This window comes from Megascapheus bottae, chromosome 21 (assembly GCF_031878675.1).
Source record: "Megascapheus bottae isolate mThoBot1 chromosome 21, mThoBot2.hap1, whole genome shotgun sequence".
NCBI classification, from domain to species: domain Eukaryota; kingdom Metazoa; phylum Chordata; class Mammalia; order Rodentia; family Geomyidae; genus Megascapheus; species Megascapheus bottae.
The window spans coordinates 15,747,192-15,891,370 of NC_143529.1; the positions used below are offsets into that span (position 1 = coordinate 15,747,192).

The 144,179-nt window shown below is 40.0% G+C and overlaps 1 protein-coding gene and 1 pseudogene across 1 annotated transcript; one reads left to right on the top strand and one right to left on the bottom strand.

Annotated features, from left to right (window-relative positions):
- Positions 1-17,531: 17,531 nt before the first annotated feature.
- On the bottom strand, positions 17,532-112,379 carry Klf7 (KLF transcription factor 7). Its single transcript, XM_090354689.1, has 5 exons — positions 112,255-112,379; positions 111,816-112,055; positions 69,007-69,649; positions 31,022-31,145; positions 17,532-23,934 (listed from the first exon to the last, which is right to left on the bottom strand). The coding sequence occupies exons 2-5, from the start codon at positions 111,915-111,917 to the stop codon at positions 23,883-23,885; spliced, it is 921 nt and encodes a 306-aa protein (XP_090210815.1). The 5' UTR covers positions 111,918-112,055; positions 112,255-112,379; the 3' UTR covers positions 17,532-23,882.
- LOC150048692 (small nucleolar RNA U3) lies at positions 39,381-39,459 on the top strand (annotated as a pseudogene).
- Positions 112,380-144,179: the final 31,800 nt, after the last annotated feature.

A 144,179-nucleotide genomic window follows, 5' to 3' on the forward strand; every position in this document is an offset into this window, starting at 1 on the left:
CCAAGGGAAAAGATAATAATGATAGTGGGTAGTAGATAAGGCGTATGCCTTTGATATTTTCCTATTTGAGGTCCAAGTTAGGCTTACATCGATGGTCTATCAGTTGCTAAGGGCCCGAGGATCTATGTATTCTAAAACCACGGATGTGACTGTAAATCAGCTTGACTTAGTGTAAACAGGATTAGCTGATGTAATCTAGCAATCCTTTAAATAATTTACCTTTAAAATCAACAAAGATGATCACATTCAGTACATTATTCAAGTTAATAGAACAAGTATGCAAAGCCAGATAAATAATTTCATAGAAATATGAAGCATCCACTAATGGGGGAGATGTATATTATCATTTATAAGATGGTTTATTTATTTTGTACAATGAATTTTAGAAAAACAAAACATCAAACAGCACTAGGAAAAGAATGAAGTGGTAGGCAAATTCTAAGCCAGCACTGCACTTTTTAAGTAGTCATCTCCATGCTTATAAACAAGAAGACGAAAGAATGTAATTTCTTTCTTTATTTGAATTTTGTTGTTACAGTGTTTCATTTTTTTTTTTGTTGTTTTGTTTTAAGCCAATCCTGGGGCTTGAACTCAAGGCCTAGGCACTGCCCCTGAGCTTTTCTTCTCAAAGCTCTAAACCCTATCACTTGAGCCACAATTCTCCTTTCAGCATTTTTGTGGTTAATTGGAGGTAAGTCTCATGGACATTCCTGCCTGGTCTGTCTCCAAACCACTGTACTCAGATCTCAGCCTCTCGAGTAGGTAGGATTACAGGAGTGAGCCTCTGGTGCCTAGCATAAAATGTTTTGTAACATTTCTGAAAAATAACTACTAGTATCAAAGGGGCCTGCCAGTTCTAATCTGCAATAAATTTTCCTTGACCCAGGCAAGTAATCTTAATGTTAAGGACATCTTGATTCAAATACATATGGCATGTTAATGCCACCACACATTTCAGTTTAAAAAACATCCTACCCCCAGGCACTAGTGGCTCACTCCTGTAATCCTAACTACACAGGAGGCTGAGATCTAATGATCACGGTTCAAAGCCAGTCAGGAAGTAAAGTCAGTGAGCCTTATCTCCAATTAACCACTGAAAAGCTGGAAATAGAGTTATAGCCCAAGTGGTAGGGCACGAGGCTTGAGCAGCACTCAGGCCCTGAGTTCAAACTCACATCCGGAGGTAAGATTCCAGTTATGTTCACATGCATCTAATTTCTAGAAACAGATACTACCTAGATTGTCTCTACATAGGATCCTAAGAGCTTCATTTTCTGTGTATTCATGTAGTATATAATATATATATATGCTATCTTATATATATGTAAAAAAAACACCCAGATACTTTCATATAACTAGACATTTTGCTTTTTCTTGCCTCCTGGTAGAAAGCTGTTAGAGTGAGGAATTCCAGCCTAATTGCCCATAAAGGAGACAGATGAACCAAATGTTGCCAACCTCAGGAGAACATAGCCCCAGCCACAAGTCTGTGGTTCTTGACTCCCAGTTTCCCAATGCAGAAAGCTTTCTGTGATGGGCCCTTGTATGGCTGAACTTTTATGTCACTCGTTTTAAGACTGCTTACTGTGTTTAGGATGAGGAAGAGGAGGACTTCCTGAGAAGCTATTTGAAAGAGGGACCTAGGAAAGGATCTGAGGAGATAAACTCACTTTTCTAATCATGGTAGAATAAGGGATGGGGGAAAAAATAACAAAATACTTGGAAGCTGTTTGTCACTTACCTTTTTCTAATCTGTCCACTACATTCATTCGGTAAAAGCATGATCATCAGGAAAATTTTACTTCCACTCAGGGCTACAAGATTGAATCTCAATTCTTACAAAGAGAATGTAGGCCTGAGAGTGATTGCTTAAAAATACTGGGTTAATATAATGAGTGATTGTTGTCCTTAATGTACTGTGTTATCTCTCATCTCTTTTGCTGTCCCTTGGCTATTTCACATTGTTACAGTATTTTACCTTGTTATCTGATATATTGTATATATGCTTATTTGGTTATGTGAAATAGGATAGGGAAAGGGGGAAAACAAGATGGGGAGGTGGAGGGAGGGAAATGGGGATCAAGACATGAGAAAGGGTATCAACGTTTGTGGAGTAATGTACCTTCTATTTGGTGAATATAATGTAACCCTTCTAATAATTACAATAAAAATATATGGAAAAAATACTGGGCTATTTCTGGCATGTACTTATTTTAGTTGAATAATCATAATTGGACAGTAACTGGAGTTATTTAAATATATTTAATGTGTGATTTTTAAATTCCTAAGCATCGTGCTAAGTATAATGTTATCCCAATTAAGTTGACATTCTTACAACTTTTGTTCTCACTAACTTTTCCATAGCCTTCTATTTCAATTATCTGAGATTTTGGTAGCAGCTCATCAGTAAAGGCTCATTGTGATTGCCTGTCTGTTCCATTAATAAGTTCCTAATTACATGAAGTGGCAGCTGTCCCTCCTTGTTGGAACTACTTTGTCACTCTGGCTCTTTCTAAACTAATTTGTTCTGGTCTTTTTTATTTTTGTTCCTGAGTTTATTTTGCTCCCCACAGACAAGCTTAGCTCTCAGTGTCTTTCACAAATGGATCTGGAATTTCTTCTCTGAGGCTCACCCCGCCCACCCCAATCTGTTCTCTCCCCATCTTCTAGTTTTCAGATCTGTATTCAGTTTCCCCTTTCAAAGGTCTCCCTCCCTGTTACACCAACACTCACATCTCACCCTTTCTGTGTCTCATCCTTTCAACTATCTTGGGTTGAGAACTCTGCCGAGTTTTTGTTCCCAACCCCCATCTTCACACACAATTCAATCATGTTATTTTCTTTTTCTGGTTCTCTGTAAATCTCTCCTTGCTTAAAAGAAAATTGGTGATACAAGGTATTAGACTCAGGGTTCAAGCTTGTTTAGATAAGCACCCTACCAGTTAAGCTGTCTCCAGCCCCTTTTGCACTGGTTACTTTTGAGTTAGCATCTTGCTCTATGCCAGGACCCTCCTAGGATTGGATCTTCCTACTTGTGCTAGGACTGTACATGAATTATTGTGCCCAGTCAAGGGTTGAGATGGCGCTTCACAAACATGCTTGAGGTGGCTTCCAACAGAGATTCCTCAATTTTTCCCATCCCTCAAGGGACAAAGATTACAGGCTTGAGCCATAGTTCTCAACAAAATTTGTTGTTGTTGGTGGTGGTAATGGTGGTGTCAGTCCTAGGGCTTGAACTCAGGGCCTGTGTGCTCTCCCTTAACTAAGTTTTTTTTTTCCTTGTCTCAAGTCTGGCACTGTACCACTAGAGCCATAACTACAGTTCCAGCTTTTGGGTGGTTAATTGGAGGCAAGAGTTTTAAGACTTTCCTGCCCCAGCGAGCTTTGAATCATGATCCTTAGATCTCCACCTCCTAAGTAGCTAGGATTCTAGGCATTAGCTACTACTGTCAGGATTGACACAGGAACTTAGAATCTAATTATAGGAACATGAAGAGACAAAATTAGTGCCTGCACTATCATGGAAGCTATCTGTGATTATAATACTATTTATGTTATGAAATAAGTTCTACTGCAGGCACCACTGTGCTATTCAATTCCAAATATCTCTTCCCTAGCCACTTTCCTTGGTTGCAAAGAGAGAATGTTAACTTGGGAACAGTTAAGTATTTGTTACTGCTCCATACCCAATATCACTCCCAGAATGTGTTTCTTAAGTTATTCCTCTTCCAGGTCTACTTGGCCTGAGATTGTTGTTGTTTTGAGCAGGTTCCTTTTCTTGGTACAGAAATCAACTGTTATAGTTACATGTTAGGTTAAATCAGTGTCATTTCTTCCCTCGTTTTCTCCTTCCCAATATCCCTCCACAAATTATATAGTTCATTTTCAACATAGTGACTAGTGAGTGACACTGCTGCATTGTGCAACTATGAACTTTTTAATAAGAACTGTGAACTTCTTAATAAGATGGGGCATTTTCTCCCCAAAGATGACCTGTTTTCAGCCTATTGAAAGCATACTCCTTTGCTAATAAACTTCTCTAATCGCTTAAATTAAAATGTTTGACTCAAGAATTTAAGAAGACTGGCTCAGGATTCAATTCTTATTGTATCTGAATTGGCTTATCTATTTCTTAGCTGTGTATCTAGAAAAAATCTTAATGAATCCTGTTTTATTAAAGATGGCCAAGAAAAGTAGAACTTTTGCCCTTGGACTAGTCATTCAGTCACAACTAGCCATGTATCTTAATGTAAATTTAAATTAATTAGAAGTTAAAAGCAACATGTGGTTCTTGGTTACATTAACCACATTTAAAATGCCCAACTCAATGCCTAATGACTGACAACTTGAACAGCACAGATGCACAGAATTTTCCTTGTAGCAGAAAGCTCTATTGGACTGTCATAGTTTAGACCCAATAAGTTTGAGGCTCAAGAATCTCTGATTTCTGCAAAATCCCAATGATGAAATGTTTATCAAAATGAACTCTAAGAAATGGAAACAAGAGGTTGAATGCTATTTTGCTTCTTGTTTTTGTTCTTTTTCTTTGTCACTGTACCTTGTGCATTGTATATAAGTTGATCTGTTTGGGAGAGGGTGAGGAAGATGCATTGAAATGCTGGGACAAAGGGTGAACAAATGCAGCAGTGACACTCACTAAATGCTGTGCTGAAAATGAATTATCCAATTTGTAGGGGAGCAGGATGGAGAGGAAAAGCTGAGAAAATGAGGAAAGACATGGCACTGTTCAAAAAGAAATATACTCATTACCTGACTTATGCAGTTGCAACTCCTCTGACAACAATAAAAACCAAAACAAATAAATAAATGGAGAGATATTTAAAAACTAAAGTCCTACTATAAAATTTACTTGTTTTTTTTTTAAATGCTGTCATATAGTGGAAGAATCAAGAGATCGTGTACAGAGGAAATAAACTTTTTAAAAATTTCATATAGTCAGACCAGGAGTTTGGCCTAGTGGTAGAGTGCTTGCCCAGAATGCATGAAGACCTGGGTTCTATTCCTTGGTACCACATATATAGAAAAGCCAGAAGTGGTGCTGTGGCTAAAGTGGTAGAGCTCTAGCCTTGAGGAAAACTCAAGGACAGTGCTCTGGCACTAAGTTCAAGCCCCAGGACTGGCAAAAAAAAATCATATAGTCAGTCTCTTTTTTTTTCCCTGTTGATTGTGGGGCCTTGAACTCAGGGCGTGGGAGCTGTCCCTGAGCCTCTTTGTGCTCAAGGCTAGCGTTTCTACTACTTGATCCACAGCACCATTTCATATAGTCAATTTCTAATTGAAAGATGTTTTTCAGCTTATGAAGCTTTTTCACTTCTTGTCCAGATGTGATGGTATAGTAGGAAGGACAAACATTTAACTTCTTTATTCACAGAAAAGAAATCTGGCTCAGAGAATTTAGTTTGTCCAAAGAACTAAGTGTTTTAAACTAGATTATAAACGAAAGTCTCTACTTTAAATCCTTCAAATTTTCATCATGTTGAAAACAGCAGGGGGAGGTGAGTAGTTATTAAAAATCAAATAAGACCATGTGCATTAAGAACATTCTAAAAGCTAGGTGTTGTGACACGTATTTTATGTACGCTATTCCATGTAACCCTCAACCTGAGCTTTAGTCTTAAATGTTAAATGCCTAGTGACCTCTTCCTTGAAAATCAAGTAAGATCTCAAACTAACAATATCTAACGTAAGAATTTTTGGTCTTTTGGGGAGGGTCTTTTCTTTTTTTGTACTGGAGAAGGGGTCAAACCTGGGATGTTGCACTTGCTAAGCAAGCACTTTGCACTGAGCTATCTCCCAGCCCCCAGAAGTGGTCATTTTAATGATGGTGGAAAGAAATTGTGGTGTTTGGGATATATTTTAGAGAGCAAGCTCAGGAAAAGTGAGGTGCCAGGAATGACTCTGGTTTTCACATAAGAAATTGGATAGATGATGATTCTTTTAACAATAGGAGTGTGTGTTGTTATACAAAAGAGGAGCTCTTTTCTGTTTACATCCCTCAATGGCTCTCCTTCATTCTTATAGCAACCCCCTACCTTGTCCATAAGATACTTATGATCTGGTTGCTGAAGCCTTTCTTCTGCCCAGTACCCTTCAACTTCCTGTTTTTCCTTATTCTGATTGTTTTCCTCCTGCATTGTCTGGAGACATTCAAACATGGAACAATTCACATAGGAGAGTCTCTATGTAATGTATTTCCATCATTTCTGGTTCTCATTTGAACCTCAAAGGATGGAAAAGGCTCATGCTTTTATTTATCTATGCGGTGTTTCCAAGCCTCAGAGCCTATGGACATACTATTATATTTGCCTGGAAGGCCTTTTCTTACTGATGGTTCTATATTCATATTTCAAGACTCCAGGTTAACTTCGCCTTATCAATATAACTTTTTTTGATGACTAATTTAAAAAAATCTCTTTAATTAAAAATAAGTACATCTTTACAACTTTTCTAGGCCCAGCAATTCCTCCTAATAAGAATTAACTGTGCTTTTGGAGGGATGCAATAGACTTCTCATGTTGAAAATATAATGTTGTGAACAGTTTAGAGATCACTAGTAAGAACTGCCCAGCATTCCTGGCACTGTCTTCCTCTTGTCTCCTTTCAGTTACATTTGCTTCCTACTAGCAGCCATTGGCTATTACAGGATCCACTACAGTAACATATGGTCCTTCTGACTGTTTGACTGAAGCTAATGATCCTACAAAAAACGCAAGAAGCAATTAAGTGTAGCATGAACTTCTGTTGCAAAATGAATGGCTTACTGACCTTCCTTGGAAATCTCAGAATTGGAACCAAGAAACTTTAGAGGAGCTTATAGCCATGTTTTCTGAAGCAAGGGCAAAAGTCATGGAACACTGTAGAAAGATAACGATAAAACGAGCTGGTGGCTCATGTCTGTAATCTTGACTACTCAGGAAGCTGAGAACTGAGGGTTGTGGCTCAAAACTGGAAGGAGTACTGTAATTCAAGGTAGAGTAGTAGCCCTCAGGGGTCAGAACCCAGGCCCAGAGTTCAAGCTGGCAGGGAAAAAACACAGCAAAATGACCTGAGAGGGACCAGGTTGAAATGGAAGCTCTTAGGCATTCACACTCCCCATTCTAATGGTTCTAGAGATTTTATTTCACTCCTAAGGCTTCTACAAAGATACCCTAGCATGCCTATAATGAATTATGTATATACTAAGATCCTTATAATGAATTCCCCTTTGTGCATAGGGAACTTCAAGTTGAGTTTCTGTCACCACCAAAAATAAATAAGTAAATATACATATACAGCTCTAACTAATATAAATTGCCTTGTGCATCTTTGAGTCCCCAGTGTTTAACAGTCTTTAGCTAGTTGTATACTCATTAGCTAAATTAGCAAATTAATTATTTCTGTTCCAATTCCTGTGGCATACAATACCAAACAAAAAAAAGCCTGATCTTGGAAAAGAAAAATTACAACAATGTAGTTGTGTTTTAATTTTTTAACACTGGACTACTGGCTTTAATATGAACATAGAGCAAACTCCAGAATATTGTTAAGTCAATTACAGGCATGAACATAATTAAGTGAACTATGTGTTTGGATACACAATCACAGAAGTGTAAAATGTGCTTAATGGTGTGCTGGCCAGCACTCAGATGAGAAAGAGTAGCAGAAGAGGTATATTTTCTCCTCAGGTCTCTAACCTATGGTTTATCAGTACCCCAGAGTCATTCAAAAAATGAAAGGGATCAGGTGCTACTGGCTCATGCCTGTAATCTTAGCTACTCAGGAGACTGAGATCTGAGGCCCGCTGTTCAAAGCCAGCCCAGGCACTAATATCCGTGATACTCTTATCTCCAATTAACCACCAGAAAACTGGAAGTGGCGCTGTGGCTCAAGTGGTAGAATGCTAGCCTTGAGCTGAAGAGCTCAGGGACAGTGCCCAAGTCCAAAGTTCAAACCCCATGACTAACCAAAAAAAAAAAGGATGGGGGGGGATAGAAAGTTGGGCTCAGATCGTATTTTTTTTTTACTTCAAAGGTTTGTTATGAATCCTAAATGATAAAATTAGGAATTTGGCTGGGGCTTGAACTCAGAAACTGGACACTGTTCTTCAATGTTCTCAAGGCTACTGCTCTACCACTTGAGCCACAGCACCTCTTTTGGCTTTTCCTGTGTATGTAGTACCAAGAAATCAAATTCAGGGCTTCGAGCATGCTAAGCAAGCACTTTACCACTAGGCCACACATCTGGCCCCATTGGCTATTAACATAGTAACTAATGGGATATAATTTTTGTTACTATCATGTTATATTATTAACTGAATAACGTACAGTTTTTATTTTATAAGACCGGCTGTTTAGATATATTAAATAAAATTATAAAAACCAATTTTATTATCATATTATTATAAGTACTATCACCTTTGATTGATGAGTAAAAACCAATGTAAAGTTCCTTTTAGAAAGGGTAGAGAGGGACAGGGAGTGACTCTCAATGTTCTTCTGAAACTCTCTTGAATTCGTTCCCCCTCCTTAGCTTCTTTTCACACTCACATTGAGTACTATTTTCCAAGGCAGAAAACTTTTATAATAATTACAGCATGTTAGACTCACCTGACACTTTATTAAAAGAAATCCAAATCACTGAACAAGTATATATATAGTCTGCTTGTAACAGCCACTGACTGCTTGTAACTGAGATGCTGTTCCCAGAGTCACACTGTAGACCTGTGAGAGCAGGTGAAGGAAAAGACTGAATATTCTACTCAGGTAATCTAAAAAGCACCACCGGAGACCCTATCTCTTATTCAGGGCTTTGTATGGGCAGTCTTCAGTGGGGGAAGGAACAGCAGAGGGGAGCAGAGGCTTAATCATAGGTCTCCCACCCCTGCTTCCAGGGCCCGTTTCCTCATCCTCTTCCTCCCTGAGCTTTCCAAGAATTGCAGGAAATCAGACTTCCAATATGGAAAACAAAACAAAACAAAATGTAGCAAAGAAAATGGCAAAGAGTCCCAGTGGGGCTTTGTTTTCTGAGAACACATTGATTTGTTTTCAGAGATGCAGTCACTGGAGAAAAGGCAAAGAAGGGACCTGAGAAAAGCATGCTTCGGGTGTGAATGATCCTATCACTGAAGGGGTACCTTGGCTCAGCCCAGAGTGAGGGGTGCCCCGTTTAGGGGCCCAGGAGAGCAAGCAACAGAGAGAGGCCCTGTTCCAAGTCTCTATTGTCTTTCCTGCTCTGAGTCCTGAACAGAAATGAACACACCAAGAATGGAAGTGGGCTTGTGCACAATGGGACACAGCATGTATTTCTCATAGAGTCTGATCAGCTTCACACCTGAAAAATCCTTCTGATCAAAGATAAGACTTACCAAGCCTATGACATGGCTCAGGAACAACTCATTGTTTCCCTATACGAACTCATATTCGGATATCTTCATTTAGCTAATGGAGGCTGCCTTAGTAAGCATGGTTGGTTATTCACCGTTAGTGTTTGGCTAAGTTTCCTCATTGTTTTTACAATTATTCTTGGAATCTTTTTGGAAGTTATTTCAAATTGAAGAAGGAAGTCCTATTTAAAAATCCTGATGCAGAAGGTGATGGAAACATGGTACAGTGTCTCTCTCCAGCCACCTTTCTTTTTTTTCTTCTTTTGCCAGTACTTGGGCTTTCCTCAAGACTAAAGCTCTACCACTTGAACCAAACCACCACTGCTGGTTTTTCTATGTATGTGGTACCAAGGAATCAAACCTGGTCTTCGTGCATGCTAGGCAAGCACTCCTACACTAGACCAAACTCCCAGCCCATGTCCACCTTTCTCTACTGCTAAAAAATCCAGAACTGAATGAAGAAGGCCCCCCAAAATAACTAGAATTAGAACAAGGATTTCTGACTAGCTGTTACCATCCTTGTTCTACACCATGCCAGCACCCACATAAAGAAATGTCTTTACTGTAAGGGAATTGTGGGATTTTTACTCTTGGTACATATTTCAGAAGCTGTCTTAAAAAGTGCTCATACTTTTTTCCCTTCTAAGTCATCTGAAGAAGACGTAGCAGAAGTATGGATGAGGAAAAAGTGGTTTCTGTTAAAATGAATGGGTTAGTGTAAGTGCTCGAGTAAATTATCAACCACCAACATAAACAATATGACTATTTTCAGCAAGGGTATGTGGAATATTCTGAACTAATTGGCTCCAAGATGAAAGAGAAGGCTTAGGCCCCTTGCATGAACCTTCCCTTCTGAGGAAGGGCCCCATTGAGCTACCAATCTTTTGTGCTTGGCCTATGGCTGAGACGAGCTCTTTAAAGATGAAAACATGTGCCCTGCTTCTATTCCCTAGCAACAGCTGACACAGTTGAGGATGAGCCAATCAAATTCTTTCTTGTAGGAGACTGAAATGGAGATCCGGAATCTATATCAGCTTCTGTGAGAGAGAATATTGTGGGTAATTAGGAGATAGTGTGCCATGGAAGATAAGACAGAAGATGTACAAAGAAAAGCAGGGAGGGGGCAGAGAGAGAGAGAGAGAGAGAGAGAGAGAGAGAGAGAGAGAGAGAGAGAGAGAGAGAGAGAGAGAGAGAGAGAGAGACAGAGAGAGAGAGACAGAGAGAGACAGAGAGAGACAGAGAGAGAGAGAGAGACAGAGAGAGAGAGAGACAGAGACAGAGAGAGAGACAGAGAGAGAGAGAGACAGAGACAGAGACAGAGACAGAGAGAGAGAGAGAGAGAAAGAGAGAGAGAGAGAGAGAGAGAGAGAGAGAGAGAGAGAGAGAGAGAGAGACAGAGACAGAGACAGAGACAGAGACAGAGAGAGACAGAGAGAGGTCTTGGTTACTCTCAAGTTCTCACAGGGACTATTTTTTCCCCCAGTAGAATTTCATAAAAGCCTCTCTATATCTTTCTTTGAAATCCCTTTTATCATGACACAATTGCAGTATACTTTTGTTCTTTGCAAAGGGATGTTGACTTCTGATACAGAAAAAGGCAACAGAACATAGGATACATTCTACTGGTGCTGGAAAAAGAATGTGAGTAAGGGAACAAGACAGGTTGCAGAATGAGGAAAGGGCAGCAGAGATGAGAGAGCAGCAGAAATAAGGAGACAAGGGGAAGCCCTCTGGAGTTGGCCTGGGGAAGCTGAGTGACTAGAGGAAGATGGCTGCCTTCCAGATACCCATTGACTCCCTGCCCAGCCCAGTTGCATTTTCTATTCCTCAGAGCCAATCAGCTGCTCATCACTGCTGCACAGGGAGATCATCAAAGGGATTTAATAATGGTTGGCAAATGTCAAATTACATTGAATTGAAACCAAATTCCAGACATTTAGAGCTGCATAGTCATTAACAATCAATTAGCAAACTCACTTTTCAGTCAAAGTGTTTTTCTACCCTCTCCTTTCTATTACAAGGAAACACAGGCTTCGCCTCTTGCCCTCCCCCTCCCACCTCCCAGCAGAGCAAGGCAGAGCATCGCTCCAGCTTCGTCCATGGAGGAACCATCGAGTCCCTGTTCTCATGGCGGTTTCCTTTCCCTGTTTGCTCCCCCAGCAACACCTTCAGGGGTTGAAGGAAATACTAGACAGCATTTGGACATTTTGTCTTGCAAATGTGGGCTAAAGAGAGAGAAAAAATCAGTTTGTGTTTCTCCTTCTTGGGACTACAGAGCAATGAAAGGTAACTGTCCTCAACCTTTCCTGTAGCTGGAGAGTAGGGAATCGTCTGAATTGAGGAGTGATGAGTACAAACCATACAGGAGAGCCATCTGTGAACTCATGTCACCTCTAATGGCTCGTGATTAGGATCACATTCCAGCAGCAGACCCAGTAAACATTTGCCACAAAACAAGATGTTGCCCTATTGATTGCTGCGTATCTGCTTCATCCTTCCTTTTTCCAAATGAGCTCAGATTTATGGTGATTCCTTTCCTGTTCCCGGAGTCAACTACATCATCTCTGGGGTCCTGTGGGTCAGAGGAAGAAGATAAGGGAATGTGTATCGGAATGTTTTCAGGAAGAGCTCTCATAATCATTTTGAACATTCCTCTTCACTCGATGTTATTTTTAGAATAACTTTCTCAGAATACATGTTCTTCAACAGTGACATGTATTCTTTCCTGACGAGTAATGGATGAAATCTGGGCTTCAACCAAAATGCTTTGTTGATGGACACATGTGGGTAATCAACGCTCTCAGTCCCAGGACACTCCTGCTGGGCATAAATGGCATACTGTGGCAATTAGAAGAGTGACGAGGCTTAAAACGAATAAACAGGTCTTGACATAGAGAGGGTATGATTGGCTGATATGAGGTCAGGCTGTGAAGTTTATTTCCCCCTAAAGCAAAAGTCTTTTGGTCTTGGTTACAGAGTGACTTCTGTCCCCAGGTTAGGGTTCGGCTAGAGACCATCTCAGTAAAAGGTGTGAGCCACAGCCAAGTTCAAATAAGAGGAAGGAATAAAAATTAACAAAAGAGGTCACCTTAGAGGTCTGTGTTCAGAAAAGCCCCATGGAAGACCCATTGCAACCCACCCTCCAAAGCAAGGGCCTGTGACTTTATCTCTACATGTCTCTTACTTATCCCCATGCCAATCTGTGCTGAGAAGTGGTGGGTGGTACAGAGAAGGAAGATAAGAGGAAGAAAGAGCCCCTGGGGAAGAGGCCAGGAAGGCTACTGAGGCTATCCTGTAGAGGGAAGCCCAGTTCATTTACGAAAAACCAGTTCCTCATGGTGGCTTTTTAGAAATGAGGAAATAGAGAGGAGGGAGAAAAGAAAGTAAGAAGAGAATAAACAGGAAATAGAAGAAACATACACATATATAACACAACAACCCAAACCCGAACCAAAACAAAACAAAAACCACTGCAAGACTGGGAAGAGAAGGATGTTGAAAGTTCCCAGAACCAAAGACAAGATTTAAATGTTGGCTATTCTTTAATATTGTCATCAGGGACTATGTAATTTAGAGTCAAATGAGATATTTCTGAGAAAAAGATGAAAAAGGATTTTAAGTTTCATTAAAAAAAATTCATTTGAAATTCTGAGTGCCAAATCTTTTGGCTTACACTTCCTTCTATGATTCGCCAGAGCTTATAAATAATATCCAGCCTTTTTACTCTTTGTAGCTGGGGGTATTTTAAACCAGAATTTCTATAATCCTAGCTCATACCCTTCTCAGAGCAATCTGCAGACTTAATCCCAAGAAGAGAGTATATGAGGTACAAAAAAGATATCACTGCTTTGGCTCTGACATGGACTCCATAAATGATGATCCTTTAAATATATCCCTAGCTACTCAAATACCTCCCCATCTTGAAAAGGGGATTGTTGACTTTCCATCCACAACAAAATAAGATGCGGGCAGTTGTTGGTTCAAAGCACAGAATGAAGCCCAGCAATTAGTCATATATAATTGCCATTTGATCTAACTAGAGGTAACCCATTCATGAGTAGCAGTTTCCTGTGATAAGCTCTGTAGATGCAGGTTCCTAGATTCATCATTGTGATCATGTAGGAGATTTCACAGGCTTCAGCCCCTTTATCAAATCACTTGATCGTTCTATGGCCACAGTGATGGGCATAGAATTACTCACTTCCATGTTTACTTCCTCAAGGCTTCCCTCTGGCTTCTGTATATTTTTCCTTTCCCATCATCTCTGGAGCTCATTCTCTTTGCACTTGGAGATCTTTAGAAAATATGAAATAAGCCATTTACATGAAGGGACATAGAATAATTAAGGCTTAACTAATTACCTCTTCTTGGCCAACTGTAGTTCAAAACTAGGAAAGACTTTTAAGTAAATTATACATCTCTTATAGATGATCAAGTATGTAGAAGTTGCTAGAAAAAATACTTGGAAGACAAGTTGTGTGAATAGGAAGGTGTGTTGGCCTAAAGTTCCCAGAAACCATGCCATGAAAATGAACACATTTTGAAACTGGGCATCATAGTATAGCATGTAGTAACTTTCTGGCACTCAGTGATGATTTTGGGGTGTGAATAAAGGAGATGACATCCCTGCTGCAGTCAAAACCTGGTGGTTAGAAAAATGTCAGGACGTAGGCAGAGAACACGCATTCAGTTTCACTCACCAGCCACAGAGCCTACAGATCTCTATGTCCTGAAGTAACATCCCAGTCATCAAATCAGTCTTTATTAAATTTTCACATGCACTTACTTTTAGATTCAATTGGAAATGTGCTCCAAGGAGCTTCATATGGACTAAATAATTAGCTAAAGAGAAATGGTATGGCATAGATTTTTAGAGAATGGCACAGAATCCTGTCTCTTGGGTACCACCAGTAGTAATAGAGTATCTTAATGTAATATGAGGATGAGTAGTTTATCGAGTTATTCATTTTCATTGATATTTAAAGGGGGAATAGTTGATCAAGTCTGTAGTTTGGGGAATAATTTTGCTTTAGGCCAAAGCTAAAATCTGTATTGAGGATTTTAAAAGTGTATCAGTTTGAAGTGAAAATGTTAAGAAAATAATTAGTAGTACAAAGATATCCTAAGACTCTTGGAGGTCACATTCAAATGGTTCGCATTTAATGAACACTGCCTGCCAGCCAAGACCAGTAGAGCATTTGCTGCATATCAATACCCGGGGGCTGACCCTTGCCCTGGAAAGCACATGCTGTATGACCTTGGGCTAGATGGAATTCTCTGACTTTCGATGACACAAATAGCAAGTGACATTGGATAACAACTCTGTGATCCTTTTCAATTTAGCATGTGACAATTCTATGTATTTTATAAGTTACTTTCTGTGATGAGTCGGGAGAGAACAAAGAGATGAAGTCAGTATTGCCTGCTGTGATGTGAGGTTGGAGACATACTTAAGGATCAGGTTGACTCATACTCTTCTTAAAGGGACAGGGTAAAACACAGTTAAGTGGGCCTTCAAGACAGAGAATCTGCAAGGTAGATCTGCTGCTTGCCATTAGGGTCAAGTCATGGACCCTCTCTGAACCCCAGTTTCTCTGTTCTTTAAAATTATTTTCATGGAAATATGATATATAGATTCTGTATAACATGATGTTTTGAAGTATTTCTAAATGGGGAAATGGCACAATTATTAATTAACATACCATTTTTTGTGGCAGGACCACAAAAATTTTCAAGAATTATAATATACTGTTATTAACTATGGCCAACGTATTGTATAATGGGTTTCTTGAACTGATTACTCCTTTCGAACTGAAATTTGTATCTTTTGGCCAATATCACCCCAAACCATTCCCACTCAGGCCCAGCCATTCATCTTTCTGCTCTCTGCTTCTAGGAGTTCAACATTTAAATGACTTCTCTATATAAATGACACTGTGGAGTGTTTGTCTTTCTGTGCCCCTAGTTTCTCTGTTTAAGAGGGTAAATGGTCATAGGCATGAATAATACATATCCAATGTATGCAGTCTTGATGGACAGCTCAGTGGCAGTGCATATGAAATGAAAAAAAATTCTGTGTAAACATAAATCTTGAAATCTCATCTCCACTAGTTTTCTTTGTCATCATTATTTCATTGTTTTAAAGTATACTGTGTAGATATAGCTATGTTATGATAAAGTGGAATTTTAAAAAGTAATAGGTTACATTCAAGACAGTCTGTATTGAGAGATTAAAAAAACAAGTAGAAAGTGTCAATTGGTCCCTCATAGATGTGACTAGAACATTACCACATCAATTGGTAACTTCAAAATCTTGTTTTACTTAAAAGTTTTGGTTTATAAGCAGAAAATGGCTAGAAATACTAAATTATGTACCAGCTCAACTGAATGCTGCCTTTTCTGAGGCTCCTTTCCAACAGCCCAGCATTCCAACCAGACACAAAACCTCAGATGATCTCTGTCAGAGGGGTCACATGCTTTGTGCCCTGCGACATTCCAGGTACACTTTCAGGCTACTGTCTGTTGAATTCCAACTGCAATTAATTTTTTTTCACTTTAGAATTTCCCTGTTTTGCTTATCTGACATGGAGATTAATACTGTTAAGTGACTCATAAAGCAAAACAACTTCAAAATAGGGTGAACTCCTCAAAGAAAGCAGAAGTTCCCAAGAAAAACTGGAATGATCTCTGAATTGATATCATATTGCAGAAGAAGGAGGAGGAGGAGGAGAAGGAGGAGGAAGAGGGGCACGGGGAGAAGCTTCACTTGTACCCTATTTGCTTATGTAAATCATCCAAAGTCCTTTATGCCACATAGATTGTATTTACCACCCTTTCCTTTTGGTATTTCATCACAATTCTGATATCTTTTCGTCAGTCAGAGAAGCAGAATAACAAGCCTCGTTCTAGATAGTATTACAGAGTTATCCTATTGCTCCTTGCTATGTAAATGATTTTGGCTCTAGGAGAGACTCCCTTGGTACTAAGAGTCAGCAGACTCTGCCTGACATGCTGTTTGTCCTCACTAGATTATATGGATTCTTGTGGTCAGCTTCAGCTGCTGCGTGTCCAGCTCACTTGCTGCTCATTTACAGTTTTCAAAAGCGTTTTCCTGGGCCCTTGCAGCATCTACTGTTTACCACACTGAGAACAGCTTCCCCCACAAGCCCTTTCCACACCTACTCCCACCCCACTCCCAGTTCAGGAAGCCATATCAGGGCTCTATAGCAAGGACACTCCCTGCACCCACCTTTTCTAAGGTGAACAACTTTTGAAAAGTCCTTGGTTGGATTCTGGTCATCAGGGTTAGAGGGTTTTCACCATCAGATCCATTTTGATAAGTCCAAAGAGAACTTGCGTACTATCATGTCCCTGGGGGGAAGGGCCCAGCAAGGGAGGCTGGGATCACGCCATTGGTGGGTTCTCCACCTTCCTCTCTGCTTTGATGCTCCTTCCTGGAAGCCATGTGTGGAGGAGGAGATTTTAATAGTAAAGAGTCTTTTCAGTTCTGACAATTTCCCTTTGCCTTTTCCTTTGTTTCACAGGCTACATGTATTTGCCGCTAGCTCTTTGTGCTCTGTGGAGCCATCTGAGTTTCTCTGCCCCTGGTTACTCATCTCCTCTCTACGCTGTTATCTGTGATCTCCTGTAAATGTTCCCCCACCAAGCTAATATTTCTCTCTACCCTTTCCCCTTTTCCTTCCTTCACAAACTACCGCACATCTTTTCCATCATTTTACACTGTCTATTTGACTTTGACCATCCTAAAGCACACTACCCCTTCTCTCACCAAATAAACTGCTTTCAATAAGCCTCTCCCAACCCCCTAAACAAATAACACCCCACAATCTACCTCATTCTCAAATATTGCTTTTCATAACCTTCAACCATTTGCTCCCTTTCTTTTCTCACAGAGATAAATTGACTTCAGTGTGTTATATGAGACTGAGCTATCTCACTGAAACCAAGTGCAAGTACACACACACACACACACACACACACACACACACACACCAGCCTCCCAAAGAAAAATGACCTAATATCATTTGTTTTTCCTTTTTCCAAGAAAGAAAACTTGTAAAGCATATAAAGACCCATTTTTTTTCTCTTGGACAATTTCCTTTCCCCCATGAAATAAGCTAAGGAGAAATACAGTAAGGCTTTCCAAGGCCAAACACATTCTACTGTTTATTACACATATTACATTCTTAAATAAAAATGCGTCACATAACATTTTTTGCATAGATATCTTACAATATACCAATTTAAAAAAGAATTATGAAACAGACCAGTAACAAAAATAAATTTTATCTTCATTAATAATTTTGTAACATTAACATACCACCATCATATAATACAAATAATAGTTTTAAATCTTAAGACTTTTGTACAGCAAAAAAACTTGACAAAGTAATATATTTATATTTATATATATATAAAAAGCTTAAAAAAAATAAAATGTCAAAAAAAGGCATAACCGAGGGCTATAAGACTGGGTACTTCTGTGATATATTATAAATACCAGAGAAGGCCTGAGAGAATGTGACCGGGGAGGCAGGGGGAAGGGAGGGGGCTGAAAGAAGGTCTTTCCAAACACACTTGTTAGACACATCTGGCAAAAAAATAAAAAAGGAAAATGTATAGTGCAAAAATAAAATTCTTCAAGCAACTATTAAGAGGATAGTAGAAAAAAGAAAATTTATGGTGATCAGGAAATCATGTGATGAGAGGAGGAATGCGGGAGGGCACGTGGAAGGGGGAGGAGGTCAGTGAGAAGTGGGAAGGGGAGGCTTCAAAAACATCAAACATTTATTTTTGCCTCTGTGTTAGCAAGGAGATCTTGGCCATATAGGTGTATTTTTTTCTCCTCCCTGGAATGAAGCAGAAGTGAAAATTAAGGAAATAAAACTAAGCCTGGGACTGGATAGGAAATGCATGCTGGGGAGCTAAAATATAAAGGTTGAAAACCAGCCAATGAGCCCCAAAGCCCTTCAGACAGAACCAGGATTTGCAGAAATTATCCTGCCTCCAGTTGAAAGGCCTAGGATTAAAATGTCCCCTTTCCCCACCCATAGCCCCTCCCCTCAATGTGGAAGTAACTCCCAGTGTGTGGTTTTGATATACTGGCAATTGAAAGCATCCATCCCCCGCAAAAGATATTAGGCACTGGTGGCTACTCCTCTTAAATATCAGTAGCCTGTTTTCCTTCTGCGAAGGTACCCTAGGTATGTATGCACATGTCTAGTTTGCGCATACACACCACCCTCATTATTCTGATGTGGGTCCTTTTTATGGCAGTAGACAGAAGCTGGAGTCAAAACAATTTACGATTCCAAAGCTCACAGTTGAAAAAAAATTATATAAATAGTCCCCAACCAAGAACGTTATCAACCTTCCCTCGTGACCATGGAGAGGGAGCCCTGTTTGAGAAGTAAGTGTATCTTGTTTGGGATATTTGTGAAGTGATGGCCTAGGAGTTCTCTCTCGTTTTTTTGAATACCTGTTTCCCGAGGACTCAGACACAAAATCGAGAACACCTGAAGAATACAGTACTATATTGGAAAGATGCACGTAAGAAAGTTCATTGCAGTGTTTTCCCTTTCTGGGACCTATTAGAGAAACCAAGTGAGGAGACTGAAGAGTGTTAGAAGGAAGAGAAAACCCTGAAGCCTCAGGCATTGGTCATGAGATATCACATTATTTACACGCAGTCTGCTTCCTCTGACACAATTCCGTTGTCCTATCTCAACTCTGTCCAAAGAGGAAAAATAGGCCATCAAAAAGGCATTCAGACCAGGCCTCCAGTTCTAAACTGAGATATCACCATGTTTACCGAAGTTGAATCCAAACATCCCCCCCTCCTCCCGCCTTGACTCCTGCCACTTCCGAAACAGAAAAAAGAATAAGCAAAAAAGGGAAAGCTTCCACAAATAATTTTCAAACAGATTCTACTTAACGAATTTTGGCTTTTTCAATGGTCTGGGTGAAAAACTGCATCCTCAAAATGCAGGCCCTTATAAGATTTTTGTTGTGTTGTTAAGGAAGAAATGAAGACTCAGACTATTGTAGTTCAGTGGGTTGCATCTCTGACTTTCCCTACTTCCTTCCTTCTAAAATCAATTCATGCAAAAGAGAAGACAAAAGCACCTCCTACTCTTATTTTAAATGTTACAAAAGTGACTTCCAAAGAGGAAATGATTTGGAACTATTAAAAACAATCACTAGATTTTGTTCTTACGATTTCTTTCATTCTTTTGACGTTCTCATCAAATGCAGGAGTGGAGGTCACAGGCAGAAGGTTCTGAACACACTGGATGAACTACCTGAAAACCCCAGATATTTTTCCCTTTGATGCAAACAGACATGGATAATCCGGAAGCTTATCCCAAACTCAAGTTCCTAAAAAAATTTTTTTAGAAAAATCTTCTCTGGCTTTATGGAAGATTTTTTTAAAAAATAAACTAGGAATCCATTCTGCTCATCGTGCATGAGGTTGACTGTCTTTTTACCCTGTTATAATTAGGCAATCAAAGATGTAAAAGGGCACAAGAGGTGCAGGGAAGGAAGAGATGACACTGAAAGGGGCATCTGATGGGCTTCTGGAGGGAACTTGCAGAGAGAAGGAAATGTTCAGCGTGAAAGTCATTGGGGAGGTCATTGGGGAGAGGGCTCCGATTTTTTTTTTTTTTTTTTTTTTTTTTTTTTTTTTTTTACAAAACGCAGCTTTGCCATGTCTCTTTTTCTGGACATAATACTCATCACCACCAGGCATTAAGCTTGACCAGTGAACCAAAAGTGGGGCAGGAGGCCAGTAGCTAGGAGCAGCATTGCAATTTCAGGCTTCCACATCTCTGACTTACAGCCATGTGGTAAGAGAAAGAAGCATACCTTGAAATAAAGAAAATTGTCAGTGGCTTAGAAACACTTCTTCTATACCTCCAACTCTGAGCCCTGGGAAAAGTATGCTGGAGAGGACAACCACAAGAAACACCATGCCATGTTTTTCCTGTCAAATTTGGGATCCCCTGGAATGTTAGGAGGTAATGGTTTAAATGAGAAAGGAATATATTGTGTTTCCAGTGTCCACTACAGCACTGCTTGAATAACCAGTCCTCTTGGGAACAAAATGCACATCGGGGTCATTTTGTGGAAAATTTGTTCATTTCATAGACTCTTCTAGGTCACCTCTGCCACTTCAGAGATGATGATGAATTTATCCCAAACCCATTTCCAAAATAATCGGGATTGCCCCTGCCCCATGGTTAAGACTGGTTACCTTTCACAGGTGCCAACCTGGGCTAGAGAAGAACAGTTTCAAAGCCATACACTTAGCACCCACCGAATTCTCAGGCCAATTCTCACAGTCAACAAATGACTCTGAAGCAAGCACCATCGTGGTATCTGCTCTGAGATACATGCACCCTGCTCTGAGAAACGTCAGGAGCAGATTACAAAGGACCTCACTGATACAAAAGAGAGAGAAATTACCAAACATTTCAGACACTGATGAGGACCATAGGGCCTTTGTTCTGCCACATTCAAATGAGACCACAGATGACAAATGGGAGCAAACAGCAATGATTACTTTTTCATTGTGTTTTTTTTGTTTTTTTGTTTTTTTCTTTTTTTTAAATCTTTTTTACCTTTTGTTGTTGGTTTTTTTTAAACTTTCTTTATAATAGAGCCTTGCATTGGTCAGTTCAAAAATTAAGTATTATAAACCCTTAAGAATAGCATTTTTGAAAGCAGCTCCAGCCAGGAGAGAACATTTATAAATCGTGGCAGTGATGGCTTCATGCCATCACTGGTGTGTGCGTGCATTCATGCTGGAGGCTGCTACCAAAAGGAAAAAAGAAAGGATCAACAAAATCTGGGGTGTCTAAAGTTTCATCTAGTGCACTGACTGGAGGTGCTACAGTTTAATACAGCTGAGGTTCAAGGTTCCTCACACATCCTTCATCCACAAAGGATGCACCACACATTCAAATTCAAATATAACCCCATGTACGCCATGATGGAACGGCTATAGGATGCACTCAAATGCAATAGAGAACAGGATTGTCAGCAAGCAGTGCTCCAGAAATTATTTCTAAGTCATGACTAGTTTTAAATCTTTGGAATAAAACTGATTTTTCCCTTAATACCCTCCAACTAACTAACTATATATGTGTATATGTATATACATATACATATATATATGTATTTGCCTCTGGCAAATGGACAGATTGTGTGTGTGTATGTGTGTGTGTGTGTATTTAGGGTGTTTATTTTTTTATTTTTGTTTTTTCATCATTTTTTCTTTTCTTTTTTTTTAAATTTTTGGTCTGAATTGAAAAGAGGAAAAGGAAAAACTTATAAGGGCCAGACCTCAAAATGCCCCAAGTGTTCAACTGGCAGCTAGGAGTTTGTGATCAGAAGGTTCCTTTACCCTCGGACAAGTAGTTTCAATGTTTCAGCAAAAACAAAGGATGTAGAAAGCTGAGAACCCAATGCCAAGGATCTTGAAGGTTGCTGTCATATAAGTGTTTGTGTTTCTTATATTATGATTTCCTTTTAAAGACTTCAGTTTTGCATCCCAAATATAGATGGGGTGGCATTTTAACAGTCAATGAGTCAAACAGTCAAAGGAGGTCAGGAGGGTCACCAGCTGGTATGAAGGATCAGCAACCATGTGTGGACCAAATGCCATTTTTATTTAGTTATTTTTAGACGTGTCTTGAAGGGATGGTCCCAGAATATACAAAATATACAATCTGTCCTAATAACCACCCCACTTGCTTGCATAGGCCATTTAATGGTCCTAAAGGCAGTCTTTGGAGTTTGAGGCCAGTGCCAGCTAGCTAAGAATGTGGGTAGAGCGAGACCAATATTGGATATGTGGGGGGGAGGGGTGGCGAGTGAGGCAGATAACCCCCTTGGAGACAGTTTGTGGAGTAAATGTGAGGCCTCTTGATCCCTGGTGCTCTACATCACAAGTCACGGTGGGGCCTAGCCAACACACCCTAGAAACATCACACGAGCCACACTTCCACCCTTTCCTTCATGGTCAACCCTTCATTCCCACAATGGCGTTTCTTTGAACTGTGTATTTGAACGAGTGGGTAACATGAACTCGGTGGACATGAGAGAGGATAGGATGATGTTTTGTGAAGCCACTGGACTTGGGAAGCATCCTCAGTTTTCCCCACTCCTGGAAAGAGTGATAATTTTTGGCTTTTTTGGGGTCAGGTCATAACCCAGAGTTAGATTAGATACACAGGTGGCCTTGGAGACTAGCGACATCTACGGTGTGACTAGGGTACAATGACACACAGCGCCGTGGCTAATCGCTATGTGCTGAGGTCATCGGGCCTCAAGGAGGGTGAGAGAACTGTGATGTCCCATCTGATTGGCTGCTTCGAGAGCTGGACATCCAGGTGCTGAGAGAGTCCTGGAGAGGTTTAGTCCATGGAGAAAAGGTAAAACATTTAAGCTTCCAAATAAGCTTTTCAAGTTTTCATTAGCAAAGAATCCCCCCTCCCCACACACACACAAAAAAAGAGATTTAAAAAAGAAAAAATCTAGCACTGGCAATAAGGTGAGGCTCAAGGGATATAGTGTGATTTAGCATCAAAGACTTTTATTCTCTTGGCCACTTTTGCAGTCATGCTAGAAGTTTCCAGAATCCCTAGTGCATATGGTGTGCAAGAGTCAAAAAAAGTAAGAAAAGAAAACTCCTCCCTTGAGAGTGAAGTCTAGAGAAATGCAGGCCAGAAAGGTGTTTAGGTGTGATTCCAGAGTCTGCCGCCTCTAAGGCCATAAGGCCATTGGTACCGACTTGAAAGATCTCATTGGTTCCAAGAAGAAACCAAACCAAGCAACAGTTCTGTGAGAAAGTCTGACGCACAGAATAGTAGGACTTTTCACACACAAAGGACAAATAAACCAAGAGTTAATTTTGGCTACCAAACTGCAATTTGGTTTTCTAGGTCATTTTTCCCCCAACTATTTGAAAAGAAACATTAGTGCTACACATATGCAATTGTAAGATGTTGGATTCTCCTATTAAGTTGCACCGAGAAGCAAAATAAGCCCCTCAGATTGCCGTCCACCTGTGGAGACGTCACATCCATTTGCTTTGATTTCCATTGGCAACAGCAGGAAGTAATTCCAAGAGAGCTGAAGTAAGCAGCCAGTCTGCCTTGCTGAGTTCACCAAGCTTCCTTCCTCTTCGTCTTCTACCATCTGGCTAGGGCAAGGCATAAGGAATAGATGTATATAGTTTAAATAGAGTTGAGTGCACGACAGTGGGTGCGTGTGTGCGTCTGTGTGTGACAGGGTGTGTGGATGTGTGTGGATGTGTGTGTGCGCGCATGTGTGTACACAGAGGTTTTAAGTGAGAACTTTCTTCTGCGAGGCAGTGGATCCCCCGCCTGAAGTCCAGCCCTCTGCCTCATGACATTTCCTTCAGATGTTGGCCGACGCCATGACCACTGTGGCCTTTAGGTTTTTGTTTTTGTTTTTAGATATGTCGTTTCATATGGAGGGCAAGATGGTCAGACCTGGAGAAACACCTAGAACATAGAAACAACAACAACAGGATATCAGAGTGGTCCGAGGAAAGAACACTAGGTTCCATCAACCTTATGGAGAAACAAATGATCAGCCTTAAGAGGAACAGTCTGTGAACTGAGAAATGAGGGTGTGAGCTACAGAAGCCAGCTTAGAGGTCAGACTGCTTGAGTTCAAACCCCAGCACTTTCCAAAGTTGTGTGGCTCAATCCCTACATGGTACCTCAATTCCTGACCATTCAGACAGAGATCACTGTAGCACTATGCATAGCTTGGCTGCAAGGATTAAGTAGCTGAACTCTGCAAAGTACTTAGAATATTGCCTCACACATGGGAAAAAGAAACACACGTGAAAATGTCTTTAAAAACTGAGTGTCGTGCTCATGTACTAGAAATACAAAAAGGAAAAAAAAAAGTAATTAGCCTGCTTCATCAGCTAGTGGGGCATTGTCTTTACATCACCCAAATTCCATACCTGAGCTTTACAATGAGAGCGCAGGAATATTTTCTGTGAAGCCTACAAGCCCATGCATGTGCTTCACACTCAAATCAAGGAAAAGAAGGCAGAAAATGTAGGCACTGGGCTGGGAAGAGGATGTTCTCTCTGGTATTACCCCAGTGACATCATCAGCCCTCCACAGCGTGTATTCTCACTGTGTGTGTGTGTGTGTGTGTGTGTGTGTGTGTGTGTGTGTGTGTGTGTGTAACGAATTGAGCTATAACTACATAGCTAGGGAGTAGCTAGGAGCTCGCTAGGGCTAGAACCCAGGCAAATCTCTGAGTCTAATCTTTTGGACTATACAGCAACTTGGTACCTAAGGTTTTTGAGTGAATGACTTCCTCAGCACCAGAATAGTGGTTGTTTTTCTGCCTTTTTCATCTGTGACCAGTCAGTATGGGTAGCAACTGTTCAGTGTTCTCAGCAGTAGGAAGGATGGTCTTCTCTGGCCATCTGACATGCTAAGACACCCTCAAATGAGGGTCAGCAGAGGAGGCCCAGTGCTGCTGAATTACTGCAAGAGAAATGTTATCTCTCTCTTTTGTTTTCACCAAGACTGCTCAGCTACCAAGGTATAAGCCTGGAGCTGATGGTATTCGTATTGCCACTGTGGGAAGGAGCCTCCTAGAAAGAAAGCCAACAGGCAAAAGGGAATCAGAGCACAGAAAGAACAAGAAAGAGTCTTGGTGACAAATCTGGGAATCTGGAGCCAGCGAAGCCTACATGTAAATCAAGTTTTCTCTTCTTGCTAGTTACCTGAGCTAATAAACTCTCTATGATGTTAACACCAGTCTGAGTCAGGATTTTGCACCTTACAAATAATAGTGTGGGTGTTTCCATGTCCCAGCAGCCGACAATCTACGGCTCTGGCAGGAATCCCAGTAAATGAGCACGTATAACAACAGTCATGCTTGGCTCTGGCTATGTGTTGTCTCTCTCCATTCCTCTCCTGAAAACGGCTACTTCTTGACCTATGAGAGAATGTTCCCAGGCTCCCCTGAACCTGAGATGTCCCACCATCCCATACCATTGGCTAGCATGTTAGCAGGCTGCCTCTGCTCAGGTTAGTGGAGTTTCCTGTTCAGAGCAGGATTTTCCTGTGTGTATTCATTCTTAAAACAAACAAGCCCCAACCCACCCTGTCCTCTGACCCCAACACTCTCCACACCCTGTTTGTGTCCATTCCTTAAATAGGTACATGTGCAGGATTGAACCCCAAAGAAATAAGGCTAAACAGAACAGAAGTGTAATGAAAAACAAACACGTAAAGATGGGAAAATCACAGCCCCACCCGAAAAAAAAAACCAACCCAGAAACACGTCAATTATACCCACTTATTTTACTCCCATATCTGTCATGAGCAAGTTATATAGATCAAGTCATAGTTCTAGAGGGCATTTGATTTAGTGTAAAACACTGCCAAGTTTCCTTGGTTCAAAGAAAAGGTGATAAAGCCTGCAGGAAATTTAGCACTTAACTTGTACAATTCATTCCTGTTTTAGGGTATGGCTGAGTGTTGTCTACTGCCTGTTTTCTAACTCTCCTTTTCCATCCCTTCTCTCCCTCCTTTCTTCTTTCTCCTTCCCTTTTACTTATTTTATTTTCAATGGTTTTGTGGCCTGAACTCAGGGCCTGAGCACTGTCCCTGAGCCTCTTTGTGCTCAAGTCTAGCACTCTACTACTTGAGCCATCGTGCCACTTCTGGCTTTTTGCGAGTCATTTATTGACAATAAGAGTCTCACAGACTTTTCTGCCTGGGCTGGTTTCAAACCACGATCCTCAGAGCTCAGTCTCCTGAGTAGCTAGGATTATAGGCATGAGCCACCAGCACCCAGCCTTTTTTCCCTTTTAATCCCAATAATCTACAGAAAGACAATTCAGATCCAGACTGGAAAGTTATCTTTGTAGGTATTTCTTTGTATGTGCATTGGGGGGGGGGTTGTTTATGGTACTAAGGCTTGAACTCAAGCCTTTAGCTTTCACTTAAGGCTGGCACCCTGTCACTTGCTCCATTGTCAGAATTCTGTTGGTTAATTAAAAGTAGGAGTCTCACTGGCTTCCCCACTTGGGCTGGCTTCAAACTGTAATCTTCATATCTTAGCCTCTTGAGGAAGCTAGGGTTTCAAGCATGAGCCACTGGCACCTGGCTGGTATTTCTTTTGCCATGTTCACATACACACAAAAGATAAAGTTCTCATCCCAAGTACCAGATACAAAATTCATTAGATTTTCATGCCCAAATTATTTCAACTCTAGAGCCCTGTTCACAGCCATATTTGCCTGTTAACCTATGGCATAGAGAGCTGAGTTTATATAGTTGAAGAGTTTGTGGTAGGTAGAGTAAGGTGACCTTTTCCCAAAATATCTATCCAGAATTCCCAGCATCTGTGCCTATATGTAGCTATGTTGCAAAGGAGGGGCTGTGGATGGAATTGATTTACTAATCAGCTGAAGGGAGGTTATCTCAGATTATCTGGGTTGGCCCACCATCACTAGAAGAGTCCTTGGCAATGGATGTGGGGATTGACAACATCAAACAGATCATGGCTGGAGAAGAACTCAGCAGCTGGGATGCTGGAGGAGTGAAAGTGGGCAGCCTCTCTAAGTTGGAAAAGCCAAGAAAAAAATTCCCTTAGACCCTCTAGAAAAGAAGCCAACCCTACTGAGACCTTGGCTTTTGAGAACACTGGAGGAATATTGGACTTTGGAGCCTATAAAAGGGTAAGACAACTCATTGGTGAAGTACACAAAGAAAATGCTAATTTGGGGCACTAGTTACAGCCATACCCATGGTCAGGCAGGATTGAGGAGACAGCAAGGCAGAAACCAGATATCCTGCCTGTCCAGTGGAAAAAGGGATTTGTGATAGTGAGGAGAAGAGAGCCCCTGGCACTGAGTCAAATTCCTTTCATTTCTTCTCTAAAACTTTTCCCGTTAAAACTTTCGGGAAATAAAATAACACTCTTGATAGAGAAAATTGTGTAAAAGATCCATTCAGTCATTTATGTGTTCAACTTTTACTCTTCCTTTACTAATTATTGATTATCTAGCAATATACATTCAAGCTTCAGTCTACTCTTCAATACATTTTTTGGGAAAAAAATCTCAAGTCTTTAAAAGAGTGTGAACATAACTGCACCTCTACTGAATCAAATTAGAACCATCATTTGTTCAATTTTAGTAAATACATGATGTTCAGGACTAGGTAAGTTCTCTCCATGTAGAGATTTTAATTTCACTACACCAGTGATATCCTTCATCACGATTAATTTTTATTCATTAATTTATATTTATTGAGTTTCACATAGGAATCATAAAAGGCAGTACATACACTCTGTATCTAGAAATGCAGAACCAAATTATTTTAAGGGTAATACACCCCCGGGGGTATTTATAACTAGGTAGCAGCCAGAGGACCAGTCAAAGCTCACAGTCATTTCTCTTGCTCAAGAATAAGGCACACTGAAAGTCACATGGAGAGGAAGCAAGCAGCAATCCTCTAGTGTCTAAAGAGCTCAGATTCTGGCAGGCAGTTCTTACCACATGTAAATCAAACTGTCCACTCTCTTCCCAAACTCTGCGATAGTGGGTGTACTACTCGAGTGTCATCCCCCTACATTGAACTGTGCTGAGTTAGAAGAATGTGTTCTGCACATTGTGTTTAATGGCAGCAGAGCTTTATTTACTACCATCCACACCTCAAGTTCTCTGAGCTTTGAAATGATTCAACCCTCTAGTAACTAGTTAATCAGTGAACCAAATAATTCAATCTGATGGTAAAGAAAGGAAACAGTCCTTTCGAGAGTTTCTCTCTGAATCCCAAACCTCATGTGATATAACCCAGTGCCTTCAGGGACTAGGCATATAAAGCTTATAAGTGTAATAAGTCGTTACAACAAACACACACACAATCAGGTTATCTCTTTCCACTTCTGATGGAACATGTGTATGAAGAAATACCGGTCTTTTGTTAGAGCAAACAACACACCTGGCAACATATGCTTACTACCAGGTTGAGGAGGCAATGGGGAATGGTGGAACCAGTAGAAAAATACTCATCTCATGACCACCACAAATGAACAGTGAGGGCTATCCAGTCCCAGTGACAGCCAGTGGGAATGAGAGCCCACTGTGGCTAGAACTGAGTTTTTCAGATAAAACCACAAGTACATTTTTTTAAAAAAATGTGCATATGTAAAAAAAATGTGCATCTGTAACATTTAACAAGGTGAAAAACTAGCTGAATGAATGAGTGAATATGAAGCTATCCTATGGACAAAATTAAAAGCCTAAATTAGACTTGGCATATACTTAAGGACAGGAAGATCATATCTCATTTAGCTTCTAAATAAGGTAGACTAGTTGCTCAAATTCTAAGAGGCAAGCAGTAGTTCATCTAGGTACAGTATTCTGCTGATTCCCTGTTTCCAGAAGTGAAAGGCTTCTAAGGAATGCTTGTTTAATCCGGGCCTTCCTCTCTAATGCTTTGAGGCCACCCCAATTCCCCCAAATAGCTCTCAGATCCGTCTTTTCTTAAGTGCACTCACTGCAGTTGAAACACAAGATTCTTCCTGTTATGAGACGCTATGACAATCTAACTCTCATTTCTGACATGGCCAAAAATGCACTGCTGGACTATGCACAGGATTCTGGCTCACCCGTTACCCTTCCTACCCCCACCATGTCCCAGAATTGGCAATTTCTCAATAGCACATTCTAGCTCCAGAAATCATAGTGTCTTTTGATAAAGAAAACAAAACAAAAGGCTAACCAAATTAGCCATCACTGATATCGCCTCAATATTATTGAATGGGCTTGGCAATTTGCCCACCTAAGCCACATCTACGGGAAGACTGAAGACTCATATATGAAAAGCTGGGCAGTTGTAAATTCCTGAGCCAGTTGATTTGAAGGGAAGAACACTAAGTCTGGCAATTTCCTCATAAACACTTACTGTTCACATATGCCCACTGTAGCCTTGCCATCCTTCAGAGCAGCTCTATTGCTGTGACATGGTGACATCATCATGCCTTGACAACTCACAAAGAATCTACCTTTTTCCCAGTGGATGTATTGGAATGTCCTCCCTCATCAGAGAGAGAGCAGTCATGACCCATAGGTTTCTTAATCAACCAGGGCAAGTGACACTTGAGATAGGACTTGAAGGAGGATGCCATTTAAGAGGGCATTTTCTACAGAAGACCAGCTGCCGAGTCCTGGATACTCAGGAGGCTTTCTAGGGATCCGGATTGAAATGAAAACCACAGTTGTTTTGCTGGGTAGCAGAAGTGAGTTCCAAGGCAGTGGGAGACAATAGCAGCTTGGAGTGTACTTCCTCAGCCCTGGGTGGGAGGTTATCTTTGGGCGCCAGGAGGCACTGAGGAGTCCTTATTTGGTTCTTAGAGGATGAAGATAAGAGGAAAATAGCTTCTTCAGGAAGAAGAAAAAAAGGAGGAAAAACATAATTGCTTCTTTATAAGCATCTTAAAGCAGTGTGGAGCCAACTTGGCCAACCATGAGCCTGGGACATCCCTGGCTTGCTTTCCAAACAAGGGAACTACAGAGGAAGGGCTGACCGGCGGGAGACAGAGAGCACGGACTGGGGGTGGCAGGATGCACAAGTGATCACGTTTCCTTCCAAGGACAGTCAGGCCCCTGTGGACTTCCTGCTTACCCCCTCCTGCCATCCTGAAAGCTGCTGCCCATACCGGGGGAACCCTGAGGCTTTCAGGGGCTTTTATCGTATTAGAAGCATTTTTCTCATCATAACGGAGACCTTTAGTATTGCATTAAAAAGATGGTTAATTTTCTTAAGCTTCCTTTTAAACACAGAAATAGGATTAGAAGGATAACACGCTCAGATGCAAGCCCATTATTTGATTATGTCTAAACCTAATCCTGCCTTCACCTTGGCCTGCAGAGTCTCCATTTTGGGGTTTATTGGTTGATAATGCCAGGGCTGTCAGATTCGATTACGTGGGTAGTATCTGTTGCTACGTGATCCTCCTTCCATATCAAATGCTGGAAGTTTGAAATTGAATTACAACATAGGTTCGTTCTCAAAGTGTTGCCATCTTTTGGACCCCCTGTACCTGATCTGCATGGAGGAAAGAATGTTCTAGGCTTCCAAAGAAAGTTTCCGTAGCCAATTCATTTGCGATAATGCTTCAGAGAAAAACTGGCTAAAGTAACTTTGCTTTCTGTAAGTAAACTTTACACCAGAGAAAGCACTGTCCGTGCTAATAATGGGAAGAGGCTGTGACAAGAGAACACTGTCTACCCTATTACTTTTCCTGTTACACTACAGTTACTTACTGTATCATCTCTCCAGGGGAAGGAACAAGGCCTTGTTGATACCTAGTGACAAACTCAAGGAAACCGCTCAATAAATGCCTGCAAAACTGAATTCATATCCCTTGACTACGTGCAAGAAGGAGCATTTTGTCACTGGTTTTCCTGGTGGAGAGGGAGAAAGGCATTCCCAGGATCATGCATCTGTGAGACAGGTTTGTGACAAACCCATGACAAACGTGCAGAGCAGTCCCTTCTCCAACCCACTTTTCCATCTTCCCCCTTCTAAGTCCCCTTACCTGTCGCAGTGGTTGCATTTAAAGGGCTTTGCACCTGTGTGTTTCCTGTAGTGCCTCGTGAGCTCATCACTCCGTGCAAAACGCCACTCACAGCCTTCCCATGAGCACTTGTAAGGCTTCTCACCTGCAGGAGAGATGGATGAACCAAGGTCAGCCACAAACAAACCAACAGCTCACCCTGGTTCTGCTGACCTGTTGGTCAGCTTTGGAAAAAAAAAGGGGGGGAGGGGCTGCTTTAATTCTTCAAGAAAGACTAGATTTCCTAATAGGGTATGACACGTCTTTGTTTTTAATACTTGTATTTTGTTTTGTTTTAACCTTCAAATGTTGTTTCACAAGATCTTTAAATGTGGAGATGTCATTTCAGTTCCCAGAGTCAGAGCATTTCCTTCGACTGATGAGGGATCAATCTTTATTTATTTTCTATTCCCCAGAGCACTTTGACCCCCCACAGCACAAGCAGAAAGGAAATGTGCTATTTTCATCTGAACCACAAATGCTTCTAATTCTATTTTTCTCCAGAAGCTACAGTAATTTACCATTTCGGGCATTTTAGTCTCCTCTTTCCCCTTCCCTTCTACCACAGACTTTGGCCAGGTAGCTGACTAACAAGAGAAATAGCTCCATGCCATTATTCCTTCCAGTAAATTGGAGTCAATGGACAGGCAGGACTACAGTTTGAGAGTAAAATAAAAATCACTTGCCGATTATTCCTGGAGTTTATGGAAAAAGAAAAACCTCACAAAAGTCCTAATTAGGAAGCCTATACCTTACTGGCTAGAGCATTTCATATCAGGGAACAATATCCTTTGTAATAAAATATTTTAGAAGTCAATTTGTAGAGCAACTTTCAGCCATAGGGAAGCTGCATAAAAGCATGAAATTTGAGTACCGTGTTCAAGTGACCTTTTCATAAGCTAAATACAAATGGAGGTATCTAAGATTTGTGTAAGAGAATGTGTAGAAAGTTCATGGCATTGCCTTAGACTCTGTGTGTGTGTGTGTGCGTGTATGTGTACTGAGGCTTGAACTCAGAGCCTGGGTGCTGTTCCTTAGCTTTTTCTTGCTCAAAACTGGTGCTCTAACATTTGGGCTACACCTGTTCTTCCAGCTTTATGGTGGTTAACTGGCGCTAAGGCTGTCACAGACTTTACTGGCAGGGTTGATTTTGAATCATGATCCTCAGGATCTTGTCTTCTGAGTGGCTGGGATTATAGGTATCAGCCATCAATGCCCAGCTTAAATCTTTTTGTTTTATTTAAAAAGCAAAACACAAAATAAAAACTTCAAGTCTATCATGAGCTATGACAAATATTTATCCTTCCAACTGCAGAAGGAGCTGGTTCTAATTAAGAAAAAGAATCTGTAAAACTCCAGAAAGTCATGAAATTAAGCCCCTGCCACTTAAAAGTAGGTCAGAAAAGTGGTCAAGAGGTCTACAGGCAATCTTCCTAGGCGCACCTTCTACTTTTTGGCTAACCTTGAGCAAGTCAATGAACTCTGCTTATGCTCTCAGAGATACCAACTGTATGCACCTAAAAATGTTTGGGAAGGACCAATCAATATATATGTAAATTACATAATAGAGTAAAACTGTGGCTGGTAAATATTCACACCACTGGTAAATATTATAAAGGGGACAACTCAAAATTTCAGAATCCAGAAGTACCGAAGGATTATGGTTGTGCCATTATTTTTCCATTTTTCACTAGCTAAATCCACTATGCAGCCCTTAAGAAGATAGCACTGTAACTGTACTTGACCTACTTTTTCTCTCCACCTTTCCCTTCCCTTTAAACTTGACTACAAAGCATTCACCATCCTCTATTTGTATCATCTAGAATCAAACCAAACATGCTTGAAATTTTTATTTCATTAAATTGGTGCCCTAGTGAGCCTCAGCTCTACAAGGCCGGTAAAGAAGAGGAATGAGACATATATGAGTTCTTTTTAAAGTGAACCAAGTGGACACAAGGGAGGGCTGGAAGCCCAGGAGGAAATCCATTCATTTGGAGAAGGCAGGGTAAAAAAAAAAATGTTAACACTGAGCGATGTTAAAAGTTCACCTTTTGGTTCCTTAAAACCAAAACCTTAGAAGAGATACACTTGTTCATGAAAAGTTGCTGAATGAAGATGTTTCACAAACTTGGGAATCAGTAAAGTTGGGACCTTGCTGAATTCATTACATCTGTGAGACCTCAGTGTCTTCATCTGTTAAATGGGAGTAGGGCAGGCTTATTAAAAATTATTATCATTCTGAAATAAGTTTTCATGCACAAAATGTTTCTTGAGCTGGCACCATATATATACATATATACACCATATATGTATACATACACCATATATGCACATATATACACCATATATAGACACCTGTATATGGTGTATATATGTTTGTATGTATGAATATGTGTATATATATATATATATATTTTTTTTGCTGGTCCTGGAACCTGAACTCAGAGCCCAGGCTCTGTCCATAAACCTCTCTGTACTCATGGCTAGCACTCAACTACTTGAGCCACAGTGCCATTTCTGGCTTTTATCCAGGGTTTCAGTCATGTTAGGCAAGCATTCTACCACTAAGCCACATTCCTAGCTACCAAATAGATATTCAATGAATCCCAATCTGCTCCTTACAAGCTCACCATTTTAAGGAGCTGCTCAGGAGAGAGGTGTCATTAACGGTCAATGAAAACATCCACAGATCTGAGACTCCAAGCCTGGAGCCACTTGCTCAGCTTAAATATCTAGAAACAAGAAACCCTTTAAACCTTTAAATATTTTCTTGCAATACTGATAGAGAATGAAATCTGAAAAGTGGAGTGGTTTTCATGTCTGTTCAGACATGAAAGGGATACTGAAAGGAAGTAGAAGACCCCAGAGACAATGCTGGTGTCATTATTTAATGCCACTGATTTAATGCCCAAAGGGCTCATCTGTTCTTTCAAATGGAAATCTGAAACAATAAGTAAGCAAATAAATAAAGACAGATACGTTTTTCAGAAATCTCACAAAGTCCTGCACACCTAAACCATATACCTTCAAAGTAAGTAAGACTAGACTTTCCTTGTGCCTCAGAGACCAAACCATACACTAAATACACCAAAGCATTCAGGAATCCCACAATATTCTACAGCAATAAATGTAAGCATCCTTCCATCAGGAGCAGCCCCACGGGGTGGGAAGGGTACAGGAAAGAGACTGAAGTAGCTGTCTCTGAGCTTTTTACCCCCTCATTTCAAACTACTTACCCTTCCTTTTGTTGTATTGTCTTAATTAGGTCCCAGGATGTAGGGATACTACATTAACCCCTGGCCTGCACCAACTGTCCTGCCCAGAAATGAGTTCAGTGCCCTTCCAGTGAATGCCCCCATTGTCAAGGGTTACAGAGAAACCATAGGTAGCTGGATGCGGCTCAAAATCTTATCCCTCCGAAGTAATGCACCTTCTATCTGGCGATTATAATGTAACCCTTCTATTAATTACTATTTAAAAAATAATTTAAGGGCCGGGAGTTTGGCCTAGTGGTAGAGTGCTTGGCTCGCAGGCACAAAGACCCAGGTTTGATTCCTCAGTAACACATACATAGAAAAAAGCTGGAAATGGTGCTGAGGCTCAAGTGGTAGAGCTCTAGCCTTGAGAAAGTCCAAGGACAGTGATCAGGCCCTGAGCTCAGGCCCAGGACTGGCAATAATAATAATAATTATTATTATTTTAAAAAATCTTATCCTTCAGGCACATGATATCCAGAGGTTAGGTCCCTTTTTTTCCTGATATTTTTGAAAAGTTATGGTCACTCATCCAACTATCTTTCCCTCTAATCAGTTTACCTTCCAGTTACCATTTCAGCAAATGCACACTAATAAGAAATTTAAAATAATTAAGCAAGCAAAAGAACAGAGCTCTCTAGGATCAGGGGAGCTGGGGAAAAAAATCCACAGAATTGGGAACATGCCCTTAGACTGAAGGTATAGGAGGAAGGCCTAAGCTTATGCTCTCAAAGATCCAGGTCTGCACTCAGTTCCCAAAGCCAATATCTACCCAGTAGGCAGGGATATGGAATTCCTTCCTGTTAGTATTTTCAACATGTTCAAGTACCCAGGCTTGTCACAAGGGATGATCCACTTCTACCAACAGGTGACTAGGTTTTCATGCTAACCACCTACCTGAAAGAGCTGGGGATAACACTCTCGATGAAAGAATTTGTTTATGGATAAAAGCAAAGGAAGAAACATGTTCTTTTTGTTTCTCTCTGTGTGTATGTATATACATGGATGTGTGTGTGTGTGTGTGCGTGTGTGTGTGTGTGTGTGTGTGTGTGATAGAGAGAGAGAGAGAGAGAGAGAGAGAGAGAGAGAGAGAGAGAGAGAGAGAGAGAGAGAGAGGAAGGTAGAGAGGAGCTGGAGGGAGTAGCTGGGTTGGAACTGAAGTATATTTTCCTCATCCCACTCTACCTTCTTCATGCTCCCTTTCCTCCTCTTAGATTAAAAAAGAGAAAATTTCACAGCCCTGGGGGGTGGGTCACCCACAGTGATCATCTCATTGCACTTCCTATGATCAAGGGTGAGTGAAGTGTCCATCACAGCTCTATTTGAGGCAGGCATACAGAAGGCATTAGCATCAGGCTTGGAGTCTGGCTGGATCCCTGGAGTAACTGAGGGTGCAACAAGCAACAGCTGGTAGACAAGACCACACAGCACTGTGCCTGGCTTGCATTGCATTTTATGGAAAATATCAAGAACCATTTTTCCCACCTGGCAATCATAACCTTAGGAAACTTGTTTCCCTGGGGAAACGTGCTACCTTCCGAGGTGACACTAAGTCTAATTGGGTGTAAATAGATTGACAGCCAGAAGAGGGGGGTCTTCAGGAGAGGTTGGGGTGCTTGAGAAACACAGCTGACATTTAGCAAGATTGAGTCATGGCAATAATTCAACACTCTCACAATATGAACCTGAAATGAGTATGGTCTAAACCAGAGTGTCTTTTTTTCTTTTTCTTTTTTTTTTCAGATTCTTACAGGGTCATTCTCCTGGAATCATAATCCTGAGACTACAATGATCAAATAACCTTCTGAACAGGCGCTTCCAATGTATGTACATATTCATGAGTTATACAAATGGATTAAAGTCATAGCATATTAGGATATTGTGAAACCTACATCCAATAGAGCAGTTAAAAGGAATGCAGACAAATAAATGGGAATTACACGTTTTCTTCTTGCCTTCATTCAAAAAGAGTCTAAATAGAAACAGAAGGCGTATTCACATTTCTCTTACACTAAAAACACTGTTAGGCAATTGTGCTTCTGAGGCCAGTGCCCTAGAAGATAAATGGAGACCACTTTGCTCAGAGCATCATCCTGGCATCTCCATCCTTTCCCCCTGGTCTATTCTCCCCCATAACAGGCAGGGAGTCCTTGGAGAATGTAAATCATAACAAGTGTCTCTCTTTCAGGGAACCTTGCTACATTATACATCAATATAGTGGGTTTCTTTGACACTCCTTGGGTTTTGTGCATTTATAAACATTACTCTGTAAAAGACACCTGAAGGCACTACTAGACTGCCCAAGAGCATTCTCAACACCCCCAAGAAAGATTAAGATAAAATTAAAATGTAAGAGCCACAATGACTTCTTGTCGCTCTTGGGATGAGTCACAAACCTGTAGGGCTCTATACAAAACACAGCAAACTGCTGACCTGACTTCTGATTACTCAGCTACAGCCCTCCCTCTCCCGCAGCCACTCTACAGTCTACCTACATTCCATGCTGCCCACCTCAGGGCCTTTCCATCACCACTTCCTCTGCCTGGAAAGCTCTTGCTACTTTGTATCATTTATAGGTCTCTGCCTAAAGCCTCTGTCTTGAGAGCCCTATCCTCATAGCCTCTATATCAGAGCAGATTCTAGCTGGCTAGACTGGAGGATCTGGAGTTCACGACTAGCCTGGACCACACAGTGAGACTCAATCTCAAAACAAGAACATAAAATACCCCTCAATTGATTATTGAAGATATAGCCTATGTCCATTGTATGTTTTTGTCAGTTTCCCATCACACTCTCAACTTCTGGCAGACATTCATTGGTTTACAGTGATACCAATAGCCCAGAAGTGGTGCTTACTTCTGCCCTGTGGATTATATCTTGATGCATAAGAAAAGCCAGAGGACAGGCAGAGGGGCAGGACAGCCTGAGAGACCTCCAGTATCTTCGTGTCAGTGAACTGAGCTGGCAGAGTCTAGAAATGACTGCTTGGTTGTATAAATCAGACACTCTGTGGTTCTTTCTACAAGGAACAAAGTACTTCAACCCATCCAGAAGTTACATCCACTTTCCCTATCTTTCACAGCCTAAGAGTGATCCCAAAAACTTGCTTATAGGACCTCACTCTCCTCTGGGAGGCATAGGGCTTCATTATATGAAACTCGTCTGTGAGGTTTGAGCATATCAATGATATGTGAAATGTATTGGGCAGCAAATCGGCCTTTAAGATATAGCATAAAATCTGTATCTTAAAGGCTGAAGATGTAGCATGAATAGGAATGCATGGCAGTCTTGTACTCAAAGTTCAAAGGTCCCCTGGAAAAAATATTAATACATATTTTCTTTCCACCACCACCCCCCCCCCCGGGCTTCAAGTTTCTAATCCAAGACTAGAGCTTTGACTTGCATTGATCTCTATTCAAACTTAGTTTCCTGTTTCTATTTCTTTCCTAAATGTGGTTCCAAGTCATATGGGCATGTCAGGCGTTATTCTTTTCAGCACTTGAATTAAGAATTTAGAAATGATGATAGGACATGGAAATGCAATGGTTTCATATTATCCGCAGGTCTATCCAGAGGGACTCGGCGAAGAGTCATCAGTTGCTCTGATGTTACACTCAGCAGCACTAGAGAATGTAAGCCACCTGGGGAAAGAAGCCATTGTAGAAGGAAAATGTCACTAAGCTTCCTTAACACTGGATACAGTAACCAGTAAACATCACTCCATCTCTCAGCAATGCCTGCTCAAGCTGCAGGTGCTACAACTTAAAATAAAAATCCCAATATAAAGTTATTGACTGGCTCTGCTTGGGAAAACTGCCTGACTGTCTCTTTGATTCTGGCTGACTTTTAAATATTTTATTTTTTGTCCTCAAAGTTTTTGCCTCAGTTGACTGGAAAATGAGAATAAACATTTTTACTTTTCAAACATTTCAAAGCCATCTGCAACAGCTCATACAGAAGACAGAGCATGTTGTCATTAATATATGCTCCATGCTGATTTTTCATTCATTCACTGCTTGCTCACCTAAGGCCTTCTAGAAGAACCTGTGCCACTACATTCCCAGAGCGCCAATTACTTTTTAGGACAGATAACATTTCCCCGTTTTTCAAAATTTATTCTTGAAACAACTATAAAGCAATGACTGGCTCGCAGTTAGGATAACTTCCCATTGTCTGGATCCTGATCTAAAATTTGTCGTTCAAAATCTATAATCTAAAATAAACTATACAATTTGAGGGTGGGATGGGAGGAAAGAGTGGGGTGACGTTGTCCAAAAGGAAATGTTGTTTTTGCCTGACTTATATAACTATTACCCTTTGTTTATAACATTTGCAAACAAAATTTTGAAAGTCTGTAATTCAAAACTTAAGTCATATCCTTATCGAGTTATAGTTCTACTCCAGAATAAAAAAAAGATGCAAAAGAGAGCTGGACTTAATCTTCTAATGTCCAATAACTATACTGCCTAACACAGCAGGCATTAGCTACCAATGTCTGTTAGCACTTGAAATGTGACTAAAGAACTGAATGTTTAATTTACTTTTAGCTAAAGTTTTTAGACTGGAGTCAATGTAACCATATTTTGTATTCTTGACAAGATTATATTGAACATTCACCAGTTACATTTAGCATATGAACTGAGACATGTCTTTAAGAGTATTGCACTTAATATAAAGAAAACATAAAATATATCTCAGTAATAATCTTCTCATACTGAAATGGCCACATTTTGCATTATTAGTTTAGGTAAAATGTCTCACTAAGAGGCCAGGAGTTTGGCCTAGAGGTAGAGTGCTTGCCTAGTATGCATGAAGACCCGGGTTCAATTCCTCAGTACCACATACATAGCAAAAAGCCGGAAGTGGTGCTGAGGCTCAAGTGGTAGAGTGCTAGCATTGAGAAAGTCCAAGGACAGTGCTCAGGCCCTGAGCCCAAGCCCAGGACTGGCAAAAAAAAAAAAAAAAAAAAAAAAAAAGTCTCACTAAAAGTTAATTTAACTTACTTTTACTTGTATTTACTTATTCATTTTTTGTATTGCTGGAAATTGAACATAGGGCCTTGCACATGCTAAACAAATGCTCTTCTGAAGACTACACTTTCAGGGATCATTTCTATAGTATGTTACGAGAGACACTCCACTGATTGTAGAGAGTACCAAGAGTGACAAATCAGTATTACAGAAAATTCTCAAAGATGTTCTACACATTGAAAACCAACACAAGCATGGTATTGACAAAGAAATGGCACCTAAAAATCATACCACCTAATTACTGCAAGAACTGACAAGCCATCGGCTCTAACAAAAAAAATGGCAGGAACTAGCAAATATTTTTCAACCCAACCCTCAATATCAATGGACTTAACTCTCCAATTAAATGGCATAGACTGTCTAATTGGATCAAAAAGCAAGACTCATTGTTGGGGCAGCTGTCTTCAAGAGACACATCTTGCCCCCAAAACACAAACATATTTTGAAAGTGAGAGGTTGGAATAAAACCTATCAAGTTAATGGCCTCCATAAACAGGCTCGAGTTGCCATCCTCATATTAGATAAAATAGACTACAAATGCTCTTCCAGACCTGTGTGTGGGGGGGTGTTAAATCAGGTTTTTAGAAAACTTAAAATTGTACATGTGGCTTGCATATCGTTTTTGGTTTAGGCCAGCACCAGGTTAAAATATATTCTTTTTGTAAAAAAATATATTTTTCTCTTCCACTATCACCTCAAACTGAAGGGTTCATTCTCCCCATAGCTTTGCCAAGCATCTAGCATTCCCATCTTTCCTATGCTGCACTCAAAATCTTGAAGTAAATTTTAATCATGGGATGCTAAGAGAAAGACTGAGCAGGGCAGACTCGCTTCTCTCCACCCCTTCCTTCTTACTCTCTTCACTCTCACTTTTCTGTCTGCAAGGCAGACAGAATGAAAGCAATGACATCCAGTAAAGTGTAGATTGATAGCTCCCATCTCCATCCTTGTATACCATCTGTAGAGTTAGTACAAGGGATCACACATCAGAGAAAGAAGAATTTAAGCAATGATAGAAAGAAGTTAGTGACCAAATGCAGAAAGAGGAAAACTTTGCAAATACAGACAGCAGCGTGTACAAAGGCCCTGGGAGCAGAAGCAGCTTGGAGCATTTTGGAAATGGTCATTAAATCAAAGGCTTCTGTGATGGCCATATCCCACTTCCAAATGTAATGGATGCTTGCAAACTCCCTGACCAAGGGCACATTCCGTGAGTTCAAGAGCTGTGTTTGATTTATTCTCACTTTTACCAAAAAGCTTAAACTGAGAGTGCATGCAAGCACACACACACACACACACACACACACACACACACACACACACACACACAATACCCATAAAAGTACCTTAAAAATCTGAAGTGATTTCCCTCTTAAATTTCATATCCCTATATCTACCTTTCGTGGCACAAGCAATCGCCTGGGGTGGTCATTCTTATATTTGTCTTGTATTAGAAGCCCCCAAAGGGCTCAGGAAAAGCAGGGTGAGTCCTGGAAGTGAAGATTCAGTAGGCTGACTCACTAGAGGAGGCCCCAAGAATCTGCATTTCCAGCAATTTCCTAAATGATGTCCATGCAGCTGGGTGTAGAGACCACATTTCAACAACTTTCTCTAGTCATCAAAACACAGATTACTCTAGATCTGGTTTTATAGCAATGTGGCCTGCAGAGACAGTTACTGGGAAAGAGATAAAATATCCCTATCTATCTATCTATCTATCTGTCTGTCTATCTATCTATCTATCTATCTATCTATCTATCTATCTATCTATCTATCTCCTGCTTCCTCTGTAGTTACAAAGGTTCAATAGAACCTAGTATGGACAAGTGATGGGTTAGTTACAAAGATACAAGTGAATGACAGGTCCTATTACCATGGCAGAGACATCAAAGAGAAATTTCCAAACACCCAAAAATGTGCTGAGTCCTCTGTCACCTGTAGGTGTGTAAGGTGTCTGTCTTGTGATTTGCACTGGAGTCCAGTATACATGCCACTTCTAAGCCAATTCTGCCTTGCACAGAGTAGCTAGGGCAATGTGCAGAATTAAACCACACAGAACCATGTTTCCATTTTTAACAAATACTGTGTGTGTGTATTTAAACTCAGGGCCTGACTATTCTCACTTAGCTTTTATGTTCAAGGCTAATGCTGTATCACTTGAAACACGGTTCCACTCATGGGATCTTTGCTGATTTTAACTGGAAAGAATGTTATAGACTTGTCTGACACACATACCCCCACCTTTTGCTGGTTTCAAACTAGTCTTCTCAGATCTCAGCCTCCCAAGTAGCTAGGATTATAGGCAGGAGCCATCAGCACCTGGCTAAAATTTTTCTGAATGTTGATCTGGAGGCAAAGTACTTGGCTCGGTAAATTTGCTTAAAATGTTGGAGGAAGATTGGGTTGGTTATACAATTAGTATCCAGCCCAGATGTTGCAATAAATTTAGTTATTGAAAATTAAAAAGCTTGGGCTGTGAGTTTGGCCTAGTGGTAGAGTGCTTGCCTAGCATGCATGAAGACCCAGGTTTGATTCCTCAGTACCACATACATAGAATAAAAAAGCTGGAAGTGGTGCTTAGGCTCAAGTGGTAGAATGCTAACCTTGAGAAAGCCCAAAGACTGTGCTCAGGCCCTGAGTTCTAGCACCAGAACTGGCAAAAAGAAATTTTTAATTAAAAAAAAGAAAGAAAATTAAAAAGCTTTTGCAATGGGGGACCTAGCATTCCAAGCATGGGATTTTTAGACATTGAACTATGTTTCTTGTAAGTGAAAGAAGTCATAGAATCCCCAAAGTCAAATTCCTTCTTCATGTAATTAAAAATGGGTGTAGTACTACTACAACATTTTCTAGGGTGGCTGAGCAAAGTATAACCAATAAACTCCATATCCCCAACCAAACCAGGAACAAAAATTCTACAACTCTTAAAAGTACATTTTACTGTCATTCTCCTCAAATTGTCAACTTAGGAATATTGGCATCAATAACATTCAAATCCAAAGCTGTATGTTAGATTAATCAGGACCTTCGTAAACAATATATATAATTATATATGTAAGTATACTTATATTATAGTTATATATTCTATATTTTATAATTACACATATCATTTATATTAAATATAACTTTCTCCCTAATATGGGGTTTGAATTCTGGGTCTTTTGCTTTCACTTAGCTTTTTTACAAAATGCTGATGCTCTACCAGTTGAGCCACATCTCCATTTCTAGCATTTTGCTGGTTATTCAGGGGTAGGAGTCTCTTAAAGTCTACCTAGGCTGGCTCTGAACCTTAATTCTCAGATGTCAGCCTCCTGAGTAACTAGGATAAAAGAATTACCCATGCCTAACTAGTCTGGTTATTTTTGAAACAGGGTTTCACTTTTTGTCCAGGGCAACTAAGACCATGATACTGTCATGTCACATTTCTTGCTGAAGTTGGGACACCAGGCATGTGCCACCACAGTTGGCTACTTGGTGGAGATGTCAGTCTCAGGAACTTTTGCTTGGGCTCCTCTGTCTAACTGTGATCTCCAACTCCTGGTGGTAGCTAGGATAAGTGGGAACCACCAGGATCTCGCTAGTATAACTATAAAAATACTTCTGTCTTATTTTTATTCTTTTCACTTCTGCTCAAAATCATTTTTTTTTTTAGTATTTCTATTTTTTGTTGGTTGCGGGGCTTGAACTCGGCCTAGGTGCTGTCCCCAAGCTCTTCAGCTCACAGCTAACACCCCTTGAGCCACTGCACTACTTCCTGGTTTCTAGTGGTTAATTGGAGATAAGAGTCTCACTGACTTTAGTGCCCAGGCTGGCTTCAAATCGTGATCCGCAGATCTCAGCCTCCTGAGTAGCTAAGACTGCAGGCATGAGCCACCATGCCTGGCTTCCAATTTATTTTTAAAATTCGATTTTCTTTCCTTTTTTATATTTTTATTAACTTTAAGTTAATAAAATGAATTGCACAATGAGTTGCACAAATGAGTCCAACAAAATGGATCTTATTGGTATTTTTTGGAGACTAGCTCCATTTTAATTCAAAGTCTGATGCTACTTGGAGATTCGAATTTATTTTGGTGATTATCAGTTACAAAAAGGCTAAAAGCCAAGCATCTATTAAATTGGAAGAAAAGGGTCTTAAAACATGACAACTTCCCCATTTGAACTTACTTGAAATTAATTTTTAGGTTATTTTTGCCACTTAGTCCTAAAAGCACTGTTGGGTTCCTACAACTCAATTTGGCATATTTAAATGGGGATGTAATTATTATAAAATATGAATTGTAAATTTGCCTTGTCAATCTTCTGTTTTGCTCTCAAATGTAAAGATAGTGAACTACAGAACAGGTGTACAATAATGACCAAACTATTCTTGTATCAATTAAAAACTTAAGACAAAGAAAGATCACATGCCCCTCAATGAACCACTAGATCAAGAAAATGTGGTATATACACACTGGAATTTTATTCATCTATTAAAAAGAATGATATTTTATCATCTGGGAAGACTTGGGAAAAAATGTTAAGTGAAGTAAAATCAGAGAGAGACAAAGGCTGCATGTTTTCCCTCATGTGTGGAAGTTACAAACTCCTACATAAATATGGTAGATTCAAGGGTGATTGTAAAGCCAAAAATCAAAGTTCAACAAAATAAAACACCAGGAAGCAAGTACTTGTGAGAGGTAGGGTCAAGGGGAAAAGGGTGGTTGAATGAAAAGGATAAGAAAGGAAATGCAGTCAAGAATCCAATGTATATCCTACAAAATGAAGAATTAGGGAAAAAATGGGTAGGGAAGAGGATGGGTGAAAATGTTGAAAGGGTTGACACTGATCAAGATATATTATGTTCATAAGCTGCTTGTTAAATGACAGCTCCTCTATATAACTACCTAAAGATGATGATGATGATGATGATGATGATGATGATGATGATGATGATGATGATGATATGAAGAATAAAGAAGGAAAAGAGGGTGGGGAGTTTGGCCTAGTGGTAGAGTGCTTACCTAGCATGCACGAAGACCCAGGTTTGATTCCTTGGTACCATATACATGGAAAAAAGCCAAAAGTGGTGCTGAGGCTCAAATGGTAGAGTGCTAGCCTTGAGAAAATCCAAGGACAGTGTCCAGCCCCTGAGCCCAAGCCCAAGACTGGCAAAAAAAAAGCAGGGGGGGGGGCGGAGATTTTACTTCAGCACCAAATGACACATGGTTAATAGAACAGGCTCACCAAGCTGCTTTGAGTACAACCATATTGCTAAAGCAGACAAACGTGCATTGGAGGTAAACCAACACAGAAAAGTAACCTCTACCCAAAAAGTTCAATGAATTTCAGAGGCTGGTGACCCAGGTATGTAAACCCAGGTATACAGTGGTGTAAGAGCCCTGAGCACTTAGGAATCAGGGAAAATGGACAGAGGGGAATATTAAAACAAGGGGTACTGCCTCAGGATACATAGTAGCCACTGACTAACACAGTCACTTGATGATATCTAATTTATTGTTGTAGATATGCTGAGTATTTCTTGTTGGACAATTAAAAGTTGAATGCCACAAGCCTGGATAATTGGCTATTAAGATAAAAATTTCCCTTTCTTTCATACATAGTTTGTATGAAAAGAGAGGAAAAAACCCCAAAAGGATTAAAAAAAAATCCAAAGGAGAAGATAATCTAAATGTTATTTAAGATCTGCTCTTGGAAGTTGTAAAAGAACTGGCTCCAACTGAGTTTGTTCTGATAAAGTACATAAGAACATTAATTATTATGCCTTTAGTTCACAAATATAGACAGTGAGGAAGTAGCCTGAGTATATCAATAGTTTATAAGATAAATTTGCCCCAAAATGAGAAAGGGGGAGAGAGGGGAGGGAAAGGGAGAGAGTAAGAGTGACAGCAAAGTTGTTATCAATCTGGCAGAAGTTCCAGTTGGATAATTTACATGCAGATAACTTTCTTTTCTTTTCTGGGTGAACTACATTCAAGTTGAATAGGTATGGCTCCAGTTCCCTAGAGGTTCTTAGAGGCAAATATTGAATCACTAAAGCTTTAAAACACTAACAGTTTACAAAATTCTCTTCCAAAAACATCAAACTTTTTTTTTCAGAGTCTAAATTTCCCCATTGGCTAAAGCAACCCAAATATGTATGTTAACCAGGTACAAAGTCTAAGGAATTCAAGAAGAAAAAGACCCTTACTTCGTTTTATTTTATTTTTTACCTTTTTTTGTGGGGGTGCTGTATAGAAGGATTATAGTTACATTTGTCAGCTAGTTTTATTTTTTTAAGCAAAGTCTCCTTTTGTACCCAATGTGGTTTCCAACTCTTGACCATCCTATCTCAGCCTCCCAAGTGCTAAATTTACAGGCTTGTGCCACCATGTCTGGCAAAAAAAAAAAATCTTAGACAAATATTAGACAAATACTGTTTATGCATCACTGCCTATACAGTAAAAGACATCTACAAAACTATGTCATCTAATTCTCTACTCATCATACCTTATATAACTCCTCTACTCTCCATCATCCCTAAACATGTCTTCTATTGTCTATTCTTCAGGTATCTGTCTTCCAAATGTCATCCCCTCCTAAAGTATTTCACTTTTTTTTTTAAAGAAAATAATAGCTCTCTCTAAGTTTTCACTTTCTGGCCTCTTCCCACAGATATTTATCTCTTCATACCTTGATCTCCTACAGTGCTTTGCCCATAAACACATTAAATGAAAAGAGCTTTTCACTCGGAGACATCTAATACTTGCAATGCAATAAATACTAAGTAAATACCTGATATGTATCTAGGCACTGGACTAGATGCTTTCTAGTTTACTGCTGTAATCACTCAGTCTAACACAGGCTTGTGCACACCATATGTGTATAAGTGTATATGCGCATGCACACACACCTATGACTAATATGCAAATTAAAAACTGAGTGATCCGTTAAAATCTAGTAAAGATGAACAAATGCAACAGTGACACTCATTAGACACTATACTGTAAATGAACTATACAACTTGCTGGGGGCAGGAGACATAGGGAGGGATAAACTGGGAGAGAGAAGAGGTGACACTGTTCCAAAAGAAATGTACTCATCACCTGATTTACGTAACAGCAACCCTTCTGCATAGCACTTTTACAATAACAATTTAAAAATACAAAAAGCTTTGTTACCATCTTGCCTTCCAGATTTGTATTACCTCTAGAACACTACATTCTGTCCACAATGAGCTGGTCAAGTCCAACACATAGATTTGAGTCTCATGGACTGATAGGCAAAGTCCAAGTCTCTTTGTGTGCCATATTGCATTCCACTAACACTCATGGCTGGTTCTACTATGTAAGGGCCAGTGGCATTGCTAAGGATTAAAGTGAGAAGGACATCGCTGGGTCTCAGAGTTTCCAGGTGGGCAAGCACCAGGCATGCATAGAAACAACCCAGGATAAACATGTGTGTGCATGTCTAGCAAACAGGCAACCTAGTCGAACCATTAGGTAGATTTCGTAGAGGAAATCAAACTCCCTGAATTGAAGGATGTTCTGAGCAAGGGCAAGGGACCTTTCAGAGAAGGATCAGCGCCTAAAGAGGTCCAGTGACGTCTTCATCATCATGGAAGAAAAGGGGAAGTACATGAGGAACAGCCACAAGAATGGACAGGGAGTTGGTAACAGCCAAAGGAATAATTCTACCCTCAACTGACTGGGAACAGAGCGCTGGTGTTTGTACATCTGTACGTACAAAGCCTGGCAAACACATGGCCCTCTGGGCAGTGATTCTAGCAGAGGTGGGAGCTCCTGCCTTCTGCTTCTGTAACTTGGTCTGAAAAGACTTTCCATGTTGAATAATTGGTCTGCACACTATAAACTTGACAATTCAAGTCATTCCTATAAGTACAAAGACCAGACAGACTTTGTCAAAGAATTCCCAACATTTAGAATGCCAAAGACCTTCCAAACACCCTCCACTAACCTGGTTGAAATACCAGGCACACATACTACTGGTCCATTTTCCAACTTTCCTTCAAGGACCTTACACCATCATCATCATCTTTACATCTTCTGCGTTGCTTGGCAGTCATGAGGCAGAAAACAGAATGATCTGAACTGCACATGGAATCTACATTAACACACACTCAACCTTCCCAAATCTGCAAACAGTTCAGCATAAACATAGTGACACCCACATGTGGAGAACTCTCAACCTGAGTCTGTCAGATCATCTACCCCAAACTTCAAACAAGTCTGCATTTGTGTGGTGCTAAATCCACAGCGATGAAACCCTTTTTCTTTATTCTTCTATTAAAAAAATGAAGGCATTGAATAGAACTTTAAAATTTAGCAAGAAAGATCCAAGAAATATTTAATGTGTGGCTAATCTGTGCCCATTATTATTGTAATAATATAATAATTTTATGAATTACAAAATGTGTATATTTCCATTCAGAACTTCTGCTATCCCACAGGAACCTAGTTTTTGTGCTCTTACTTTGGTTTCTCAATGAACCAAAACTGGAATGTACTAGAAAGTTCTCCCCATCATGTCATACATTTAATGTCCCAGTGCAAGAATTTTATGTTAAGATGTCTACATGTCAGGCTAAAAAGAAATCAATCTGTGTGTGTGTGTGTGTGTGTGTGTGTGTGTGTGTGTGTGTGTGTACTCGCGCCAGTGCTAGGGCTTGAAATCAGGACCTAGGCATTGTCCCTGAGCTTTTTTGTTCAAGGCTACCACTTGAGCAGTAGCTCTATGTCTATTTTTTTGGAGGAGATAAGCATCTCAAGGACTTTTCTGTCTAGACCTAGATCCTCACAACTCGAATAGTCTCCTGAGTAGCCAGGATTACAGATGTCAGCTTGGTAGCTCAGAAACCATTCTTAAAACTAAAACCATAGTAGCAGCTACCAGCATTGTCTCGATTCTTTTCTACGGGAAGAGCTCAGCCACCTCTTGTTGAGCGCATGCGCGACCCAGAATAAAACTATTTTTCTCAGCTCCTTTGCAGTTGCTTGTTGACATATGACTAAGCTCTGGCTGATGAGATATGAGTAGAAGTGACAAGTGCAATTTCAAGCTGTACTTTTAAAGGTTGAGGCATCCCCTCCCCTTCCCACTTTCAAAATAGCTGCATGTAAACTAGATTCCTGGAAAGCCAGCTTAGCAGCAGCCATCTTAAAATGAAAAGACACAACAGGGACCTATTTCTTAGGAATGGAAATAGGAGAAGGGTCAACAGGGGAGAGAGAAAGCAGAGCTTCTGACAGCTGCTCAGAGCACAGCCATCTAAGAGCCTGCATTTCATATAAGTAAGAACATCTCACCTCTGTAAACTTCTGTTAGCTTGGGCTTCTGACACAAAAGTTTCATTTATGGTCTAATGGATTCAAAACAAGACCAAGGTCCAAATGGCTAGTATCTAAAGTATAAAAATCGACTTCATATCTCAGTCTTTAGAAAAACTGGACTCTTTAGAAAGATTATCAGGGCATCCAGAAATTGTATCTTGCATGTACATAAGGTTTAGTGGAATACACACACACACACTCCATCAGGAGGCCTGGGGTCCTAGCCCAGCTCTTGGAATTACTAAACTCACTAGAAACAGTCTCATCTTCCTTCCCAGCAAAAATGGGTAGCTAATCCCTTTTTTGGCACCAGCCTCACAGGCCTATTGAGAAGTGTGAAGAGAGATGATTTGTGTACAAGTGGTTTATCTATTGTAAAGTACTACATAAGAGATGTGCTAATTAAAATACTCCACATAAATATCCTTCATGCATCATGGCTCATATCAACACTCAGTATCCAATATGCTTTCCTGGTAAATGAAGTGTCTATAATCACATGTTTTTAGCCAAAATGCTAGAGACCAGTGGAAAGCTGTAAGGAGATAACAGTCTCATCATTTAATGATCAGAGGTAGTCCCCCCAACTTTAAAGCTTGTATCATTATTCAGAAAGCTAGGATGGATCTCATCACATCACATAGTTCCTTTGCTGATATGTCCTTCCTCCCTCCTTTCCTCCCTCCTTTTCTTTCTTCCTTTTTGTCTTTCCCTCTATTCCTCTCTCTCTTCCTCCCTCCCTTCCTTTTGGTTGTTTTTCTGAGAGAGGGTTTTTCTATAGAGCCCAGGGTAAACTAGAGCTTGTGGCCCTCCTGACTCCATCTCACAAATGCTGGGATTAGACACATGCTGGGATTAGACACTTTGCTTGACTGGCTGTTTCTATAGAATGTATAGATGGATGGCCGAGCTGTATAGGTCTGTATGGGAGAAAGGCAGAAAATATGTATAATTTACAATAAATGTTTCTCTACAGAGCTATGTTTCTCATCCAGAGCTATGACTTAAAACCCAATCTCACCCCTTAGAAGATGAGATGCTTTATAAATCCTGAGGAAATGGAATATTTTTTATCAGTTGTGGGGCCTGAGCTCTTCAGCCCAAAGCTAGTGCTCTACCACTTTGAGCCACAGTGCCACTTCCACTTTTCTGGTGGTTATTTGGAGATAAAAGATTCATTCACAGACTTTCTTGCCCATGCTGGCTTTGAACTGTGATCCTCAGATCTCAGCATCCTGAGTAGCTAGGATTATAGGTGTAGCCACCAACACCCAGCACAAGCTAATTTTTATTATTAAACACTATGTGCTGGATTCTACAGGAAACAACAGTTTTATATATATTCTGTCCTTTAAACCTCTCAAAATTCCCACTAGACACATGGTATTTTCACCCTGTTTCCTAGATAAGGAAACTGAAGTCTGAGAATGAAACCACATATCAATTCACTGTAAATGGCAGTATGCTTTAAGACTGAAAGCCAGGAATTCTCACCTTCACAGTCCTGGGGCTGAATTAATTCAATGCAACCCCATAAGAGCAGATGTAACTTTTAGGGTATAAATAATATCTGAGGCTCAACCTCAGATAGCTGTGCTACCTGACATAGATCCAGATAAACCAAGATGAAAATGCCCCCAGGCCACTTGAAGGCCTCCAATGCCAGGAATTCCTGCAGAAGGTAGAGTGAAGATGGTGCCATATTGGGCTACTTCCTCCAAATCCTTAGCAGGGATGAGATCCTCTCTTCCCTCAGTCATATCTTCTCCCAAACCTAGCCTAGAAACTGGGCAAAGAGAAGGACCAGAGTGCCCCATAGGGATTGACACAATATAACTGGAGAATAGGTAGTTGCCACATTGTGTCCCACTTACAGCTCCACACCATCCATCTAGAGTACTAGCATAAGTAGCTCCTGAGTACTTGAAATATTAGTCATCTGCATTGAGGTATATATGTTGTAAATGAACAGGGCCCATAGGACATCAAAGTCTGCAAAATGAAGGGAAAAGCATAAAGGAAAGAATATAAAAATAGCACATTACTAATGGTCAGTATTGATCCCATAAATAAATAATATTTCAGATATATTGGGTTAAACAAAATCGAGTACTAGAATAAATTAGTTCATTTAATTGCTTTTCTGTGAATGGCACAAAATTTAAAAATTTTTATACATAGCTTACATCATCTTTCTATCAAAAAACGCTCATACAGGCCAGGCTTAACGATGTGGACCTTATGGACTAGATGTGCTGGTACATGCCTATAAACCCAGCTCCTGGAAAAGGAGGAGGTAGCAGGATTGCAGTCAGGTTAAGAATTGTGACACTTTACCTGAGGAAAAAAATAAATAAAAAGCTAAAAGCAAAAGGTCTGCGAATAGGGGTAGGGACATGGCTCAAACAGTAGAATGTTTGTCTAGCAAGTGCAAGGCCCTGAGTTTGAGTCCCAGTTTCATCCTAAGAACAATGCAAGCATTGGGAACTTTAAAGACGAAGAGGCACAACATGATTCGATGTGAGCCTTGAAGACATGGCCCGATATAGGATGAAAGAGCTAGAGGAGATTCTCTAAGAGGTTCTGCAGCCATCCAGGAGGAAGAGGAAGGCCGCTTAATAGAGGGAAGTGGACAAATAGAAAGCATGTAAAAAGAAATGCCCAGTCCTCTATGGGGTGAGAGTGCATCAAAGCTGCCTTGGGGATCAGGGGTCTGGATACACAGAGGAGATAGGCTATTCAGCAGCTGACCTCCAATATTTATGGTTCATCAAGCATCCTAGAGTTGCAGGAGCCTGTTTGCATGCGGTTTTCCTGCAAGGAGTGGGGGCAAGGATTATAGATGCCCTGGGGATGTTGGAATTGGTGCATGCTGTTCCAAAGTGCTTTCCTTCTCAGCAGCTCCCAGAACAAGTACCTCCAATTCTGCCAAGCCAAGAAACACTTTGGAATGTTGCCGGAAATGATGATAGTAATTGACGTTAAGACCAGGAAATGGGCTGAAAGCACAGTAAATGGGACCCCTGGGTGAAAGGGGGTGGGGTCACTGCATCTTTCTTGGTTTCCTCCCTAAAGAATTCTAGCACAAAATTGCCAGTAAACAGTCCATGGGATCTGACCAGACTTAGTGACCGCAGCTACTACTTATTAGTTGGTTACCCCTAGATCCTTCCAGGCTCCCATTTTCCCATCTCTGAGAGAAGAAAGCCCTGACTGCCTTATATGGAGTCAATAAAGGGATACAGGTAAGAAATACTAGGCTATTTGGTGTGCAGACTATTCCAGAATGGGGACTGTGATTGCAATGCATTTTTCTTCCCTATCAGCTTTGTCAATCAATACCAGTTCCCCAGAGAAGGCAGCGGGTGTAAATGAACCTCTGGCTCTTTTCACCTCTCCCAGGTAAAACATGACGAATCTCACCGAGCAAGACAGGCTCTTTTAGTGTTCACCACACAGAACCAAACACCAGCCCCAAGCTGCCAGGCCATTGGAGGCCTGTTCCTTCCTCGACAAGCATTATCATGAATAATTAAAGCACAGCTCTGCTTATCAAAATAAATGAACAAAGAATACCCCTGACACAGCAGTTCCTGCTACCACTTTTGGGGGGTTGTTTCAGGAGGCCATGTTTTTCCCCAAACTTCAGCTCCTTTCAATCGGAGCATCTTCAGAGGCTCCCTATCAATTTGGGTAAATTAGCAAGCTTCTCCTCCACATGGACCAAAGACCATAAATCACAAATATGAGAGTGTGTAAAATTATACAGCACAGGCACAGCGTAATAATAAACACATTTATATTTTATATCAGCCGTTTTCTCTGCATCCAAGCTGCCTCATTGCCTGGGCTCCAGAGATTCCCAAGTGCTCCCTGCTGGCTCACGGGCATAGCAGAGTCTCGCATTGTGTGCAGTTTCCTTCTTGCTTGTCACAGACTGCTATCTACCAAATGCCAGCTTTTGTCGTGAGGCAGCAGGCAGGGAACCACACTGGCTCTAGGCCTTCTGCAGCGGCACACAGGCACAAACAAGCAGGTGACCTTTCAAACTGTGTCAAAATAGGCCCTTGACCCAGAGACCTCAAAATTTCGGTGGTTTTGCTAAGCTAAATCACCCTTCTGAAAAGACCTATGTTTGTACAATGTCATTGTGTTTACACAAAGATTTAACACCTCAATAGAGCAAAAGCTGTTCCATTCGTTTTAATTATTGCTTTATTCCTCTCACAACAGGCTTTTTAAAAAATGGGTAGTGGTGAGTTTGTAATCATTGACCCGTGAGTTTTGTGCCTCCAGTCCTTGTAACTCGGGCAAGTATAAAGGTTACACACAATATTCTCCCTGGCTTTACTCATTCAACATTCTGGGGGTTTTTTTGGTTTGGTTTGGTTTTTGGTAGAAGGACACTAATGAAAAGCACAGCAAAACTTCAACTTCTGACAGTGGGAGCAGGAAGGAATGACATGCAGATGGGTATGTGTTCTAAATGCTTAGTAGCAAATGTCAAGCAAGCATAGGGCTAACATTGAACTGTAATGACTTATTAGGGCTATTTCCTCATCAGGCAGAGTGAGACAGGAAGTAAGTTTGAAAGTACAGAGATGCACAGGAACATGGGACCAGACAAAGAAAAATCCACAGGCCAACACTCTCCCAAAATGTGGAGCCCTCAGGGTCACACACACTATATAATGCCTAGGAATTTGCCCTTTCAAGTTAAAAATGTCTTCTTATTCTTTAAATCTCTGGAAGACAGAGCAAATATCCACTATTATTTTCCACTGTATGCTTTTCTGACTACTGAGGACAGTCTGTAGAGTGTGTTGGCAAAATTGTCATCTGAATTTGAACCTTTTGTTCATTAGTGGACTTTAAAGCTCCTGAACTCACCAAGGGTTCTTCTCTTGAAAATATTCAGCTCATCTATATCTACCTTCAAAAAGGGGAACAAAAGGGGGGAGGGTAATGGGGAACAAGACATGTGAAAGGGTATCAATGTATGTGAATTAATGTACCTTCTATGTAGCAAATATCATGTAACCCTTTTATTAATTACAATAAAAAATATCAAAAAAGGGGGAACAAAAGCATCAGCTAGCACAAATAGAAGTATCCCTTACTCCATTTTTATTAACAAAAATAAAGGTACAGAGATAACTTGTGGAAACCCATCTAGAAAAGCCCTGACAAACACAACAAAAGTGCACAATTTATATGCTAAGCTTCATCCATGTATTGGATCCTCTCAGTTTCTTTATGCCACCTTCATTTGGCTTTTTCAATTGCAGAATAGAAGGGGACTGCTAATGCACCTTCTTTTAAAGGGTCAGGAAAATTTTTTCTATTATTTCTTGCCAGACAAAATTTTATAAGATACAAATACAGTATACTATAATCATTTCAAAATTTAATACCTTGTATTTTTTGCACCTTTCCAACTAGCTTCATTTCTTAAACTAGGGGTAAAACAGTTAAAGTTTTCCAAAGTTTGGACAAAATGGCACATGCTAACCATTCAGTGTTCTTAGCTACTCTGAAGTTGTAGTCATTTTAGAAAAGTAAGATAATACCTCATACTTAGCAGATGAGTGAGCTAAGAAAGGGTGGCAATTATTAAGATACTTGTTTACGTAAACCCTAAACATAACTAAACTCATTCAGTATCTATGTTGTCAGACCCTCTAAATAAACTCACCTTTAGAAAAACATACACATGGGGGGGGGTGGGAAATGGGTACCAAGACATGTAAAAGGGTATCAATGTACGTGAATTAATGCACCTTCTATCTGGCAAATATCATGTAACCCTTTTATTAATTACAATAAAAAATGCAAAAAAAATGATTGGAGAGGGTGGGGGAGGAAAAGGGAGACAAAAATTTGAGAAGGTGTATCAATATTGGAGAAGTAACTTACCCAGTACTTGAAGAATGTAACTAACCCCTCTATACATTACCCCCACAATAAAATATGCAAAATAAAATAGAGAGTAAAATACCAAAAAAAGAAAAGAAATGTTTGATAAAAATAAAAAAAGAAAAAAGAAAAACATACACATGTGCACGCACACAGACCATGGTGGCACAAGCTTGGCTACAGTTCATTAGTGATGACCTTGAGCCTCAGTTCCCCCTCTATAAAATGGGTATAATGAAAACATTTATCCCATAGGTAAGTGAGGGTAAAGTGTGCTCTAAAGGTCTATATGAGTGACATTACTGTGCTCTTGGATAATGCAATAAAGTAGTGTCAGACATTGCTAGGTTTGGTACCCAATTGTTTTCTTACCCTCAAAGCCAGTCTGAATTACTGATGTCTCAGCTTACCCCATCTTTAGCACATCTGCTCTGGGGAACTGGCTAAATAACGATTATACCTTCAGGACATCAAGATAACTATTTAAAATTCCCAACAGGGTCTAAGACTAAGGTTCGATAACAATTGTGATCCAAAACATAGCATTCACCATGACCCTACGAGGCCTACTCACTAATCACAATCTCTCCAAGTAGCAAGGGATAAGCTGATGTGTGTGAAAGCCTCAGATGTCACGTCCTCCCCTCAGCCACATTCACTTGGATGAGAGGAATAATGTCAGCAGTATTATCTCCAAACAGCAAGGACAATGCCATACAATTATAACAGCATATTGTCCATTGTAGCTGGGGATGGCATGTCTGACAGTGTTATTTTCTATGCATGTGGATGTAGCTAAAAGGGCCAATGCATAATTCACATCTCCTGACAAAATGCAGGCATAAGAGAATGTGTCCATTAGATAACGCCACTTAAATCCTTTTACCAGAAATAGCACCTTCTCCCTAAGAACTCAAAATGCTTCCAGTATTTTCCTCATGATGTAGTACAAACCAGAACGTGAAGAACAGGAAATGCAATGCAATCCACTAGCAAATAGCAGTGCAATACAGTTTTCCCAGTAGAAGTTCTATTTTCTGAGAGAAAACACATCCCTTTATTCCTGCCCTGAGAGCTAATCTTCTTTTTGATAACAAGGAAACAAGTGTTATAAATTTCGGTGGCTGCTACACAAGAGGACAGGTAGAGAAAGATGATATCACATGGTGAAGTAGATGGTTACGACCTGGTCAGTTAGGCCCATTTCCTGGCAAAACACCTCACTCCTATATACCAGCCTGTCAGCTCACTGGATTCAAGCCCCTGCCTCAGCAAAACCTCAAATTATTACAGGTCAGGAGCCTTCAACAAAAGGGGAGGGGAAGGGCATTTGTGAATGTTAAATAGAGAATGCTAAGCATTTGACAGAGTTGGGGTCATCTTCTTCACACTTCTAGGAGAAAGACAGCTTATCTTCTGAAGTTTCAACAGAGGGCAAGGAGGGAAAATTTCTAGTTGGCCAATATTGTGAAAGACCATAAAAATGGAAAGCAAGACTCTGAGGACAGTCCTAAACAATTAAGGGAATATTTTACACGTGGTCTGAAGCAAGTCGGAGAGAAGACGAGAACAGACAAGGTTGTATCTGGCCTGCGTTGCTCCACTGAGCGTCATCAACACTTAAGACAGATGATTCTTTGTTATAGGGCTGCTCTGTACATTGTGGGGTATTTGCAGCATTGTGCTCCCCATTTGCCAGCTGTCAGCAGCACCCCTACTCCCAGATGTAGCAATGAAATAAATACAACTCCAGACTGTGCCAAATGTCCCTTGAGGGGCAAAATCTCCCCGGGTTGAGACCCACTGCATTAAGCAACTAATGGTCAGACGGTCAGACATCGGAGAAGAATGGCTGGACTAGAACATTTGCACTCGTATGGAATGGACTCCTCCATTGGGCAGAAGTTCTAGTACCCACCTTGCACCACCTTGTGCTATTCATACGCCCGCCATACCTTCATTAGTCTCAGAAGGTTTTCAAGCCCAGGGGAGGTATGTGGGAGTGCCCTGACAGGCAAGCAGATGCCATGGGGTGTCCAGCTGAAGGACTGTCAGTTAGATGTGGTTATCCCTGAGCACAGCAAGGCATCTACCCCTCACCAGGGGCACTTCTTTAATTCCTACAAAGTGGTATTGTAAGTTTTCAGCAGCTCTTCTGGGGAGCAAGCTGCCATCAGATTCTTTTTTCCAGATTTGTCAACTGATTCACCTGATAAAATAGGGTCTAGTGCTGAGTAGCATGAGCTTTAAGCAAGCCTACTTTCAGGACTGTTGAGACTATCAAGGTTGACAGTCATATTGAATAACTCCCAGGCTTGACCTCCTGTACTATTATTACTTCTCCAAAATGGGGATAATTAAAGAGAAAAAAAAAAGGGCTGGGAGTTTGGCCTAGTGGTAGAGTCCTTGCCTAGCATGCATGAAGACCCGGGTTCGACTCCTCAGTACCACATACATAGAAAAAGCTGGAAGTAGTGCTGTGGCTCAAGTGGTAGAGCTCTAGCTTTGAGAAAGCCCAAAGACAGTGCTCAGGCCCCAAATTCAAGCCCCAAGAGTGGCAAAAGAGAAAGAAAGAAAAATCCATTCTTCCAGAATCCATGAAGAGGTGAGAGCAGAGGTGTGCTGCTGTTCCCTTGTAACTGAGACTAGCCATGACCAGCCTTCAAGGATTCCACCTTAAATCTCTTGGGTCTTTCCATAGTCACAGTGCAGACACACAACCATATTCAAACAATATATAAAGGGAGATCAGGGAGGCGAGACAAACCCCAATTCCAATGTGGATTTTTCAATCCACATTCTGTTTAAGTCAAAAAAGGATGATCATGTTTTAGAAAATCTGTGAGCAAAGGGGTGACACTGTTCAAAAGAAATACACTCTATCTTACCCATATAACTGTAATCCCTCTCTATATATCATCTTTACAATAATGATAAATACACAAAAATAACTACAGACAAGAAGAAGAAAAGAAAAAATGTTATTCTGGCAATCTACCATCAACAGAGAACCAAACTCTCTTAATCAAAACTACCTCCCTAAATCATAATGTAAATCTTGTTCACTGGTAAAGGAATATTCTATTCTCACTTGATAGTTTCTTGAAAGAAAATGAATAGGGCTGTTATTAGACAAATATTTATGAGTGATTAACAACTGGCCCTCTCACACAGAGCAGAAATATTACTACAGCTGCTCTGTAATTACAGAGCATAATAAGCATAATAAGGTTTTTCTCTTGCTCTTTGAATGCTACCAATGCTAGTTGATTTCCTTAAAAAATCTATAGGACACTTCAACATTCTCTCCTCAGACTAGTGTAGAGTGAGGTCTTCCATAAATATATATTCAAATCTATATTAAACAGTAATGACTCCATCGAGCCAAATCCTACCTTATAATGGAAGGGCTTGTAGCACAGAATCAAGTTCTTCCTGCTCTACTTTTGAAAGGAGAGAATGGTAAATCTCATTAGTGTGAGTAACTAGCACCAGCCATTAGTGTCAAATAAGAGTTGCCTTTGCTATTTCTGAGCACAGACACACAACATACTCTGAGTTTCCTCAATAAAACAGCTCCTTCCCACGGGGGATAAAGTTTTCTTTACATAGACTTTCTCAACCATTTAAAGTAAAATCTCCTTGGAGCATGACTTCACTTCTGAAGAATCTTCCTTCTCACACTTCTAGTGAGACTTTCAATAACGATGAAATGGAAATTTATACTTAAGCAGGAGACAACAACTATTTGGTGGACAACTATTTGCAAAAAAAGCAACTATTGCACTTTTTAAATTTTTAAGTCACAAAATTGATTTCAGCTATATATATTTTTTGCCCCACATTTTTTCACTGTAGATAAAAAGCTAACTCATATACAACTTGAATTAATTCCACATCAATGTAATGCTATCATCTTCAAGCCTGGGACCATGTGCTGTGCGTATATCAGAGGAAAGAGGCCCATAGCAAAAGTCTGAAGGCTCCAGAAGCCTCCCTGTAAAACTTCACAGTGGATAAAACAGTAGGGGAAAACCCTGGAATTCTTTTGGTCCATTTTATTTTGTACTTTGTATTCTGTATGTCAAGAAAAAGTATTACAAAAGAATTTGATCAATTTAAGTGATAAAGCAGTACTATTCTTAAGACATTAAAGCTGCTGTCTTGTTATTACGTTAGTCACTTTAACATCTTCTAGTGTCCATGTTAAATAAGACTGGGAACTGTTTTGTCAGTTTTCTTTTTCCTTACGAAGATCAAATCTATTATTTATATGGTAAATCCTCCACTGGCTTATTTCTTTTAAACTACATTCATAAGATAGGTAGAAAAGAGAAAGACTTCAAGGGTCTAAAGTGTTTTCATAGCTAAAGGATTTAGTTTAGAAAGCAGAACAAGGGGACGCAGGTGCCAGACTTTGTGTAGAATTTGCACTTATGCTCCATTAATTGCCAGCATATCTTCCTTCTCTTTTCCTCCCATCCCCCCATTAAATCCCCCTGGAAAACAGCAGAGCAGCAGGCCCAGACTGGTACCCAGCAGCAACACCAGGAGCAGAAGTAGCCAATTACCCTCCAGAATACAAAGGGGGGGGGGGAGAAATGATGCAGTTACCTAGCAACCAGAAAGAGCAGAAACAGCTGTGTAGCAGGCCCAGGCTGGTACCCAGGCAGAAACAGGATAGCCAATTAGCACACTGTATTTAATGCTGATGTGGTTTCCTAGTAACAAGATGTACAAGTCTGTCTGTTGCATTTACTCCCCCATCCTCACATTTTCCTCAATCATGCACAGTATTACTATTTGCCCTAATTACTGTTTCTCCACTGCTTCAAGCAACCATTATTTTGTCCCTAGAGAAACTAGAAGAACTTGAGGGGGGGGATCTTCTGTAATGACAGTATTTAGTTTCAAATTCAGTTTAGTGTAAGCCTTGAGACCTAAACAGCAACAACAACAACAACAAAACAACGATGTAAAAACAAAAAAGCCAGTGAATCACTGTCTGCCTACATAACTTTTGATACCTTTTCTACATGTGAACGTACACACATGTGAGTAAAACAAAAGGTATTTAAAAATACATGCTATCATTTTGCTAGACACTGCATTTACAAATAGGTTAAAGCCATTGTGTACTTGAATTTATCCATACTGATTTTCTGATACTCGCTCCTAAACACAAGGCACATAAAACATCTTACTACCTATATCAGAGAGGGGAGTTGTATCTTTTGATGCTCTTTCTAAGATACTAGTTCTAGCTTCAATAGGCTCATAATCAATTGAGAATTCAATATGACAAATCAATATTTCAGGTGAAGGATGCTGTGCTATTCCTGAATAAGAGATGAGTTCATATTCAAGCAATGAATTCCACTGAGGTGACATTAAACTACATGCGCACACAAAATGAAGATGGAAAATTTTTAAACATGATGATTGCACAGGTATACTGAAATAGTCTCCCTACATCTTTTGTTTATATATAGTAGATTATGTACTTTCTCATGTGTTCTCTTCATTAGTAACAGAGTATATACGCCTACATTTGTTGGGACATCAGTGGACTTCTAGAGTCTCCTTCACTTAACACTAACCTCAACATCAGAACAGTCTGTAGTCTTTCTTCAGACACATTTTATGACAACAGTAAGGGTTCCAAAGGAAATGTCACATATATAACGCCTAATTGGGCAATTCTCTACACAGAAGAAAAGTATTTTCTCAACTCAGAATGGTTTCAACCTCTTTGCTTGCAGACTGATAACCCATATCGTTAGCTAATATAGATAAACAGAAAACAATATCCAATATACTTTGGAAGTTAAAATTTTGTATATATTTTTCTGAGAACAGTGCACATCACTCCACTGAATTCCAAGGATGAAACAGGAATTGTGGGGGTTGGAGCCTTAGCTCACTGGACAAGCACTTGCCAAAGCACAAAGCCCCAAGTTCAGACGTCAGCCTGCCCGTGTTCATGCCCCCCCAAAACACACACATTGTGAACTGTGGCCATGAAAAAGATAGGTTCTGAGAGCAGAGGCAATAGAAGAAGTAAGGAGTTTATGTTTTATGTTCTAGATGAATCATTTATCAAAGGCTTTTAAAGTTAGAAATACATTTTATTTTGCAAACAGAATTTAAAGCAAACCTAGGCAAATGCAGATACATTTTTAAGGGAAAAAAGGATAACACACAAGGGCAGCAAAAAAGAGGGTCTGCTAAAGAGGACAGATTTAGAATAAAGCTGGACCTACGCTTTATAAGTAGCTGGCAATGGAGTGTACGCAGATCTTTTTTCTGTGAAAGCTTATGTGGTTCAATTCTGGATTCGTTCCCAGCCCACCTACCTCCATAGGCATAAAGGGCAAAGAAGAGCATAAGGTAAACAGAAATATGGGACAGACTCTGTCACGGTATGTATTCTTAAAAATTTTCGATGTTTTGAGCTCCATTACATAAGTCATTTAGGTGCTGAGTATTAGGCCACCGTAGGAAAGGGGGATAATAATTCCAGCCTCAGTTGACTAACACTAAAATGTCACTATTCTTCAGTTATCCTGAATGGCCTCTATCAACATTCAGCTTGACAAGTGGGGTGTCAAATAGATGGACAAATAGTTGAAAAGAAGTTACTTGGAAACTGCAGAAAAGCCAGTGGGGGGGACAGCCTGGAGTGGGGATTGATTTGATCATTTCCTTATCATGTCTCCTACTTACTTGAAAACTCTTGAAATTCTAGTCTTTTATAGATTTGGGAGTTAACAAAATTACAAGAAATGAACGTGCTATATTCTGGTTTACAAATGCGTAACATATAGATCAACAATGTGTTGCTACCAGATCCTGTTGTGAAAGAGGAAAAGGAAGGTCACAAAGGCAGGAAGAGAGGAACAAGGAAGGGTATCAGGAGGAGGAGACTATAGAAGAAAGGAATTGATAATTTACAAACTGGCTTGTCCAGAACCATCCAGTTTTCCACCATTACGGGGGAGACAAGAGTAACTTGTCAAGTAAATCCATCCATGTAGGATAGTCAGGCTTTCTTCATTTAGTAACTGCAGGGCACAGCAGAGCCTATATATATATATATATATATATATTATATATATATATCTCACATATATATAGTAGGTTCAATCCCACACAGTTCCCCTGGCTCATCAGAACTAACTTTACATGAGAAGCTTGTATCCTGCTCCATTATCAAGTTTTCCACTGTAACTTGTACTAAATTCAAATTGAATGAATTTCAAAGACAGCTATCAATGTACAAGTATTTTTTAACATTTGAACTTTAAAAACTGAGGATCATTCCCAAGCTTTTTTAAGTTTTTTTTAAATTATATACTACTTCCTTTAACTCTAGTTTTTTTTTCCTCTAATTGAAACAAAACCAACCCATTATTGTTTTGACATCAGGTGATATATAACAATGATTGAATTGCCTATTACCAATAAGTTCTTATAACATCATCTTAGCCTGCCTTCACTCCCTACAGAGTTCTCTTGAATTCTGTTTGAAACTTCCAATTTAATATGCAAAGGATACCCCTGATCACGATGATTATTAACACTTACTGGAACAGAGACAGCTTCTCACCCTAATCCGTGCTATACAGTCTCTTGGAGAACAGGTTCCAAATCTAATGGTTTTATGAAACTAGATTTTAGGCTTTTGTATCAAAAGGCAGGGTTCTCAAAGATGGTGGAAACGAAAGTGTCTTGTGTAGTGTTCAAAAACTAATGTTTATGATAAAACACTCATTAATTTCATGCTATTTTTTCCTTCTTGGTTCTTATTTTAACTGCGACTACCAATTATCCATTAAAAGGACATCTGGAATTGCATCCCATGAAACCTATATTTATTACCATATTACAATGATAAAATTAATGTGTTTATTGTGTATATGCTGAGTTTAAGCTACTGTACCAAATGCGTGTTTACATAAATTTATCTTCATAAGTGTTAAGAGTGATGATAGAACTAAATTATCATGTGGTGAATTTCTAAGACTTTTCCTGACTCATAAAATTCTCCTAGCAATTATTCTCCATCACTTCATATTCCTTTCCAAATTCCTGTCAAGCTCCTGAATATGTTAAATCCCAACTATCAAACTTGCCCATTAAACTCTCCCCACCTTGCGAACTGAGCATTTAACCCTTATTTAAGTTTCTGTTCCATAATCAGGCTCTAATGAGTTTCTGCCTTAACACATGGATAAACTTCATTAGCAGCTATGTGTCTGAGTATCTGAAAGGCCCTTTAATGTCTTAAAATTGCCCCCAATTTCAGTTGCTATTGTATAAACCCACAAAATTATTATCTATGGTACTGAGGAAGTTGAAAGTGGGTGATAGACCCCCTACAGTTTGAGGCTGAGGTATTTAATTTTATCCTGCTGTTACACCTGGCTTTGAATTAGGTCTTCTACTTGTATAGATTTCTGTATTATCTCACTGGCATCATAAAAAAGATGAACAGCATCTATAATCACCCTGTTCAGAAAGAGACAGTGACTTTTTAATTTCCGACCCTTCCAAGTTGCCTGCTACTAGTGAAAATGTTTACTCTCATTTGATGGCATTCTCTAAGATTCCTTAGAGTAAGTGGCTTTCTTCACTCTTGATGGTACTCATGATATGGCACCTCACACCAATGGGCACTTCAGAACCACTGCATAATGACTAAAGAACAAATACAGGAAATTAGAAGCAAGATGAACTAGTAAGTTAGATGCCAACCTAGAGGTCAGAAGACATGGACCAAAATTTAATTTTGTCAATGTGAGTTTGCATATCATAGGCAATGTCCTTTTTATATTGCTGGTCCACAGTTTCTCCTATATGTGCAATGTTTGTCTTGTTTCATAGGAATGGAGATTAATGTCTATCATTTCAGTGAATGAACTGGGACTATCATAATTAAGTCTCTTTTTAATCTCACAGTTAAAAAATGGCCATAATAATCAGAGCTACAGAAACCAGAACAGTGGATAGATAGGGCTGTACATGGAAGAATTTTGCTTTGTAATTCCTTGCTCCTTTTCTTAGTTATCTGGTAAGACAAGACTTCAAAGACTTTCCTGGGCTGGGGATGTAGCTTAGTGATAGAGTATTTGCTTAACATACAGGAAGCCCTGGGTTCAGTTCTTCAGTATCACATAAACAGAAAAAGCCAGAAGTAGTGCTGTGGTTCAAGTGGTAGAGTGCTAGCCTTGAGCAAAAGAAGCTAAGGGACAGTGCCCAGGTTCTGAGCTCAAGCCCAAGGACTGGCCAAAAGAAAAAAAAAGACTCTCCTAAGTCTTATCTGTTTGATTTTCATTATCCATGTTTTTATTTCCTCTTAATGAATTATGAGCTGGGAATATGTTTTAAATGGTCAAACTTCTACCTAGGAAGCACAAGACCCTGAGTTCAAACACCAGCATTGCAAAAAATAAAAAAGTAAGCTTATGAAAAAAATATCATTTGACTTTCTCTTTATCATTTGTTAACATGAAAGTTAAGAGCAATGTTTTTAATCCAGGACTATCTTGATCATCAATGAAAAACCTAGGAATATTACTCAGATATCCTTCTGGGTTGTCTCATTTTCCTCCTCTGAAATAAGACAGCACTCGTGCCATTTAAAATGAGAGTTAAAAGGATTAATATTTGGAAAAGATGTAAAACAATGCCTAGCACATAGTAGGTGATTAATACTATTGGTTGGACAAGTAAAATCCATGTGTCTCATATTTTAAAGGCATTCTCATTGTGTATATAACATAACCATTTTGTTTACTTCCTACACATGACACTTTTGTTTGGAAATTTTTTAGTAGCCTTTTCCTTTCAAAATAAATGATAAATCCTTGTCTTAGAGATTGTGCTCTCTCTTGCTTCAGTCAGCCCTTTTCAAAACAGACACATAATGCTAAGCAAATGGAACACTTGTATTTACTACTATCTGAAAAGCATCCCATGAGGGAAAAATCTACCACTCCCTGCTATCAGATTCTAGCCATTCACCTATAGAAAGAATGCTTCAAAGAGCACCCAGGAGAACAGGGCTTCTTCAAGTCTCTTGAGATTTCCCTGATGGCCTTTGTTCTGACTTTACCAACATGACTCACTCTTAATAACAGAAATGTAGCCACACTTTCATAGGAATTTCCAAATTACCAATGCCTAAGTACAAAGTACCATTTCAATGTCAGGATATTCTTTCTTCCCAAACCAAGAAGGAAGTCAAAAAATCATTCTTCTCTTCTTTGCATAGAAACTATTTAACATAGAAACGATTTAACATTTAAACAAATTGTTTGGCAGGAAATAGGCATAACCAAAAAGAGAATTTTCAAATAATGGAAATAAAGTTTCTCTGTACATCAAACAGGACTGTTTAGCCTGACACTCCCTCCTGCTACAGAAAAAAAATGGACATAACTATGATCACAGTAGTTGAATTATGGAGAAAGAAAAATATATTATACAAAAGCCAAAGAGCAGAGTGGGTGTTGTGGCTGGAACATTTTCGATACTACTTCTAACATTCAGTGCTATTCCCAGTGAAGAAATCACGTGCCTACTTTCACAGGCCACCTTTCACTCAGAATCTGCTGCTTTCCAGCATTCAACCATTCTCGCTGTCCTCTGCCCGGTCTCATATCTTCTTCTGGTTACCCATCCCTACTCGATGATGTTCCAACTATCAGCTTGAACATCTGCTAAAAAAAAAAAAATCTCATTGCCTGATATCCTCCAAGGCAAAAAGTTTGACAGATTCAGCAACTTCAAGAAACAGCCACAAAAGTTTTCTTAAAAAAGAGCACATCTTTTCTAACTCAGTAACTTCTATCTAAAGATTAAATGAATAACACTTTAAAGAAAATTCTCAAGGCAAACAAGTCCATGTCACCTACAATGTATTTCTGTCTTTGTGCAGAGAAGACAGGCACTCACACGTTTTATTTTTCTATCTCATTTCATTTTGCCAGTGGTGTCTCCTTTGCAACACATTCCCATATAAAAGAGAGATGGGATATATAGATATAGATATATAAAGGTAGAAAGATACCAACAGAGACAAAGAGAGAACAAAATACCAATATTTCCTCTCTGTCTCTCCCTGGGATAGTTTTCTTATTTCCTTTTTTTTTTTTAATTTTCTGTCTCCAAATACCTCTCCAACTGAAAGGTAAGAAATCATTTACACTAAACCAAAGTGAGTCCTGTGCTCAAACACCTTGCCAGAATCCATCCTAGCCCATCTTTTTGAAAACTTCAGGGCAACATTTGGCAGCAGCTCTTCCCATCTCAGCCTTGCTTGCTGTCAGTGGTGCTCTCTTGCATCCCAATTTGCATCACCCTATACCTTTGCCCTCCCGCTCTTACAGCCCATTTCCTTTATATGTTTGTACTTCATTTGATTCCATCCTTCATGCTTTTTTCATTATTCTTAGTTCATTCACACCACATAAATTATCACCTTTGTTTTCAGTTCCCCATGTGCCCCATTCACACCAATTCCAAATAAATACTTCTGATTCTCATCCATTTAATCCAAATTAATTCCTAGTTTTGCTCCCATCCTCCACTGTCATCCCTATATTTACCTTCCCTTTCATCCGTCTCTCTTTCTTCCATGCTTTTGTGTGAGAAAAGGTTTTCAGGGCCAGTGCTTCTGTAGGATGCACTGCAACTGCTTCCTGCATTGTGGAAGGCAACAACATTACTGCCAACCTCGGTTGTACATAAGCACCATCACCACACACTTCTATGGCCAGCCCTTTCAGGGTGAGGAAAAAAACTAAGCTTATTTTTTGAAATGCTTGGGACCAGAACTGTTTCAAACTTTGTGTTCTTTTCTGATCTTGGAATATTTGCAAACACACAATGAGATCTCTTGGGGATGGGATCCACCTCTAAACACAAAGTTCCCTTGTGTTTCATATACACCTTATAACAAACTTCCCTTGAAAGTCACATTATAAATTTTTGGTGAACTTGTATTTGAACTGCGATTTGTCTTAAGAGGACAGGACAGTTGTGGAAATTGCTAAAATTTCTCTCAAAAAGTTTCAGATTTAGAAACATTTTGGATTCAGGGTTTTTGGATTAGAGATATTCACTCTGTATAGAGATACTCAACTTTGGCCAGTTCACTCATGTCTAGTTGATATAAAACTGCTTTGCATTCTGTCATCACTAGGCAATGTTAACCAGAGCAGTAATGATGGAAACAATCCCACTATTACTGCTAATTAGCTCTTACTACCTCCTGAATAATTTGTAAATTCAATCTTCAAAATAATCCATGACGTAGATATAATTGTCCTCATTTTACAGGACACTGAGAATCAGAGAAAATATTTTATACAGATCATATATGTACAAAGAATTCGAGCCAGAACACAAACCCAAGTTTACCTGACTTAACCATACTACAATACCCCCCTGAAGTAAATTTCCCTACAACAAGTGGTTACAGACACAGGCTATCTTAATAAGCAGCACCTTGGTAATCACTTTGAGTAGACACTGTTGAAAAACCAAAACAGCAAATAATTCAATAATGATACTGGTTACCCTTCTGACATCTCTGTTGGAGAAAACAGAAGAAAATGTTCTGATCACCCCCACACCCCAGCCAAAAAAAACCCCTCTGCTTCCCTACACAGCTCTCCAGCTTGCATAGAAGGCAAGAGGTAGCCTGTGTCCATAATCAAGAATTCTACAACCCCAACACCTCTCAACATTGAAACATTGATGCCTCACCATGCTTTCTCTGGCTTCCTGTGGGGACAGGAGATGAGTCATGTACCGAAACTTAGGAGCATGGTAGTGTCTTGTCATTACTCAGTGACTTTAGGAAGGAATTTAAATAAAACTTAACTTTCAGAACAATATCATAGAGGGGAAAGACTTACAATAGTAGGAAGCATTAGTATAAGTGTTTGCGGAATGGAGAACTCAAACAAAGATTCTGATGGGAAATCACAAATGGGACACTGTGTGCGAGGCACAGGATTCAAACATTCAGTTGGAGGCTAGCCACTGTAGAAACTAAATTCCGTCAAAGGAGTACACACCAATTTTGGTACGTAAGGATTCAATGCCTTTGCCCCTAGGAGAAACACTGAGGTTCAAAACAGTGATTTCTTCTAGTTACACATTATGGAGGCTTACTTTAGCAAAGTTCTTCAGTGTTGTACAGAACCCCGATTTAAACCATTAGAAGAACATCAGCTCAAAGGAGCCACACTAGCTGAGAGATATAGAAGACAAGGACCAGGGAACTAAAGGGACACACAGGCACAGAGTTAGAAGGAGAACGTGGGTTGCTCTGGTTTTCCGGCCAATGGTCTTTCTAGCGCACAATTCCTTGGAGCCACAGTCCACAGATTCCCCACAGAACACCAGCCACTTCTCCCAGCTCGTGTGCTTGCCCACTTCTCACTGAGAACGCTTGTACTCCACCACTTATACCTTTGGGAATTTGCAGTATGCAAAAGCCATACAAGTAATACGCCATTAGTGACCCACTTAAAAACCACCAATCACAGTAATTGCTCTTAGTTGCACTCTTGCAGACCAAAGGGGAGACATCACCCAAGCTCAAAAAGGAGAAGACAGCCTTCATGAAAATACCAATCTCCCTCCGTTTTGTATAAACCGATGATCCACTGGCCTCCAAAGATCATCATGATTCCCTGGGATCCCCACAGAATCCCATGGCAAGGCAAGATACACAGACCACCCTCCCTCCCCCACGCAACCCCCCTCCCCAAGCACCCTTACCACACACATAGCAATGTAATCACTTTAGCAACTTCTCAGTAACAAGCTCATTAAAAAGCAATTCCACCATCTCTCCATAAAGCACGCGCCAGAGAACAATGCCGAAGAGGAGATGCCAATTAATTATAGCATGATCACATCTAATGAACTCTGAAACCCTCCTGCTGTTGGTGACTTTGATGGGGGACTCGGGGCTGCTGGGACAGGGATGAAGAGGGACACCCTGGTCACCTGGTTTCGCCGTGAACCCCCACCAGTGTGGCAGGGCCACATTCACAAAGCAGTGGCACGTGTCTGTGCAGGGGGAATGGAAAACTATCACCCACCCACCTGCACCCGTGAGACACAAGGACCGGAGACCCCTTCCGCGGTCGTGAGCCTCCACTGGGGTGGGGCACTGCTTCTGCAGGCCTCTGCCCAGACAGTGGCAAACCCCATGCCCTGGGCTGAGGCCCTGAGGTCCCAGGGTACCTGCGCCCGCCCCCGGCTCCGGCCCTGCTCCCCCACCCAGGCCCTCCTGCCTCGATGGCCAGCCTGACACGCGTGGAGGTGGCTTCTCAGCATCCACAGGGCACCCACCCCACCGCGCCCAAAGCAAGGGAAGGGCCGAGAACCCACGTGCGGTCAACTTTTACCACTACCTGTGTGAGTCCTCTGGTGGGCCTTTAAGTGGGAACTTTTTGTATACACTTTCCGGCACCCGTTAAACTGACAGCGGTGCACCCTCTTCTTGTTTTCGGGGCAGGCCTCGGCCCCCGCCCCTCCGGGTTCACTGTCGCTGCTCTGCGGGGCGGCGCTCTTGGCGGTCCCGGCCGGTGCCGTCCCAGCCGCTGCAGCCGCGGCCACCCCGCCCACCTTGACCGAGCCCAGCGCAGCCTTCTTGGCCACCAGTTTCAAGGTCACGGTGCCGTCCACGGCCGACAGAGTCTGCGAGGTTTTGACCAGGTGGCGGCTGAGCTCGGGGGACGAGGGGGGCGTTAGCGAGGTCACGGCGTTGAGCTGGGCCTGGTTGACGGCCGCGTAGCTGTCCAGGGAGGAGCCGGCGGGCGGGAGGCTGAGGCAGGTCTCGGAGAGCAGCTTGTCCCGGGAGAGCAGGATGTCCACCGCCGAGCTCTTCTCGCACAGGGTGGCCTCCACCGGGAGCAGCAGCGGGTCCAGGCGGCGGAAGCTCTCCTCCATGCACGGCGGGGGAGAGGCGTGCAGGAAGCAGTCCAGGTCCTCACCGAACGTCTCCGAGATGCGCCGGGGCTCCGTCTGCAGGTAGCGCTCCAGCTCCAGGCATGTCTGCAGAGGGGAAGGAACCGGGACAGGGGAGGGAGGGGAGAAATAACCATCAGAGGCGCGGGACACCCGGAGGGGGGCCGTGGGTGGGCAGGCACGGGGAACCTGGGAAGCAAGGGCTCAGAAGAGGCCCCGTCGAGGGAATGACACGAAGGTTCACCGGGCCCCTCGAAGATCCCGGAGAACACCACGGGGGAAAGTCAGCGTCTCCCTCCCGACCTGGCGGAGAGGAGGCCGCGGGCAACAAGCCCTGCCTCCAGCAGACAGCTCCTGGAGGGAGAGGGCTCCTGTTCAGAAGCGGCCCGGCACCGGACCTGTTAGGCCCAGGACACCACCCCCCACCCCCGGGGGTGCTCACAGTACAGAATGACAGATGCCCCTGCCACCCACACTCTGCGCTATGGGGACGGGGGTCCCGCGGCCACCGCACCCCCCCCCCGCTCCCCGCCCCAGCTTCTCGGGTTCCAAGAAGAGGTTTTGCGGCCTGTTAACCACAGGAACTTTCTACATCTCCATGTGAAATGTTCACCTGATAAGGAAATAAAGAAGGATCCCCAAAGTTGAGTTTCACGCTGCTCCCAAGTCCTTGTAAGAGGAGAGAAGCACTTTTTATGGTTGTTGTTTGGTTGGTTTTTTCTTAAGTACATGGTTAACAGAGTTTGAATGCTACAGCTCGTCTCGCTCAAACATTCTACTATTCCTGATTCTCGTATAAAAGTATGCTGCTAACTTCCACCATCAGCTCCATTTTTCTCTGTCTTCTGGGCTCCAACAAAGAAACACTAATGGGAAATTTTAAATGCTACTGGCTCCGAAGTTACTGCCTCCTTAAAGCCTCTGTGTTTTCCACCAATGTTCTGATTCTAGGCTTTTCTTCTGTTAAGAATGCCTCTTAATGATATACCTACCTATGTTGAAGGATTTTATTTGGGTGACATTTCAGAAGATTGCTTTTTTTTCCAATCAGACTGCTTCTGGTTAAAGTCTGCATTGCTGAATAAGAATCCACTTTGCATTACACAGCTGATTTTTAATGATAGGAACTAATGAATGATTCCAGCCTTCATTCAACACTGACATCACAAGTATCCATTCAACTACTGTGCTTAAGGCAAGTAGACAAGGTGCAGGATTTTGTTGTATGCATTAGAGCAACGCCGGGTAATAGATCCATGTGGCCTCGTGCAAAATAAATGACCATGAGGTAAAAATGGCATGGACTTACAAAGGAATGTGATACCAAATGATCAGCATATGATAAGTCATTACAGAGGAGTGGGTAATGAACTCTCTCCTTCTAATATGGAGGCATTCATCAAGAAAATACTATTGGAAAAGTAAGTTTGGATTTTTAGTTATTGATTAAATAATAGTTCTGGATCAGTAAACCAATAGTACTCCAATATTATTTTCCTGGGTCCAGAAATTTGCATTATGCTCATCTCCTTCTCTTCTGAATTTCACTTCCCAAATTTCCCCTTCCTTTTTGCATCTCATTAAGAGAAATGCTCATTCATTCCTCTCCAATACTGGAGCCCTGGGTCTTAGCTCCAGCCAATTCAACTATGGACTATAAAATCCTATTTATGAAACGTCTCATAAGCTTCTCCTGTCCTTTCCCTACAAGCACAAAATCCATCTTCAGACACCTTATCCTGGTACCCACCTCATCCTTAGTACCTAGCCAAATTTCTAAATACTGAAGCTATCTGTCAAGTCTCTTGGCTTTCTTCTTCTGATTATCTATGTGTCATTCAAATCTGAGATTCCCCAATGCTTTAAGAATTCATGTTTCTTAAATCCAGGCCTCGTGCTCTCATTCCACTTTCTTCCAACTGGTATTCTACCACTTGAACCACACCTCCAGCTGGGTTTTCAGCTGGTTAATTGGAGACAGAGTCTCATGGACTTTTCCACATGGGCTGGCTTGGAACAAGTCTTCAAGTTTAAGCTGCCCGAGTAGCAAGGATTATTGGCATAAGCCACCATCTCACATCAAGAATTTGCTTTCTATTATACTCATTATTTTATACTTGTTTTCAGTAGGAGAATCCATCACTACAGGGATAACGTAAAAAGAGGTGTTTAATCTTCAGATCTTTGGAAGATTTTCTAAATATCTATTATTGATTTCTAGTTTGATTTCTCTATGATCAATTACCATACTCTGTAAGATATCAATCTTACCCCCCCCTCTCTCTCTCTCTGTCTCTGTCTCTCTCTCTCTCTCTCTTTTGCCATTTCTGGGGCTTGAACTCAAGGCCTGAGCACTGTCCCTGGGCTTTCTCAAAGCTAGCACTCTACCCCATGAGCCACAGCACCACTTCCAGCTTTTCTATGCATGTGGTACCAAGGAATTAAACCCAGGTCTTCGTGCATTCAAAGCAAGCACTCTACCACTAGGCCAAACTACTGGCCAAGATATCAGTCTTTTTAAAGGTATTGAGGTTTGCAGAGTATCATAGTCCATCTTGCCGAGGCTGGCAGTCTTAGAAAGGACCACTAATAAATGTCTCTGGGAGCAGAATCTTAATGCTTCTTCAGCTTTGCCCAAAGAGAAGAACCAGAGATTTGAGGTCCGGATATGTTCCAGGGAAAATCCGCTGAATCATGGCCTCCAGGATGTCCTGACCTCCCACTAAGGACTAATTCCCACCCCAGTCACCACTGTCTATAGATAGAGTGTTAGTATGCCCTGTCCCCTTATATTTTCCAGCTCAGTGATTTGAAAGCCACTGAGAAATTGATTGTTAGAGGCTCAGATCACTTGATATTCAGAGTTCTGAAGAACTGAAATATTCTAAACACATTCATACACTCTCAGGGGAGGATTACAAAAACACAATCTTCCCAGTATACCCTGGTTTGTATCCCCGGAGCACATGAGTCATACTTATGATCTAAACATAGGGAAAGCTCTGACATTAAAATCTGGATCACTTCAGAGAGGCCATAACCTGTAATCCTGACACAGGCCATTCTTCCATTCTCATTCCACCTGAGATTTAGAGAAGCATGGGTACCTATTAGGAGGTGCTGATAACCCTGTAAAATCACTGTGGAATTACTTTTGTCTTAAGAAATCCATTTCTTATAATGTCTAACGGTGAAGTTGAAAGAAAGATCTTGTCAATTGGAACCTGGGGTGAGATTTTTCTTGTCCAAGTATGGAGATTAAAATGTTAAGACTGAAGAACACATTAAAATGATATTATTCCCAAGCCAATAAGAATATATGTCTTTTTGTTTTTGACAGCCCTGGCTTGGAGTTGAGCTCTGGCCCTAGGTACTGTCCCTGAGCTCTTTTGCTCAAGGTTAGTACACTACCACTTGGAGCCACAGCTCCACTTCCAGCTTTTCCTTTCATTAATGGGGGAGAGAAAGAGTTTCACAGACTTTCCTGCCCAAGAGATTGAGCCAAAATCCTCAGATCTCAGCCTCCTTTCTCAAGTAGCTAGGATTATACATGCGAGCCACCAGTACCCAGCAATATATGCCATTTTAAAGTAGTCATAAGAACTTTCTTAGTTGATGTCTACAATGGTTAATTGAGATAACAGAATTTATTCAAAGATTTAAAAACATACATGCTCATATTTCCTAACTCCATCCACTGAAAGAGGCTACAGGCAAAACTATCCTGTAATAATGAGCACAAACCCAAAGATGCTAGTTTCTAATTGCCATTATCCAGTAAGGGGAGGAAGGAATTCTTGAAAGAAGTGTTGCTTCAAGAATTAGAGAAAGCCAGGAATGAGGGCAGTTGCCTGTGATCCCAGCTACTGAGGAGGTACATATCGATATATAGGAGGCTCAGAGTTCAAGGCAAAAAGTTAGTGAAACTCTGTCTTTAAAAGCAAGGCAGGCATGGGCCTAATAGTAGAGTACTTGCCTAGCATGCACAAAGCCATGGGACAGTGCCCACGCCCTGAGTTCAAGCCCTAGGACTGGCAAAAAAAAAAAAAGGCATAGTGCTCACTTCTATATTCTAAGCTATGCTAGGCGCATAGGTAGGAGAATCACTGTCCAAAAGTAGGCCAGGAATAAAGCACAAGACCCTATCTGAAAAATAATCTAAAAGCAAAGAGGGCTGCATGTGTGGCTTAATTCAAGCGGTAGAACATTTAGCTCAAGGTTATGAGTTTGGAGTCCCAGAATGACCCACCCCCCCACACACAAATGACAAAAAAAAAAGTTATAGAGAGCCCTAGAAGTGCTTATAAAATGAGAGGAATATGGAAAAAAGGCACAAGTGCCGACTTAAAGAAGTTTTCAATCACAAAATCTGGGCAACAAGAATTAATCATGGTATTAATGGACTAGAATCTGTAGATAAAATGAAACCCAGAGTGATATAAATAAACGGCTGAATAAAGGTTCAGTTGAGTAAAATTACAACTAATAAAAAAGATTAAGGAAAATAAAAATGACTATCAAGCAAGCAAGAATAATAACAAGTAATAAGAATCATCAAGGGACATCAAAATCAGCAGCTAAATAGATAAGAAACAAAATACTTTGCCTATTCTCAAAGTATCCTGACATCAAGATATTTATTAATTACAAAGACAAAAATAATCACTTTTGCAATAGAGCAACTGCTATAAAAACCACCTGATCCAAATGAACAATAGTAGTAATAAGTCATATTGATAAAATGCACTCTAATATGACAGTGCCCACAGGCAATGGTAGGGATATTGCAACGTTCTTCTATGATATTTCTGCCAAGGATACATAGAAACAATCTAATGGGGGGAAAACATCTGACGAATCCCCTGAAAATAACAAATAATCAGTCACTTTTCTTTCCAACTATCTAGGTCACAAAGAGTAAAGCAAAGTTAAGAAGCCATCATGGGTTAGAAGAAACTGTGTTATGACAAATAAACACAATGGACCTGGCCTGGGTCCTGGACTAGTGAAAATGCATAGGCTGGGAAAAGAATGTATAATTCAACTGCCATGTATAGATTTATTTAGTGGTACTGTACCAACAATAACTTCCTGTTGGTACAAAGTAGACTATGGTTAGGCAGACAGGGGGGACAGAGTGATTATCAGTAGAGGAAGAATAACTCTAGATTGGAAATTTGGATATATTGCTCAAATGTTTGTTTGCTGGCTCACAAGAACTACATACAATACAGATTCACTCTGTTCCAATGACATGCTAACCAGAAAACTCCAAATCTGAGTCAGTGGAGATCAGTGTAATGACATAAATCATGCTTATCTGGTATTTCACCTTAGACATAGGAAGCATCCCTATGGCTGACCTAACCAAACAACTTTAAAGTTTGAGCTATTGGACCAACATTCACCTCTTGAAAAATGTTGGCAATGAGAAGGAAATGTTCTCAAGTGCAAAGTAATTATTTTGTGGGAGTGAGGTTGAACTGGAATTTGAACTCAGAGCCTTATACTTTGCTAGGCAAGCACTTCCACTTGAGCCATGTCCTCAGCCATTTTTTTCCTTTCTATGTTTGTTTTTGGTGGTGCTAGGGTCTGAACTCAGGGCTTCACATTTGCTCAGCAAGTCCTCTACTACTTGAGTCATATACCTCTAGTCCTTTTATCTCTATTTCTAAGAAAAGTTATCTTTTTTTATGCTTCCCAGTGTAGCTGGAGTATTAGGCACACATCATCACATTCAGCTTGTTCTGTCTAGAAAGTTAGATAAGCTTTTTTTTTTTCATTGTTGTTTTGTTTGACAGTCCTGGGACTTGAAGTATGAGTAGAGATGCTGTCTCTGAGGTTTTGTGCTCAAGTCTAGCACTTGAGCCATAGCTCCACTTCTGGCTTCATGGTGGTTAATTGGAGATGAAAGTCTCACCTAAATTTCTGCCCAATCTGGTTTCAAACCACAATTCTCAGATTTTAGCCTCCTGAATAGCAAGGATTACAGGTGCCCAGCTTAGCAAAGTTTTTTGACTGGGGTGGATTTGGAACTGCCAACATCCTAATTGCAGGCTGCCCTGTAGCTGAGATGACAAGTAGGCCCTACAGTGCAGAGCTATTGGTTGAGATGAATTCTTTAAAGTACAATCTTCTCTACTCCTATCTCCCAAGTAGCAGGAACTTTATAGTTGGGTACCACCACACCCGGATGTAAAGTGGTTTCCTTATCTATTTAGAAGTCCTGAATGAACTTGATGAAAATTCTGGTGTGTCAGCTGTGAAATGTATGACTCCCCCTTGTCACCTAATAAATATCATCTAAAATTGATTTTGAAATGATCACCCCGAAAGCTCTTTAATAGATTGTTCATGCTTTTCATAGTCTTTTTACTTGCTGAAACATGCTTATTAAAAGTAATAATCTAAGACCTGGTTAAGAAAAAAGATTTCAAACACATTACTGCTCTATCTACTTTGTCTGATGGGTTTCTGAGGCAGAAGTTGAAGAGAACGTGATAATTCAAGCTTTGCAGTATATACAAAGTTTATAAAAAAAAATCTTGCTATGGGCAAGGGTTCAGAAAGATGTTAAAACATTTGGTCATATATGGGCATAATGCCATAGTTTCCAAAAGGCTTTCATCCAAACCCCATAATAAACTCCTTGAAATTCGCCAAGTCAGGATGCCAACCTCTTCTGCCCTTTTACCACCTCCTCTAGGACCTTCTTTGTAGGTTTCTGCCATGCTACCAACCTCTCTTTCCTCTTTGCTTTCTCCCATGCCCATGTACTTAAAACGATCTTTTATCTTCCCTCCCTGTAGTCATCATTCTTTCAAAAGTCTATCTCCTACAGAAAGCCTGATGGGGGGTGGGGGGGGAGGAGAGAAAATGTGCTGATTGCCAAATGTTGAAAGACAGACCTGGAAAATTAAATGTATCTCCAAGATGAATCTAAGAACTGACAGATGTCTGGTTTATTAAGATGATATTAAAAGTTGGCCTCCCTCTGTCCCTTCTTACTTTCCTCTCTCCCTCCTTCTCTCTCCCTATTCCTCTCTCTATCTCTGTCTCTATCTAGCTCTGTCTTTCTGTCTCTGTCTCTCTGCCTGTCTCTCCCTCTCTCTAATGTAGCTCAAACTGGCTTTCTGTAGTTCAAGTTAGCCTTGAACCCTCAATCTTCCTGCCTCTGCTTCTCAAGTGCTAGGATTACAGGTATGTTCTAATGTTCTCTTTCAGTTATGGTGTTCGGGATAGTCTATATCTTTTCATTTGAGCACAAGATAAAATCATAGGTAAAATATTTTTGCCACAACTCAGTAACTATGCCATCACGAGTGACTACTGGGAGTCTCTGGATCCTTCTAGACTCGAATTGGTAAGTTAAAAATAAAGGTAAAAGAAACTGAAGTTTTCTAATGATGTTTTTCCTAGATTTGTGGAAATAAAAGCCCACCTACAACTTACCTATGTTGCTGGCAATCAATTCATCATTTGTGGTCCCTTTTGCTAGTTTCTTTTATTCTGAGTCATTCTAATTATCTCATCTAAAAGGCCAAGAGTTACAAAGGAATTAAACAACTCTGGGAAAGAAGAGAGATGTGAAAATATAGAGAAATACAGTATCCCACTTTGTGAAACTCTTAAAAGTCATTCTTCCCTTAAAATGACTTTGACCTTCCCCCTTGTTATCTGAGATGAGCTCTTGACCTGCTGCTGCTGCTGCTGCTGCTCATAAAGATGGTGATGATGTTGACAATGATGGTGATGACGATGATGATGATGATGTTCCTGGTGAGGAAGGGATGCTCTCTGGTCCAAGAAAGAACATTCACCCAGGTAATAACACACACAGGTGAATCACACTTGGTGGCCCAGGGGATCTCTTCCTGCCCATTATTGTGGGAGGTTTGGTCACATGATGTTAACTAGGTGTCCCAGTCCTCCAAGGACTCTGAAGTAACAGGGAAAGGAAGCAGACTTTCTGCTTTCTCCCAGGAAATTTACAAAGCTCAGCAGCTACTTTATTGTGCTCTAAAATCTCCACACATGTCCCAGAATGGAAATCCAGAGTAACCCAAAACAAGCCACTTATGACTTAAGGGAGGAAAATTCGAGTTTCGTTTTGCAAGCTGTTTTCTAAAAGATTCAGTCTTTTTTCCTGTAACTTAGATATGTGTACACTTCTCTTTTTAGCCAAAAGCAAAAAAAAAATGGATTCCTCAAACTCCTGAAATCAACTGCAGGACTGTAAAGATTGATATGGATGAGAATGTTATGTGTTTCTTTCTTCAAAAAAAGGTATGAGATAATAATTCTGACATATTTCTGCTTTTAAAAAACTTAGATCAGAGATGAAAGATGGAAAAGGAGAACAAAGAATAGCCAGAGAGACCTGGCACCGTTTTATTCAGGAAGTGAAAGAGGAGAAAGAAGAGCCATGATTGACCCAGTAAGCCTGTGGTAGACTCTTAGCACCAAGTGCTTGAATTTCTTGCCTTCCTTCTTGAGCCGCAACATTTTCAAGTAGATTTGAGGAAAAGCATGAATGTATGAAGCAGTGGCAAGAATCACCCTCCCAAGCCTTAGAAAGTGAGTCCTCGATGATTTTAAGCTAATGTTCAGGTTTTCTTGATTTTCATCACTGACAATGACAAAGGCAGAAGGTTAGGAAAGAATGAATTTTATCTAGAAAGCTGGTAAGAAAGTATGAGCGAAAATCTCTTACTGCATTTTTTAGCTATTAGGTTAAAAAAAAATAACACATCAGTAGCACACCCCAGAGGTACAATCGCATTACACATTACTGTCAGGATTGCTGAACTCCACAAAATAACCACGGTATGACATCCAATGTAAGATCGTATTCCTTTCGACTGTTTCTTACATCAACTGGTTGCTGGAGCTGAAACCAAATAAAACATCTCCCTCTAGTAATTTGTAAATTCTGGGAGACAATGCTGTGCAAATTAACTTAATCCTAAACAAACATGTAAGTTGGGAAATTTCTATCAAAACCTCTTCAGTGTTTCTCCTCCCCAAATTATTTCTAACATACAAAGAAAAAAAAATATTTGTTTGTGTATTTTTCCTTGGGGAGACCAAAGAGGAAGGAGACAAGATTAAAGGCCTGGGGAGAGGATGATGTCTTTGAAATTACTTTCCCTGGGTACAAGATGCAAAGCAGCCTCAAATACCCCTTTCATCTTCCAAGGATTCCTTACTTCCAACACATAAAAGAAATCACCAAAACAACCCAAATTCAAATTAAACCTTAAAGTAAGCCTTTTAAAAAGTCACACAATATGGGCAGATCTGGGAGCTATAGCCCAAAACTTGGCTTCTTGCAAGTAGCCATCGGGGCCCCCTAAGTTTCCATCACCTTGAAAAATGCCTTTTCCTTCCTCATAATGTCTGTGGTCCTCGAATTAACAGTATCCACTAAAGACAAGATGGAGGACTCACAGGCTGACCTTACACACATTAGTTTTGCAGAGGTTATTTTGCAAACATCACTGATTTGTAGTCTAATTGGTCTGGTTTCTAGCCATTATTACAACTAGCTTTTAGAAGAGTTCTTTGGCCCCTGGACTCTAACTAAACTCCATCTTTGGAAAGGAAAGGAGCACGATCAGAGAAGATGCTCAGGTCTGCTAATTTCTTATTTCTCTACCAAGACAGCAGTTAGGGTGACAGGCACTAGTGAAAACCACACCCCTGCTGTGTAGCTTGCAAGAAGGTTTCAATAGATATCTCTACTTCCTTCAGCATATTTCCCTGGACAAGAGGAGTCAATATTCCTACCAAGAGCAAAGGGATAGCTCTAGATTAAAAAGTTAAATAAGAAAGAAAAATATATGGAAGAGAAAACACCACATGAAAACTACCGTGACCATGACAATACCCACCAGTCATAGCCCAGGAAGGAGGGCACTCAGGCCCATCTCTCAAGAGCTGGTTGACATGGAGAAAGGCTTCCCCCTTCGAGAAGTGGTGGCTTCTCAAGAACCAGCCGGGTTTTTCAGCTTTGCCATTAATTTTTCCATAAAGAGCCATTTTCTTGACGAGCACTCGTGTGTCAGGCAGGGCCTGATGCTTCAGAAACCTGTAATTATTCTAGCCTCCCCACCCCCCACAGCCTCTGCACCTGTGTCAGTTCAAGGCACCAGCTGGCCATGTCTTGCCTCCTGCCTCTTAAGGGGAGAGGGGGAGGGGAAGGGATGGCACCATCATTGAAAACCCAGACTCAACATTACTCACCCCCTTTCCCAAAACGCAGCAACCAAACAGCAAATTTCAACTTGCCAATCTTCTCCCTTCCCCCAACCAGTCTTGCCAAAAGAAACAAATAAACATTAATTGACTAGAGAGCCCTCATTCAAACTAAAATTACTGCAAAACACAGAACAGGGAAAGGTCTGACAAGGGGTTATTAATCCTGTTTCACAGCCCACTCCTACACCCTCCCCCACACACACTCGTTTCTATTCACACACACACACACACACACACACACACACTCCTCAAATTCCCTGGGCCCCATTACTCTCAGTGGCCAAGATGGGAACATACCGAACCCATGACATCATCTCCCCTTCTTCTCCAGAGTCACTTGCACAGGCTGACTCAGGCTACCAGGATTTTTTTTTAAAGCAAACTCATTTCATTGACTAGAACACTGTTATATCCTTCTCTGTTGGATTAATTAAATACACCCTTCCTGTGCACCCCTATAAAATACACATATAAATACAATTACTACTTTGACTCAAAACGTATTTGCACGAGTAAACAGTGTTCTCTCTCTGTCTGTTTTTTTTTTCCACGCTCCCCCTGTCTTTTCCCCACAGCTTAAAATTCTCAAGAATAACATGTTCAAAGCCCAGTGGGGCCCTCTGTGGCAGATACAGCATAGTGACTGGTGATCACAGAAGTCATTTTCAAATCTGAGAGCTTTCAGTGCAGAATGTTAAAGATAATGAAAGGACAATGAAGAGAAATGTGTGTTCTCCTCCACAGAGAGCTAAAAATCATAGGAGTAAACTCTAAACTGCTTTTCTTGCACGGATGGTTGTATTTCCACTCCAGCTTCTTGAAATGAATTTCCACAAATACTTAAAAACCAAAAGAATCTGCTCATCTGTAATTTTCTGATGCTCAGTCAGAACAGGTTCAGAGGGACGGACATGTGGCTTGGCTGCCAATCAGGTGGTCAAGGGAATAACAACTGAAAGAAGGCAGGCCTTGGCTATTTTCTCTGAATAGGAACCTCAGAGCATCTGTTACACAGCCTAAGATGCACATCTGAGTTTACAGAGATATGAAACTCATTTCCGGACTCACCATGCTGCCTAGCCAAAAATTTAAAATGTAAACTTCACTAGGATACAGGCTCCTCAAAGATATTTGATTTCTGGCCTGCCGTACATCTTTACTGAATGAATGAATGAATGAATGAATGAATGAATGAATGAAGCAACTCTTAACCCTACTGGAAAGTCAACAGTGATCACGATCCTGGATAGGCACGGATCCAAGAGTAGGAAGAATGCCAAAATTCTTGTTCGTCACAAAAAGAACATGGGAAACGGTGTACATGTGGCCTTTTACCGATTCTTATGGGAAACCTCAGTTTCTTACGTTTTCACTCTAAGTGTCTTAGTTGTCTTTTCAATGTTTGTCACTTGAGAAAAAGTTGCAAATGCTAATCGTATAAGGCAGTCCCAGCCTCTTTTCCTCTGCCACCTCCTTTTTCTTCCTCTGGACTCTAGAAAGCACCAGTGGACACATGGGAAGAACTCTGACTCTCTCATGGAAACTACTGATCCTGAGCAGGGATTTGTTTGCTCCCCCATGAAATTCTCAAAGACCCCTAACAATCTATCCATCCCCTGCCACCACTCTCGCTTCCTTACCAGGATCAGCCAGTCCTTGCGTGGTCTAGTTTGCTTGCTTGCTTGCTTCCTCCCTTTCTTCCCCTACTCCCACTCATTCCTCACACAGATACACCAGACTCAGACTCTCCAAGCTCTTAATATCTGTCTTTCCACATCCCAGAATGTGGGTGTCCAGTTCACTGCATACCTATAGCCTTTTAATCTACTTTTTCAGCTTCACTGTCTCCTATTCAGAAAACCGCTGCTATATTGGCTATAACATCCCATTCACCCCCCCACTATGCTACCTTGTTTTATTTACTTGATAGTTCTGGGAATGTCTTAATTATTTGATTGCATATTTATTGTTGATCTTTACCTACTAGAAGTTGCAAGAGAATAGGAAACTTAAATCTTACGTTATTAATGAACACCAAAACACCCAGCCCAGTGCCTGGGAAAAGCATCCAAAATACTCTAGTTGAATGAATAAATGAACCAATGAAGCCATTATTCAATTCAAGAATTCCAGGGAACACTTGAGCTGTTCTTTCCTGACAGGAAATCTCCCCTAAAACACTGCCTTATTAGGTCAAAAGGCTGGATCCTCATTTCTTTTCAGTTCAAGCTTTAGTTTGGTGGAAACACTCACTGATTCACACTCATCAAACAGCAGTGAAACGCAGCCTCTCCTCAAGACAAAGAGGTCGGCCCTGGCTGCTCACACCTGTACATTTCTGACAGAGGCAAACACCTGCCTGTTTCTTCTCCGCAGTCTATATTGCATCATGTGCTCTGAGTGCCACTAAGATGAACAAAACCCTCCCTTCTCTGCACTTCTGTGACAGGTGCTTATTAACAAGTGTCCTAAGGGAATGTGGTAAAGGCTCAACCCCCTATCTAACATTTAGCCCCATTTCTATCACATAAAAATGATACCCCTGAGAAAAAGCAACTCTGGCTATTGGTCTCTAAAGCACTAGCAGCTCACAATTTGGTCCCTAACATTAGCAACCACACATCCCATCCGTCCTTAAATAAAAGGTCGTTAAAGAAGATCTACTCAAATCCAGATTTTGCAACACCTCCTGTTTTCTGACATTCTAAATAGCCCCACTTAGAGAGAGAAGGTCCTTCAAAATTCTTGTTGTGGCTCATGCTGATGTCTTTCTATAAATTCCCAAACACTGAAGCATTTCGTTCCCCACTAGTCCCTTTAAAATTTTCACATAAAAAGCCATCTCTACTGAGAGGTGCTATTTATTTCAGGATCATTATTTCACAGATACAGAACTCTCAAACACTGGAAGTAAGCCAAAATCCAATTAAGAGGGTATGGCATTTGAACCAGGCAAACGTTGAGGTGAAAATATTGAATAGAAGCTGTACAGGATTCCTATGAGAGAGAAGGGGGAAGGGGAGGAGGGAGACAGCACACTCACATACATGCCACTGACAAGAAATGTGCTTTCTTTAATGAATTTCCATTGCCTCTCTCTAAATCTGTCATTGTTGCCAGAGTCACAGATCTGTTCCCTCTTTAATTCATGATGTTAGGTACACGGATTTACACGGATTTGCCTTAGAAAGATGAAGATGAATAGAAGAGATGGTTTTCCATCATGTATAGAAAAGTCAAATTGTGTTTGGCCCATTTCTAGACCACATGACAATGTTGCAGATTTCAAATTAACAATTCAATCCAACTTGACAGGGCAGACTCAAGTGTTGAGACCCTGAAGTTTGGAGTCCAGTCACTCACTTAACCTTAGTGGCTTGACTGATCTCAGATGACATGCACTTTCAAGCACACCAGAGTCTCATTGAAAAAGAGACACTAATTTGAATCATCACTGCCATCCCCTCACCCTTTTGTTCCTGTCTGAACCAATTTCCATACAGTTTCAAAGAAATCATCAGTCCATGGAAAGGGGAAATCCCTCTGGACCCAGAACTACATTAGCAGCATAAGGGAGAAAAATCTAATTTCCAATCCAGTTGCTTTGTTGTTTCAACCTCCAAGGAAGGTTGCTACATATGCACAACACAAATTAAGTTTTAAAACATCATCGGGATAAAAGTTAATAATAAAAAAAATACTCTCATGGGGAAAAGGTGATTCCAGTTACAAATCTCCCCATACAATGAAAATCAAAACCATCAGATCTCCTGGGTGGTCTAAGTCTTTGAGATCTCAATGATTTCTACATGTATTAATTGAAAACATTGCATGGGCCACTGATAGTTTATGGTGAATTCATTCTTAGTCTCAGGTTGTATCCACATTTAAAAAAATTGTCAAATTACCTCATTGATAGATCTCTTAGAAATGTATCTTAATGACCCAAATTAAGGATTCCTTTCTTTTTGGCATGATAAGATATACGTATGTGATTTCCTAGTACTTTTACTTACTGGAATAAAATTCAGAGCAAGATATCAATGTGACTACATCATTAATTAACCTGAACCACATACCGGAACATTACTGCTAATAAAACTCCCCTATAAAAGAAAACATGTTTTCTCTACTGAGAATCCTGGAATGCAAGCCCCAGCAGAGCCATCACCTTAATTAAGAAGATATTTTGATGTTTTTGTCTCTGCGATTGCCATGAAGTTTGTTCATATTTGGCTTATTCTTTTTTTTTTTTCAGGAACTTGAGTTCTTTCTTGCATGTGCTTTTTTGGGAAAAGAAAATGCAATCCATACTATCAGGATTTGCTAATGAATGTGTGAATAAAAGGATCACTTGCTAAGGTAGGGGATGCTTTATCTACAGATTTCTTAAAAGCACACTGTGAGCTTTCAACCCACGGTTTACTGATTCAAGGATCTACAGAAACCTTCCATTTTCTCGAGAAAAAACAGGCTGACAGCAACAGAATAAAACCATAACTGTACCACAGGCAAAAGTAGGACTTTTCTAATGCATTCTTCTGAAATGACACAGGCTTTTTAGAAAACAAAATTCTTTGTGAAAGACATCTGAAAACACTTATCAATATTTGTCCTCTAACCTCCGATCTAGGACTCTACTGCAACACCAAGCCGGCAGCCAAGATTAACACTCCTGTTCGTGGAAACCCAAGAGAATGAAGAAAATGGGGGGGGGGGTTCTATAGTTATACAGCCACGCTAGCAATAAGGCCAGAAACAGAACCCAAACTTCTAGGTAACTAACACTTATTTCTTGCTAATTCAGCCCTACAACTTCTACTATGGATCTCAAAGCATTTCAATAAATCATCACCACTCAGTAATCTGGGAGGAATACAGATTCCTGAGTATGGTTTGAGATCTTCTAAATGAGAAACACCACCAGATTCCACACTTCATTTTATAAACTTCTTGACAACATTTGTCTACGTCGTTTCTCCTGATGAGATTGGGATAAGTGGTCTTGGTCTTTGGCAACACCCTTTATAATGAGATTCCTGAGTTGTCTGTGTTGATTCAATACTTGGATGAAACATCTTTGTGAAGAGCAAGGAGTGGTAGCAGACACCTACACCTAGCACTGAAGAGGCAGAGGCAGGATTGTCAAGTTCAAGGCCAGGCTGAGCTACACGGTGAGATTCTGTCTCAGAATAACAGACAGTAAGAGGGATTTCAGTTATTTCAATCTGTCACCATGAAGTATAATCATTGAGATGAAAAGTAATGAATCTAGCATCATTTTTAGATGTGAACCAAGAAAATGAATATAGAGCACTGAAAAAAAGTCCTTATTTACTTGAGCAATGGTCATAGATATGGAAACCAAAAATTTATATATTCTTTACTTTTTATTTACTTATTTACTATTTTTTGTTAGTCATGGGGCTTGAACTTAGGACCTGGGTGCTATCCCTGAGCTCTTCAGCTCAGGGCTAATGCTCTATGACTGTGAGCCCCAGCACCACCTCTGGTTTTCTGGTGGTTAACTGAAGATAAGAGTAAGACTATCAGGGACTTTAGTGCCCAGGCTGGCTTTGAACAGTGATCCTCAGATCTCAGCCTCATGAGTAGCTAGGATTATAGGTGTGAGCCACCAGCACCCAGCTACTCTTTACTTTTTAAAGGAGGGACTGGAGCCTGATATCCAACATTACAACAACTTTCCTAAAAACAAAAAATAAATTTAAAACAAAACAGAAATAAATTTAACTAAAACACAAATAGATTTAACTAAATATGTTTCAACATTTTTCCCGATAGTAGCCCTTTAAAATAGTGGCTCTTGGCACTTGACTTATTTTCAATCTATTATCAATCCTCCATCACTTTTGTTTAACAGTGAAATAGAAAGTAGAGCTAGCAAAATTACATGAAATAAATAGAAGCATTGAGAAGAGGAGAAATGGGAGCAATGGAGACAGATAAACAACAAGCATCTCACACCTACATCCAACTCCAGCCTTTACCAGTAACATCCCTCAAATCAAAAGATCCATCCCACTTTGGGAAGAAAATCAGCTCAAAAGCAAAATTTACACATGACTCCACTTCCTATCTTGAATTTAAACATCAAAGTTGTTGTGGTGGTGGTTTTCGTCTTGTTTAGTTTTGTTTGACATACTGAGGGTTGAACCCAGAGCCTTGAACATGTTAGGTCAGCACTCTACCACTTGAGCTGTATCTCCAGCTCTTTTGATTTTGTTTGTAAGACAAAGTCTCACCACTCCTTTTACTTAAGACACCTCAAACTCACCATCCTTCTGCTTCTACTTCCTACTACATAGCTGAAACTACAGGAATACATCCTCACTGTCAGTTTTAAATATTAATTTTAAAGTGCTTTGCCTATAATCACCCGGCCAAAAGAAGGAAGACTATGGATGAAGTTTATCTTGATGGAAGATCACCTTTTTAAAAACTAGGTAATTTAGCCTGTTTTGGGAAGGAAGCCTGTGAGTCATGAATACCAAAATCTTTCAACCTTGGAACCTTCATAAGCATATAAAATCAAAGGCAATGTTAGGTCATGGAGAGACAACAGATCAAAGTCAAGAAGATTTTTACCCGCTCCTTTTATGTACTTATGTGTCCTTCCGTAAGTCACCTTCTCTTGATGCCTTAGTTTCTTCACTAACAAACATAAAATGAATGCAACACATGCCACCTCTCCCAATGCTATGAAAATCCTGACTGTGAAGGTAATACATTTCTCATGATGACATTTTGCTTGTCTAAGAGAAACAAAGCAAGAAGACAATGGGACTTATTTCTCTGAACCCTCTGCATCCTGTGCCATGTTTCCAGGTATCTCTACTCCAGACTCCACAATAGGAGTAGACAGTCCAGTCTCCCAGACAAATACCAATAGAACAAAGCCACTAGGTTGTCCCTGAAGTTCCAGACAGTCAAGTATTATTTCTAAGAATGATTTTTCTTTACAAGTTAAAACCCTTCCTACTACATCAGCAACCTGAATACACAGAAAACTTGGGAAACCAAGATCTATTAGTGAAATAAGCAAACTGTAAGTGCACAGAGATGGAGACTGTGGTAAACTGGATACTATACACAATTCAAAAGGGAAAGTTGCTACAACCTTTCAGTTCCTATGTGAAATAGAGTCCAATTTTTTTAAAGGAGCCCCAAATTCAGAAGGATGTATGGAATTCCTTGAAATTTTAAAATGCTAATCATTGTTTATTAACAGAATATATCAAACCAACCATGGTAGTACATACTTAACACATACAACACTAGATAAACTAAAGCAGGAGCATCTGTAGATAGAAATCAGCCTGGGTGGTAAGTCTCAAAGAAATCAAAAGCAAAACACAGTAAATAAGGGCCCGCCTATGCCAAATCGAGGCTTCTGTACCAAAGAAAGGAAGGGGGAAAAGAAGCATATTTGGCATCACCAGTAGCTACTCAAGTTTAAAATCTGTGTAAGATCTACTTAAATCGTTTTAAAAAGAAATCTATCATTTGTTATCACATGTTCTACTTTAAGGTGACTAAGGTCAGGTCCAGATGGATACATTTCTTCCTCCAACAGGATGAGGACTGGGAAGGAAGAATGCCCTGCTAGGATAAACAGGCTGCACCTGGGTGAACCCATGTTCCCTTTTCAGGGTCCGGAACTGGCCAGGACTGGCCGGGACTGGCCAGGACTGTTGCTTTTACTGATTTGAAATTTGTCCAGCAATGCTTAATGAGCTCCCACTTTCTGAGAGACATTTTGCTCTCAGGTGCTATACTTGTAGGAGGAATGAAGGGATTGAAACATAAACCTTTTACCATAACATGTCATATGTGTGCCTACTAACCATGGCGAATAAAATTAGTGGCAACAGAGAGAAAGAACCAAGTTACTCTTCCTGGAGAGAGACAGTAAAAGACAATCTGAAGGACAAGGGAAGGAGCTTTTACCAAGTGGATATAAGGAGACATGGACGTTCTTGAATGACAAACCACATGAGCAAGAATACAGAATTATGGACTGCCCACTCTGTTGGGGAATAGTAAGCAGTCGGGCTTTCTGATATATAGGCACAGCTTCTGGAACATCAAGAAAGGCACTATCAGAATTAGACAACGCAATTAGTTTGGCTTTTCTAGTTCCATTGTTGGTTTTTTCTGGGCTTGGCACCACTAGGACACTTACTGAAAGTTACAGGCCAATTCAATGTGATAATGCGAAGAAAAATTGAAATGGCCCATGAATCATATTTGTAAGTAATATTCCTGAGCCTCAACACTAAAAAGTCATTTTGGGAAGCATTTTCTACTCCCAGTGATAAAAACAGACTACATAAGGAAAACAACAACAACAACAACCAAAAGTAAATAGAAATATTACCAACAAAATGTCTTGGCTACAAAAACCAATAACTTAATCAAGAATTGAATTCAGCCATGAGTTGATAGTTGAAAGAGATCATCAATAGGTAAGGAATTCTCACTACCAAATAAAGCTAGTTACTCAGAAATCAATTAATTGACTATGCACATAAGCTTTAAAATAAAGGAGAAAGGCAGGGAAACATAGGAAGGAAGAACAAGAGGGGAATAAATGACCTCTCTCTTTACCCAGGGGGAAAAATATGTTTTTCTGCTGAAATCCTCATCAGAAATTCACAAAGGTTTTGTTGGAGAGGGGAGGAAAGGTTGGGGCCAGAGTATGTTTTTCTCCTGTGTAACCTCTCTCTGAATGTTTTTCTGGCTTTCTAAGCAAAGAGGAAACCTCACCCATTCCTGTAGACAGGCATTTAAGACCCTATTGTGTAGGCCAGTGTTGCCGGGGGCCTACTCCAGATCCAGGTTGGTGTCCAGCAGAGATCTGGCTATGAATCTGGTCCTACTTGTTCAGAGGCAACATCAGCCAACTAACTAGGGAGTGCTCCCAGACAGCGCTCACTTATGGATAAAATGTGCAGGCATATTTGACCTTTGCAAATCCGGCCCCAGTCTGAAGCTTCCAGATTGAAAACAAAAGCTCCTGGGCTGGAGAGTGAGTTGGAGGAAGCACACAGCACTCTGGGCCCATCCCCCCACTGGCTCCCCTGTGACTGAGAGGCTTGCAAAATCAATACAGCAGCATTATGAACGCTGCAATATCATAAGAGAAGGCTTTGCTCTGGGCCTTGGTGGAAAGGCAGAGGGAGGGGAGGAGAGGGCTGGCTCTGAGGGAGTGGAGGCTTGATTAAACAGAGGAGTCCATGTTGATAGGCCTTTGTAGAATCAAAATCCTGCCCCTAATCTAAGAGTTGTCACAATAAGAAAGCATACAACAAACTCAACCTATGTGTGGATGGCAAAAGGCTGTGGTCTGGTCAGCACCCTACATATCAATGAAGAAAAACCCATGCTAGGGCTTGACCAAAGGCACATGTTTTAAATGTATTATACAAGCATGACACTTGCAGTCACGAACTTTGAAAGTACCCCCTTGTCTCTACTTACTCACTCTGTTTTCTTGGGTCATCTGACAATACCAAAATGAACATTCAAATATTTTCACCAGAAAAAATTCAGAATTATTGCTAAATTTGCATGAAGTCAGGACCTCATTTCTGTTGTGCCAAGGACTGTCACTCAGCCATTCTGGTCACTGTTCCCTCCCTCAGTTCATGACACAGTCCAAATGCTTCCACTAGCAGGTCAGTATCACCAGCTACTCTCATGAACATCCAATAAACAGGGCCTCATTTCATTTTTGCCCTCATATGAAGGTATGTGGTAGTCTCCAGCTACCACCTTTCAGTAGTTCTGGCAACTGTCACTGCAAATTTGTTGTCATGATAAGATACCCAAAGATATATCTTAATCCTCAGATGCACCTTAATCCTCAAATCCTCCTCCAGTGGTGCAGGTCAAGCCAGTGTCTGGTCTCTGTGCAGAGGTGTCCTTCTTCAAATGGCTTCTTAGGTTCTGGCTTTTGATCTCAGAGCAAAGGTTCACATTCCCCCTCGACAATTACACTCCAATCACTTCAATCTGTTGGCTGCTGAAGAAATATCACTCCTCTCACAATAGCTTTGTTTTGTTTTATTTTTCTTAGCAGGTACCAAGCCAGAATCAGACAAATACAACCTACTGTTTCACTGATGTTATTCACATCTGTCAAAAGGAAACAATGGTAACTTGCTAATCAGTCCTAGAACAGAACTGAAGGAATGAAATGCTTATCCAATCTATATCAGAAAAATAATTTGCCACCAATACTGCCATAAATCAACTACTGCTTTTACACTAATGGACTTTACTAGAAAGTTCTGTTCAGTAACGTATCATTAGGCCTATCTTTGTATTACACAATATAATTTAATATATAACATGGAAAATCCCATCAACTTTCCTTTTTTTATGTTGCCCTTTCTTTCCAGTGGAACATAATATAAATTCATTAAGAAAGAAGTAAAGCTTATTTTAAAATGAACTTTAAACAATAACAAATCATCTTCTCTAGCTACCTACAGGAGATTGGTTTTTTACACACACACACACACACACACACACACACACACACACACACACACACACACACCCCTACCTTAGATAACGAAAATCTTTTCAAGTCCCTTATAGACAATGGTTCTATGGTTGCATATAATTTATCCACATTCTCTTATATACTTTAAACCTGTTTATTACAGCTAGTTCAATGTAGGTCCTATGCAAATATATGTTACATTGTATTGTTTAGGAAATAATGACAAGGAAAACAGTCTGTGTAGGTTTAATACAGGCATTATTTTCTGAATAGTTCTGATCCACTGCTGGTAGAATTTTAAAATACACATAGTGTGGGAAATGACAACTTCCTTGATTTGCAAAACATAAACTCTGCCTAGATATATAGAAAGGAAGTTATAAAATTGGAGTATTTGAAGATTAGAAGTATTTCGTGAATGTCCATTACATTGTAGATTTTTTTCTGATTAGTAACTATAAAGTTATGGGAAAAAACTTTAGGAGAACATTTTGGGGGAAGAAATACCTTGAGAATATAGGTAAGACTGTAAGAGTCATTCTTTCCAGAAGCCTTTTCTGTTCCTTCTAGACCAGTGATAACTTGCCATTACATATTTATTTTGTTTGTTTATTTATTTAGCTCTTTGGTCTACTTCTGGATTTTATGGTGTGTGAATACAGAGAATGTCTGGCTGGCTCTCAGTGGCATCCTCTGCATCCAGTATAGTGCTTTATATACTGGAAGTCCTCAATAATGAAAGAGGGATGAATAGAAGGGAAGGAATGGAATTAGGTGAATGACTTATAAAAAGAAAACAAAGACGTACAGAAGGAAAATGAGTTCCAGCTACAAAATTAAATACTCATTATTCTCTACCTAAGCTTCCAAAGACTTACAAGTGAGAGTGATCAGTTCCATGTCCTCATCCCTGGCATATGTTGGGCTCTCATCTAGCAAGGTGGACAAATAAAAGGAAGGACACAAAGCCAGGGTGCTTTTGAGACACAGGATTCTTCTGTTTTCATCTCCACGTATGCTACCCTGCCATTGAGGCAACTGGTCTATCTTCCTAACATTCTCTCCATATTTACTATCAAGTAACATTGAAAGAATTCAAGAAATACTTTCTAAATCACTCCCCTCCTTGGCTATGCTCAGCCACTGGCGGTTCCTGTTCCTTAAATACCAAAGGACAATATTCCTTTGACCTCATCTTCTGAGCCAAGCCAATGTAAGCTGTTAGTGCTGCTTCCTTTCTGATGCATCCCCGCCCACTGCCTCACTGGAGGTTTTCCTCTGCTTCCTCTGGGAAACTCTTTTCTCTCAGACTTCATTCTCCTTGCAGGACACATTTCCTTTGTCCTATAGATTCCCTCAAGACACCTCTATTTCCACAGGAAAAGTACCTTCCAGGGAGTTCTGGATGTATAGTTTCAGACTTCCCCTTATTTATTTCACTCACACCAAAACAAAATACATGGCTCACTCATCTCTCACTTGCTCTATCCCCCTGAAAGGCTTTACTTTGTCCCATTCATGGAAGAAACAATGAGGCTAGGACACAGTGACCTCACTATGCAACACACATGTGGTCACTTGTAGATTGGCCCACAGGCAAGAAGAGATTGGGAATAAGGATGTTGGATGAAATTGAACTCGCCTAAATCCAGCCTGGAATTTGATCTTGCCTGCTCTGGTTTTCTGTCCGTCTTCTCAGTTAGGTCATGGGAGGGGAAAGGACAAGTTCATTTATTGACCCAACTGAAAGGGTAGCCATTATAATCATACGTCATCATTAATGATCCAAATTACTGATCTGTTTAAATTAACAAAGAACTTTAAGAAAATATAAGCATAAAAATGTATACCTTCTATTTACCTGGATTTTTCTTTACAGACGAAAAGTAACCATCCCACAGGAAGGCCAAAGGCTTATTTAAGCAGGACAAAAAGTTATAATCTTTTCTTTTTCACCCAGTACTCCCCTCTAAATTATCAGTAAATGCTATGTTTTTACTTGAAATTTAATATATATGTGTGTATATATACATATGTGTATACATATACATTTATATAACACATATATAACAATATATAACATATACATATATCTGCATACATAATTGGCACTTTATTCCTCTTTTTCCATTTCCCATTTACATAGAAGGTGGTATGGCCTTTTATAATTACTAGCTGAAAAATCAGTGTATAGAAGCCTGGTCAGGAAAGGACAAGATGCTTTTCTACTCTCCCTCCTCCTCCTTCCCCACAAGGATCCCACCCCATTTTCTTTCTTTTTCTTTTTTTTTTTTTTTTGCCAGTCTTGGGGACTGAACTCAGAGCCTAAGCACTGTTCTTGAACTTTCTCAAGGTTAGGGCTCTACCACTTGAGCCACAGCACCACTTCTGACTTTTTCCATTGTATGTGGTACCGAGGAATTGAACCTAGGTCTTTGTGCATGCTAGGCAAGCACTCTACCAATAGGCAAAACTCCCAGCCCCATCCCATATTCTAGGTACTCCTCCTACCATGTGCATTCTAGTCCCTTAGATAAAGTCCCACAATGGAAGTAAGACTGAGGTGGCTGTGTGAGATGTCATCACTGGGGAAGCTGAGTGAAGAATATAGGGTTATTTTTTATGATTACCTGTGAGTCTACATTTCAAAATATAATGTTCATAAAACAAAAAAAGGAAGTCAATGCTCCATGAGAAAAAGAGAAATGGAAAGACTGTCTCTAAAATGAGAGAAAGTAGAATAAGAAACTAATGATGCCATAATAATGATTCCATAATACAGTGTATACCAGCAACACCAGCCCATGGCTGGTCTGCTTCCACAGTCTGCTGAGGCCAGAATGGTAACATCAGCCTGTTTTTGAAATGTTCTAGGACATGTTTGATTTTCTTTAAAGACCAAAGCAATGTTTTTCCAATAAAGCCAACTATTGTGAACTTGGAATGTTACCATTTCATCTGAAGCATTTTATGTTCTTTTTAATAGTCAAGTGAGTGGGGTTTTTTTACCCTCTTTTAAAAAATCAAAACTAAACCTTAAAAGTACATAAATATTTAATTTTCAGAGAAAGGTATGGCTCACCAGATGGAAAGTCTGTCCAACTCATGATCTCAAAGCATTTTACGGCCACACTTCCCCACAAATCACACTGATGGCAAAAACCCAGTCACATGCTCAAGTGCTTGTCACATTCCTAACCCCAGAATCAAAGTGTTCCTATGGGAAGTTGAAACGAAGATATGTCTGAAGAAATTCCTACAGAAGTGGGTGGAGAGGCTAACACGGGTCCCTCTTCACCTCCACGATTCCTCCACAAGCGGACCTCATCAAAGTCCAAAGCCAGGGCCAGGGACAACTGTGGGCATCAGAAACCCCACCTCATGACCACCCTACATGCAAACCTTCATTTGCATGGATGTATAAAATGGAAACAAAAGCCAAATAATGAGTGATTGTTGTCCTTAATGTACTATGTTATCTCTCATCTCTTTTGCTGTCCCTTGGTTATCTCATATTGTTACAGTATCTCACTTTGTTATCTGATATATTGGATATATTTATATTTGGTTATTTGAAATTGGGTAGGGAAGGGGGGAAAACAAGATGAGGGTTGGGGGTGGGGGGAGGGAAATGGGGATCAAGACATGAGAAAGGGTATCAATGTATGTGAATTAATATACTTTCTATCTGGCAAATATAATGTAACTCTTCTATTAATTACAATAAAAATATATGAAAAAAAGATAAAACTAATCAACTCCAAGAGTTAAATAGAATAAAGTGTTCAGAACCAAACCACAATGGTTTTTTTCACATATTCAATATTTTTATTGTTTTTTTCTTTCTAAAATGAGGGGACTTGCGGTTTTAAAACATTAGATTTTTAACTTTTCTTGGAAAAAACAAAAGATCTGTCAACAGCTTTTGCATTCTTTTAGAACAGAATTTCTAAGAGTGAAATGACAGCTATTCCTTAAATGATACCTATACTTATATTCTTAGCGCCCCCCTCCTCTCCATTACTTTACATCCTTCCTGTCTCACTCCTTGACACTATGAGACTGGCTCCCAGTCACCATCTTAATGACTCTTCTGACTTTTCCTTTGCTAATGTCTACATGGGGTACTGGAATGCAGGTGGCATGGGGAGATCTATCACCCCACTATTTTGTCCCATTTTCCATTCTTTAAATTCTTGGTGCCCTTAAAATACTATACAACAGTCTTTCCATGTGTTCTCTCATGTCAGTCCTCTTATTCAAGGCCATTCGAGCTAAGGAAGGTCTCCTACTACCCAATTCATTGCTGAATTCATAGTTTCTATCCTCCTAAGAAACAAGAAATCTGCCTTTTGCCCAACTATACCCATTCTTGCTGATTTCTGAGTCAAGGATAAGAAATTGGTGGGGTCCCTTTCCTGCCAAGGGTGTTGTCAATACTTTTTTCTGGAGAGAAAAATTAAAAACACTTTGAAAGGACATCCTCCCTCAAGCTGTCACTCTCTCTCCAGGAGGCTCTGCCTTTGTCTTCTAACCTAGCTATGCATTTTTTGTAGCCCTATCATGTTGAGGTTCTGCAGGAGTGCCAGACTCCCATCAAGAAGGGGCCTTTTCCAGGCCTGCCCATATCTGCCCTATAGGAAATGCTGCCAATCATTCAAGAAGTTGATGACTGTGCATTCTGGCTTTCTCTCATGCGCATGCTTGGCTCAAGCTCACTGTGGGGCAGGAAGAGTCTTGTGGACAGAGCATGCACACTCCTGCCATGTCACTGATGACAGGAAGACATCCAGAGAGCCCCTCATCAACAGAGATCAGATGCATGCCATTTCCTCCAGTGCTACAGGTGCATCACTGAATAAGAGTATACTTGGCACTTGACACATGAATTCCCAAATTCTTTCCCATTTGACACTTGTCTTACACAGCATCATCATCCATGAAGAGTTCCTGAGTTTTGGGGAACCTAGTAAAAGTAACCCTTCAAGAGTTCAACCTCCCTTCCTACTCGGTACCAAGATTGTGTCTAGCTGAGACAGCGTTACATCCCAGAGAGCTACAACCTTCTCTGTCACTCTATCCCCCAGTGTGGTATAACCTGGGGAAGGAAGGCTCACAGATACTGATAAATCCAGGACTTCCTATCCAGGTAAGTCCCCATCTTTTTCTTACTTAGCATGTGACAGAGCATTGTGAATAAGTCATTTAGCCACACCAACTTCCACTTTCAAACACAAAGAGTCCCCAAGGCTCTCACTTCCACTCCCAATCCTACACTTTGTTCATCCCCAAGTACCACTGCCACCACAGACATGCACACTCATGCACCCATAATGTATCATGCTTACGTAAACGTTCTGACATACTATCTTCCACAGACTCATTTGATTTTTTGAAAATGTAGTTGAAAGCTAGCACATTTACAAGGAATTATTAAGTTTTGTGAACAGAGAAGCAATGACACTGTATAGCACATGACTATTTACAGGGCACCTTCACATAGCCATGTATCATTTGATTATAACAATCCTATTATTATAATCTCTGCATTCCAGATGGAAAAATACAGGTTAGTAATTTGCCCTGGTTTATATTTACAAAGTCAAGACTATATTGTCTGATGCCAAATCCCTCCAATTTTCCACAACACTGGTAACTTCAGTTACATTCCCCTTTCACCCATTTGTACAATTATTTCCCAGTTTTCAGTTTCCACTTACCTTTAAAAACACACGTGTGTTTTATTTGCTCTTACGGTATTTGCTACAAATGTCTATTAAAAGGAGATAACAAAATTTAAGGAAATAAAACCCTATTTTGAACTTCTAATTGCATGTTTGCCTGTCAGAAGCTTAGTGTCTGAAACTTATTCTGATGAATGAAAAGAATCACAATAATCAGAGAGGTAATAGAAAGGAAGAATGAGACTTCCTTGAATTAGAAGGATAGGAAGGAACTAAAAATGAAATAAGATTGCCTATCAAGGTGATTCTGTGTCATTTAACACCATGTTCACAAAGCCTGAAAACTGCAGCTCAACTTTCAGGAAGCATGGATATGATCCTTGCTGCAGCATGGATTTGCTAATATTAAAATGCATTAAAAGAAGGAGAGCTCACCATTCTTGAGAATGCAATATTGGCTTGGATTTAATGATCCCTAAAGCATAGGCAGGTTATTTACAAATTAATGAGGAAGAAGAAGGATTACAATGGCATGTGGAGTGCTCCGAAAGTTTTAATACGTGTAAAATCCTATAGACACAAAAGCTGGTGAAAAATAAGCAGGCCCATTCTAGGTCAAAGGACAAATGGTTTGTATTCTGCTTCTGTGTTTTGTTTTGTTTCAGTCCTGGGCTTGAGCTCAGGGCCTGAGCACTGTCCTTGGACTTTCTCAAGGCTAGAGCTCCACTTGATCCTTAGCACCACTTCCAGCTTTTTTTGTCTATGTATGTGGTACCGAGGAATCGAACCCAGGTCTTCGTGCATGCTAGACAAGCACTCTACCACTAGGCCAAACTCCTGGCCCCTCTGCTTCTGTTTTGAAGGAAAAATTGTCTAACAACATTCTATATCCACTTAATGTCTGTCTTTGTTCCTTTCTCTTTCTTCTTTTTTTTCCCCTTCCTTTTAAAGCAATACTTTTAAGAAATATTTTAATAATGGCTAATTTACAGACAAGATAAATGTTTCTTGGTTTTTACAAACAGAGAGACAGACAGAAAGACAGACAGACAGAGACAGAGAGAAGGGTAAGAGAGAAAAATGACCTTGGGTCTTCATTAGAAATCAGAATTTTTCAAAGGAAAAATTAACCAATGATTGGGAAAAAGGAAGAACACCTTACACATTGAGCAAGTCAAAGAATGGCTTTTTTTTAAGCAGGAAGATAATAACCCTGAAAATCCCCATCTGGTCAAGCTAAGTGATATAACCTTAGTAATATAAGGAAGCCAATATAAAAGAATAATTCTCTTAAGCACCCCTAATGTAGAATAGCATCCTGAAAGCATTAGAAAATGAAGGCCAAGTATCTTATTGGAAGTTCTTGAAAGCCAGAGGTATGAAAAAAGCAAAGTACTTGAGTCTCAGAAAAGTACTATATCATAATACCCTGGACTTCTTTTCACATAAACAGCATCACTTCCCCAGTGAAACGAGTCATATAAACCCATTTGCACAAAATGAAAATAATAAGCAATTAAAGTAGTTGCAGAATTCCATACAACATACTTCAATGTCAGACTGAGAAAATTCGTCAATTGCTTATGTTTTTCTTACACACGCATGCATGCACACACACACACACACACACACACACACACACACACACACACACACAATGGTAAATTTTTTTGTTGTTAATGAAGGATGGCGGATTTAAAAAAAAACTTTTTTTTTGGTTTGGTATTGTTCCCTTTTATACCCACATAGACCAAGGAGAGGCTACATACTCAGGAAACTCAGCTAGTTTCCAAGTTGGAAAATGTTTCAAATACCAATAAAGAATGAGCATGCTTAAGTGCAACTGCTGAGCCCAGGCAGGGTAAGGGATGAGCCAGATGGTCTTTTCCATCCCAGATTTCCATGATCTACAACAGAACCTGAATGACTAGGAAAAAGTGAGATGCAATTTGGAACTTGCTTTATAAAATAGCATGCCAAACAAAGACATTCAACAAGATGGAGAAATCAAGAAAGAAACAAAGACGGACTCTGGATGAGAGCACTGACAAAACAAGCTTCAAATAGTGATGGAGAAATTAAATGTTGTTCCCTCAATGTAAGTTGTTTGGAAGAAGAAGGTGGCTCAATGCTAGTCTGGAGGGGTCACAAACACAAATGCATGCTCCATGAGCCAGAAATTAGAAATAAAGGAAGATTTAAAAAAAAAAACAGCAGAGAACGGAGATGAGGTTAATTGAGGAGTACATGATAGTGTCTAAAAGCATTTAAAAAGAAAATTGAAATATGCATGCCAGCCAAGTAGTATACATCTCCAAGCCTAAAAGCTTCCTGCTTATATCTCTGATAATCTCACTGCTCCTATATCCCCCCAATACACATTAGGAAATTAAGGAGCAGAGAAATCACTTCAGTGGACAGAAGCACAGAAGAGTAGTCATATGTGGCAGACGCAAAGTGGATTGTGTTACATGTTCACAAAAAGTCAAATAGAAAAACATTAATAACATTAAGTAGAAAGTCCTCTGCATGCTTTTGGATGTGAGTATTTTAAGTTCATGTGGCTTGTTCTTTCAAGAACAAATTAAATTCTCTTCTTTTAAATACAAAGCTATTGGAAATAGAGAAAAGATACATTGGAAAACTAATGAACTAAGTGGTCAGATTAAAACAAGAAGAAACCTAGTAAGTCAGTTAAACTTGCAACAATAGATCTGAGTTCAGATATGGAATTTTTTTAGCCCATGGTTTCCATTTGACAGATAAGAAAAATGAGACATAAAAGTTGCTTTCAAAATTCAGTTTGAATTTCTTAAAATGTCTTTTGTTATGTTGTGGGATTTACTGTTCCTTCTGGGTACTTGTCAAATAAGAGAAAATCTTTCCCATTCCTGACATTGGCTAATATACATTAAGAAAATGAGTAGCCATAAGAATATTTTTAAAGTTTAATTTCAGTGTAATGAGCTAGATGAAGCAGGTTGAAACTTTCTTAGAGAAGCTCAGACTTCCTATTCCTGGTGCCTAGATCTTTAAAAAAAACAATAATCTGCAGAAGAAGGGCATGCAGTTTTTATACCAAGCCAGAATCTCTGAAATAAATCTCTCTATAGGTACTTCCTTATAAAGGAAGTAATGATCTTTTAGTTTTATAGCAGCATATGCATGGTTCTGCCCCTCCCCACTCAAAAACAACCTCCTCAACATGAACCTATCAAATGATTGCTTTTCAGAAGTCAATTCACAAACACCCTACTTTTATCACAGAAAGACTGTTCCTTGTGTATGTGAGTGCTTCCATTATGTCTTATTTGAAGAAGGAAAATGAAATAAAATTCCTATCTGAGATATTTATAGATCTCATAAAACCTGATTCACTCTCATAAGCTGCTGTGAGCCCAGTCATCAGGTAAGGCAGAAATGGCAGGTACAGTAACCAGTACTGTATTATGTTATGTGTACCTAATTTTGACTCATAAAATATAATATAATAACTGCATGCTAGAAAGCTAAGTAATCAGCAATAGGTAGGACAAGCAGATATTAAGGATGGTACCCCCAGACCAGTTTAAGAGGGCAATATATATATATATATATATATATATTTCCATCTAAGTAATGGTTATTTAGTGAGAGCTTCTCCCATGAATGGAGAAAGAAAGGAATACTACATCCATATAACCATGCCTAGCACTCTGCCTTTCCACCTCTCATTTATCTTCTCTTATAGTTCTAGGATCACTGGGACCTCCAAGATAATATCACAGTTTGAGAAAGAGCATTTTGCCACTTGTACTATTACTGAAAAGGTCCAGGGGTGAGGAGGGAGCATTTGAGTGGTTGCTGTATGCCAAGACACGGAGTTAGAAAGCCACTTATATAGGATATAATAACTCTTTCCACAGATGACAAATTGGACTCAAAAGACATACAGTGACTTTCCCAAGATTCCAGCTCTGCCTCCATGTAACTCATGCACTATGAAACACTGTGACCTTCAGGAGCATGTAGCACAGTCTAGTACATTTACAGATGAGAAAAGCAAAACCCAGAAAGCAGACAGACCAGTGATCTGCTTCAATCTATATAAGTCCACTGGCTGCCAGGCCACAACTCTGGCTTCTTCCCTGATGTTTCCTCCCTAACCATAAGTCTTTATAAATATAAAACTTAAAAGAGTGTTGGGTAGCTTGCCTAATTTTGGATTCTAGCTCAAGCTCTTGCTTGTCATATAATTTTAGACAAGCCACTGAATATCAGAAACCTCAATATTTCCATCTATAAAATAGGAATTAGTAGGATAGGTATCTCACAAGGTCACTCTGAACACTCTGAAGATTAAAGGAAATGATACATATAAGGAGCTCAGAGGAGATAACCTTCAGGAAGCAGTTGATACAGATTAGACATTATTCTGATGCTATATGATGAATGGAGGAATAGCTATGCATAAAGAGGAAAGAGAAAAGTAGGTCCTGCCACCCACTTTACACTAGCTTGTTTTGCAGCCACAGTTAGACTATTTGCTTAATAATCCTCTATCCCTAATTTCTCATCTCTGAGTGGGAAATTCTGTAATAATCGGCCTGCTCCCTAGTTAAGAGAAAGGATATGTCAATGACAGGAGACCACAAGGAAAACATTCTTAGCCAATTATCAAATCCAAGTGCATCGTAGGTGCTTGTCAGAAAACACAAAAATTCCCATCATGGAACAAATGATCTCTGAATCCATAGTCGAGGAAAGAAGAACCTATGTTCAATAGAGGATAAAGCCAAACAGTCTTGGTACTCAGAAGCAAGAGTCAGTGACTCAAGTCTGACATGAAGCAAGATCTCCAGTAGAATTCTCTCTGGAGAATCAATGCTGCCTATGAGCTTCCTCTCAGAAACCCTCCTTCAGCATAGGGCTCCATGGCAAGACCTACAGTACCAATTTGAACTACCACTACAACCTCAAAGGGTAGGGTCAGACATAGGAAAGGTCTATTTCCACTTCTTTGTATGCTGAGCAAATTTGCTGTTTCTCCAAAAATAGGTACCAACACTATGACCACTCCATTAAATTTCTGCTCACTGGGTTCTGGAAGGTGAGTGTGAGACTGGGGTCAAGAGCAGTCAGACACTCCCTAGCAGGAGAATTGCTTCTCACTAATTGCCATTTTCACAGCTGGATTGAGCTTTCCAAAAAGCATCCTTCAACCCTGAGCTCTGAGCTCCTCTCCTGATGGTCTCTCTTGCCAACCATACATACCCCCATCAAAGACAGTTTATAGATGAAAGGATGCAGCTACAGGAGCTAGAATGTTGCAAACAGCACAGTTTGAAAAAAAGAGGAATTTCTAAGGCTTCTTTGTAAAGATCACCACACGCCACGGTCATTACCATAGGAGCCAAGCCTTCCATGGATGTGGAGGCTGTCTCCTTGCCTGAATGTGCTCAGCAGCGATTGTTCCACAGTTTATTTTTGTTCCTCTTACTAGAAAGATGATTCCTTTGAAATTCTTTATAAACAAAACCTACTTCCTAACCTTGTGGTCAATAAGAAAAATGGAGAGCTGGTACCTAAAACCTATCTGGCATCACCTGACAGATGTGCATGCACATTCATCCCTTTAAAACCATGGAGCAGGCTAAGTCAGTGGAAAATTATGGCTGAGGACCTATTAAGAATTACTGAAAACACCACATGACTGAAGCTTAATGCCCAATACCACAAAGTTTCCAGAAATGGAATCTGACCAGGTTAAGTAAACCTGGAGTGTGTCAGAGGAAATGTAAGCCAAAATGGACTGACTTAGGTGAGAGAAAACAAAATACAGAATATTTATGCTGCTACTGTTGACCAGTAAGCTGTATTAACACTCACCATCTCTGCTCTGCTTTGTAAGAAACCTCTGGTATCACTTAGCAAGTTATACAATAAATTAAATGTTCCAATAGGAGGAATAAGAAGCCTGTTGTACCACTGACCCTTTGCTGGTCAATATCTCAATGCTTCCATCTAGGAAGTGATACAAATGCTGATGCTTGCTTGGGCCTCTCCCCAAGGGCTACTGCTCTGCTTGTTCTGCAGTGCAGCCATGACTGGGAATCACTATTAATAACATAGTCAGATCTTAAAACTGATAGTTGTAACATACTGGCCAAATTACTAATAAATCCCTATTGTATGTATGACTTTTTAAGAAGCAAATTACATATTAAAAAGTGATCACCAGCCAGGTTCTAGAAATTCCCATCTGTAATCCTAGCTACTTAGTAGCTTGCGATCTGAGCAGAAGGATTTGAAGTCAGCCCACGCAGGACAATCTTTGAGACTCTTATCTCAAATGAACCACCAAAAAGCCCTAAGTGGAGCTGTGATTCAAGTAGTAGAGCAAAAAGAAAGCTCAGGGTCAGCACTCAGGCCCTGAGTTCAAGCTATAGGACTAGTACCCGCTGCCCTCCCCAAAAACAGTGATTAAGAAAATTATAGCCAAAGCATCAAATCGTCTTTAGATCACACAACCTATCTAAAAAACCCTAAGGTAGGGGAGAGGGGAGAGAGAGACAGAGACAGAGACACAGAAACAGCAATCACATAGGCTATACTACAACACTGAAAATATGAGGAAGTAAAAACTTCTGCCCAGGAGTGTAGAAATAGTAGCAATTACTGTTAGCTGAGGGTAAGGGAGAGTTTCCTGGAACATGTGGCAACTATCTGAAGATGGAAGGATGTATAGAAGTTGGACTAAGAGCAATGAGAGGAGGGGAATAGGACAGAGAAAAGGGAAAAGGATGCAAGGAAAATGTTCATAAAAACCCTTGCAAATAAACAGTCCATTCATTTGGATGACACTTACTACCCACGAAAGTGGACAGCACCTGCAAACATGATATAGGCTAAGTCTTAGAACACCTTGCCTCTTAGAACTTCTGGTCTCATCCAAGAGTTGTTAGGAGCCACAGGTGGCTTAAAAATCAGAGGCCAATATAGGATGAGGCTAAATGAAATGAACTCCAGAATATGGAAACAAGAGGTTTATCTTTGTGATTGTTGTTCTTTATGTACTATGTGGAGCTATTTCTTTTCTCTTCTTTTCCCCTTATGGTTTATCTCATGTTGTTACTATATCTGATTGGGGTACCTGGTATATTGCATATACATTTAGTTGTTTATTTGAAAAAAAAATGGAAGGTAAGGGAAAAAGAAGATGAGTGGGAGGGGGTGGGGGAAGAGAAAAATGGGAGAAAAGGGGGTAATAATGTTCAAGAAGTAATGTACCCACTACCTGATGAATGTAACTGTAACCCCTCTGTACATCACTCCAAGAACACACACACACACACACACACACACACACACACACACACACACACACACACACAGAGCAGAGGCCAAGAGGGGCAGAAAGACAATTTCAGAGAGCTGACAGGGTCCATCCAGAGCAACAGCAGAGGGCACAGGAAGTTGAAGGAGAATGTTAACATTCTACAGAAATCAAGTCAATGGGATCTTGAACACAAATGCTAGACTTCAGCTAATAGGATTTTTGAAACTTTTTTTCTAGAACCTTTTATTTATCTATTTGTCTAAGTTAGATTCAGGGAAAACAAGGAGGCAAACATAGTTGCTATACCGAACCTATCAGGAGAAGGAATGGTCCTATTATCAAAAGAAAAAGGAAGCCAAGAAAAGGAAGAGGTTATGGCAGAAACTGAAGAACACAGGCATTGAGACATATTCAGCTGTGGCAATGGTGAAGCAGTCGAAAATGCTTTTTACCAACAGTAGCATATCGCAAATTAAAAACAAACAAACATGAGCCTGAAAGGCAGGAAAATATTTGCAGTTGAAGATGCAGATGATAGCTCTGAGGAAATACAAAATCCATAACTATTTGGAAAGCAAAGTTCAGTAAAAGAAGACTGTGAGACAAATTCTAGGAGAAGATTTCCACCAGCAGAGCTAGCAGAGGTGATGAAGGATTGAGAAGGACACAGGAGTAATTAGTAGGAAGTGCTATGCAATTCAGTCCTGTTTCACCTTCCAGAACCCTCTGTGAGGCTGTGTTATTCTTCCTATTCTATTAGAGTATGAGACATTTTGTTTTGTTGACATTTATAAAACATTATAACCCTACCACACAGCCAACCCTCTGAAGAATTTTAACACAGGTCAGAAAAGATTATCATAAACTGGCACACAGGTTGCTATTTCTTAGTTTCTTCATTGGTAAGGGTATCAAAAATAAACTCATGCCACATTTGCTGCTTTCTACATGAAAACTCACTCAAATTTCTATCCAACCTGCACCATTCCTCCATGTAACTCCTTCGTCCCACTCCATTTGTTACTCTTCTTTTGTAAAACTAGCCTTGTAAGAGGCTTTTCCTCTTACCAGTGTAATGTGCGCTTTTCAATTTACTGTACATTGTTTAAATTGGGAAAGGGACTGGTGGTTCGCATCTGTAATTCTAGTTATTCAGGAGACTAAGATCTGAGAATCAAGATTTAAAATCAGCTCAGGCAGGAAAGTCCTTGAGCCTCTAATTTCCAATTAACTACCAAAAAGTTGGAAGTGGAGCAGAGCTGTGACTCAAATGGTAAAGCCCTAGCCTTGAGAAAAGAAAATAAAAGCACAGGGACAGTGCCCAGTCCCTGAGTACAAACCTCAGGATTGGCGCATGCACATGTACATGTACACACACACACACACACACACACACACACACACACACACACACACACACACAGTGGGAAAGGGGTTGTTAAAGAAGTAAGGCATCTCTAAACTATTCATTAGCTTTGTCTAGAACTCAGGTAAATTCCAAATGTTCATAGGCCAGTGTTCTTTTAAAAAATGGGGGAGGAGTTCCTCTTTTAGGGGTAGAGAGTAGCAGAGCATGAGAGATAAGTCCAAGTATATTCAAAAACAGTAATGGGGAACAAGAGAATCTATTTGGGCATCTGAAGAAAAAAGTCAAGGGCTCTGTATTCAGCGGTGTTAACATTTGACTGATTGTCCTTGAAGAATCTACTGCCTTCTCTGGCTTCAGCAGTCACTTGGTCAAACCCTAGTATTTTAGTGTCCAAAAAACACCAAGACCTTTTCAAGAGTTGCAATTCTAAGATGCTGTATTCCTATTTTTGGTTCAAAGCTGGAGGCCTGACTTTCAATATGACCCTCAGGAAATGCCAATGAATCCATATTCAGAAATAGATATCATTGCACATGGTTCTACATTAATTATTTTAATTACCTCAAATCATTTCCGAATGACACAGACGTGGATGCTATTTCCTGGCCATTATGGACATGTGAAGTCACACTTGCTCATCTGCCCTAAAAGTATCCAGCCCCCAACACATCCCTAGCTCACCATAGAATCCAGTAAATCTCTAATATGTCTTAATTTTTTAAGTCAAAACAACGTGAGTAGATACAGATAAGCAAGGGCTCAGTGCTCAAAAAAAACCCCATAGAACTTGATCTTTTTTTGTTACATTCTATTTTGTTACTTAATTTTGAACATGCTAGTCAATTTCCTAACAGGAAGATTCTATATCTAATTCATTTTTGCATTATTCAAACACAGTCCTTTGCTCATACAAGAGCATTAGAATGAATTATTTTCTGTAGACTATTTTCTATATTTTTAACATAAATAAAGAAGATCCCACAAGGTGTCCTTGGTTCAATCTACCATCTCAACCAGGAATGGTACCTATGAAATCAAAAGCCATATCTTAAGCAGGCCAACATTAGATTCATACCAAAGGCTGCTGTTGACATTCCACTGTAATATATAAGAAGGATGTGAGCAGAAGTCCTCTAACAGATAACAGAAGAAACACACCACATTTAACAAGACCACTTTCTTAGAGTCAGATCAAATACCAAGAGTGGAAATCACATAGGTTTCTAAGGCAAAAGAAACAGTTCTACAAATTAACAGGAAGAAATATGGAAAAGGTAGAAAGAAGCAAGATAATGACCAGCATTAGATAAAAACACATGCGAATGGTACCAAGACTTTGTTTATTTTGGAAAGATTTAAAAAGCTGTGTTTCTCCTGTGCATGTCCTAAAATGGGCATACAATGAAATGAAAAGAGGGATACTATTTAAGGTGTTAAAAGTTTTATGTCACCTTAATGACTAGATACTATTAATAGCTGCAGGGTTTTCTAATCATTATTAGACTTGGCAGGAGTCAGCAGTTTGGGGTTAAACTACCTGTTTATGCTATGTAAGCATTTGGTTGGTTTAGGAGAACAAAAGGATTTACAGAAGGCTAAATCTCTACTCTTCCCCTGGCAATGCTCAAGTTGGGGAGCTGTCCTAAACTTTCAGCAAATTCCAATTCCCACATAGTGTGGAGAAAGTGAACCAGAGTCACACAGGCAGTCTCTGCATTTGCCAGTCATGGCTCCAGCAAAGGTGATTACAAACTATCAACTGCAAAGATGAGGGCATCTACTCATTGGACAGGTATCAGAACAGCTATGCTACTATTACAAACCAGTGATTAGTATACTGCTCTGGATTGGCCAGAATAAACTATATTCTTTCTTTAATAGGCACAAAGTAATGATGAGGACAGCAATGTTTCTACTCAAAAAGCTAAAATATTGGGTTTCTCCGAAGAGAAAAAAATTAGGAGATTCATGAGAGAATGGCTATTAAAAGCTCCATTAAGGCCCTCTCTAAACTATCCTCATTTAAGTGGAGAGGGAAATTAGCCCCTATAGGCATTTATATTTAGCATAGGCTGGGAAAGAGGAAGAGCTCACATCTGAACACTTAAGGTCTCTAACATGCATGTCCATAAATCATTTCAGGGCAAAGCTGTTGCCCTGCATCCTCTGCAATGCCTCTGAAATAGATAGGACCTCAAGATCTCATTCTCCTCAGGATAAGGAGTAGGGGATGGGAAGTCCAGGAAGAACAAAGAATCATAGTCATCATCTCTCCTACTAAGAAGAGATGTAGTAAATACAGAGATCTCTGCATTGAGATTTTCACTCATCTTAAATACCTAACTGTAAACAGGTAAAAGGAATGATAAGGTTTAAGGGCCCTCAGTTCTATACAAAGATGTGCCTATTACAAGAACATAGAAATGAATTTACTGAAGAAGGGTGAAGTGTGTGGTTTCATATGCTTTCATTTTTAAAGCTGCATTTATTTATTTAGTGGTTGCATCTTTATAAAGAAAAAGCTGGGTAACAGGGACAGGGAAAGTTCTACTTATTTTAAATCTACCCTTTTTTTTCATTTACCAAGACACTATTTCAATTTAAAAAAAAAAGGTTTATAGTAACTGAAAAATACATAAATCTTCACTCTCTCCCTCTTTCTCCTCTCTCTCTCTCTCTTTCTCTTTCTCTCTCTCTCTCTCTCTCTCTCTCTCTCTCTCTCTCTCTCTCTGTCTCTCTCTCTCTCTCTCTCTCACACACACACACACACACACACACACACACACACAGGAAAAAGCCAGCTATTTTATCTTTTTAGCATGGTAATCAAAGCTCCTTTGTGTCTACAAAATTCCCGGGGTGGTGCTATTGCCAAGAAATCCTAATTCATGACAAGGTTTTCTGCAAATTGAGGATAGTAGCAAACCTGCGGATGGGCAGAGCCCACAGTTTGCTTTGTCTTTCTGGCTGAGACAGCACCTGGATGCTCAGACCTTAGAGGCACTGCACAGGCAAGATCACACAGAAGGAAAAGCAATGTGGCTCACTGAGCAAATCCCATCCCTAGTACCACGAGGCTGTTCTTGGAAGGCAACCACTTCTGCAGGTTTTCCTCTAGAGATGCTTCACACCAAAAGCCCTGATATATAAAACGTCTCAGGGTGCCTGCAACCAAGATGAAATAGCAATGTTATGGGGACACTTTAGTCTTTACAGTAGCCAAGTATGCCATTAGTTTAAAACAATGGGGGAATAGAGGAGGAGGGAAGAAGGTTCTATGAATTATTTGTTTCCAATAGCAGTGGAAAATTTTCTCAAAGCCAAACAGAGGCCTGAAACTGACCTTATTTGCCAATTATGAATCAGCATTAACTATGAGCATAATTCCATAAGACTATTCAAGTAAACATGTTATGCTCCTCAATGACATGAAGCAAAGTTAAGTCCCAAAGAGACTCAGAAATCTTCACTCGACCTGAACTCATGAGATAGCAGGCTAGGAATGAGATACATATAAAAATTATAAAAGTCTTTGTATAGTCCAGAAGAAAGTAGATAAGAGATTTGTAGCGAATCTGTTTTTTGTTTGTTCATTTTCAAGTCAGTCATGGGAGCAAAGGTTCATAACTTCTCTTAATAACTAAAGTGATGAATGGGTCTCCCTTTAGCTAGGATCAAATGATACAATATAATCTATTCCAGCTTGGGTCCTACTCTTGACATTTTCCTTTTTTTTTTTTTTTTTTGCCCAGACAGCTTTTGGAAATTTTCCTGCAAGTTTCCAAAGAGATTCAAGCTGGTAGCCTTAAGAGTTGTGTCAGCTGAATTCCATAAAATAATAGACCACATAAGCACAGTGTAATTTACAATTATATGACAGGCAGAGATGATATTACTTGGGCCAAGTGCTTAAGTATGCAGTCAGAGTCCAAGGATGAAGAGCTGTTAATGTGGGATGTCCATTTGGGTTTTTAAAATTACACCAGCAATAATTTCCGGAGTTGGAGCTGTATGTAGCTAAGGCATCACTGCCTGAAAATCCAATGTCAAAATGATGATCTCCAAGACAGGACGTGACCCTGTCACAGCCAATGGCTTTGTCACAAGCTCACTGACACAGGAAATTATCTCATGTACTAAGTTTGAAATAAAATCCACTAACAATTCATCTTCAATTTTTCAAATACGCAGATGTTTAGGGTTTATCATCCAAGCCACTCTTCTCTAGACACCAAATCAGATTATTTGGTTCTCAGTTTTTCACTCATTTCCCGGAGGCCAGGTACATTGTTCACGTTAAGAGGAACATTTAATAATTACTCCTCGTTCAACCTTTAAAATCTGATTATCCCACAGCATCGGGAGACTTTCTCCAGCCTGATGTTTCTTGTAGCAACCTTCTTGAGCTGTTTTCAGTAAAGGAGTCTTTAAAATTTCACAATCTAATGATTGATTTGGAACCAACAGTTGCATATAACCTCAGAAGCGGCAAAGGAAAGGGGCTGGGGAGGAAGAAGGAAGAGATGAAGGCTCAAGGTTTTGAAATCTGTGTGAACTTAGGTCTTTGTGCTACCTTTAGATAGAGCAGTTGGAAGGACAGATTTCGGGAAACAGAGTGGAATCTTTACAAGGCTTGCTTAACAAGCTATGCTTCAGTCTGAACTATGAGTATGCCCCTGAAATAATATGAAGGATCTTAAGGTGAGAGTGGGTTGGCAATTAGAGAAGGCAAGAAATAAGAATGGAGTTGAGAAAGAAGAAAACATCTTTGCCTGCAAATAGAAACTAAGCTTGAGATTCCTTGTAGGAAGAAGAGGAAATGGGGGGGGGGGAGACGAGGACTTGTGAGGAAAAAGCAAAGCTGGCTTGTGAGGAAACAATAGATCTAACACATCCACTAATTGTCAAGCCCATGATATCTCAGCAGATGTAGAGTTTCTCCAGGATGGTCTAGCTACATCTAGAACAGCCGGTTTCCTCTGGAGAAGCAGTTCTCTAAAGCAGGCTTTACTACTCTGAAAACTTGAACCAAAACAAAGTTGTGTGATTCATCAGGAGGGAACGTAACAAATAAAGCCAACTTTCTTCCCTCCAACACTGCTTAACAGTCACAAACAAGAGCTGCCTGAGGCAGGCTGACTACATCGACAGATTCCCTTCCCTAACCTGTCTAGACAGTTGTTCATATTCAATGATTGGACACCAGTACACTGAGGCGCTGGTGGTGTGAAATGAAGGCTATTTAGAAAATAAAAATTCTGATGTTTTGGGTTAATTAGCAGGCAAAATAAAAGGAGTCAAAAAGATCCAGTTAGGCCCTTCATGAAATACAGTCTTGTGAAGGATGAGGAAAAAGATGCTTTGAAGAAATGTTCTATGTTAAAAATATGTCAACTGTGCATGTGGTTTAGAAACCTAAGGGTGGAGAGTATTTGCCAGTATCTCAAGGCAGAAATGCATGTGCGGACATACAGACACCAGAGGCCCAATACCTGGAGGAAAACTCACAGCTTCTAATCAAAAGAGAATAACTAGTAACAGCGGTACAGTCAACTGGCTTTGTCACAGGCTTCTACCAAAGATAAATAAATTAATAATAACTATAACAAAACCCTAAAACCTCCCCTCATACAGCACACAGCAGCAACTGTTCATATACCAGCTTCAAGCTGACAAATCCTGCTTTGGATCCTGGCAGAGAAAATTCAGTCTTTCATTAGTCATAACAAGCTGCTGACACTGAGCAGAGAAGTTACAGGATCAGCCACACACAGCCTTGCACAGCCCTCCGGAGGGCAGGCAGGTTTCTCCAGGACCGATAGTGCAAGTTCACCTTTCTGATGCACACAAATCCCAGCTGTCTTCCTAGACTTTCCATGGGGGACATCCTAGAGTTTTAAAACATGGAGTCCTTCCTCCCCCCACGAAGCCCATCTTTCCTGCAGAATGTCCCCCTCAGCAGCTCCTAATCCATGATGGGGTGTGGGGGGGGGGAACCACTGTTCTCCACAATAGACCCACTGCTTTCTACTGACTGGCACTTTGTTGTTTATTCCACTTCACAAAGCCTAGTGAACTTGTCCCCAAGCCTGGCTTCAGCCTTCCTGGGATGCCTCGCCAACTTGGCACCAATGCCCTTGAGCATCCTTAGGAGTTTCTTAACTAGTCCTCCAAGACAAAGTCAGAGGCACAGAAACACACACCACATTTTGTCCAAAGGTTAGGATCACAGCAAAAAGAGAGAGAGAGAAGAAGGAAGAAAGAGAGAGAGAGGAAGGAAGCGAGGAAGCAAGCAAGGAAGGAAGCAAGCAAGGAAGGAAAGAAAGAAATAAAGGAAGAAGGGAGGGAGGGGGAGAGGGAGAGGGAGGAAGGGGGGAGAGAGGAAGGTAAGAAGGGAAAGAAGGAGAGAAACAAGGACACGAGTAGAGGGTATTTTCAGGAGGTATTACCCTAGGGAAACCTACAATGCTTTGTCAGCCTGAGATAGATCAGTCCTTGCAGATATCCTCCTAGCATCTTTTGTCACTGGGCTTCTCTCCCTTCTGCCCACCTTGTAATCTCAAAAATCAAGCTCCCCGGCTTTACTGACACTCGCTAATTACTGGGGGAACGCACTCCGCTTTCCTCTTCCCCCTCTGACAGTTCTCAGCACCAGTTGAAATAGGTGAACCTGATTTAGGTACCAAGGAGCTAGAACTCGTGCATGGAGGGACGTGGTATCCTGTGAACCATCGCTCGACTAGCCCCCAACCACCTCGCCACCCGGCTCCTCCGAACCCCAGAAGTTCTCCGGGTCTCTGCTGGGGGACAGTCTGTGCGCCAGGATGTGTGTTGGTGACTGAAACGCAGGCAGCTCGGACCGGCTGCCCCGCTCGGCGCACGGAGGGGTTGAGGGGTGGGTGGAAAGGTAAGCGAATAGGACTGTTTCAAAGGAAAAAAAAAAAACACATTTTTAAACAACGTACAGCCAGAAAAGAAATAATAAATAATAATGAAACCAAAAAAATATTTCAAGCCAAAGCCCACACCAACGCAGCCCCTGCGTCTCCGCAGCCACCACACGATTTACACAAGTAATTTAAATCATTCACCTGCTGCCAGGTCTCCTCCAGGGATGGCAAAGCTGAGAAGTAGCCGGTGTCGTGGACAAGTTGTAGCTCCTGGAATATACTATAACTAGCCAACACGTCCATGCTGCTGCAGCCGGGCAAAACGGGAGGACAAACCCTCCCCCGAGCACAGTTGGGTCTGTTTGTTTGTCAGTCTGTCTGGCTCACCCCCCAAGAAGGCAGACATCCAGTGGCCCTTTTGTTTTGTTTTGTTTCAGTCAACTAAAAAGGAAAAAAAAAAATCAATGCAGGAGAGAGGGAGAAAGATGAGAGAGGAGAGAGCGAGTGGGGAGGATGGAGAGAGACGTCCAGCGTGTACAGTGCAGATGACTGCCAGGAAGAGGGGACTTCACGGGAGTAACAATTCCCTTCCAGGGTAATCACTCCAGCTCGTGGACCAGGAAGGGGGATGCAAACTCACTGACACGAAGCTGCCATCTATTTCTGCAGCGCTGTTCGCTCCTAATGCAATCTTTGCTCTTTATTTTGGGAGGTTGCATTTTTTTTTTTCTTCTCCCTCTCGCGATCGCTTCTCTCCCCCACACCCCTTCCCTTCCCTCCCCACCCCCCACCCCATCCTTGCTAGTTTGTAGTCTCCCCACCCCCTCCCTCTTTTCTCCTCCTCCTGCTCTTCCCCCTCCCCAAACTCCCTCCCTCCTCCCGGCTCTGCGCGCAGCCGTGGGATTTCGGAGGAGGGCGTCCATTAGGCCGCGTGTGACCATGTAAGGTAAACAGGGGGCTCATGAAGTCACTGAGGACCAATAGGGAGCTCGGACCGGGCCCCGGGGCGGGGCTTGGCCCCGGCGGCAGGCTGCGATTGGCGCGCCGCGGATCTCCCTGCTGCCTTACAAGGCGGTGCGAGGCGAGCTATTTTTAGAGGGCTATATAAGGGGGCCGAGCCGGCGGCCGGCCGGCCGGGGAGCGCCAGCGCCTGGGAGGGTCGCCGCCGCCGCGCTCGCGCCCGGCTCCCGGGACGCCCGGGCGGCCGATCTCGGGCCGAGCGCCGCCTCCGACCCTCGCTCGGGTGCCTGGTGGGAGCCCGTGTCCTTCGGAGGGGAGGGGACGCGTGGCGGGGACGCGGCCGGCAAGGAGGTGAAGCGTCCCGAGCGCTGGGTTTAGAATGCCTCCTAGAGGAGGGATCCCGAGGATCGCGGTGCGCGGCAGCCATCCGAGAGGAAAATGGCACCGTGCACCCTCCCCTGCCTTCCTAGGAGCCAGGGTCGGGGGGGGGGGAGGGGGGACCACGCGCAGGAGGCAGTGCAGGAGGACCGCACGTGTTACCAAATAAAACACCCCGAAGGGTACCGAGAGCCCTCTCACGAAACCGCCACCACTTCCCCTTCCCCGACTGCCAGGGTACCGAAAGACAGCGCCAGAGGAAGAAGCGCCTCACAATGGCAGAGAACAAAGGGGAGCGGCGTGGAGAGCCAGCGGGGGCCCGCCCCCAGCGCGGCGCGCGCCTGCGCACACGGACCTCTCCGCCCCCTCCCCCGCCCGCGCGTGGTCCTCTGACCCCCACCCCACCAGAGGCCCCAGGGGACTCTGACTCCAGCCAGAGTTCAATTAAAACAGATCTACCCAGAGCATACACTAAAGGAAACAGGGGGAGTCGGCAGCTTGCTTTAGGGGGGTCTTTATGTGCGGCTTGCCATGTGGCTTCCTTCCTGGGAGACTGTGCAGGGCTGCTGGGCGGGGGGGGGGGGGGGGGGGGGGGAAGGAGGGGTGGAGAGAAGGACTGACTTGTTTTCAGAAGATGGAAAGATTTCTCTTATTTCACAATGAAACCCCACACAGAGCACACAAGGTTGACCAATGGTTTGCGTGACCTTAAATGGTTAGTGTGGCTGATGCTTCTCCAAAAATGCTCTGACAGCCCAGCTTCTAGTTTTGGAAGGCTTGCTCAATTAGTATGGAAAACTTCTCCCTACCCTTAGCGGAAGAGCTGCATCCACCTGGATCCCCCTCCATCTCTCTAACTTATGTCCGACTCCTTATCACAGTGTTTGCAAGATTAGGGTGTAGAACAAGTCTCAATTGGAAATGCATCTTTCTCCAGGAGAAAAATTAAGTAAACGACGTGGCTTGAGGAAGGGCTGATCTATTTGCCAGTTAGTGACTGGAATTCTGTTGAGTTAATTTACAGCATTTATTGGATCATTGGTGAATTTGCTCTAAATGCAGATACATAGGGTATACAAGGGTGGTGCCACTTGACTTCAAGCAGATTGGTGCATGACTTAAAGCAAATCGTTGGGCCAGAGCCTCTGCCTACCCATCCCCAAACAAGAAAGTAGTTGGGAAGAGTGGGGAAAAAAAAAAGTGTCGAATTCACTTAGCCTAGTATCTGTCATGACTAAGGACTCACTGTTAGCAATCATTATCACCTGACTAGCAAAGCGAACCAAATAATACATAAGGCATGGGTCCCATGACAACATGCCAGCGTCTTGAAGATGGAAGGAAGGTAGAATCCCCTCCCTAATTGGCTAAAAGATCTCACCTCCTCCATCGCTCTCTCCATGCCAGCTGGTTGCTTGGGTAGAACGCCATTGAAGATGTGTTCATTGGAACTTGGATACAGAAGGCAGCCAGTAAAGGAAGACCAAAGCACATCATTTAGTATTTGAACTCCAGGATTTACAGTTTTGTATTTGTATCATGCTATCTTTAAACACACTATAACTATATTATAGCTATATGTAAACTGTGACATAGTCACATGAATTTGAGGATTTCATAAATAGCATTTACACTGAGCACTTACTGTGTTATGTGAAATATCTCATTTGTTTTACACAAACTATCTCCTTTAATCAACAGGTCCACCCCAAGATAGACATTTTATTATTCCCAATTTGATAGGTGAAGATATCCAAACTTAGAAATATGAAGTACATCGATTCAGGTCACAGAACTAGATAATGGGCAGACAAGGATTCAAATCTAGGAGCATATGATTTCTGAGACCATGCCCTAGACTTGGCTCTCTTGTGGTAAAAGGTGAATTTTTGTTGTTGTTGTTCTAAGTCAAGATGTGGTTCAGAAATATTACTTGGATGGGTTTGCGGGGTACTTTTGAGGTTTTCTCCATATAACTATCAGGCATCCAAATTACAAAAGAACTCAACCAAAATTGTGCAATGTAAATCCTACAAATCACATTTTGAGCTTTTTGTAAAGCATTATAGAATGCTTAAGAATTCATTCTAACAGATTTATGCACAAAATGTTCCAAGAGGCACACTCTTAATACTGGTTATATTTGGCTCTTATTTAATAGCCAAGAGACTTGAACTCAGGGCCTACGTGCAGTCCTTGAGCTTCTTTTGTTCAAAACTAGTATTCTACCACTTGAGCCTCAGTGCCAATTCGGGCCTTTTCAGAGTATTTATTAGAGATAAGAGTACTAGGACTTTCCTGCCCTGGCTTGCTTCAATCCTCAGATGTCAGCCTCCTGAGTAGCTAGGATTATAGGCATGTGAACTACTGGTGTTCAGAAATGAGCCTATTTTAATAAAAGTAGTGAAAATTCTAATATAAAAATAGATACAATCAAGATACCAGATTTTTCCCAACAGAAAAATCGGACTCATTTTTGTAGGAAGGCCTTAACTTTCCTAGTATAGCTAAACATAGTAAAGACTCCTCAAAAGAAATTTGAAACAGGAACCAAATTTGAGCAATTAATGAGAAAAACATTTACAGGGAACTTTATCTGAAAATAAAACTCAATGTTATTTTAAAAAAACATTTACTCTATACTAAACAAAATGTATAAGCTTATTTATTTTAGTGGTTCTAGGCTTGAACTCAAGCACTGGGCACTTTCTCTGAACTTTTTCAACTCAAGGCTAGTGCTCTGCCACTTGAGCCACAGCTCTACCTCTAGCTTTTCAGTGGTTGATTGGAGATAAGAGTCTCATGGACTTTCCTGCCTGGACTGGCTTTAAACCTTGATCCTCGGATCTCATCCTCCCGAGAAGATAGTATTAGAGGTGTGAGCCACCATTACTGGGCCTCAAACTTGATGAGTTAATTGCAACTATATGTTAATTGCAAAAGAAATGAGTAATAGCAAGAATTATTATTAGCTTAATTTTGCCTAAAAAAAATGCAAAGCACTTGTCAAGAGCTCAGAAGGTAATAGCTCAAACTATGGCCCATTGATTTGCTTTTATTTTGAGCAGAAAGGAATTGAGAAAGCACAGAAGCAAGAATATCTCTCTGATCTTCCCTTGGCACTGGCCCCTCCCTACTTTCCTCAAAAGCGAGCCATAAAAACAAAGAACTTTGCTGCCTCCCATTTTCAGCCTTGAAAATTCTCAGGTAATAGGTACCCTGTCCTGTACCTACAGGCCAAGAAAAATCTGAAATAGCAGGCCTCCTTTTCCTCTAGTTTACTACCGTTAGATTACATCTCCATCCATTCCAGTCATACAACTGCCCATTCTTCACCAAACCCAAGCATTAAATGTAGTTTTCCCTAGATCTATGGGTCTCATGTCATATCACATTTGGATTAAATAAATTGTTTGTGGTTTTTTTCTTCTAAAACTGCTTTTTTATAATGAGGAACATCAGTCAAGAACCTTGCAATGAGTAAGGAAAAATACCTTTTCTCTACATACTTTGTAACACACTTTATTTCATATTTGACATTGACAGCATTATCAAAAAGAGGGTCATTTTCTTAAAATAGTAGAGGTCTTTGTCAGTTTTCCCCACATTCTCAGTTATTTCATATCTAAGTATTCTTCCTTGTAGCAACATCTTGTCACCTTCCTGTTGGTTTTCCCTTCATCTAATTCTACAATACTTATTTGCCAGGTGTTTTACTAACCTTACATTGACCTTTACTTACATCTCTAGCAAGACTTGCAGTTTCACTTTGCCACAGAACTGCATGGGCATCATTCTGTTTGAATCCCTGGGGGAAGGGCGAAACTTGGTATTTGAAGGGATATCTGAATGGAATGCTAACTTGTAAGTACTTTTAGTATTTAGTAAGTACTCTCCATGAATGGAAAGGCCCAGGTGAGGCCCATTAATAGATATGATTCATATGCATCAATAACTCTAGTATAATTTTCCAAAATTAAAACAAGTACTTATATATATTTGAGTCATTTGCTTCTTTTTTTTATTGTAATTAGTAAAAGGGTTACATGATATTTGCCAGATAGAAGGTGCATTAATTCACATACATTGATACCCTTTCACATGTCTTGGTACCCGTTTCCCTCCCCCCCCACACCCCCCACCCGTCTTGGTTTTCCCCCCTTCCCTATCAAATTTCAAATATCCAAATACAAATAAGTTCAATATATCAGATAACAAAGTGAGATACTATACCAATATGAGATAACCAAGGGACAGCAAAGGAGATGAGAGACAACATAGTACATTAAGGACAACAATCATTCATTATATGGCTTTTGTTTCACTATCCTGGAGGTCCTTTCAATTAGCTTCACATTATATGTCCTTATGTATCAAGATTTTTAGAATCTTTTTAGAATCTTCCAAGAATAGAGAAAAAGATTTAGGGAGCACACTTTAGTTGCATCATGGAAAATAAGAATGTCAGAAAGGTGGATAAGAATGAACAAAATCTGGGGGATTGAACTTGAAAGAATGTGTGGGGGGGTGCTTGAGAGTTGTTTCATGACTGAGGGGGAGGGGAAATGGCAGCTTCACCAGTCCACTCATGTCCACCATAAAATATTTCTAAAGAATTAACACCTCTATTTTCATTCTATGTTCATCTTTTGCTCAGACATTCACAACTTTTTGTTTGCAAGGAAAGGATGTGCTGATTACAACCACAGGAACCAGGTCACTGTGACAATGCTAATTGTTATTGTCACGTACTACAAAGACCTTTTAGTTATAAGTATATTCCTTGTGAGTTTAGTCAGTATAATTCTGGACTTGCAAGTGGGTTTGATTTGAGATAGTGACATGCTGAGGATTCTGGCCAGGATAGGCTTAAAAAAAAACAAAACAAAACTGGTGTTGGTTTAATTAACCAAGAATTCAGAGGAAATAATCTGCCATTCTTCTCCAGGAAATACACTACTCTTGCCATTAACTTTTCAGAATTCTGTGAATTAAAGTTTAACAACTTTATTTTGATTAAAATGTCAAAGCAAACTCTAGATGGTGAATCTTGCATCGTAGTGGATGATATGAAATAAGTAAAAGGGAAAGTGGTACATTGTTAGTGATGGGAATATGGCTAAGAAGAAAATTTGCTTTTTCCCTTTAACTTAATTTTTTATTGCTTAACAAAAATGTACTTACTGCAGTAATAAAGGTAAGAAATTCAAGAATTCCACAAAATTCCACTGTCGAGAACATTCTGCCCAGATCTGATGATATTGGAGGTTTAATGATGTTATGACTTGTGTTACATGACTCCTGTAAAAACTGATATTTGTTATCATTTTGTTAGCTTGACATATCAGCTCTTAGAAAAGCTATTGAATACATCGTCATTGAAAGTCAATCAGACTTTCAACAAATACTAAATGAAACAGTCAAATTGAACATATGTTATACAAAGCACATAGGCTGAAAATAACATAGACAAGGACAACACCAATGTTAGATACTATTACTTATGTCTTAGAAATTAGAAAAAATCTTAGAAGCATATAGATCAGCTTTTATTCCACCACTGTTTTCTTTCTTTATTTATTTATGGTCAAAGACCAGGACTCAAACTCAATCTGACACTTTGACTTATTAGCTGATACCCTACAACCTGAGCCACCTCAGTCCCATTGTTTTCATTTGTGACATTATTTCCAGGAGATGTCCAGTTCCTCTAATAATGAGGTTGTTGCAATGGGCACAGACCTAAGGCTCCATAACCAAGCCTAATTGACTGATTTTTTTTCCCACCAAAGGACAAAGGTGCCATAGCTATTACAGGATTTCTGAACAATGATTTGAGGCTGGAGGAAGAGGAAATGAGAACAGATTTTTTGAATTAATAGAATGACTTTTGTCTTATAATGATATAAATGTCAAAACAGTTGTAAAACTAATGAGAACATAAGTTACTAATATCTAGGGATTGCTACACTTTGATATTTATGTATATATGGATTATTGTTTCATCCTGAGTATTTTTTGTTGTGACATGTTGAATGAAGCACAGTGTTCCTGTTAACATATTAAATATTGGTGTGACTGTTTCATTAGAATATAATATTTTTTCTTTTAAATGTGCCAGTTCCAAGGGGTTTGGTAAAGCAGTTAATGGGAGTTAACTGCAGAATGCATCGAAGATTTTGTAATGGAAATCAATCGGAGGATAACATTGATTTGATAGAAAGTCTCAGTACTGCAAACTTTGCTGACGGTGGCCATTTCTTTAAGGGAAGGATACCTATTCCACAAGTGCCCAGTGATGCCTTTTTATGTGTATGATAGATCTGGGTAATTTGGAAGATTAATACTGTCAGCAGCAGTTTTTTGCTGACTGGTCACTCATTTGAATGTCAGTGAATTTTCTTTACCAGAAGGATGCTTATTTGAGTAGTTAAAAAAGTCAGCTGACTCACAATTTTTACTACTGGTTACAGCTCACCTTAGGAGGAAGCTAGAGAAATACGCTTATCCTCTAGTTGAGCAATCCAAATGGGACAATATTGGTTCAGTGCCCACCTACGAATGTTCACAATCCTCTCCTGACTCTTATCTCTTGCTGCTGCTTTGCAATACTGAGATTGCTCTATGTAAATGGGGTCGTGTTTTATGCAGGGGGTCTCTTCCTGGCTTCTCTCAAAGTGAACATCCTGAATGACATACTGTTTGCTTGCTTTGCTTCCATCTTGATCATTTGGGAAGCCAGGGAAATCCCATCTGATAAAGACCAAAAGGCAATATAACTCTATCTCTAGCATACGGTCCCAATATGGAAACTTCTACTGAACTCTCCTTATGCTACAAAATACGGTATTCCTGGCTTTTCTGTAATACTGATTCTCAATCTTTTAAGCATGTGTTTACCTGTTGTTTGAGAGGGCAGTTGTGTTCTGATTGCCCTAGAGAACACCTAGAATCTTTCATGGATGTCATCTATTTAAAAAACAATGTATTATTCTGTCAATTATATGGCTTGAACTCAGGGCCTGGGTGCTGTCCCTGATCTTTTCTGCTCAAGGCTAATGATCTACCACTTTGAACCACAGTTCCACTTCTGGTTTTAAGGTAGCCCACCCAGGCTGGCTTCAAACTGTGACTCTCAGACCTCAGCCTCCTTTAGACTCTTCCTAATCCTAGGATTACAGGCATGAGCTACCAGCACCTGGCTTCATTAATTATTTTTACAAAGTTTAAAAATAAATTTAAGAACTGTTACTATTTTTATTATTATTATTCTAGTTTAGACATTGAAGTTCTTGTGTCCACTGCTGTCAAGTTGGTCTAAATGGGAAGAAATGATACCATGTCAAATGATGTTAAATGTGCTCAAAAGAAAAGAAGAGCTCTAAACCTTTTAGCACAATCTCGGTTATCCGTAGATCCATAACTGTAGATTTATCCAACTATGGAGAACAAATACCCTGTCCTCTCTAAGAAAAAAAAAATACATGTCCTGTACAAACTTTTATTTTGTCATTATTCTTTAAGTCATACAATATAATGATCACTGATACTAGGTATTATAAGTAGATGATTTAAAGTACATAGGAGTAAATGTCTACATTTTATACCAATATTATGCCATGCTATATAGGGGACTTAGTTATCTGAGAATTTCCATATTTACAAAGTATCAGAGAACCAATATCCCAAAGATACTGAGGGATGACTGTGATTAAAGAAATACACTGTCAATCTCTTAGCAGAGGTTTAGATAAGGGCAAAACCTAGATACATAAGGCCATATAGGATGAGCCTAAATGAAAGGACCTCCAGGATATGGAAACAAAAAAGAGCCATATAATGTGGGATTATTATTTTTAATGTACTATGTTATTTCTCATCTATTGTTGTCCCTTGGTTATCTCATGTTGTTACAATATCTTATCTTGTTATCTGATATATTGTATATATGTTTATTTGTTTATTTGAAATAGGATAGGGAAAAAAGGAAAAGAAGATGAGGGGAGGGAGTGGGGGAAGGGAAATGGGGACAAAAACATGAGAAAGGGAAGCAATGTTTGCGAATAAAACACCTTCTATCTGGTAAATATAATGTAACCCTTCTATTAATTACAATAAAAATATATTAAAGAAAGAAAAAAAGAAATACATTATCAAGTAAGCTATTTATAAAGTGCTACCTTTTGAGAAAAGGTTTAATATTATGGTTCAGACTACCCTCTGCTTTCTGTGTAAATCTAGCATAGTAAAAAAAAAAAAAAACCACATAATCTCCTGTCTCTGCTTCCTAAGCTACTGGATTGCACCACAGCCACACCTTGAGTCGTTTCAAAAATAAGACATCTTCCAATTGTGTCTCCTTTCTGTTATTGTCACAAACAACTGAAAAAAATCAACTTTGAAGGTGGAGTGATTTATTTTGGCTTGTGATTCCCAAAGTTTCCATCTATATCCTCTTAGCCCCCGCCTTTGGGACTGTGGCAGCACAGCACAACATAGAAGGAGCACAAGGAAGAGAAAGACTTTACCTCATGGCAGCTGGAAAGTAAGGAGGAAGAAACAAGCAGGAATGAGCTCTGAATATCAATAGTCCTTTTCAAGGGCATGTCTACAATGACCTAACTTCCTTCCACTAGGTCTGACCTCCTAAAAGTTCCTCTGTTTTTCAACAGTTCCACAGATGGTCTTTTAGAAGACATTTACGACCCAAGCAATAATGACAGTCTATCAGCAAACAATAATGGGTACCTTTATTACAACATATTACATGAACTTGAATACCACTATATTTCACAAAGGAATGTAATTAGCAAATCTTTCTGGGAACTAATATAGCATCAGCAAAAGCAAAACAGGAGAGGAAGAATTACGTAACTACAAGTTTATTCCAGATTGTCTGGAGGTAAACTATGTCATGATACTAAATGACCTTTAAAGATCACTTAGAGTAGAAAGAGATCTATTTTAGTAGCTTTAAAGTGAGTATTTCATATCATTGAATTTCCCCTCTCTGACTTATCTTCACCATAGCAACCTTCTAGTCTGTGACTTCATCTTCCAGATAGAATGATTTACATGAGATTGCCCTTCATAAACAGATGGTATCAATTCATTTTATTTATTTTCTTATTTATTGACTTCTATCACAGAGAGGAAGTAAAAGTAAGTACAATAAAAACACAGGAACTATAGTACAAAAATAACTATAACTTATTCATATTAAATAAAAGACATAAGTCAAGCATGAAAGGAAATGGAAGAAGAAATGAAAGAAGATATCCATTATCATTCTAGCTGTATCTTCTATCAAATACTGATTAAGCCATATTGCCTTTTATAAATTAGAATTCTGTACATTTGCTTTGTGAATCAATGTCCCTAGAGCATAAGAGCTCATCTCTATGAATTCTATGATTTCAGTCTTTTCTTTTAATTGAGAAAAATGTAAGTTTTTTAGTTCTGATAAGTCTACCATTCAGGTATTCTTATTTAAAGTCATATAATTTCATTTGCTTAGCAATTACTGACAACCCACCCTGTCAGACTCTCTGCTAGGGACTATATTTGCAAGGATGATATGAAATATGTTACTTGCTCTTCTGGAACTGACATGCTAACAGAAGAGAGATATACCTGGAAAGAAACAAGAGTAACATAGAGGAGTATATCCTTGGGGAAGACTTTTATGTTTGTAAAACCAAACAAAATGCAAGGGGAAAAATGTATATGAGCAGAAACATTCATGAGCTGATCAGCTAATAATGAATTATTGGGCCGAAATCTAAAGGCAAGTGAGATTCAATATGGCTTCTGACAGAGTGCACCCTTAAGCTTCACATTCTCAGAATTAGCTAAGAGAAAGTTTTAACAATGCATTTGAGTTAAATATGCTTCTGAGCACTCTCTCTGAGAACAAATCGAAATTTTGGACAAAATATAAGAATGCATGCTGAGGATATGTAAAAATAACAATGCATCACTCAACTCAAGTCCAGAAAAGAAAGCAATCACAGAGAAGCTCAGGAATCAACATGATTGTATCCCAGTGAAGTAACTAAAGGCATGCTAATGATGAAAGCTGGCAGAAAACACAGTAAGGGATAAGCAAATGTGAAAAGATGTCAGCAACTTGTGAAGGCTAAGGCATTGGGCCTAGTGGTACAAAACTGAAATACCAGCACTGGGAAGGTGGAAACAAAATGTGTGTGTTCCAACCCAGATGCATTACATAAGGTGGCCATCTCTCAATAAAAGGCTGGAGATATAACTTAGTAGTAGAATACTTCTCTAGTATATGAAAGGCCCTGGGTGTCATCTCCAACATTGAAAATTAAAAGAGAATGTAGGAATGCTGGGGGTATAAATATTAAATTTTAGAGCCTGTTACATGGTTAGGGTAGGAAATAAACAGTCAGAAGAAATAGGCAATCCCTTATAAGGAAGGACTTTGAGATACCTCAGACCTTGATTGGAGGAAGGTCCTTACTCAGGTCTGAGATGACAGCTACTTGGTTTCTGACTTCATCATATGGGTCATGGTCTGTCTTCCATAGTGTCCCCCTCAACCCAAATGTATCTCTTTACCTTTCATGTATAAACCCTTAAAACCTATAAGAACCAGTATTAAATCTTTTCCTAAGTCTTCTCTTCTTTGGACTAAACAACCCTGATCTTCCATATAAACCCCTTTAAAACATGTAGTTAATCTCTTTAATGTTTGGGGTTGTCTGGATATGCTTATTTTCAATGGCCTGCTGTGCAGAATACTTACTGGAATTTCAAGTGTGGTTGAACCAGTTTAGAGGCACAATTGGGTTGTACTTTCCTTGGTTCCAACACTATGTTTCTAGTAAGGAAAACTAAATCATAGATACACTCATAGTTAACTTTATTAAACTTACAATCAGCTAAAAACTTGTAAGTCATTTTCACATGTACTTCTATAAAAACTTTCATTCTTATTATTTGCTCCAGAACAAGAATTTTATGAGTCCTTATTAAACTTCATCTTTTACATTTGATTTAAGTTTCCTTTCTGTCAAAAGTCATTTTAGTCTCTGGCTTTATAGGCTAATACATTATTACCCATCTCAATTTCATGTAACCCAGGCCTCCAAAGAGAATATTAGTATTTTATAGCTAATATGTGTCGGGCCCTGTTCTAAGTACCTTGTATGTAGCATTCTGTGTTCACAGTGGTACTCTGTATTACTGTTAATCCTACATGTATTGTGTATGTATTTAAAAAATGGAGACACTGAGAAACCAGTCAACTCTCTTCTGCACAGCTCCTAATAATAAAGCCAGGTGAGATAAATCCAAAGAGTACACTCTTAGCTGCTTCCCTATGCGTTGCTGTATTGGGTTTCTTTTCTTTTCTTTTTTTTTTTTTTTTTGCCAGTCCTGGGCGTGGGCTCAGGACCTGAGCCCTGTCCCTGGATTTTCTCAAGGCTAGGGCTCTACCACTTGAGCCACAGCACCACTTCTGGCTTTTTGCTATGTATGTGGTACCGAGGAATCAAACCCCGGTCTTCGTGCATGCTAGGTAGGCACTCTACCACTAGGCCAAAATCCTGGCCCCGAATTGGGTTTCTTAAGACTATTGCACATAGATACACTAGTAGGTGAGCTCTTTCCTTTATCTTATCAACCTGTCTATAAAGGTCCAATGGGAGGTTTCATTAACAATGTCTCTTAGAGGGACTGTGTCCCTCTGCCTCTGGCGAGGTTATGTTTAAAGTTGGGATTCTGTGCTGTTTAGTCTGACTCAGACTTCAGGCATAGATGCGGATTTCTGGAGGTTGTGACTTCCCTTTCTGAGCCATGCCAAATGTGATAAAAATATAATATTGATCTTGGAAGGAATTTTTTGATAGGTTCCCAAATAAGCTGTTAAAAGTTTAGAAATGGAACTAAGAAAAGCAGGCTATTGGTCTTTAAGTATATCTCCCAGGTGCTTCTCACATTGTTTCTTAACCATTTTAAAGCAGTACTTACTCTGTCCTGCAGTCTTCTAGACAAGTCTACTCCATTTGTTTATAATTGTCCTCATTTTACATTGCTTTACCTGAATTTTCTGAGGAAACTTCTGGGAAACTCAGGGCAAATCTTTAGATTCTTCACATTTTTTGTGCTCAGGAGGTTTGTTCCCTAAGCAAGTCATCAGAATTTCTGCTTTGAAAATTTCCTATCCCATTTAGGTCAGCTTCCTTTCAGAGATGTAGACCTTTGTCACACTCACAACACTGATTACATCTGAGAGCTGTGGAAAACACAGTATGGCAGGCCCCACCCAGACCTGCTGAGCTAAAACATGCTCAAGACACACCTTTTCCTGATCTTTCCATAAATGTCTTCTGAAAGCCCAGAATTCATCCCCTCTGTCCACACCCACTTACCCTGCTCCTGCCTACTGTGAGGGAAGAGAGTTGTTTTCAGTAATATCACTTCCACTTGATCAAATCCTTCCCAGACAGACTGGGAATACCAGTGAAAGAGAAAGAGAACCAAGGATTTAAACCAACAAGAACCACCAACTCTGTATAGCTTATTATGTAAAAAAAAAAAAACAACCCCCCCCCACACAGAACTATATTACCATTCTCAAAAAAATCTCTGGTTTTATCAAATAAGGCAAATCAGAGTGAAGATTCTAGTTATTAAGCTATCCTTATGAGTGATTTGAACTAAGGTAGGGAGGGGCTGACTGAAGTGAATACTGAACGTACACACATCTTACAAATGATGTCTTAGAGAAACATCTACCTTGGGAGCCCTCCATCAACTGCCATCCAACTCATTTGAGGGGCTACTTCTGAAAGGTGACTGATGTCTTTCAGGATCTAATGTGGTCCCTGACAAGCCAGGAGAAACAAAACAAAGCAAAACCACAAAGATCCTGCTTGCTCTTCTTAGCATGTTAACCAAGACTGGTGTGAAAGAGAATGAAGTTATGACTTGAAGACATTTTAACACGTCTCTCCATGTACTCTGACAAGCAAACATGATATCATCGCTGCAGTTAAACCTTAGAGTCTGCCATGAACCTCTGCTCCCTTTCCCACGCTAGGTTCTGTAGTGATCTGGAGTTCTTTGGAAAGTTGAAGCAATCAGACAATAGTAAGTGTTGTAACTCCAGATGCTGAGTTTGAAAGAAAATGTTGGATAGAGGACAAGGTCTTCTTTCCCCATATCATATCCCTCTCCCCATCATGAGCTAGACCCATGTACTTCCAACAGGTCATGTATAGGATAGGGCAAAAGAGTCACCCAGAACATCAGCTTGATGGAAATGCTAACTCTCAGCATTGTTCAAGCACAGGCTCGCAGGACTTGAGGCTCAGGGCCTCCTAGGTGTCTTTCCAATGCTCTTTTGTCCTCCCTACTTACTTCTGCTTTCCAGTGAGAATCATCTCTAATGAACACTAGCGCCCCCTGCCTTCGTCTCGGGGGCCTACATGTTTGTTACTTGGCCTTAACCTGGGTGCTTTTTAGCAATTTTAGTTGAATGTCTTTATTTTTCACCAGAATTCTAATAATAGTACACTCACAGAATATGACTTCAAATAAAAATGTTGCTTGTTCTTTCTATAGTACACACACACACACACACCCAACAAGGTAGAAATTATCCTTTGTTCTCTGATATAAAAAAAGAGCAAAATCAACTACTAAGTATTTCCTTCATACCTAGGAATTTAATCTTTTACAGTGATAGCACTAAATAATTGAACATATAGATTTGAGTCACTGTACTCAAACTGGATAATTATGTATTAAACTCACCACAAAATTATACACTCTAAATATTCATTCAACACTTCCTGTATGAGACTAGGAGAGATGAAATGCCAGGGCTCAGTCCCCACCAGAAAATGGACTCTGTAAATAATGAGATTCTCTCCAGACCCACCTATACTCCAACATGAGTCTACCTTGCTCAAAAAATTGAATCACTCAAAAACTAATCTCCAAAGAAACAACCATCCCATTAAAAATGGGCCAAAGACTTAAAGAGAGTCTTCTCTGAAGAAGAAACAAAAATAGACACATGAAGAAATGCTCAACATCTCTGGTCATAAAAGAAATGCAAATCAAAACAACTCATCTCACTCCAGTTAGAATGGCCAGGATCAAAAAATCTAATAATGGGCCGGGAGTTTGGCCTAGTGGTAGAGTGCTTGCCTCGCATGCATGAAGATCCGGGTTCAATTCCTTGGTACCACATACATAGAAAAATGCTGGAAATGGTTCTGAGGCTCAAGTGGTAGAGCTCCAGCTTTGAGAAAATCCAAGGACAGTGTTCAGCCCCTGAGCTCAAGCCTAGGACTGGCAAAAAAAAATTTTTTTTTAAATCTAATAACAACAGATGCTGGAGGGGATGTGGCCAGGAAGGGATCACTACTACACTGTTGGTGGGAGTGCAAACTCGTTCAACCACTATGGAAAGCAGTATGGCAGTTCCTCAAAAGACTAAACATAGAGCTCCCCTATGACCCAGCAATTCCACTACTTGGCATTTACGCAACCATCCAGAAACAAGGACATACTAAATCCACTAGCACAATGATGTTTATTGCAGCATTATTCACCATAGCAAAGATATGGAACCAATCTAGATGTCCCTCAGTTGATGAGTGGATCAACAAAATGTGGTATTTATACACAATGGAATTCTATGCTGCTGTCAGAAAGAATGACATTGCCCAATTTGTAGGGAAATGGAAAGACTTAGAAAAAATCATATTAAGTGAAGTAAGCCAGACTCAAAGGATCATAGGCTCAATGGTTTCCCTCATTTGTCATAATCAGTAGAAACCTTGGTCTCTCCTAGCAGAGATTTGCAATGGAGCAAAATCTAGATACATAAGGCCATACAGAATGATTCTAAATGAAAGGACCTCTAGGATATTAAAAACAAAAGCCATATAATGAGTGATTGTTGTCCTTAATGTACTATGTTATCTCTCATCTCTTTTGCTGTCCCTTGGTTATCTCATATTGTTACAGTATTTCACTTTGTTATCTGTTATATTGGATAAATGCGTATTTGGTTATTTGAAATTGGATAGGGAAGGGGGGAAAACAAGATGAGGGGGGGAGGGAAATGGGGACCAAGACATGAGAAAGGGTATCAATGTATGTGAATTAATGCACCTTTTATCTGGCAAATATAATATAAACCTTCTATTAATTACAATAAAAATATATGAAATTAAATAAAAAAGAGTCTACCTTATTCCAGGTCTGTTTTCTCTTAAAGCCTCAGAGTTTCTACTTTGTTCTTTTTATTCTGTGTGTGTGTGTGTGTGTGTGTGTGTGTGTGTGTGTGTGTGTGTGTGTAACTTCCTCAATCACTACAAATTCCACCTCTCTATCTTCCAGATTTTTCTCATTTGTCAAAGATATTATTGTTTGCTTTTGTCATTTCTCTGTTCCACTCAGAAAAAAATCATTGAGTTTGAGAGTAGATCAGTGTGTCAAGTTTTCTCAAAATATTCTTGAAAGCCATTATTCTGACAGAAATGTCTAGAGGGCAGAACTAAATGGGGCCACCAGGTAAGAAAGCAGGACGATGCTGCACACTTAGGAGGCATGAGGAGGGAGAAATGGAAAGAAAAAAAATCTTATTAGGTTTTGTAGGTCAGGGAAATCCTTTCTAGCCTGGATTTCTAAACCTTCTGAATTTTAATTGAAAGTATTTCCCCAGGGTATTTACTTTATAACATGACTATGCACTCTCAAAAAACCTTCCCTATCCATAGTAGAAAAATATTACAAATTCCAGGAAGATAATATTGCATTAGAAGGAAGAATTTGGGGATATTCCCTTTCTTTGTTGGACAGTATTGATGAATTTTTCTGGCAACCACATTGTACCAGATTTCAATTCAGTACCTCTACCAGGAAAATAGAGTTCATCATTCAGTCCTAGAGAAATGAGCAATATTTATTTAAAGATTTGTGACCATCCAAACTGGAAAATGTTCTCAAATTAGCCAGCAATAAATTGGTTTGCAATAAATCATTTTAAAATATATGAAATTTAGTGAACCAAACCTGAAGTAACCCTTATTTCCAAATCGACTGCCAACAGAAAAATGTTAACTTTGTATAGTACACATGTATACACACATACACACATGCATACCCACACAAATACAAACATACATACAATCAAAAAGACAGAATGCCTACCTGGGCACCGATGGTTCACACATGATAATCCTAACTAATCAGGAGGCTAAACTACGTGTATTAAAGTTTGAAGCCATTCTCAACAAACAAATCCAGAGATTCTTATCTCCAAATGACCAGAAAAAAAGCCAGACATGGATGTGTAGATCAAGGAACCATGAGCAAAAACAAATTGAGTCAGAGCATAAGGCCCAGACTTTGAATTCCAGCACCAAGATGAATTCCAGCACCTAGATAGAAATTCTCAATTATTCTGTGATTAAAAACAAACAAACAAACAAGAATACTGCCAGCCATTGCTCTCACATGCAATCCCAGATACTCAGGCAACTGAGATCTGTAGGACCGTCATTCAAAGACATGTAAATTGCCCCCAACCTAGAAATTACTCAATTTTCTTCTTTCTGCACATAGATGTATTACTACTTTTGTTACAACTATAGTGGTTATTATCGAAAATAATGACTATAGTGATACACTAGCGCAATATATATTTTGTATTGAATCTTTGATTCTTTATTATGTTCCTAGGAAATGTCTTTTACTTGTCTTGATGTACTGCTATAAAAATCAGGGTATTGTAAAGCAAGACGAATTGAGGTCAAATAAACATAGTCCTGTAACCCACTCCCAATACTGGGATTAATTACTTCTTTTAGAAAGTGCGAAAATGGAATTGGCAATATATAAGGAGGAATTTTTTATTGGAAGTGTGATTCAGTATTAGAATGTGTTTCCAAATTAGTGTTCTAGTCCTCCAAATGCTTTTAAACATTGTACAGTGGCCTGGATACATCAGATGCTTTCAAAGCTGACTAACCGAAGCCCAGCCATTTATTGGACAATCTTTTAAGGACTCTTAGGATGCTTTAAGTGGTCATGCTATGACTGCTTCTTCCACTTACTCACATTTCCCCAGCTCTTTTCTTAAAGAGAATCATTTCAGCCCCACCTGGGGAACATACTTTCCTACAGTATTTCAGAGGCTCCCTGGGATCACTGCAGTGTCCCCTCTTGGCACACGGGTCCTGTTATGGTATTAGAGAGAAAGTTTTCTTAGGGCTCTGGAACTCCAAACTACAGGCAGGCCTCACCCAGCACAGAGGAAGGTTTCCCACCCCCACCCTCACCGCCCCCTGCCCTGTCTCACCCACCCAGGGATGCAGTATTCCCTCTTTCTTATTCCACTTCTTATTCCACATTCCATTCCACAAGTTCCAAGAATCTCTGCTGGCACTGGAGGCTCAGAGACAATAGTAGATGGACAAAGCCATGACCTCAACTGTCAGCATTTACAAGACAGGATGATTTGGCCTAGCATAAAATGAGAAAGTAGCTAAAGGTAGAGAGGAAACAAAACCATCCACCCATGGCACTATATGAAACTGTTCAACCTCCCATCTCAGCCAAAAATCAAACTACTATGTAGGAAACCTGGGTTGTAATTGTAGCTTAAGCACTCTTTTTTCATTAATGTTTTTATTGTCAGGATAATGTATAGAAGGGTTACACTTACATGCATTAGGTAGTAGGTGCATTACTTCTTGCACACTGATACCCTTTCTCAAGTTTTTGTCCACCCTTCTCATTCATCTTGTTTTCCTTTCTTCCCTTCCCTATTTCAAATAAACAAGTAAATGTACAGTACACGAGTTAACAAAGTCAAATACAGTCACAACATGAGATTAACCATAAGGTCAAAAGAAGAGAAGAGAAATAACATAGTACATCAAGAACAACAATCACACAAGCACTCTTTTGTCCTGACTTTTGTAATTCAACCTATCTTTTTCTAGGTCATGGCTTTATCTCTGATGCAAGTTTCCAGGTTTGTTTTTGTTGGAGTGAGTGGTTGGTTCTGGGTCATCTAGCAGATGATGTAATTATTTGGTAATTTCTCAATTTTCCTCTGACTCTACTCACAGCCACAGACTTCAGAATAGAGCTGACTCCTCAGCTTTAGAGGTGATACATACAAAGTCATCCCTATCCATCAGAAGTTCTTATTTCCCTGAATGAGTAGTTGGTTCCAAAGTGAGAAGTCAATCAGAATGAATCTCAGGACTTTCCTGGAAGCTACCTGAAGAGACTTGCACTGGCTCCATTAATTTGTGGTTGAGCGTTGTTCAGCCAGTAGCCTCAAGTTATTGAGCCATCCCACACAGAGCCTACGAATGAGGTAGCCTATAGGATGAGTGTAGCATACTCTCCTCTTAGTTCTTGTGTCAGTAACTATTACATTAGGTCCTCTGCAATGCTATTTAAAGGGCTCCAGAATCAGTCACCTTTGGGATTTATAATGCCATGGGATGTCTTCATTTGTAACAGTTCTGTTAGGCTTACAGATTTTGGCTGATTGGTTAATGTTTTGATTACCCATAGTTGTAAGTATAAAGCTATTGGAAATGTCTTTAATAGAAATAGGAACTAATTGCAAATCCATTGCCTTTTAAATTTTTTTTGTCTTGTTTTTGCTGTTGAACATCTTTTTTTTTTTTTGCCAGTCCTGGGCTTGAGCTCAGGGCCTGAGCACTGTCCTTGGGCTTTCCTCAAGGCTAGAGCTCTACCCTGAGCCAGCACCACTTCCAGCTGTTTTTTTTTCTATGTATGTGGTACCAAGGAATTGAACCTGGGTCTTCGTGCATGCTAGGCAAGCATTCTACCACTAGTCCAAACTCCCAGCCCTGTTGAACATCTTTTGATTGAATCTGTGTGGCTGATAGATTTGTTTTGCTTTGCTTAGGACTATTTTAGTTAATCTATGATCTATTTATCCTGCATCTGACAATATATATATGTATATGTATATGTGTATATATATATATATATATATATATATATATATATATATAGTCTTTGAACCATCTCATAAACAGCTGTTTACTTTCAAGGGAGAAAAATGCTTGATCAGCCAAGGAAAATACTGCAAATGTTAGCAAGAAAATCTTGTATGGTCGCTTAGCTAACCAACTGTATTTTGACCTTTGTCTCTATATTCTAAAGAGTTCAACTCCATATCCCATCAGGTGGGATTGAGCCAGAAGGAAAATAAATGAAGTTTGTATCAATATGGAAATCAAATTCTTTATATGCAAAGAAAACCTTCAAGTGGGATTAACACTTGCACTGATTATCTTATAACAATAATTGAAAAACTAGAATATCCAAATTTCTCCTTCCTTCATTGCTGAATAGCCACAAGAAACACTCCATACCTGTTTTGGGAATATAGCCAACTCTGTCATAAAGCAACAAATTCTCTCCAATAGCTACACAATAAAACATTTCACAATAGAGTATAAAGACAGTCCAGGTCAAAGAAAGCTACTCTCCAGTGTAAATATAGCGATGACTTAACTCAAATACTGGTGAGAGGACCCAGCTCTCATCACCTTGGGAATGTCTCTGTTTATGGGTTGGATTCTATTCCATTCAGAATCTTTAAGGAGGTAATTAAGCTACAATAAGGTCATCCAATATGACCAGTGACCTGAACAGAAGGGGAGACCAGGACATAGACCCAGGAGGAAGACAAGATGAAAATCCAGGAGAAGATAGGTATCTGCTAAGTAAAAGAGGTTGTGAAGAAGACAACCCCACTGATGCCTTAAATTTAGACTTTTACCTCTTGAATTGTGAGAAATGGTTTTTGTGTCAAAGCACACAACCTGTAGTACTTCATATGACACCCCTAGAAAATTAATGTTATCATCAATGTGTGTACATACAGCTCTTCTGTCTGAAATTTTTAGCATGCTGGGCCTTCCAATCTAGAAACCCAGATACATCAGGCAGCTTTCTTTACATCTGTCCCTGTCAGCTAACCAGCTTTCCATTCTGAGTTTATCTCAATCCATTCGTAGGTTTAGTTAGCTTTAAGTCTATGCACAACATATTACAATCTAAATTAGTCCCAACAGTAAGTAGCTAGAGAGCTATGTTTGTTTCAATGCATGCAAATATGCTTTCTGAGTTAATAACTAATAAATATTCTAATAAGTGTTCTAATGGCCAACAAGAGGCAAATTCTTAGCAAGCCAAGGTATTCTTGTAAACAAGCTTCATGGGAGAAATCCAGAGTTCATTTTTGTTATTCCCCTTCAGAGAAGAATAAGATAAAAGAATTCAATATGGATTTGTCAGGTAGAAGCCTGCCTTTCCTAGATATTTACTTTTTAGCTTTTTATCTTTATTCAGAATACATATTTGGGAGAATTCACACAAACATGAGTTAGGCATGAGAAATAGAGACAATTAACATAGGAATGAAAGTAAGTACAGCAAAATGTCTTTTTAATGTAAATCCTGTTATCCCAGTTAAAGCATATTGCTTGTGGGAATGTTTTTTTGCTCTTTAGGACAATGATAAAAAGAAAGGGAAGAAGAGCCCCAATTTACAAAGAGAGAGCAAGCCCCTGACTACTTCTGCACTTTTTATGTAGTACAAGCCTTTAAGTCTTGACTAGGTTTCCGCCCTCTAAGGAAATTTTAAGTAAGCATCCTCCAAGTATATATTTGTATTCATTTTTTGCAAATGATATGCTTATAGTAGTGTGTTATTGCAATATGTACTTTATAAAGCATTAAGCAAAAAAGAGACTTTGTAAGAACATTAAAATTCAATTTTTCTCATGGATTTTCTGGGTTCTACACATGCATAATCTATGTGCATAAACTGCTAAATACTGAGTAGGGCTTGAGGGGTGGGGGTAGATGCTTGAGCTCTCTTGAATACATGTATTTGGTCATCCTGCCTTTCTCTGACTTTAAAAAGGAAGTAATTTTGCGTGTGCAAAGGATCCTGTACTAGGCACTGCTTTTACTCAGGGCTATACACTACCTGAATATCACACAAGCACATGGACTTTTTAATCTTTTCTTTTGACTTGACAGACTCTATGTCCAGAGTATCATTGGCCCAAAGACTCAAGTTTAGCTGGAATTATACCTGCAGCTACAGTCTTACAGGACACTTAATAGTAGAGAAAATAACAGAGTGGTGCCAGTGCATTCAGCATTAAGCTTTTTGGTCTTTGTTCCTCCTTGTAAGTGAAAATAAAGACAGAAAAAAACTAGGGCAAGGATCCTCTTCTCCTGACATGTATTTAGGACCCAGCATTAATTTTAAGCTCAGTAGTCTATTTTGCTTCACTTCTGTTTGTCTTTGTATTAAATTTGTGTTAATTAAAATCAATTCTTATTATTTAAAGTCATAAATTAAAGTGCTAAGGAGATAGGTTAAGTGGTAGTGCATCTATCTAGTAAGCATCACTCCCAGTACTCAAATCCCAGTGTTATCAAAAAACTTACCTATAGGAATAAGTTTAATATTATCCAGTATAATAGAGTATCTTTATTTGAGCAATCAATAATAACGTTTTTCAGGGTTGGGGGATTCAGTGTACTTCCTGTTTGCTTGTTTCGTTCTTGTTTTCTCCTTTTATATTTCAAAATTGTTTATTACATATATTATATATTCTTGTGCATATAGTATGTAATATATACTAATATATACACACAATTATGGATACATGTAATATATAATTATATATACAATATACTATATACACATATAACATGCATATAAATGTATGTAAGTATAAGGCATATAATATATATTTTTAATATGGAAGGCCAGTGATGCTAAAAAAAACTGTAAGGTGTTTGATAGATTACAGATCAGCAATTAAAATCTATTTTAAAAATTTATCTATGTGGCAGGAGCATAGCCTAGTAGTAGCTTGCTTGTCTCGCATACATGAAGCCCTGGGTTCAATTTCTTGGTATCACATACACAGAGAAAGCCACGAGTGGAGCTGTGGCTCAAGTGGCAGAGCATCAGCCCTGAGCAAAAAAAGTGTCCAAGGACAGTACCCTTGAGTTCACGCTTCAGGACTAGCAATAAAAAAAAATGTATCTATGTAACACTTGAATTTTGGAAGGAACAAAGAAAGAATGTATAGGATCTTCCTAATTCCCATAACATAACTATATTAGCAATAACAGCAAAAGGAGCAGTAAATTGAGCTTCAAAGTATAAAAGACATTAAGTTAAATAACTTCAAAAAAATTCATCAGGTGCCAGTGGCTCACATCTGTAATCCTAGCTACTCAGGAAGCTGAGTTCTGAGTCATAGTTCAAAGCCAGCTGGGATAGCAAAGTCTGTGAGACTCATCTCCATTTGATCACTAAAAAGGCTGCAAGGCATTGTGACTCAAATGGCAGAGTGCTAGCCTTGAGCAAAAAAAAGCTCAGAGATAGACAGCATCTAGTCCTCAAGTTCAAGACCAAGGATTATCGCATGCTAGTTGATTTTTTTTTTATGATTTTTGTGAATAATCTTTCAACCAAGTAAAATCATAAGTAGAAAAGGAGCAATTACACTAGTATTTCAAACATTTATGTTTTTTAAAAAATATAACCAGTTCATTTTCACATTATATGTAAAAGCAATACTGAGATTGTGGGGTTTGTAACTTTTAAACAACAAAGGGCACATACTGACAGGAAATAGTGGCCATTCTTAAAAATATCTGCCTTTAACTTGTTAGTCTTTTATCAAAGCTGTAAATTATTGATGGAATAAGACAGGGTGAGTTTTAGGCAGTGAGTGCACATCTATCAAATCCAAATTCAGGCCATGATAGGATTTAAACTTCATGCAAACTCTTCCATGGTCAAATATAGAATCAAGGTTCTTAATTATTTATTCTGTGGTGGGGGTGGGGCATGGTTATAGATCATCAAAATCAAATGTGAGAAAATGAGGAAATGCAAAGCAGAACTTTTTAAGACAAGAATTATGTAGCAGAGTGTTTTAGAACCGAGTGTACCTTCTAAACTAGAGATATATCTATCTTATTAGAAAAATAAGAACCAGATATGTAAATGTACATTTGTTTAATCTCAATAAGATCAACATTAAAATATTAGACATTTGTGACACAAAAATTAAAGGCTTTAAGTTCTGATAATAATAGCAATAATAATACGAACAGAAGCTCAGGGCATATCAATGACAAATTAGATTATTTTAAAGTGATTATATGGGAGGGAGCTAATAAAATTACAGTGACATTATACACTTGTATTTGTCCAAGAACCACAGCAATCCAATCAAATTAAATGTGGAAGAATGCACTACAATACTTAGTATCTGAAGATGATCAACAGAGCTTCCTTAAGCATCTAACTGTAATAATTAGGAGGGCAATGTTTGATTTGCTCATAAAAACTCATTATTTCTTTTTCTATTTCTGGGATTCATTTATCTCACTTACTTGTGACCTGTTTAGTATGGATCTGGGTCACTTTTAAATTAAAGAGTATGTATTTTGGGCTAATGAGAAGTATACAAGCACACACACACACACACACACACACACACACACACACACACACATAGCTATAAATAAAAAAGTAGTCATTCCTTAGGTCCAAAACACTTCAGGATACACGTACATATGAGCAGAGCCCTGGAGGATGGAAGGTACAGTCAGCTTTGGCAGTGCATATAGGACCACACAGGGAATGTAAGTGAATAGAGCTGTCATTCCAATAGGAAACAATTTCTACCAGTCATGACTTCTTGCCATGAGTTAGTAAAACACAGAAAATCCAGATTTTAAGAATAAGGATATTTTGAATATGTGACTGTGGGACATGTCAATTTAATTTTTTTAAATTAATTTTTTGTAGCATAAGCTACAAAAAAGATATGTGTGACCCATCATTTGCCTAACTCAATATAAGATCCATGATTTCTCAATTCAAGGTGTATGTGTTTCTATTTATAGTCTTTATTCATAATTTGCAAATCTGGTCTGCTGTGCTCCTGAACTTATTTTCAGCATATGAGATAGATTATCTCTGATCTGTAAAGAAGGATTTTAGAGCAGTAGAATATACATGGCATATGATTCTTACATTCAGCCAGCACATGAGTGTTTTATGTCATACAGTGGTGGTCAGCCTATGCAAAATACATTAGCTCATCTCAATGCAGCAAGCCACAGAGGAATACAGTACTGGTCTGTTCATGATGTTCTGTTTTAGAAGTGATCATTTGCATAGTTTTCTTCCATCTCTGCATTTTGGCTTTGTCTCCACAATCTGTAGTCATAATCTGTTAAAACCTTCAATAGAATATTGCTTTTTATCAAGCTACCTTCATTTTCTTCTCTTTTGTTTAGCCTCTTCCATGGGAAATTAATCTAACTTCAGCTTCTAAACTACTAGGAAACTACTACTGAAATTGTTGTTTGTAACTGATGCTCCCATTTAGTGTTGTTTTCCCCCCCAACCCCCACAACACTGTGATTTCTGATATGGATTTTTTGCAGACACAAGGTTTTCTTTTGGAAATACATACAACATGCTAAGCATGAAATGTTGCCATGTGTGTAGTATGTCAATGTATCTATTCACTAATTATTAATTACTTTCCTTAAGGCAACATATCAATATGTGTGATTCAGTTTTGGCTAAGCCCATCAAAGGGAGGTAAGATGTGAAAAGAATGACATAGATCAAGAGGCAATGTACAGATACACTGCTGTGTTAAATGGCAAAAAAAATAAAATTCAATACATTGCCTAAAATGAAGGTAAGTAAAGGAAGGAGTAGATTGAGAGGGGCGTGTGAGAACATTGAAATGGGGGACATGGCTCAAGATGCACTGGGTTCATAAACTGCTTTGATGATTGGCAAGTCCTTGTAAAACTACTTAACGATAACAAAAATATTTGTTAAAAAAATAACCTCATAACCTCATCAATTTAGCAGCTACCTACTGATTAGAAACCATGTTAAGCAGCCTGCCAGACACAAAAGAGATGGTTAAAGAAGACAGACATGACCTTTTCATAGCTAAGTGACCAAGACACGTATGTACATTTACCCATCAATACCATGAAGCATTAGCTGTCGTTGACTTCCTCATCTAGGTCAAGGGCATGTTCTCGTCCATCACAGCCAAAGCCAAAGGAGAAAGAAGGAGCTTCCTGTCACTGGGTTCCCTGCTGCTGTTTTGGGGAAGAATGAGTTGAATCCTACCACACTACATGCCTGCCAACAGCAAAGGAGGACAAGACATAAGCTACTGGATACTCTTGTTGCTGACTTACTCTTACCTTACTCAACTCTCAGCTGTGTGATCTTTGCCCTATGAACGCAGACCTTGGAATTTAGTCTTTCCTGGACTTGAAGCTCAGCTTTCCCTGCAATTGTACAGCGTACATTGTTCCTCTGCTCATGGCTCCCAACTTTTGGACTCAGCCGAGGCAGGTATCTTTCTTTCTTTGCCTCGCAGAGCGAATAGCTGATCACTTATCCAGTCCTGACTCTCCACAAAGGGTGGTGAGGTTGTAAGCTTAAAATACTATTGTTCACTGGGTGCTCTCAGGGGCTTGAGACAGGGCAGGAAAGGGGTGGAACAAATAGAAAAATAGTCCCAGTCCATAAGAATTTGTAATCTCATTGAAGAACATACTCTGAACATAGAATATCTAAATTGTGATTCGATAAACAGGTTCCATACTGATAGATGAGTATTGGGCTCCATTCTAATCATGTCTAGGATTCCTGTGTAGGTATTCTCTATGCTCCCATAATTTCTTCTGGACACTATGTAGAGACAACTATTTCATAGAAACGCAGCATCTTCATATGTAGCTAGGTTCTTTTCTTTCTCTGTGTCTGAGTGTTCTACTCACTGTGCAAGAATGGTTCATATTCATACATCTCAGTAAATATAGATGTCACTTCATTAGGAATTCCTCTGTGAACACTCTGTTATTTCCTCTCATTGCTTGCTGTAATTTATCTCCATCCTGAAGGTTTGTATTATTTCACGACTATGCACCTATACTGGCTCACAGTATATGTAATTTGAATGGACAGCTACTTACACAGCATTGTTAGAAATAGTGTAATAGTAGTATTAATTTAATGCACAAATGCTATACTATACACAGGCATTTGAAGTCTTGACAAGAGGTTTAAGGTTTAAGGATATAAATTTAGTACTTAAGAAGAGCCCTAAATCTAAACTATTGACTAAAAGTATTTTGGAGAAGAATCCAGCTATTATTTGCTAGCTGCCTATGTAACACGTGTAGGCTTAAAACAGTATTGTACTCTTGGTGCTCCTAATGCTTGAGATAGGACAGGGAAAGGGTTGAACAAATAAGAAAAATAGTCCCAGTCTTTAGGAATTTGTAATCCCATTGAGGAACATAACCTGAACATAGAATATCTAAATTATGAATAGATCCCATACTGACAGAAATGTGAACTGTGGAGGGGAAATTTCAAATGAGGGAAAAGAGGACTGAACCACTACGGAAAGTATTTTAGGAAAGATGGGTTTGCACTGGGGTTTTTTAGGGCATGGCTCAGATAAGAAAAATGACTGGGGCTTTTAAATACTGAAATATTTGACAAAAGGCACAGAAGGAGAGAATGGATTTGCTTAGGAGATAGAAAAAAAGAATAGAGCAATTGAGAAAGGGTTTCAAGTATAGTAAGAGTGAGCTGTGATGAACATTGGTCTTAGAATGAAGAATTTTGGCTTAATGAAAGTAATACATATGTGTGTCTTTGGTTTGATTTTGTTAGTATTGAGAATTGAACTCATTCTTACACCTGATAGACAAGGGCTCTACAATTTAAGTGATGCCCCCATTCCTTTTCCCTTTATTTTTTATACAGGATTTTGTGCTTTTTGCCAGGGCTGGCCTGGAACTTTTTTTCTCCTACCTCCAAACTTCTACCTAGATAGGATTACAGGCATGTATCACCATTCCCAGAAAACGTAGGTATTGCTGATGAAAGGATGATGATGTTTTTGTGCTTGAGGACAAATCAATCACTAGCTGGTCTTAGAATGACTTGAACAAAAGACAAAATTGGAATAACCAGGTAAGCTTTTGCTAACTATATACCATCTATCTATCAATAGCCATCATTTATCTATTTATCATTTCCTTACCTATGTAATGCATCGTCTGGTAAGAACCCAAATGACCAGAGAATTGTGGAAAAAGGAAAGAATGTATTGAAGGTGTCGGGGTTTTAGCCCTTGGTCCCTCCTGATCTTCAGGAGGGATAGAGAGATTATGCCCCAACCAGGACTAGCCGAGAGAGGAAGGGTGGGCCCTCATACCTCCCTCGTTGGAGGACAATCAGATATGTCAGGGAGACCCATCAAGGCAGGAACTCATTTATTGAGGAAGTACATTCAGCTAATATAGGATGCAGGAGCCAATCAGCACAAAGGTCCGCAGGAAGGTGGGAGGTAGGTGAAGAAGGGGAATCAGGTGCTGTCTGAGAGGGCGGAAAGTGTTCGGGGCCAATCCCAGAGGTAGCCTTACTTTACATCACAAACCACAGCCAAACCTTCCAACCAGGTGACAGGCAGGTTGGGTCCCAAAACCAGGAAATGAGCACTGGGCCACCAGGTAGGCCTCCTTTTCTACAGCATAGGTTTCCATTTCCTTGATGTGACTGTACCCCACAGAAGGGATATTGTTAGGGATTTTAGGATAGAATGAAGAGAAACTTTGTTCATTCATATCATCACTCAATCTTCAGAATGGGGATTTCAAGCTCATAAGCTTCTCAGCTCTATATACCATGTGGGAAAACCATCAGAGAGAAGGTTTCTGTATAAAGAAATTCCATAAAGACTGTACCCAGGTACTGGTGGCTCAAGCCTGCAATCCTAGCAGGAGGCTGAGATCTGAGGATCACTAATAAAAGTCAACCTGGGCAGGAAAGTCCCTGAAACTCATCTCCAGATATCCACCAGAAAACCGGAAGTGGTGCCATGGCTCAAAGACCTAGAGCACCAACCTTGAACAAAACTGCTCAGGAGCAGTACCTAGGTCCCAAGTTCAAGCATCATGACCACCACCAACAACAACAGAAAAAGAAGTTCCAGGAAGAATGTATCATTGACAACAGTAGCCCAGATGGCCTGAGATAAAAGCTTCTCCTCCAGGAATCCAGACAAAGATACGTCAGAGGACCAGAACTGTTTATATGTTCACTAAAGATCCCAGGCTGTCAGGGTAACTAATGTGCAATAAGTCAGAACTCAGTTCAGAAGGGTATATATCACAAAAAGGAAACACACACCAGTAACTGATCTCCATGTGAAAATCATGCACATGCCTTAGCACTAACTCTGCCAATGCTCAGAACCACTCACTCAAAAAGGAAGTGGAGAGCTGATGCTGTTTTATCTGCTTTAAAAATGGGAAAAGTTGGGGCCGGGAGTTTGGCCTAGTGGTTAAAGTGCTTGCCTAGCATGCACGAAGACCCGGGTTCGATTCCTCGGTACCACATACATAGAAAAAAGCCGGAAGTGGTGCTGAGGCTCAAGTGGTAGAGCTCTAGCCTTGAGAAAGTCCAAGGACAGTGCTCAGGCCCTGAGCTCAAGCCCAGGACTGGCAAAAAAAAAATGGGAAAAGTTTGCACCACAATAAAATCATTACCAATGTTCATTTTTCAGTCAAGCTCAAATCCAAACCCATCATCTAGGAAACTTTCTATAGTTACCCCTAAACTTGCTCTTTCTCTTGGCCCAATAATCCAGACAATATACAATAGTCCCTGGTTATCTGTAGGCTCACTTTCTAGAGCTTATGTTTTCTGTGGAAACCATGATCTAAAAATATTAATATTTATATTGACTCCTTCAAGAGACAGACTCATAAATATGTCATTATATACTGTAAGTTGTTTTATTTAATTAATGTTTAAACTATAATACTGTAATTCATTTATAAATTAAACTTTACACTAGATATGTACATATGAATAGAAAAAACCCACAATACTTAGAGTTTGGTCCTAAGTATGATTTCAGGCATCTATATTATCTTGAAACATATCCCTTGTGGACAACAGGCAATTACAGCTACTTCAAGACAAAGAATGATTTATGAAGTTTAGAACTTATAATAGCAATATGTTAGGCTATAAAAGAAATTGCTATTTATTCTATTTAAGACATCTATAAATAGTTCATTTTTATAGTAAAGGACAAGATTCAGCTGTCACTCATCTCTTAAAGAACATAGCTGTTGCACTAAGGAGCATGGCTGCATACAAATTTGGTACCTATTATTTATTTGATAACCATATTCTTCAGTCATTCTCTAAGTGTTTCCATCTAATTATACCATAAATTCCCTGAAGGTAAAATCTAATGTATTGACTTTTGGTATCAACCTGTATCTCCCCCTGCTACTTCTAGGTACACAGTGGGTCATTCAATAAATGCTCTTTCCATCAGATCAAGTTGTTAAGTTAGAAGATAAGTCAGGTTTATAGTCCGGTCTAAATCTTTCGTGACTGGAGAAGAAACGAAATGGGCAGACATTTCAGCCTGAAAATGGCATGGGAAATTTGCTTTTCTCTGTAACAATTTGAGTAGATGATATTGGATTTACCATGTAGCAGGGATCATGGAAGCACAATATAAAACCCAGATGACAGTATGAAATGTATTTTGTGTGTATTCACAAAATTCCACAGAATCAATCACCATCCCTTTGACCGAGTTAATATGAACTCCAATGGCAGTAACCCACAGACCTCTAATAGAATTCACCATCAGGAAATCGTAAGCGTTCCCATGGAGGCATTACCTTCACTGCCAAACGTGATCCATGGATGACAGCCTTCCAGAAAACACATTGACACAATAGGCTGTAATGGCTCAGATGGGGCCTTTATGTGATCTCGAGCTAGTGATCCGCAGACAATGTCTCTCCGGGACATTTCTCAATTGCCTCCTCCAAAGCTTTCCTTCATGCTCTCAGGCCCTGTCCAGGTACTTTCCCAAATTCAGGTTGTCTGCCTGTGCTCTAAGACTATAGAAACTTGCCTTGAGGCTTTTCCATTACACTAATGAGCCACTGTAAAACCAATAAGAAGATGAATGATAGTACAAAGGAAGATTTCATCCAATCCACAGTGATAAAGATGTGTTTGTATTTTCTGAGGAAGTGTAGTTAAACTCCAGCAGCCAGATTCAAGCTTTCATTTTTCTTATCAAGTCCTGTGAAACCATTTGAAAGCTAAATTGCCTCACATCTAATGAGGCCTTAAAACACTTAGGTCACTGTTGGTCAGTCAGAACCTGACAAACATACTAATTGTGCAAGGCACAGATGCTGCAAGAGAGAACATTTACTACCTCGAAGAACTTCTGATTGGGTTCAAAAAAGGTAAAACTAATCCACTTTGCTACTGTGGACCAGATTTGTAAGTTGATAAGTTTTGTGCTCCAAATGTGACATGGCACCAGTCAGTTACAAAAACAAATAATTTCTAGCATTAGAAAAACTAGATTTGCCAGTGGACGAGTTCAAGACATGTGGGAAGGAGGATTAAGGAAACGGGAGAGACAGGAGATTACTAGTATTTACTACCAACTATCATACCCCAGATGCTTACCTGGTTGCCGCATATGACTTTATTAACATTCCTAGGAGGTAGAGATTATCATCATCATTTTATACAGGAAGAAGTAATAGAGAGAACATATGTCTTTCTCCAGGTCACAAAACCAGAAAATGACAAAGTCAGGTCACAAGCAAAGATCTATTCATGTGTGACAGTCAACACTTTCTTCTCCATCATCTGAACTCCCTATCACTTTCTATCATCTTGGCCCAAGCATGTGAAGTATACCTATCTCTTTATCTGTAGACATTCTTCTTTGATATGGCACCTGACCCAGGGTTAGATGGGAAAAGAAAGAAATCAACAAGATTCAAGGAATATTTCCTACCTATTTACAAAGCTAAGGCCAGAATTGATGTTGGGCCAGATTAGATACCTTGGCTTACCAGCCAACATGCATCCTGATTTAGTCAGTGAGAAAGCTATTTAAGACATGACACATTTTTAAATACCATCCCCCATAATATATTTAGTGGGCCTTTGAAATTTGAGAAGAGTGATCATTTAGATTTTGAAAGGAATAATACAAATCTGAATAAAATTCTAAGACCAAA

Bases quoted from the DNA above. Each gene is read 5' to 3' on its own strand.
- Klf7 (XM_090354689.1), bottom strand. From the start codon at position 111,917: ATGGACGTGTTGGCTAGTTATAGTATATTCCAGGAGCTACAACTTGTC. The intron at 69,650-111,815 runs GTGAATGATTTA...TCCCCTCTGCAG, and splicing joins TGGAGGAGACCTGGCAGCAG to ACATGCCTGGAGCTGGAGCG. The intron at 23,935-31,021 runs GTAAGGGGACTT...TCTATGTTCTAG, and splicing joins AAATGCAACCACTGCGACAG to GTGTTTCTCCAGGTCTGACC.